Genomic DNA, 144,179 nt, shown 5'->3' with positions numbered 1-144,179 from the left:
GGTTTCCGTGACGTTCTGCAGAAGAAGAGGCTTATTGGTGCATGTCTTTTTAATTGCTCCGTCTTTGGCCAGGGGGGAGTGTAAAAATACACACACGTCCTTCCACACCCACTCAGTGCACGTGTACACAAAAAAACATGCACATCTCACCGGACAGTCATGCTTCAGTTAATTTGCATCTTTTTTTTTTCCTCTCTCCTCGTAACGGATCATCTGTGACCTTCAGCAAGGTCTTGCATTAGGTCTAATTGTGATGAGATGCCTGCCACAGTGGTCCAAGAGCTAAATTAACTATTAGTATAGCCCAGAAGACTCCCACCGCTGAACTGTTGTCTAGTATAATGATGTGTTGTTCACTACACCACTGTTACACGTGAAAATGTGTGGCACGCAACTTTACCGCTCACTCGTTACCCTCTTTTGATACGAGGTCTGAAAGTGTTGGCAAATGCGTTAAAGTGTTTGTGTGTGTGCGCGTGCGGTGAAAATGCGACTCAAACTGCTGTAAATCGGTCCCTCTGTTTCAAATGTCAGGCTGCTTCATTATTAATCTCAGCATGAGGCGGACAGAAACGCAGCAGTAGGTAGTTTTTTGTTTGTTTATGAAGAACGTGCGAATAATGCTTTTGCATATTTTATTAAAGTCTGTTTTTACAGACGGTCCAGATGAGAATTCACTGAACGCAACGTCTTAAATCACTTTTTTTTTTAAATCAGAAGCATCGTTGCGATCTAATTAAATAAGAAGGAATGTTTTCTGTGTGCTGTTTACAGCTTCACGCATGGGCAGAAGCGTCAAGAGGGTTCTCTCGTTAAAAGGGCGAGCGCGCTGATTTTTCCCCTCCCGTTCGAGATGGAAACGGGCATGTGCCGGGCGAGGGAAGAGGCGAAGAGGCTATGTCAGAATGGCAATGAGAGCTGACCTTTCACGAATGCACGAGGCATCTGCTCTTATCGCCTACGCCAAAAGTCTCATTAGAGATTATGAGCTGAAACAATTCGCCTTCTTTGCCTCCGTAGCCATTTGTTTAAGTTTAATTAAAAACATGTGACCTTCAACCTGCTTTTATACTGTCTGAATCGGGCTTCATTTGTTTCTACTTGGGTTTTATTGACCGGAGCGGGATTAGGCAGGCTGATTTGATTAAATGTACCACAGCTGTTGACATTAGTGGCGTTATTATTGTCGTATTAGAGATACAAAAGGCAGCGCCGCAGTTGGCCCGAATTCATAGGAGAACGTTTAGCGCCCAAGGGTTAACGTAGCGGTCAGAAAGGAGAAAAATGAACCTTTCCATTGTGCAAATGTCAGTCTTAGAAGAAAATAAAACCAGTGTTCTGTTAAACAGACAGTAGAAGTGTTTCTTGTCTTAACCTTGTGTGATTGGCAGATGTATATTTATGACCATTAACTGCAGAGCTCTTTATAATTAGAAAATGGACAGTCGCTGCTTTAGCCATGGTGAGGTAAGGGACTGAGCTTAGTCATCATATTGTTTCTCTCAGAAAAGGTGTCAGTTTGAAATGATAGAAATTTGAGTTATAATTATATATGATTATAATTATTTGGTCACTTAGCAGGAGTGCGATATCAATAAAGTATATAAACAGCAAAATCACATACAGGAAAATGGGAACTGCAGTACATTTGGTCGAAATTCAATTTTCTCCTAGCAAACCACTGCGAAATCTAATAGTGGAGTGTGATGCTAATAATGTTGCATGAATGTATGAACTTACCACCTTTGGATAAAAGCGATTGTTAAAGATCAGGTCATATGGGTTTTTGAAAAGTATCTTTTTTGCATTTTGTAATGTAGCTGTTCTTCAATGTGAACACACTGCAAAGTTGTTTATCAAAAAAGTACATTATTGTCTCTCAAAAGAAAGAGTCGATTTAGAATCGCAGTAACGAGTTGTCATATTTTCAAATCTTTTGCTTGTAACTAGGGATGCAACAATACAGTTAGTCCACGGTTCAATACGTACCTCAGTTTTTAACCGCGGTTTTCAGTTCGGTTCGGTTCTGATAGCTTGCCACATCAGTGTTTACTCCTGTAAACCTCTGTACACTGGAAAAACTATGGGCTATTATATGTCTGCTTAATATTTCTTTTGAGAGAGGTATTATTTTTCCGATTTTTACGCAAAATAGGATGGGTTTCATTCATACTGGACACCAGAGGGCACCCTCGTGCAGAAAATCCACCTGTGAGTCAAAGAGATAACACTGATGACGTTCCAGCCAGGAAATCTCTAATATGGATAAAGGCATCGCTATTGCTGTAACTGAATAAAAACAAGATATAACATGAAACGTTTTGAATGATGAAATGTAAGGACAATAAACACTCGTCTGCAATAATATATGGTTTATCTGTGTTCTTCAAGTCATCTTGGGTATTTTCATAATGATTAAATATATTTGTACGCCCTTGCTAATCGACATACAATATAGAATATATTCTCTGCCTCATTCTATAAGAAGCTACATCAGATCACAAAAGGAAGTTATTTCAAACACTTGACTGACGCTGTGAAGTAAAAATAAGTTATAATGCTCTCTTTTGTTGGACAACAAGTTTAGAAAGGCTTATTGCATTTCATTAGAAGGGAAGATGCTCGGCAAGTGTTGCTTTTTTAAATATAAAAGGGGAGGCGTTTCCTCATCTCAGCATGTGAAATCACAGGCACACACAGCTAATTTTGAGAGAAATAAAACAAGGAAATTATTTAAATGCAAAACCGAAAAACCGCAACTCACAAGCGCGTACTGAACCGTGGATGTCGTACCAAACGGTTCGATATTATATTGAGTGTTGTAACTGATCTATGTCACTCAGTAACATATTAGCATAATCCCCGCCTTCCTGCGAAATACAAACAGTCTGACCTGCCCACAAACACTTCCGCTAGTCAGCGTGTTTACATCATGTAAAGACAATGCTGTGTTCTGTGCTGTGAAAACAAGATTTTGTTTTGTTTTCATTACCGAAAGGTAATTATGTGAAGAATCAGTGGTTAAAATTCATTTTTTCCACTGTACAGCAGCAGTACAATTCAAAGCTTTTATTGTATGCCCGTCATTTTACCAAGGACTGCTTCTCTAATCTTGGCTTTTCTCTTCTTTGGCTTCTAAAATTCCTAATGTAGACCAACAAACATCTCCAAACCGCAACCTGTAAGTACGATTGATACATGATGTACTTTTTCAAGTGAGGGCTCAAATATTAAATGTGCAGTATTGCCAGGTTTTGACAATAAAACCTGCCCAATTGCTACTCAAAACTAGCCCAATCACATTTCAAGGCGGTAAAAATCTCCGGGGTGTAAAATACAAGCTTTTTGTCATGGTTCCCCTGGTAAATTTGCATTCCAGGGGCTGAATATGATGTTATTGGGGTCGCTTCAACCACAGAAATCAAAAACAAACAAACTTCTCAACCCAGATGGCAATTCTCGCTAACTTGCTCAAGTACTCCTCTGTGTACCAATCACAACAGGTTTGGCCAGCTGTCCAATCAGAGCAGAGTAGGCTTATGGAAAAGGAGGGGTTTACAGGCATTTCGCTCAGTACTGCTTGAACAATCTGTTTTGAAATTACTGACAAATTACTTTATGTATAAATGTATATTCTTAGAAAATTATTTTTTCTGACCTAAGGTGCATTTAAACCTCCAACACAATATTAGGACACTTAAAAAAAAAAAAAAACACATGACCTGCTCTTTAATATGTAGAACCTAAATAATCAATTGTTTGTGGTCTGATTTTACAGGTATTTGTAGTCAGCCTCTATGGGAGGTGCTTAGATGAGGCCTGTTCAGAGAGGAAGAGGAAGTGTATTTGGGTAGTGAGGAAACCGGGAGAGGAACATACGTTTTCTAGATGCGGACAGCCTGTTTACCAGAACGGCCCTGTCTGCTTGTTAAAGGATGCTCGAGAGCTTGATGGAGCCGCCTGTAATATGATATGGCATATGAGATTTTATTTTTAGGACAGAGAAGCCTCCGTAAGAAAGGTTTATGGGGTTTTGAGTGGGTTGATCTTTTTAAATATTCAACTTCAATGAAATATGGAGCATGACTTGAGGCTGTTTTGAATTCATAAGTACGTTTCACGAGGCTGGATGTGCATATTGAGAGCTGTCGAAGGCAAAAAGCCCGGCAACTTAAGGAGTAGGACTCAAAGTCCGGGGTGGAGCGGAGCGAACTTCAAAAAGACGTGAAAAACAATAGTTCTGTTTGATCTGATGATGTAACATCTCACCTGATCAGAATCTGAACTTTGGCCGCAATGGATCTGAATATTGATTTCTCTAACACAATTAAGACTCGAATGACCCTTGGCTGAAATATTTTCGCCATGCTAATAACCATCCGCCTGAGACTTATGGAAACTAGTCTTTAGTCTGTAATGAGAAGGGAAGTTAATAGCAAACATCAGCTATCAATGAAGTGTTGCTCGTTGCCAGTAGTCATTAGCCAGCGTTAGCCATTATCCATGTGTGGAGGTGGTAATACATTACAGCAAAATTCGATCAATTACGACCACCCCTCCCGTAAGTCCCATCTCAGGTAACTGACAGTTCACTGTCTGCACCCCTCCTCTCGATCCCCCTCTTCCTTCTCCCTCACTCCGTCTGCAGCTCATCAGTCAGTCTACTCATTAACCTAAAGGACTTTGATGGGAGAAAAAGGGAGAGATAGAGAGAATGATGGAGAGAGGAAGCGTCTAGGGAGAGAGAGCACACAGACTGGACTAGGCCTGAATCAATAGCACTTCATGACAACAGACAGGGAAAAGTAGAAGCCAGCGAGGAAGTGGTAGAGGAAGAGAATATGGGAAACAGGATTTTTTTAATGAAATTACTGATGACTTTTTTTGTTGACGAAAATATTTTGGGAATTTTAGTCCTATTGTTTTAATTAAAATATTAAAATATAAAAATCAATGAATAAAATATAAAATTATTTTAAGTATAATTTGACTATTTTAATTGATTCTTTCTTGCCACCGAATAATGAAAAAAGGTAATTGCGACATTTTATTTCACAATTCTGACTTTCTTCTTAGAGTTGTTAGATACAAACTCACAATTGTGAGTTATAAAGTCAGAATTGCATGATGTAAACTCACAATTTTGACCATTTTTCTCATAATTGTGAGTTTATATCAAACAATTCTAAGAAAAAAAAGCCAAAATTGCGAGTTAAGTCAGAATTGTGGGTTCTAAACTCGCAATTCTGAGAGCATATCAGTCTTTTTTCCTTCAAAATTGGACTTTATAACTCTATACTCTTCATCACTGTTGGAGTTTATGTTGCACAATTCTGAGGAAAAAAGTCAAAATTGCAACACATAAACTCGCATTTCTGAGAAAAAAAAGTCTGAATTGCGAGATTCAAACTCGCATTTGCAAGAAAAAAAGGCAGAATTGTGAGATACAAACTCACATTTGTGAGGGAAAAAAAGTCAGAATTGCGAGATATAAACTTGCGTTTGCGAGAAAAAAGGAAGAATTGTGAGACACAAACTCGCATTTGTGAGGGTAAAAAAGTCAGAATTGCGAGATATAAACTTGCGTTTGCGGGAAAAAAAGGCAGAATTGTGAGATACAAACTCGCATTTGTGAGGGAAAAAAAAGTCTGAGATACAAACTCACATTCACAAGAAAAAGTCTGATCTGCGAGATACAAAGTGGCATTTGCGAGGAAAAAAAGTCAGAATTGCGAAATACAAACTCACATTTACGAGAAAAGGTCAGAATTGTGAAATACAAAATCGCATTTGTGGAAAAAGTCCAAATTGCGAAATACAAACTCGCATTTGCAAGAAAAAAAGTTTTGTGAGTTTGTATTTCACAAATCAGACAATTCTCTGAGTTTATATCATGCAATTCTGAGAAAAATGTCAAAATTATGAGTTATATCTTGCAATTCTGACTTTATAACTTAAAATTGTGAGTTTATATCTTACAATTCTGAGAAAAAAGTTACAATTTTTTTTTCTGAGAAAAAAAAACTGGCTTACATATAAGTGTATATATGTTTTGAATTTGTTTAAACTTGGGTCTGTTTGGCTAAAATGATATGCCTTTTCAGTGTACTAAAAGAAAATGAGTATGGCATGGCAAAATACTGACTAAATTTTAAACATATTTTCATTTAAAGACAAAACCAAAAAAAAAAGAAATAAAAAACTTTAGGAAACACTGAAAGGGAGTTTGGGAATAGTGGAAAGATGGAGTGAGACAGCCCTAGACAGCGATATAAATGAGAGTGGGCTGGATTGAATAATTACCCATCCCTGCAGCGGCATGCAGACAGATGTCCTGTAGCAAAAAATATTCAGGAAACTCATCAGGTTTGGCATTCAAATGAAGATTCCTTCTCTCTAATTACTTTAAACCCCAGCCCAACTTCCTGTTCTGGGAAGCTTCACAGAGACTGCCAGTGTGACGACTGATTTCGTTTGAATCTTTGCTAATTGTGCAGCTCTCCAGCAGTTCGCCCTAGTTGCAGCGAGCAGATTCGCAATGACAGATATACGTTACTTCCAATTAGAGGTACGTTTTCGCCCACACGCTTGTATCCGCACAGAAATGTTCATGAACTTTGCATTGCAGTAGAGCAGTTTGTGAAGAGAGCCCAGCCGACCCGATCTCAGCAAACTGTCTGTCTCACTTAGCGATTGTCGGGGGACATTCTGCTGTGTCTCATCTGTCACTAAATCAGTTTCACACTGTCTTTCTAGTCCCGTCCCAAAGCTTATGTCAGATAGTTTGTATCTTTGATCCCAGCAAAACGTATTAGACTGGGTTGGCCAGAAAATGCTGGGCCTTCAGTTTGATTTTTTTTTTGTTTCTGAAGATGAAGCAATCAACCTATAAGCAAACAGACAGGGAACTTTTGTAGTAAACAGTCATTTTTTTTCAGACACTTTTATCCTGAAATGATTCCCAGTACACTTATTACTGGACATTAGCCCTGGAGCATCCAGGGATTGTTTACTCTCCAGAGGTACAGTGGTGATGCCTAATGGATTGCTCTTTTTTTCCTCATCCCAGGGCCTTAAAGAGATTGTTTACCCAAAACAAGAAAATTCTGTCATCAATAATGATTACCAGAACAGCATTTATTTGAAATAGAAGTTTTGTAACATAAATGTCTTTACTGTCGCTTTTGATTTATTTAACACAGCCATGCTGATGAATAAAATTATTCATGTCTTGCTTTTAAACCGTAGTGTGTGTATAGTTTATTATTTAATCTTCAAAATACTACTCTTTATACATTAAGCAGTTATTGAGCTGTATAGTTATTGCGTGATTCATATTTCTTAGTGTTTACAAAAATGAAATGTTTAATCAAAATGTTTCACGTTTAGGTAGACTTTAGTCTGGGCGACTAAAATGATCTTTGTGAATATGAATAAAATGAATATGGAATGACAAAATACTGACTGAATTTAAAGCATTTATTTAATTCCAAATGTCTGACTTTCTTCTACAGAAACACAAAAGATATTTTAAAAACTTTTAGTAACAAAACAGTTTTGGCGCATGAGATATTTCTAAAAATATCTTCTGTGTTCAGCAGAAGAAGGTCAAACAGGTTTAGAATGACGTGGGTGACAGAATTTGCATTTTGGGGTGAACTGTCCCTTTAAAACAGATAAATCACAGTTTAAAGGGATAGTTCAACCAAAAATGAAAATTCTGTCATTAATTACTCACTCTCCTTATATATTAATCAGTTATTGAGCTGTATATTTTGCATGATTCATATTTTTTTTAGTGTTTACAACCAAAAAAAAAAGTTGAATCAAAATGTTTCACGTTTAGTTAGACTTCAATCTGAGCGACTAAAATGATCTTTGTGAATATGAATAAAATGAAAATGGAATGACAAAATACTGACTGAATTTAAAGCATTTATTTAATTCCAAATGTCTCTGACTTTCTCCTACAGAAACACAAAAGATATTTTGAAAAATTTTAGTAACAAACAGGTGAACTGTCCCTTTAAGACAGATAAATCACAATTTAAAGGTATAGTTCACCCAAAATGACAATTCTGTCATTAATTACTCACTCTCATGTTGTTCCAAACCTATAGGACGTTCATTCATCTTCAAAACTCAAATTAATGCTAATTATGGTTAAACCACTGATGTCATATGGACTATTTCAACGATTTCCATACTACTATTTGTGGCCTTGAATGTGGTAGTTGCGTTGCTGTCTATACAGGGTCAGAAAGCTCTCGGAATTCTAATAAAATGTCTTAATTTGTGTTCCGAAGATGAATGAAGGTCTTGCGGCTTTGAAACGACATGAGGGTTAGTAATTAATGACAGAATTGTCATTTTTGGGTGAACTATCGCTTTAAGCGAGTTGCTGCATTAAATATAAGTCCAGCTGAAACCATGAGGTGACGAGAGTGATGTTTTAGTCACAGTGAGCGATCAAAATGGTAACAAATGTAGCAGTTTTTATGGCGGAAGGTGAGAAAGTGGCCTGTATAGAGTCACCATCTGTGACCATCACAAACACACACCACTCGATTGATCAACACTTCTCTGGGGTCTAATCCTCCAGATTACCCTCGAACACTTGTTTGTTGTGCTTGTCGGGTTGGATCTAGTGTTGTGTTTGCATCAGACCAGGTGCTGTCCAACCAATTTCTGTTTGCTTGTAAACCTTTTGTTTTGGTAGGACACAGTAACATTCAATTGGTCATATGACTGGGTCAGACTCACACTGCAGGGCATAAGTTCCCCAAATACATCCCCCTCTCTTTCTGCTGAACGTTGTGTTCTCAGATTGAATCACTTGTTCATTTGTGCTGCTGCTTTGAGGCTGGGTTTGTCTGTGTATTATTGGTCTTGTGCTGGTTTGTTTGGGCAGACGACTGCTAGTTAGAACGTGTGTGTCAAAGTAAATTACTTAAGAGCATATGCGCGCAAAATTAAGTGTGTGAATCACACATTGTGACCTTCCTGTGACCCGAAACGGTTGAATCACTCAACCGCGTATGTACACACTGTATGATGTGTAGTGTTTAGCTCCTTTAACCGCTAATGTTGTTCAAAATGGCATACTGATTATTTTGTCAACATCAAAGATCTCTCTAGAGTCTCTCTGATGCTGAGATACAGATGTTTCATCTCAAAATCATGAAACAGCACAACATGCATCTCTCTTTCTGTCTCTAACTCTCTCTCTCTCCCCCCCACCCTTATCCCCTAAACAAATATCATTTGGTGACATTCTCTTCTCTCCCCGGGTTCAAGTAAGCATTAAGCCGTTTTCATTTGTAATTAATTTTTGTGAGGCGCTGAATGCTGTGGGATTACAACTCCCCATTGCTGCTCTTTGTTAAATACTCTGATTATTCAATACAACTGCTGCACAAAGAGAGAGAGAATGAGAGAGAGAGAGAGAGAGAGAGTGTGTTTATACAGGTATACACACCAGATTGGACCCACACCAAGACTAGAGCCCTTGAAGGCCTGGACTAAGGACTTCAAGTCCCATATCTGTCAGTCTTAGAACCATGCTGGGGAAATGCAGAATTAATGAGCGATGTAATCAAAGACTTTGATTAAACTGCTGTTTTTTAATACTTTACCATTCAGGGACCCCATTTCAGACAAATTCAGACATATTCATCAGACAGATTGCTAGAGACTAAACATACCACACTTTCTTAAAAGGCTAGTTCACACAAAAATGAAAATTCTGCATATATTAAACCTGCATTGCATATATTTATTTAATTGAATCATAACATACGTTAATTTAGCATTATTCTTTATTATGTCTTTTAAATGGGTTTAATATATCATGCAGCCTTAGAAAATGTTCTAATAATGCATTTCATGGATTCTCGTCTGTGGAATGCACCACTTCTGGTATCTGGCCGGTTACTCAAGGATTTTTTTTTATAATCAAGTACTCGAATCGAAACGAGGAATCATGACAGCCCTACTTGGAAATTTTCTGTTTTTTGTCCATACAATGGAGGAAATGGCCACCAACAGTTAGGTTACCAACATTCTTCAAAATGTCTTCTTTTATGTTCCAAATTCATATTTGGAATGACATAAGATTGTGTAAAAAAAAAAATTATAATTTTTCCAAAAATGATCTTTTATTATACCGTTTTGTTGTTTGAAACTATTATGGCTTGCTTTCTTCTGCGTACGAAGACATTTTGAAGATTGTGTCAAATGTTTTCATCCATACATTGGAAGTCAGTAGGGTTTAGAACCTTAAAAAGCCAAAAATGGCATAAAGCTAGCATGAAATCGAGAGTTGACTGCTATATCATGTTTTTGGAAGCAATATGATCAATTTGTATGATGCACAAGTTGAAATTTAAACCATTAAATCAAAATTGTTCAATGTACACATATAGTGACGACATAGAATATGATCACACAAACCTTAAACTTATTGAAACCTTCGTGATACATGCAAAAATCAACTAGGTTTTAGTTGACGTTTGAGGGTTATGTTGCCCATGGTTATTTTATGGACCAAAACAGCTGAAACATACTTTAAAAAACAGTATTTGTTTTGTTTTCCGCAGAAGTTTGAATAAATAATTTCAGATTTTACATATTTGGGTGCGTTATTCCTCCAGAAGTTGTAGAGATGATTGCTACTTTGGTCTTGTCTGAGACCAAAACCCAAAAACCCACATCCAAACCCACATCTAGAGCCACAAGATCTCTGATACGCAAATGCACCCACACAAAAGCACATAAAACACAAAGAGATGCACATTCAACATACACAGTGTCTTTGGAGAAGAGAACTTCTGAATTATGCTGTTTAACTGTGAATCATTACTTATTCTCTTTCTGCGTTTCAGCGTTCACACTCGCTGATCCCAGAACAACACATGGACCATCTTTGATATGCATGACTCTTGCTTGGGTTCAGGGGTTATGCTGCTACTTCAGCCTTGCAATTAGAAGGTTACAGCCTTTTTGGACCCTCCTCTCCTTCTTTTTTTTATCTTTCAAGTATTAATTGCCTTCCCACTGTCATAAATGTCAGGCGAAGACTATTGAAATGCATAAAAACATGCTCTACCTGTGGCACCACTGGGTGCCCGGTGGATGAGGCATGTCTCTGCTGATATGCTTAATTACTGCTTAACTCATGTAGGCATAAGGGATAATGTGCAGGTCATCGCTCTCAGAGGCCTTCAGTCAGACAAAGAGGGACATTAGAGCATCATGGGCTCTGAATTACAGCCCTCTTTATCAGTCAGGGCTCCCCTTTTGCACTGGGCTCATCATTTGAGAGCCACCACATCAAATACGCACACACAGTCTCTCGTAGTCTGACATTGTTTGCCATTTGCACGGAACCAAACCCATATTCTGTCGCCCAGGGTTCCCTGTTATTCATGTGGCAGCCCATAATCACGTCCCTGTGCACCGTAAGGCATCAATTAAGGCATTATTTATTACCAGTAGTTCTGGTCTAATTCACCCGCTCAGAATTAGCTCTGATTTCCCTTGACCTTGTCCACATATGCCATCTCCCTTTTTCCACCTAAATGTAGATAAACGAGTCTGCGCAGAGTCCAAACGAGAGAGGGCCAGTAGGACAGCCGGATCATTAGGCTAAATTTAGTCATCAAACTGTAGCGTTATATCAGTTCACTTGTGTCATCTCTAACAAAAAAAACAAAAAAAAAATCCAGCTGTACTTGATGTAGTGCTTCCCCATATAACACCCCGACAGGACAAAGTCCTTTCAAAGGAGTATCATTCCCATGACTGACTACCTTGTTTCTCCCACCGAGCTAAGTGATGATAATTTCCATGCATGTGATTCAGCCTTTCACCAGGTGCCATTTCCAGCCTTTCTAATACTAGGATGCAGGATGGTCTAATCATGCCTAATACTTCTATAGATTACATGGCAAACCGCACGGCGTGCAGGGGGGAAATTACGTGTCACAGATTGCATTGTGCGAAACCCCTAAAGTCCCGATTGGTGCGAGACAGGCTCCATTGCAACTAATCGGAAGCCTGTCTGCGTTCGAGCTCGTTAGGTTGATCAAGTGCCCTCGTCGGCGGTCGTGTTCCGTCGAGTCTCTTGCCAAAACTTCAGGCAAAGAGTGAGGGAAAGAAAGGAGGAGAGCAACGAGATGAAAAGAACGCGAGCTTCTCGGCAACCCCCAGTGAAAATGCAAATTGAGCAAATGATCTCTAAAGTCAGAAACCGGTATTTCAGCCCTGTTCTGTTTGAAGAGAGGAATGAGAGTGTCTCTCTCAGATGGCACAGTCTGGACGTGAGCGAGTTTTTATGAGCCTAACTGAGGAGGTACGTACTGATGAAAGGAACGTGGCTTTCAAATTTCTACCGCAGTGTGTGTTTGCTTCACAGACGCTTGAGGGAAGCTGAAAGGATGGGCAGTTGTGAATGTTTTTAGAATATTAATTGAACGTTTTTAGAAATATTGGCCCAAGAGATAAATGATTCAAATGGTGGTCTTATTTATTAAATTAACTGTTGCATTTTAAAGAGTAAGTTCAACCAAAAATTAAAATTCTGTCATTAATTACTCACCCTCATGTTGTTTCAAACCCGTAAGACCTTCGTTCATCTTCAGAACACAAATTAAGATATTTTTGATGAAATCCTAGAGCTTTCTGACCCTGCAATGGTATTACCATGTTCAAGGCCCATATAGTTAGCAAGGACATCGTTAAAATAGTCCATGTGACATTAGTAGTTAAACCTAAATTTTATGAAGCTACAAGAATACTTTTTGCACACAAAAATAACAAATTTGTTAAAATTTATGTTCTTCTGTCTTCAATGCACGTTCACAGGAGTACCACGACATAATCATGCATAACTATAGAAGCCTGTTTCCGCCACTAAATAAAAAAAAGTTATGCCGACTTTATATCTCACAAATAAAAACTCAAAATTCTCTGAGTTTTATCTCGCAATTATGGCTTTTCTCACAATTATTTTTTTTTCTCAGAACTGATTAAAAACTCCCAATTCTGACTTTTTTCTCGCAAATGCAAGTTTGTATCTTGATATTCTGACTTTTTTCTCACAATTATTTTTTTCTTAGAATTGTAAGATAAAAACTTGCAATTCTGACTTTTCTCACAAATGTTTGTATCTCACAATTCTGACTTTTTTCTCACAAATGCGATTTTGTATTTCGCAATTCTGATTTTTTTTTTCCATGCAAAGGTGTTTGTATCTCGCAATTCTGAGTTTTTTTCTCACAATTCTGACTTTTCTTGCAAATATGAGTTTGTATATCACTATTCTGACTTTTTTTTTCACAAATGCGCGTTTGAATCTTGCAATTATGGCTTTTTTCTCACAGTTCTTTTTTTCTTAGAACTGTAAGATAGAAACTCATAATTCTGACTTTTCTCACAAATGCGGTTTTGTATTTCTGACTTTTTTCTCACAATTCTGACTTTTATTCTTGCAAATGTGTTTGTATTGCAATTATGACTTTTTTCTTGCAAATATGAGTTTGTATATCACAATTCTGACTTTTTTTCTTGGAAATGCAAGTTTATATCTCGCAATTCTGACTTTTATTTCTCACAATTCTGACTTTTTTTTCTCACAATTCTGACTTTTATTCTCGCAAATGTGTTTGTATTGCAATCCTGACCTTTTTTTTTCGCAAATGCGAGTTTGTGTCTTGCATTTCTGACTTTTTTCTCACAAATGTGAGTTTGTATCTTGCAGTTTCTCACATTTTAAAGAGGTAGTTCACCCAAAAATAAAAATTCTGTCATTAATTACTCATGCTCATGTCGTTCCAAACCTGTAAGACCTTTGTTCATTATCAGAACACAAATTAAGATATTTTCAATCAAATCCGAAAGCTTTCAGACCCTGCAAGAATACTACCATGTTCAAGGCCCAGAAAGGTAGTAGGGACATTGTTAAAATAGTCCATGGGACATTGTTAAAATAGTCCATGTGACATCAGTGGTTAAACCTGAATTTTATGAAGCTATGAGAATACTTTTTGAGCACAAAGAAAACAAATATAACGACTTCAGTGAACAATTTCTTCTCTTCTGTGTCAGTCCTCGACATATGTTCACAAGAAAACCACGACTGGATTAGAAAAAACAACGTCTTGTTTTTTTAGATCCGTTAACTTATTGAAAAGAACTGTATTAGAGTCGAGCATGACTGTCACAGCTGCTCACTGCTTTGTCTCTGTAGTACCACATCCTGCCTCTTTCTCTCACTCCTTGTAAAAAGTTTAGAAAATCTTGGCATCTGCTGCTTCTTGGTGGATGGTAAAAAATAGATCCTATCTGAAGTCATGTAGTCATACAGCGTCTCCACTGTAGCTTGTATTTTAACACTCATTAAGACACACAGACCTCATCCTCACGCTAATGAGAGACACGCAGCCTCTCCATATCAACAGGGTCAGTTTGAGCGTGAAAGGAAGAAGAGGATAAAGAATTAAGCGGTATGGAGCCAAACAGAGACGTGTAGAGAAAAAGAAAGATTATTTTAAGAACGGGAAACAGCAAATGGGACGAGCAGGAAATGAAGGCAAAAGAGGAAGAGCCAAAGAGACTAATGAAAGTGGCCTGAAGCATAGGGCAGAGACCGGCACACGGAGACAAACGAGTGCACATTCTCACAAAGCAGTAATGAGAGCGCAGAGAACTCACTACCACACACACTCACTCTTATACTGTACATTACAGCTACCATTCATCTCAAACCTCTCATTTGCTCTGGATGACACAATGGACTGCATTCTGTCCTATCCACATGCTCAGAATCATAGACCTTCATACCTTCATGAGATTGTTTACTATATACCACATTTTAAAAAGGTCAACACGTGATAGCATTCACACATCATTAATCCTTACAGTTTCTGACTAATACATAATCATGCATAACTATGGAAGCTGAAGTGGCTGTTTCTGCCACTGAAATAAAAAAAATGATTGCGACTTTTAATCTCACAAATACTGATTTACTTTTTTTTCCTCACAAATGTGAGTTTGTATCTCACAATTCTCTTTTTTTCTCGCATTTCTGACTATTTTCTCTCAGAACTGTAAAATAAAAACTTGCAATTCTGACTTTTTTCTCGCAAATGTTTGTATCTCGCATTTCAGACTTTTTTCTCGCAAATTGCGAGTTTGTATCTCGCAATTCAGTTTTTTTCTCGCAATTCTGACATTTTTTTTCTCAGAACTGTGAAATAAAAATTCGCAATTCTGACTTTTTTTCTCACAAATGCGAGTTTGTATCTAGCAATTATAACTTTTTTCTTGCAAATGCGATTTAGTATCTCGCAATTCTGACATTATTTACAAATAAGTTTGTATATCACAATTCTGATATACAGAAGATGAGATATAAACTCACAATTGCTAGTTACAAAGTCCAGATCTGAGGAGAAAAAAAAGACTGATATGTTCACAGAATTGCGAGTTTATATCAGGCAATTGCGCCTTTAGTTCTCAGAATTGCAAGTTTATATCTCACAATTCTAATAAAAAAGTCAGAATTGCAAGTTTGTATCACACAATGCTGAGAAAAAAAAGTCAGAATTGTGAGATAAGTCGCAATAGCCTTTTTTAAAAAAATTATTCAGTGGCGGAAGTGGGCTTCCATACAATTGCGAGTTATAAAGTCCAGTTCTGAGGAGAAAAAAAGACTTTATTTATCAGAATTGCGAGTTTATATGTCACAATTATGACTTTATAACTCACAGTTGTGTCAGAATTGAGATAATTCTGACTTTTTACCTCAGAACTGTGAGATATAAATGCACAATTGTCGTTGTAAAGTCAATTGAGTTATAAAGTCACATTTGCAGGATATAAACTCAAAATTGTGAGCTATAAACTCGCAATTCTGACTTTATAACTCACAATTGCGAGTTTATATCATGCAATTGCGGCTTTATTTCTCAGAATTACACATTTATATCTCACAATTCTGAGAAATAAAGTCAGAATTGTGAGATAGCAAGTCGCAATAACCTTTTTTTTTTTTTTTTTTTTATTCAATGCTGGAAACAGGCTTCCATAAATAAGAGTGGTATGGCTGTATAAATTTATATGCAGAGAAAAACCAAGCAAATGAATAAGGAAGAGCAAAAAAGAGGGAAATTTCCATATTCATATGACCTTGCCTTGACCTATATGTATTCTGTATGGAGTGGTATGGCTGAGAAGCTGAGAAAGTTTTTCTGTTTGGTTCTGGACTGAGCGGTTTTATCATCACATCAGTGGCGATTACTGCGCCAGGCTCCAATCTCTGATGACAGCATATATTACAGCCACGCCGCCAAAAAAAAAAGCTCCAGCATTGCAAACGGAGCCTCACCAAGGTGCAAAGCACACTCGTTCACTTCAGCAAGCAGCGAGAGAGAGAGTGATGTATGAGTGCTTTAAACAAGGACAATCTCTACAAACAAGAAAGGATGGAGAATGAGAGAAAGGGAGAGGAGAAAAGAGCCAGCGATAACAGCTAAGCAAAAATACCGCAATAAAGGAGCCCACAGACACAACGCTTTCTTCAATCTCAAACTAACTGCCCACTGAAAATGCACAACTTAAGTTGTTTTTGTCTTCTCATAAGTTTCTAAAGGTCTAAGCTGCAAATTTAGGCAGACATGCAAAAATTCAACACATCAAATCATCTTTACCAAGTAATAAGACCATGATAGCAAGAGAAAACTAGATTTTTGCATTATGATAAGAGTAGTGACTTCTCAGCCATGATGCTAGAGTGTTGTTGAGTGGTTGCCAGGATGTTTCTTTTAAATTGCAAACTGATGTCTGGCCCAAGGTCTACTCACAGGTTTGACATAAAAGAAGACCTTTCTTCACAAATCCGACTTTTTTCTCAGAATTGTGAGATATAGACTTGCAATTCTGGGAAATAAAGGTAGACTTGCGAGTTTGTATCATGCAATGCTGAGACAGAAAGTCAGAATTCCAAGTAAACTCGCAATTGCAAGAAAAAAAAACGAAAAACAAAAAACTGAATCATTACATGAAAAGTCACAATTAACTTTTTATTTTATTTAGTGGTGGAAAATTGTGACTTCTTTTCTCAGAATTGCGGTTCTGACTTTATAACATGCCATTGTGAGTTAATTCAGAATTGTGAGATACAAACTCATATACAGCATATCAGTCTCTTTTCCCCCTCAAAAATCGATATTATAATTTACAATTGAGAGTTTTTATTTCACAGTTCTGTGATTTTTGAGAAAAAGTCGGAATTGTGTTTATATCTCACAATTCTGACTTTATTTCTCACAATTTTGAGTTTATATCCCACAAATGTGACTTTATAACTCGCAGTTGTGCGTTTATATCTTACGGTTTTGAGGTAAAAATTCAGAATTGCGAGATGTTAAACTCAAAATTGCAAGAAACAAAGTCAGAATTGTGAGATAAAAAGTCACAATTAACTTTTTATTTTTTATTCAGTGGCGGAAACAGGCTTTCATACAATTGTGAGTTTGTATCTCACAATTCTGAGGAAAAAAAAAGTCAAAATTGCGAAATACAAAGTCGCAATTGCAAGAAAAAAAGTCAGAATTGCGAGTTTATATGACACAATTCTGGGGAAAAAAGAGAATTTATTTCTTGCAATTCTGAGTTTGTATCCCGCAATTCTGACTTTATAACTCACAGTTGTGCGTTTATCTCAGTTCTGAGGAAAAAAAGTCAGAATTGTGAACTTATATGACACAATTCTGGGGAAAAAATGTCAGACTTGCGAGACGCAAACTCGAAATCACAAGAAAAAAAGTCGTAATTGTGAGAAAAAGTCTCTTTTCTCGCGATTGTGAGTATATATCTTGCAATTTTGACTTTATATCTAGCAATTCTGACTTTATAACTCGCAGTTGTGCATTTATATCTCACTGTTCTACGAAAAAAGTCTGAATTGATAAAAAGTCGCAACTACCTTTTTAATTTTTTTATTCTGTGGCCTCCACACGTATTCCTGGGTTTGTAGAGAACTGAACTCTTAAGAAAAAAACAGGGTTTAAAACATGCATGCCTATTATATTTATTTCCCCTATTGCTTGCATTTGTGACTTTATATCCCACAATGCAAGTTCATTTCACAATTACTTGTGATTTCAGAGTGAGTAGGAGAAGACGGTCAGAGGTCGCATCAGTCTGATGGGTTTAAGTTGTTCAGGTAGATGTGCTGAGGTAGTGAAGCAGTGCAGAGCATTAAGTCAGTGTGACGGCTTCCCACCAGCCCCTGCGCCACATCACAGATCAGAGATTTAGTGCTGGAAAGGCTAGAAGAACATCGGCAGCAATAAAAAGGGTGAGAGGTGACGGTGCCGAGGTGAGCGAGCGTCTACGTGTGCGCCTCTTTAATTTTTATTGTGTTGTCATGCTGTCGCCTGCATTGCTCTCCGTCTTCCTCTCTCATTTCTTTGATGACTTCAGTGTCGGCACGACCCGTCTTCAAAGAGCTGCTAACTTTTATAAACGTTTTTTTTTCTCTCCCTATCTCTCTCTCCTGCAGAAAACACGAAAGCACCTCTGCAAAGGTCACGGTCGCGGCAGAATATCAATTTCAACTCGACACGAGCACCTACTGCCAAGGAGCCTCATTACGAGAGCGAACCCCATCCGTCTGCAACCCACAGGCCGACCCACCGGCCCGAGAGGGAGAAAGAAAAAGCCAGAGAGCGAGAGAAGGAAAAAGAGCAAACTCCACTTTGCTCATCCAATGGTGACACGGACGTGGAGGCCTTGCTCGCCCGCCTGCGTGCCCTGTGATGACATCACCGCCTCTCGGCTTTGACCTCTGTAGTCGCTGCGGTGACACGGACACAAAAAAGAAACACAAAGCTCGCAGTCACCTTTTGCTAATAAATGCCGTCGGCTTGCCCACATACGCGCATAGGAAAAGTCTTAACAATTAACCTTTCCCATCCGTCTCCTCTGCCCTTTTACCTCCAACAACAGACTTGTTGTCCACAGACGTGCGAGTCTTTGTGCTGGTTGGGTCTGGGATGAAAACTCGTCGCTGTTTTTTATTAAGCGGCTAATTACTCAACGGTTAAGAGTGACCTTTGGGCCAAGCGCTTGTCTTTTTTATGTCATAAACGGACCAATTATTACTTTTCAAAAGGCACTCATATATGCGTATTCTCACATAGGCGTTTGATAACAGTTCAAATTTGTATCTGCATTCAGACTCATTTTACGCTTTCATATGACCAAAACATTTTTTTAGCATCTTAAAGAAGTCCACTTCCAGAACAAAAATTTACAGATAATTTACTCACCCTCTTGTCATCCAAGATGTTCATGTCTTTCTTTCTTCAGTCAATAAGAAATTGTTTCTTGAGGAAAACATTTCAAGATTTCTCTCCATATAGCGGACTTCAGTGGTGCCCGAAGTTTGAGCTTCCAAAATCCAGTTTAAATGCAGCTTCAAATGGCTCTAAATGATCCCAGCCAAGGAAGAAGGGTCTTATCTAGCTAAACGATCGGTCAGTTTTGAAACAAATTGACAGTTTATATACTTTTTAACCTCAAATGTTCGTCAATACAGTTAAGGGTATGTCGAAAAACTCCTGTCTCGTTTTCTTCTTCAACGTCAGAATCGTCCTACATGTCCTATTGTCCTACACTGTTTTACCATTTTTTTGTAAAGGGCATTTGATCTTTTTTGCATGATCACTTGTAAACACTGGGTTGGTACTTCTGCATCGATGTAGAACGATTTTGAAGATGGGGAAGAAAATGAGATGGGAGTTTTTCAACATAACTGTCTTGACCACATTGAACCGGAAAAAAACAGTTCATGCAGACTTAAGGTTGAGCGTTTAAGGTTGAAAAGTATATAAATTGTCAATTTGTTTCGAAAATGACCGATTTGCTAGATAAGACCGTTCTTCCTCGGCTGAGAGCCGTTTGAAGCTGCATTTTGGAGGTTCAAACTTGGGGGCACCATTGAAGACCATTATATGGAGATGATTCCTGATAATTCCTTATCGATTAAAGAAAGACACGAACATCTTGGATGGCAAGGGGGTGAGTAAACTGTAAATGTTTGTTCTGGGAGTGAACTTCTCGTTTAATGTTTGTTCTAAATATAAATCACTTATTTTTCAGTGTGAGTCTTCTTGAGCTTTGTTTGTATTCGTTTATGTAATCAAATTAATCCTAAAAGTTTTAATATGCATGGAAATCTTTATACTTTAAAACAATTACTTGTGTACTGACTGTTTTCTATTTTTGAGATTAAAAAAAACAAAACATGTATTAGTTGGGTTTCGTCCACCTCTAGAGAGACGGTACTATGCAAGAGCAGCGGTTCTGTATTAGGAGAGCCGCTGACAGCAGATCCCTGAGTGCCAGGAGTATTTGTACTACTTAGCAAACCTCAGTGATATAATGCACACTCCTTCTCTGCACATTTGTTCTCGGATTTGCTGCTTTTTTTTGTGTTAGACGTTCGATTTCTTCGGTTTCCTTTTGTGTTTGTCTGTCTCGTCACGTGCACGTGTTTTCTCCTTGTATAATTGGCAAGTTTTCACATTCCTCCTCATGATGTTTTCTGTTCTGCTATTCCTGATGTGATTTTCCTCTTTACTGCTCTCAATCAGGCGTGACATCAGAATGAGATTACCTGTGAAATCACATCTCGTTTTCTCTCTCTGTCTCTCTTGTTCTCTCTGGACTTCCTCCCATCACCTTTTTTAAATTATCGAAACAGCATTCCTGTTATTGGATAGACATTATTGCGGTGACATCCTTTGGTGAAATGCTTCAAATAAAATAAGGAGAAGAAAAATGATGCCGAGAACTCAGTGTTTTGTTTGGCTTCGAAACAAACGAATGTCGATACTTTTCTTTTTCTTTTTTTAATTTTGTTCCACTTACTGTCTCAGTCAGTTTCCCTCATTAAAAGGGTGCATATGTTCTCGCGCATCTTCTCGTTCATTCAGAAATCTCATTTTATGCACGGTTACCTGAGAGCAGGGCTGAGGTTAGGAAGGGAGGCCGACACCTCCTGGTGAGATGAAAGCCTCTGCTACCCACAATCACAGCGTTTATTGAATTGTAAATAATAATGAATGCTGTTTCCAAAGGTGTTTGTTCTAGTTTCGTTAATTTGGTGGAAATTGGGGAGGTGGCTTAGCCCCTTCACAGCACTAGGGTGCTGGTTGCTTTAAATAAAGGAATGATAGCAGACATGTCTATCACATTCTTAGCCAGCATTGTGCAAATGAATGACATTTAAATAGTGCTTGTTATTTGAAGTAAAGGTAAGGTGTCAATCAAAGAAAAATAGATCACCCTGACAAATAATTGGATAAAATTAGTTAGATATTACTTTTAATTGAAACTATTTCAACAGAAATGTAAATTTATGCTTCAGGTGTTTTGTTTTTTATGGTTGTGGCTGTTGTTGTTGTTTTCCACAGAGATTGCATGCCATCTTCGTGAAGATACATGGGTAATTGACATGACATGTCAAGCAGTGACAGCAGTTGCCCACAGTGTGACATGGCATACACTGTTTTTATTATTTTATTTATGTTTCTTTTTTATTCTTTTTTTTTTTTTGGTCAAAAGCCCAAATCCCTTATTTGTACATTATTATTCAAAAATTGGGCTCAGTGGGACTTTTATTAGCCTTTTTTATTATTAAATTACTTTTTTATTTAGTTGTGACATTAAATTGTGACATTAAATTGATCAAAGATGATAGCAAAATTATTTGAAAAAATATATTTCAAATAAATGCTGTTCTTTTGAGGATTATTCTTCAGAGGATCCTGTAAAAATGAGTCATAGTTTCCACAAAAATCTTAAGTAATGTAATGATGCTGCTTTGCCATCACAGGAAAAAATTGTTGTAAAACAGTCAAAAGTTTTTGAACAGTAAGATTTTAAATGTTTTTAACTTCTGTTTTAACTGTACAGCAAAAATTTGAAATAATTTTACTATTTAAAATAACTGTTTTCTATTTGAATTTATTTTAAAATGAAATTTATTCCTGTGATTTCATAGCATCATTACTCCAGTAATTTTTATGTTATAGTAAAATTTTAGTAATTTAAATTTTTAAATACATGATCCTTCAGAAATCATTTTAATATTCTGATTTGCTGCTCAAAGACTTTTTATTATTATTATTATTATTATTATTATTATTATTATTATCATTATGTTACAAATAGAAAGACTTTATCATTACTTTTGATCAATTTAAAGCATCCTTGCTAAATAAAAGTACTAATTTCTATAATGTTCCCCCCCAAAAAACTGAAAAAAAGTACTTAAATGTTTTAAATATTGATAATAATAATCATAAATGTTTCTTGAACAGCAAATCAGCATATTGGAATGATTTCTGAATGATCATGTGACACTGAAGACTGGAGCTTTAAAATATATTAAAATAGAAAGCACTTATTTTAAATAGTAAAAATATTTTACAATATTATTGCTTTTGCTGTATTTTGGATCAAATGTAGGCTTGGTGAGCAAAAGAGAATTCTTTAAAAAAAAACATAAAAAAATCATACTGTTTAAAAACTTTTGACTGGTGGTGTATTTTAAATTGTTATATTGCACAACATACTGTTTTACATGACTGTTTTTATTGTATTTTTAATCAAATAAATGCAGCCTTGTTCAGCATAAAAAATAAAAGCATAAATAATCTAATCAACCCCAAACTGTAGTGTACATAAATATATTCTAAAATACTGATTTTGGGAAAAAGCAAAGTGATTACATACAATCTTATGTTTAAACTGTTTTAGAATGAGTTAGCTTAGAGGAAGTTCCCTTAGCAGGCTGCATGTTGTTACCTACATTTAGTCTTACATGCCTGTGATGCATGAAAATGCTTTCCAGGTGGTTTGCTCACTTGCTTTTGCAACTAAGCTCAAGTATTTGTGAAACGCCGTAAGCCACAGGTTGGATTCACAAAGCAGATGACATAAAAGATAACATCGCCCAGCGGTCGAATTGAATGAGTCTAAAAAGAGACAATATTGGTATTCTTTGAAACCAATAACCCGGAAAACAACATAACTGACAATAATCCCCCTCACCCAATCTCCATTTAAATACCCTGTGTACATTCATCGCAGTTTCTGCAGCCTAAACCGACCCTATCACAACAACAGGCCGTGTCAGTGCAGTTTGAATATCTCTTTGTGCCGGAATGAAATCATATCGGTTTGCATCCGTGTCCAAAGCCCGCAAAGTCACACGTCCAATTTCCAAAGAACGCCAATTCCTCTCCTCCACGCTTTTTATTTGCGTGTAGTCTTCCGAAACGTCGAGCTCTCTGCGGGCGGTGTGTGCTGTGCTGCCCTTAGCGGGATCACAGCTCCGATCAGCACCATGGACAGCTCCAGCAAAAGCAATGCTAATGAAGCACGGCCTTCCTCATTCCCCTCTGTACTAGCATCAGACAGGCGCTCACTCTCACCATCTCCCCTCTAAATGATCCACTGCCGCCGCGAGCGTAACCCCGAGAGAGGATGTTCTGTGCTTCTGTGTCCCGTGTTCTTTGCTCTCTGCTTCTTTATTTTTTTATGAACTGCCTCTTTTTCTCTCGCTCGTCTGCTCTCGCCCTACTCCAAAAAGACAAGAACACAAGAAATCACCCAGTCCCGTTGTCTTTTTTCCCAGCTTAATAGGACAGAACCGGAGAGGCAGAGGATATGAAATTCTGCTGAATGCAGTTCTGCCCGAGTAGCGGCCAAAACTAGCCTGTGAAGCAAACAAGATTGTTCTCTTCCTATTTAATTTCCACAGGATGACAAGGAGATCAGAAGGGGTTAAAGGGGCACAGCCAAAACATTGGTTCTTCTTTTCATCCAGATGTCAGGTCGGCTGAGAACGACGGCTTGTTTGTGTAGATACATGTGCATTGTTTTATACTTTGTTAATTATGCTTCAAATGACTTGAAATGGCTTTTTTATTGTCGTTATTACAGTATGTACTTTTTCCCCCCTTGGTTTGTGTGCTTTTTACAACGACCATTTCTATTATTCTCTCTGCTATCTGGGCTGTTGGATGTGAATCTACTTGACAGACGGTCCTCAATAACAATGCGAAGGTCTGGCTGTTCTCTAACTGTAGCAACCAGGACGAACACAGACTGTCCAACTAGAGAAAGAGAAACAGACATCTGTTGGTTTTTGAACATGCATTGATGCATCTCAAGCTGCCATCGCAAAGCCGTTCCTCCAGGCAACAACAAAAGCGAGATCGGGGAAGGTGGGGGAAGATGCATTTTCTTTATTGAACAGTTGTGCGGTTGTGTGTATAATTTAAAGGGAAACAAAGCATATTGTGTGGCAGATTGCAGTCTGCTCGGGTTTAATTGGAGATAGGGAGAGTGAGGCAGATGTGAGTTAAGACTGTTAAACTCTGATTACTAGGATGAATCCTTATCCCACACCCATACAGAGGATGGTCGAAAATATTGATCAGATCCAAAAAAGTTAGCTGGTAGTTATCCATCGATCTTGTTCAATCTATCTACCTATAAACCTCAAGGTTTTTTAAGCTTTTTTCAAAGATTTTAAACAATACTTTGGCATTAAAAAAATACAAAAGCTGAAAAATAGATTTTAAAGAGATAGCTCACCCAAAAATCTCACCCTCATGTCGTTCCAAACCGAATTTTGACCTTTGTTCATCTTTGGAACACAAATTAAGATATTTTTGATGAAATAAGAGCGCTTTCTGACCCTGCGTAGACAGCAGTGCACCGTATGCATGCGTTTTGGTACTCTCGCAAATGTGCGCCGAAGACTGACACAGAAGTCGTATTCTTATAGTTTCATAAAATTAAGGTTGAACCACTGTTGTCACATGGACTATTTTAATGATTTCTGGGCCTTGAATGTGTCATTTGCATTGCTGTCTATCCAAAAGCTCTTGCATTTCATCAAAAATATCTTAATATTTCTGTTCCTAAGATGAACGAAGGTCTTAAGGGTTTGGAATGACATAAGGGTGAGTGAGTAATGACAGATTTTTCATTTTTGGGTGAACTATCCTTAAATCTACTCCCTTTCCATCAGATTTGAATTGCAGTTAGGAAATGGTACTTAACGGCAATTACCGGGGTTCAGGTGCTTAAGGCATTAAAGAATGTAAGAAAAAAGACATTACATATAATTTAGCAAGACTGTACCCACCTAAATCAATGATTAAAAAAGCATTTTTTGGCAAGTCGAGGTCATTCACCATAGAAATACAGCATTTTTAAGTCCTTTTTTAACTGTTATAGCACCCGCTATGGCCCAATCCCCTTAAAACTTGGGCTCAGCAGGTTTTGTGAAGTTGTGATTTTACCTTTTTGTTTTATAGGATTTTGGGTACATTTGGACAGGCCCCTCTTCTAAACGACCCCGTTATAGCCTCCCAAAGGGTAAATTGAAACATTTTTTTGATAATTATTGTCTAGAGAGTCCAGAGAACTGTACTGCAGTGTTTTTTTCCAAATTGAGTGAAAGCCTAGTACTAGTTGTCTGCAATGAGGAGTTCTATTGTACGATACGAATATCATCTGTATGTGCTAAAAACCATGCAACGTATAATCGTTTACATACTTGAAAATTCAATATCAACCCCCAGTGGCCGATTTCTTTCAAATTTCTCTCAGACCTTTGGGGCCGTGTGTCGAACAGGTCCACCTAGTCTTGTTCCAGTCAGCCTCCGTTAATCTTGTCTAACAGGTGCTCAAAATTTGTTGGCCTATGGTGGCCATGTTTTTTGAGATGCGCAAATGTCCTTGTAGACACTTGTACTTAGACCGTTTTTTTTATATATATATATATATATATATATATATATATAATTATTGATGTTCAGTCTCCAGAGAATCTTTCTACTCTGGTTTGGTTCCGATCAGGCGAAAAACCTAGGACTAGTTGCAAAAGTAGGTTTTTCAAAAAACAAACAAAAAAAAAGCAAAATACCTGAAAATTTCGCCAGTCCCATGATTGAATCTGAGGCATATATTTTGTCCGCTGTTAACCAAGGATTCTAACGATATAAGACACTTGAGCCTGCGACTGCCAGTTTAGGAGTTATAAGCAATTTGTACTTTTGATCGCTGTAGCGCCCCCATCAGGCCAATTGAGGTGAGCATTGGACATGTTGTAGGTGGTGTGAGTACTACCATCCCTCCAAGTTTCAAGTCTCTACGACTTGACGGTTTGGTCTGTGCAATCCGTTTTATGTGGAGATCGCTGATCTGTGACCATTCTAACAATTATAATAGTGTTTCAGCGCTTACGAGCTTCAACCCCTAAAAATCTAGTCTAATTGCCTGAGTGAGGACACAAATGTTTTTTATCGGCCCACCTGGAGACAAAGACAACATTTTGACACTTCTGAGGATGAAAATGTTACTGGATTTGGCAAAGGTTAGTGACATCAACCCATTGATTTATTTATTGATGAGTTGCCGATTATCTGTTCTTTCTTTCCTCACTAGGTGACCTGTGTGTGTTTTAATTACAGCGTGGTGGAGTGTGGTCGCCTCTTCATCCACTACACTAACAGGAACTTGAGTCCAGGAAAACTGGAAATTACTCCTGACAAAACTAAGTAGCTCACCTCTCTCAATTCACCAGATTAAGAGAGACTGGCCTCCAAAGTGGACTCCTCCTGGAGACTTACTCTCTCTCACACACACACACATACACACACTCCCTCCTCTCATCCTAATCGTGAAGCACCCATCGAGTACATGTCCCTGGAAACAAAATTCAGTTTCTAATAATACTTTAGTCCTTCTTGGTTTGGAAGAGGTCTTTTGTCGGGTATTGTAACAAGTCTGCAGGGAGTTTTGCTCTTGTGGGAGCCAAAAGCAGACAGAAGGCTTGGCACTTTTTGCCATATCTCTATCTCCACGCTCTGCCAGACATCCTGAGCTTAAGTGTGCTGCACTGATCTTCTTCCTCTCACAGCGAGTCTCCTTTTTCTCTATTTGCGTCTGTTGTCCCAAATCCTTTCTCACAAATCATTTTCCACCCAGCACTTTGACCTTCTCTCTTCCTGGGGTTTTCGTCTCACTTGTCTCTTTCACATCATGCCTTGCGGATCCTTTTCACCAAAAATGGAAAGATTTTACACCTTCTCTTGTTCCTTCTCACTCTATTGCTCCTTGCTTGACTTCAAAAATGTTTTCACCTTGAGATGGCACGAATGATCTTACTGTAAGGGGCAACCGAATCCATTGGAGGCTTTGGCCAAGCAGAGCAGCTGAGTCACCTGCTCCGATGTGATTGCGTTGGATTCGGGATAATCCAGCACCTTCTCTTTTCTTAACAGTTCTTAGTCTATTTCTATCTCAAGGACAGGCCCTTTGAGAAAAGATGGCCTCGATCGCTGATAGAGGCCATGGTGTTCTTTAAGAAAATGCTTTTTTTGGCTTTTAAGCAATGAAAGAAGTTTAAAGAAGTCTTAGGTAAGGAAACAAACTCTTAAGCTCGTTTTTAACCTGAATGCCCATTATTGGTTCATGCAAATGCAGAGTGATTTAATGCAAATCCCTAGCCTTGGCTGTGGTAACATCTCTCCAGTTGTTGCTGTGCATGAAAACAAAGGCAAATTAGACCTTACAAAGTGTCCTCAAAGGATGAGGCTTCTTCAGATTTCGTTAAAAGCAGCTCAGAGGTGAGAATGAGTACAAATAGACTCAGTTCTAGAAAGTGTCGCACCATCGCACCAAACTGTTAAGACCTTCTCAGAAAACCGCAGCATATAAATAGACTCGACTGCGGCCACTGTGAGTCAGTGGCTGTCAGCAAAGCTTAAGTTCGAGGGCGGATGTTGGAGGAGGAGGGTGGTTGTCCTTTTCTATGCTTTTCCAGACAGAAAGATAATCATTCTCCCTCGGGGTATGGACTGTTAGAAGGGGTTTCTGTCCGGATGGGGGTGCTGGCGGGGAAATTCAGGGTGTTTTTTTTTTGCCCTGGAAGCCCTGACTCTGCAAGGTCACATCACCATGAGTGAGTCTGTGAGGATGTGCAGAAAGGACAATGCCCGGAGCGCATGTGATGGAACCAGGCCAGCGTGCCACCACATACTGCCCGCATGACAGACAGAGCACAACATCACCCGCCAACGAGGTCCTGGAACAAAATGACAGTTAACAGCATTAGATGCTAACATTCTTGGTCTTTTGTATAATTTATGTGCCTTTTTGCCCTTATTTATAGGACACAGAAAACAGGAATGTGTAAAGAGAGATACGGTAGGAGGAATTTGCGCAGTAGATGACCCATGCTGGACTCAAACCTGGAGCAGTATGAGCTAATATACACTATATTTTTTAATATACAATAAGAGATTTTTTTTTTTTTTTTTTTTTTTTTCAGGTGTCACATATTTAATAGGGCTGGGAGGCTTAATAGGCTTCTCATTTTTGCGAAACGATGTTGATTCTGAAATCCCAAGAATCCATTAGTCTAGCCTGTTTTCATTTAATGACGGGAACAATGTAGACACCTCCCATTTAATAAATCGCAACAAGCTTTGTGTTCTGTTACTTTTGATATGAAGACAGTCTCCGATTTAAAATTCTGTCTATTTTATGACAGTATTCAAACAATAAATGCCGTTTTGGCGCTGTTTAATGTGGAGTAACAGTAACAGCGTGAGGATATATATATATATATATAAAGAGTTCAGATATTATTACATTATATTATATCCAAAATAATCTATATCGAATTGGAAATTGAATCGCAAGCTTGTGAATCAGAATTGAATTGTGAAATTTGTGTCAAAACCCAGCTGTAATATTTAATACAAAATGTTTAATTATATAATACTTGAAATGCATAATTTATAAAATAAATATTTTTTAAAACACTACAGTTTAAAAGTTTGGGGTCAGTAAGCAGCCATTACTCTAGTCTTCAGTGTCACGTGATCTTTCATAAATCATTCTTATATGCTGATTTGGTGCTTAAGAAACATTATTATTGTCAAAAACAACTTATGCTGCTTAGTGTTTTTTGTAAAAAAATATATATATATATAATTTTTTTTTTTTTTATGATAGTAAGTTAAAAACATTTATTTGAAATTGAAATCTTCTGTAACATTATAAATGTCTTTACTGACACTTTTGTTCAATTCAGTGCATCCTTGCTCAATATTAATTTCTTTCTTTTTAGTTTTTTATATATATATATTTTATATATATATATATATATATATATATATATAAAACTTTACACTTTGGTGCAAATCTGCTGAGTGTTCCTCCTGAAAAATAAGGCACGTACTTGCAAAAAGGAAATGTAAAGCTAAAAGGTTTTCCTTCTGAGGATGAAAAGAAATTTGTGTGTATGTGTGCATTTAAAGCACTTTATAATCACTTTATGTCATTATATTTGGGTAATGGAAGAAGCACAAAGACCGAACCTGAAATTACAGAGCGGGTCCATTCATGTTTAATCTACCTCAGCAAAAAAAGCTCTTTATGATTATGGTTTATAAAAGCTCAGACTGAGAGAGAATAACTCAAAGATTGTGTTTGGAGCAGAGAGCAAGTACAAAGTGGCAGCCTTTGATCTCCATGGTGGCAGTGACAGCGACTGGGCGGGCGGAACCATGCGGAGGGTCTTCCGGGATTCATTATCCTGTTTGTGAGTCTTTTTAATGACAGGGGAGGTCCCTGCCCTCACCAAGAGTCACAACAGAGAGCCGTTTATGCACACGTCTGAACAGACGAGCTGTGAGCGTTCTCTAATTACGGTTTAAGATCTATTACAACTATTTCCTTTATTTAGACTTTTCATGCCAATTATGTTTGAGGTAATATGCAAACAATCAACGCTCATAAAATAATAACAAAAAAACGCTTGATGAACTCCAGAGATAATAACAAATGACTGTTCATCTTAAACGTACTGCCATCGTGTTTTCATTTAGTGCTGTAAAGAGACAGTTCCACATTATTATATTGTATTTTAATTAAACTGTCCAGAGATCACATTCCAGGCCAAAGAATGAATGTGGCAGATCATCTACCGAAGATAAATACTTCACATCAGTAAAATCATTAATCAGTCTATGTTGGCAAATGCCTTGTTTAATACCGGAGCTATAGAATTAGGATGATGTCAATTGGCTTGTTCCTTAAAATGTTACACAATGGGAAAATTTAATTATCTCTTAAGCCGGGGGCTTTTTTTTTTCTTTCTCAAGAAAAAAATTGAGAAATATTTTTTCTCCATCAAGGGCAAAACCAGGACATTCTAAATATTTTTAAAGAGTTATTTCATATATTTCAATATTTATTTTAATTTTATATTTTTATGATTTAATTATTAGCTTTTCATCTACGAGTGGGAAAAACCTTGAGTTAGTGAGACATTTGGATAGGTATTTTTATACTAGCTTGTCCATATACACTGACCAAAATTATAAACGCAACACTTTTGTTTTTGCCCCCATTTTTCATGAGCTGAACTCAAAGATCTAAGACTTTTTCTCTGTACACAAAAGGCCTGTTTCTCTCAAATATTGTTCACAAATCTGTGGTCAGTCAGTATCTGGTGTGACCAACATGCATCTCCTTTGCATAGAGTTGATCAGGTTGTTGATTGTGGCCTTTGGAATGTTGGTCCACTCCTCCTCAATGGCTGCGCGAAGTTGCTGGATATTGGCAGGAACTGGAACACGCTGTCATATACGCCAATCCAGAGCATCCCAAACATGCTCAATGGGTGACATGTCCAGTGAGTATGCTGGCCATGCAAGAACTGGGATGTTTTCAGCTTCCAGGAATTGTGTACAGATCCTTGCAACATGGGGATGGTCGTGGATGAATGGCACAACAATGAACCTCAGGATCTCGTCACGGTATCTCTGTGCATTCAAAATGCCATCAATAAAATGCACCTGTGTTCGTTGTGCATAACATACGCTTGCCCATACCATGACCCCACCGCCACCATGGGCCCCTCGATCCACAACGTTGACATCAGACAGCTCACCCACACAACGCCATCTGCCCTGTACAGTAAAAATCGGGATTCATCCGTGAAGAGAACACCTCTCCAAAGTGCCAGACGCAATCGAATGTGAGCATTTGCCCACTCAAGTCGGTTACGATGACGAATCTGCAGTCAGGTCGAGAATCCAAAGAGGATGACGAGCATGCAGATGAGCTTCCCTGAGATAGTTTGTGCAGAAATTCTTTGGTTATGCAAACCGATTGTTGCAGCAGCTGTCCGGGTGGCTGGTCTTGGAGGTGAATATGCTGGATGTGGAGGTCCTGGGCGGGTGTGGTTACACATGGTCTGAGGTTGTGAGGCCGGTTGGAAGTACTGTCAAATTCTCTGAAACGCCTTTGGAGAGGGCTTATGGTAGAGAAATGAACATTCAGTAAAAAAGTGTGCTTATCAGTGAGGATGTCAGAAAGACACATTTGAATATGTACATTCAATGCTGTCAGCTGTGACCGGGATGTATACAAAAAAAAAAAAAAGCATTGATGTTGAGCAGATTTGGTTTTCCCTATGATCTCACTGGGGTCATATCACACATTTTGACAAGCAACGAATGTAAAGTCCAGAAAAAAAAAAAGTCACACTGTCTGGATCTGGCTTCAGCCGATCAGGCAGATTCCTGCTGATGATTTCGCACCATGTTAAGCAAGCCTGGACATGTCTCAGAACATGATGTCAAATATAGGTATGTATCTCACTTTCAGTCACACTGTCTCACTCTCCCCTTCCTCATTTCCTTCAGCTCGCTCTCCCTTCATGTCCTCTGAGACAGCGGTGTGATGTAATGTGAAGTAGAAATGGTGTCGACTCTTTGACCTTGTGTTAAGTCTTCAGACTGAGAATGAGAAAGGTTGTAAAAAATGTTGTATTACCTCACTCTCTTCTACCGCTCTCCATCTCTCTGCGCTTTGTAGGAGGGGTTGAGAGGAGTGTGGTGTAAATCTACTCATCGTGTTAAACCAGGCCTGTTTGTATGAGGCTACCTAGAACACCTGAGTCTCTGAGTCCCGACTGACATCATGTTCTAACCCCAAATGGCTCCACTTCAACCAAGTTCCTCCCTCACGCACCTCCTGAGGTTTGCTCATCCTGCCATATTCTGTTGTATCTGTTCTCATCATTTTAGAATAAAAACGGTGTGTTCATGTTTTAAAGAACTACTTCACCCAGGCATTCTTTACTCCGAACCTGTATGCTGTTTTTAACATGGAACACAAAAGAAGACATTCTGAAGAATCCTTTTGTCCATTGAAAGACGGCTCAAGGAGAACAAAATGGTCTATATCAAAGGTTTTTAAACTGAGGTCTGGGGACCTCAAAAGGCTGCAAAGACATGAAGTTATAAAAAAAAATACATAAATATAAAAATCACAGAATTTGACATTGGTTACAGTTTCATTCTGCTCTCTAAAATGTGAAAATCATGTGATTAATCACAATTATTTTATTCTATTGATAGTCAACTTAATAAACACAAAATATTTTCCAGATTATGGTTTGCACCCACTTGTATTATTATTTTTACTGTTTTACTATTAATGGGTCTTTGCACGTGAACATTTATAGTTGTCATTCATTTTTATTGTCCTATTTAAGTTAATGATTTAAATTTTGAGCTGTTCCTTAGACAAAGTTATCATATGACTTCAGAAGACTACAGTTGTGGTCAAAAGTTTACATAGACCTTGCAGAATCTGCAAAATGTTCAGTATTTTACCAAAATAAGAGGGATCATCCAAAATGCATGTTATTGTTTATTTAGTACTGACCTTAATAAGATATTTCACATTAAAGACATTTACATATAGTCCACAAGAGAAAATAATAGTTGAATTTATAAAAATGGCCCTGTTCAAAAGTTTACATATGCTTAATTCTTAATACTGTGTTGTTACCTGGATGATCAACAGGTATTATTTATTTATATATTTTTTGTGAGAGTTGTTAATGGATCACTTCTTGGTCCTAAACAGTTAAACAGCCCACTGTTCTTCAGAAAAATCCTTCAGGTCCCACAAATTCTTTGGTTTTCCAGCATTTTTTGTGTATTTGAACCCTTTCCAACAATGACAGTATGATTTTGAGATCCATCTTTTCACACTAAGGACAACTGAGGGACTCATACACAACTATTACAAAAGGTTCAAATGCTCACTGATGCTCCAGAAGGAAAAACAATGCCTTTAGAGTGAGGGGTGAAAACATTTGAACAGAACAGAACGACGATGTGTACATCTTTCTTATTTTGCCTTATTTTTTTTAATTTTTTTTTTTTTAAGTACTGCCCTTCAGAAGCCACATTATATACTGTTTCTCAGAAGAAGAAATAAGTCCATTTTACTGATTTAAATGTGTTGTTTTTCCTTCTGAAACATCTCTGACTGTTTAAAACTTTAGTAATAGTTGTATGTAAGTCAAGTTATCCAATTGTCCTGTGAAAAGATGGATCTCAAAATCATATACTTTTGTTGGAAAGGTTTCAAATACTTAAAAGATGCTAGAAAACCACAGAATTTGTGGGACCTGAAGGGTTTTTCTGAAGAACAGCTGGCAGTTTAACTGTTCAGGACCAATAAGGGACTCATGAACAACTATCACAAAACAATAATAATAATAATAATAAAAAACAATAAAAACAGCTGTGGATCATTCAGGTAACAACACAGTGTTAAGAATCAAGCGTGTGTAAACTTTTGAGTCTTTTTTTCAAATTCCACTATCATTTTCTCTTGTGGACTTGTCTTTTATGTGAAACATCTTATTCAGGTCAGTGCTAAATTAAGAACAATATCTATTTAGTTTGATCTCTCTTATTTTGGTTAAATAAATTGGAAGGGTATTTCCTTCTTATGGTGCTTTTATTATGCTTTTTGCTCTTTTTTCCGCAGATTGCGAGTCATGGTTAGTATGAACTGTCATTGTATGACAAAGAGCTGTAGATTCTTTAAAATGTCCCATTTTGTGTCCATGCAACAACACATGTTGAGTTTGACCATTTTTATTTCCCTCTAAACAGACTGTGCATGTCTCTTTAATCAGGAATGGTTATGTCTCAAAGATTCATTTCCAAGTGACATTCTTTCACGGTGCACTGAGGTGCTTTTGTTTACACCCTGCAAAAACATGTCACCGCTATTAGCGGTGCACAAACCTGAAGAGTTTTGAAATATCTTGGTGCTTGTGTACCCGCACTATATTATTTTTATTAAACGGCCACAAACTGACAAATAAAAAACAGTGAGGAGGAACTTCTCATTAGCTGTGTGTGGAGAAGAAAGATGCGTCGTGTTTTTTCCAGCAAGCGGGTGTAAAGAAACAGAGCAGCAGATCAGAGAATGTGGTTGTTCACTGCTGTGGCAACCCTAAATCTGAATAACAGTTACTGTGACAAACTGCATATCAAATCGCTGCACCACCTACTCCACTTGCCCCCTAAGTTTATAGATACTCTTAATATTTAACAGGCATAATTTGCCAAGAGCTCTGGATTAGTGAAGAACGCACAGAGAACGGAGCAGCGACATAAAATCAAAACACACATTGCAGACGTGTCAATGAGCATTTTTTTTTTTTAAATGTGTGCAGAGAAACAGTTGCTATGGAAGGAGCTTAATGAGGGGGAATTAAGATGGAGAGGAAGGAGCAGGCCACGGGGCTAGTTTTAGAAAAACAAGTCGAAGAGATGTCTGATCTAATTTATGAACCCCGAGTGTCATTTCAAAATCTCTCTCTCTCTCTCTCTCTCTCTCTTAGCTGCTATGTAAAACAAGAGATGAATAAACAAATCTGCCTCATTAATATGTATAACCATACATGTCTACGGCAGTAGCAGGATGTCAACAATGCTTTGTAACGGGAGAATATTTTCAGCTGTCGCCGTTAAATGCACTATCAGCAGTACAGCATATTTGATGCATTTGAAATATTATGTGCCGCAACAAGGTTATTACGAGGATTTCGTTCGGCATTATAACATGCAAAACATGTTGCGTTTACTACAGCACGTAATCTCTCTCTTCGAGGCTATAATATTCACATTTTCTCAGGTTAAGTAGATGATACATTACAGCCTGGAATTCTCATTTTGTTTTTTTATGCTTTAACAGGTTGTATACGTCTGACACGCACGCATACACGTTCACGCTCCAGTAGAGGATGGCTGGTGAGGAATTAATGGTACAATGAGCTTCTAATTACTGCTGGATCACAATGCTAAGGTGAGGTAGAAAAACAAGAGAAAGAAACGTGTATGCTAATTATATTCCAAATAATGCAAAGCGGTTGCATTGACAGTGAATCAAAGATTGGTTTGCTGTTCGGGCTTTAATGGGCGGCTAATTGCTCCTCTCTCGTTAGTCATAGTCTATTCATGTGCAATTAGCCTGTGATTCAGTCTCTGTACAAGCACCAGGGCACAGCTTAGATGTGCTACCTGTGTCCTGTGGCACGTATGGTCTCCCACCAACACAGCACTTCTGCATGTGCTGTTTTTACAATCTGACACAACTGACTGAATCGTTATGAAAGAGCAGTTACAGTTTTTGTTTTTTTCTAAATAAGTCTCTTATGCTCACCAAGGCTCCATTCATACTGTAGTATTGCGAAAAAATTTTACAATTTAAATTATCTGTGTTCTGTTTTGAAACGGTTTAAAATGAAATTTATTTTTGTGATGCAAAGCTGAATTTCCAGCAGTCATTACTTTAGTCTTCAGTGTCACACTGTAAAAAATGACTGTGAATTTAATGGTAACAAATTGTAAAAATGCTATAGTAAAAGACTGTAAAATTTAGTGAATAACTGTAAATTGACACTCCTAGAATTAATTAAATTTTTTAACATTTGATGTTTTTTTTTTTGTTGTTGTTGTTGTTGAAATAACTCTTTCTTCTTATTTTTTTCTTAGCAGTTTTGTACATTAGGTTTGTATGTTACATCTAATGTTGTTCAATTAATGTTTATTGCATTATTTCAGTTTCATGTGTGTTACCATGATAGTGTTTAGTGTTTGTGTGAATGTTACTGTGCACCTTCAATATATGTTAATATTTAAAAGCTGTTTGTGATGAGCTTTGGTCCATCATGTGACTTTCTCATCACCACTTGCTTTTGGTGGTTATCAGTGTATTACAAAGGTACAAAACAGATTTCAGTACTTCAATAGGTTGGTGCAGATTAGATCAGTTAATAAAATTACTGTATTTACCTGTAAATTTAAAAACCGTAAAATGTAAAACGATACTACCGTATTTTTTATGGTAGAATTCCAGCAACCACAGCTGCCTTTTTTTACCGTAAATTTTACAGATTTTTTTTTTTTTTTTTTTTTTTTTTTTACAGTGCACGATCCTTCCGAAATCATTCTGATGTTATGATTTGCTGCTCAAGAAACATTTCCAATTTTTTTCAATGTTTAAAACTGTTTAATATTGTTGTAGAACTTGTGGTGCACAACCATTTTAAATTTGTGGTAAGAAAGATTTTGTAAAACAAAACAAACAAAAAAAAAAAGATATTTTTATTCAACAAAGATGCATTAAATTGATCAACAATATAGACATTTTTAATGCTGCAAAATATTTATTTTTCAAATAAATGCTGTTCCTTTGAAACATTCCATTCAACAAAAAAGACTAGAACAAAATGCATTAGTTTCCACCTGTTTTGGGCAGTAACTAGTTACTAGTAACTAGGGCTGTCAAATGATTAACTGCTATTAATTGCATACAAAATAAAAGTTTGAGTTTGCCTTATATGTGTGTGTACTGTGTGTAATTATTATGTATATATAAATACAAACACATTCATGTATATATTTAAGAAATATTTACAAGTATATGTATTTATTGTATTTTTTATATAATTTATATTATATATAAATAACATGTTTCTCTTAAATACTTAAATTTGTGTGTATATATACATAAAAATTACACACTGTACACACACATATATTAGGCAAACTCTTTATTTTGTATGCAATAAATTGTTTGACAGCCCTACTAGTAACACGTTACAGTAACAATACTACTTTCCCTGCATGGTAACTAGTGTAACTAATTACTAATAAAATTAATATTATTGCAGTTACCATCAAGTACTCTTTTTGTTACAGTCATTAATGATTTATAAATTCAAAATTCAATCATCCCTATTAATTTTTATGATCTAGCTTCATCAGAAGATGGAGAATCCCACATCATAAAGCATCTGGAAATACATCTATTAGTTTGTCAATCATATGTCAATTTATATATATAATATCAATAATATGAATATAAATATACGTGTAAATATTTTCAAAATCTATACAGGATGTGTGTGTCTTTATATGTACATAATAAATATACACAGTACACATGTATTATATAAACAAAAACCTTTTTTTGGTATGCATGATTAATCGTTTGAACAGCACTAGTAAATTGTGTAATGGTACTAAGACTTTTTCTACAAGTCTACAACCATCAAGTTTGATTGGTTCTACCAGCTTTTGCCCTGTTGCAGATTTTATTATGTTGCTGCTTTATTAATTCAATTTATTGAATAACACGAGTTGTTTAAAAAATTGTGGCTTGCCATCAGTTAGAGCCAGTTGTACTCTTTATTTATCTGTAACTTGAATCATAGGCTGCAAAAATTATGCAATTACCAATTTTTTGGGGTGTAATGAACACGTAATGTAACTAGTAGTGCAATTAACTTGTGCTCAGCATTTCACTAGTAGTGTAACTAACTGGTGCTCTGCATTTCACCCATCCAAGTGCACACACACACACACACACACACACACTGTGAACAGTAGAGTTGTGGGTTTGTGGTATTGAGGGTGGAAGAGAGTGCTGGACATTCAGACTCAAACCTGCAACCATTGGGTTACAAGTCCAACTCTCTAACTATTAGGCAACGACTGCCCCAAAAATAATGAATAGTAAAATTACTTTAAAAAAAAGTAAGTTGAAATGAATAATATAGCAACTGTTTTCAGTATTAATTATAAGTGTAATAATACTGTCATTCCTAACAGTATTAGAGAGTATTTCTAAAAGTACTGTACATTTTGCAGTAGCATGACAGGGATGCAGCTGTTTTAAAATAATGTAGCTGTGCAGTGTGTGTAATTTTTCATCTAAACTGTATTGCAAAAATCAAACTCACCATCCAATGTTCATCGCTCTCTCTCTTGGAACTAATGTATCATAAGTCTGATTCATTTCTGTAAATTGTTTAGTTCAGATGGTGTATTTTAGCAAGTAATTTCAAACGAACTGGTTCAAAAATAGATTTGGAGATAAATATGAGTCATCAGTGAGTAGTGTTCAGAAACGTCCCTGAGCGCATTTTACTTGTTCTTTTTGTAGAAGAAATGCTAAAACAGTTAAATTATCCTGTTTTCAAGTTTAGTTCTTTTTAGTCTGATACACTATACAGCTTGTCACTGGTGCAGTTCCTTTCTAAAATGGAAAGTTTGTCTTTTTACAGAGAAGGTTTCTCATACAGAACTCAACAGTGTTGCTTTCAGTCTGTTTAGAGATAAAGCACTCATTGTTCTTTTTTTTCATGGTTTTTGTGTGGTTTTTTGGTCTGTGGTTGAACTTAGAAGTGCTAATTCAAAATGTAATAATTGTTAAATAGTTTTATTATATTTTTTAATTAAAATGTGAAAATAACAGTATACATACTTCACACATAATAATAATTGAAGCAAGATGTTGTCTACTTAAAGTAAATTATTGATCTCATAGGGGTTCAACTGACAAAAACAGTTGGGAAGCCCAGCATTCCCTAAATGGTTTTACATCTGCATTAATAATGATAAAAGGCTCTGTGTGAATCCACTTGACAAGCAGATTTAAGAAACAATTCATATTCTTAAAGCAGTAGAAACTTGTAAGACAAATGAGCATGAAGAACAAGATCCAGACTCATACAGAATCTCATTCAAGATAAGACCACATAGGCCCGGTTTCACAGACAGGGCTTAAGCCTAGTCCCAGACTAAACTGCCCACTTGAGCTGTCTTAACTCAAAGTGACTTGCACAGATATAGATTAAAATAGTCACAGATTTAGCCTATTCTGGATTAAACAAAGATGATTGCAAGAGGGAGGATTATAGCTAGTCTATGACTAAATTGAAGCTTAAATTATTCCATCAAGGAGGCAGGTTTAACTCCTGCTTAGCACAGTTTGAGAGGGAGCATAGAATATTTGGAATATCTAAATGAAAACCAATGTGCACAACAGAGGCCTGCAAGAGTACTTTTGGATAGGAGTGATCCATTACATTACTTTGATGACACAGCTTTTCAAGACCGCTTTCGCATGTACAAACAACATGCATTGGAGATAATATCTTTGCTAGAACCTACACTTTCCTGTCTGTCTCTGAGAGGAAGGCCTTTACCCAGTTCTCTCCAAGTTCTGCTCACATTGAGGTTTTTGGCATCTGGGACCTTTCACCGTGAAACTGGTGATTTGTGTGGTGCCAGTGAAGCAACTGTGTGTAGAATAGTTCACAAAGTCTGCAGAGCCATTTGTGAACTGAGGAGTGTTTTCATAAAGTTTCCTGATGCTGCTGACCAAGCCAACTACAAAGTGCAATTTTATGAACATGGGCACTTCCCAGGTGTCATTGGCTGTATAGATGGATGTCATGTTCCCATCAAGTGTCCATCAACTCCTGATGCTGAGGAGTACAGGAACCGTAAGAACTGGTTTTCAATCAATGTTCAGGGTGTATGCACACCAAATTTAGAGTTTGCAAACATTGTAGCGCGTTGGAAAGGTTCAACTCATGATTCAAGGATTTTTCTCAACTCCTCATTGTGCTCAGTTTCAGAGAGGACAGCATAGTGGACTTCTACTTGGTGACAGTGGATATGGTCAGAGTAACTTTCTATTCGCTCCATACATAAATCCCACAACAGTGGAGCAGCAAAGATACAACAGAGCTCATGTCCGAACAAGAGGCATGGTTGAACGCATGTTTGGAATATGGAAAAATCGATTCCAGTGTTTACGCAATACACTTCGTTTCAGCCCAAGAAGATGCTGCAAGGTTATCATTGCTACAGCGGTGCTGCACAACTACCTGAAGCAGCACTGCTGTCCTGATCCTCCAATGGAAGATTACAATGAAGCAGATGTGGCAGTGGCTGAGGCAGCCAATGGCCAACGAGGACTTGCACATAGAGCTGCATTCACATTACAGCACTTCAGCTAGATAAGATGAATTTCAATATGGAATGTATTTACTATGGCTTATTTTTCCTTGATAATGTTCTGTACAAAATTAAAACAGTGTGCAGCAAAATTTACAAAGTCACTTAAACAATACTGGTTGAAAATGTAAAATAAAATACTTTCACTCATGAATATGTACATGACAAATTGTTTATTATTCTTTTTTTTTTTTTTTTTTTTATCCATCTTTTACACACCATGGCTTGTAATCACAGCTGTCTCCTTACTGTATCTTTTTTGTATCATACCTCTTTCTTCCAACTTCATATCCAATTCAACCTGTAGAATTCTCATTTTCATTTCATGCTCTTCCTTCATAAATTTAATTTTTTGCTCATGAAATTCTCTGGCTGACTTTTCATGGATGGTCATCCTGCTTGCTCTATTCTGAAAGGTGGTGGCAGCATCTTTTGTCAGGGATGCTGGAGCAGATGTGGAGGGCACACACTCACTGTGCTCTGACTCTTCCAACCTGTTCAGATCCCTCTGTTCTGTGGGGAAAAAAAACACAGAAGCATAAATAAACTCACATGATCCTTAAGAAGAATAAAGATTGACAGAGTGGAATATGTACCAAAGGAAGTAACCAATTTCTTTCTTACGTACCATTTGTGCTCAGTTCTTCATCTGAACTGTTCAAGTGATCATCATCTGGTATACCTTCCAGAGGTTGCTGGTTCTGTATTATTCCAGACAAGGAATAATACAGAATGGAATAATACAGGAATAAGTCACCCACTTCATCAGTTTTGTCTTTATTTGATGGTCCACCACCAGTAATAAATCGCTGTCTCTTTATCTCTGCATTCTGTCTTTTTAAAGCCAGTTTTAGGTTCTTCCACAGAGTCTATACAGGCAAATATCATTCATTATAAATTGTGACAAAAATATAAATATGAGAAATGTGCAATGGTAATAACAAAGAAATCTCACCTGAAGTTGTTGTATTGTTCTTGTGGTTGCATTTTCATTTGCATTGAATTCATTGCAAAGTGAATTCCAAGCACTCCTTTTCTTTTGCTCACTAGCAGTAGTATGGGTTTTACTTTCAATAACTGGATAGTTTGTCAAAATTTGTTTTAGTAGTGTTTTTTCATACTCTCTAAAGTTTTTTGAACAAATTCTTTTTGCCTCTGCCATTGCTTTGTGTCAAGATTTAAACCAGCAATAGTGTTTTGTAGTCCATTTCAGGTTTTAATGAACACCATCAGACCAACAGCATGTGCTTATACTCAACCTAATCAGGCCTATCTCAGGTGTTCTCATTTAAGCTTACTTAAATTACTCCAGGACTCTGTAGCCTCTGACTAACTAAGCCTATTTTAAGCTACGTTCATGAAAGGTACTTAAATGCCCTAGATTAACTAGTACTGATTAAGGCCTACTCCTGGCTTATATTAAGCCCTGTCTGTGAAACCGGGCCTTAATGCTTAAGGACCATTTAACATTTCTGCCAAATGTTTCTTTTATTACTTAAATATGTTCAGAATCGAATTCAGCTGATGGTGGATTTAATCAACGTGATTGTCCTGATCATAATATGATTCTGGTCCATTTGTGTTGTGAGAAGATTCTTCATGGTGTTTTTTAAGCCTGGACTACGCTGAAGATCAGTCACCTGAGAAAGAAGAAAAATCACATTGCTTTTGTTAAGACCACTAAAGAGCCAGTCATTTGAAATAAAAGAAACGATAAGGGCTGGTAACTTTCATTTCCGTGCGATTTCCGTTTTGAGAGAATCTTTTGTTTCCAACAAGTTAATAAAAAGCCACTAATTTTCTACGATGATGATGGTGACACAGAGAGGATGAATGCTGTCAGGAAACGTGGAACAAGTGACTGGTGCGAATAGAAAAGGAAGTCAAAACAAACTTAATATAGTAGGCGCTAATGGGGGGTGGAATTCAGCACAGGCTAATGAACGATTCATTTCAACAGCGCTGGGAAAAAGAACAAAGCTGCTCCAGTTTGGGAGGAAGTGTCTTCCATGAGCCGTTGACAATTTTATGTCGTTTTGTATTACAAGTGTGCTTTTATTTTCAGCAGTGCAGCAATGGTGACTAATTGTCATTCTGTCACTCACTAAGTTTCTTTTTGTCCCTATAAAAATGGTTTTATGATCCTTTTACAACTCCACAATTGCAGTGAACACGAGTTTGCAACCACTGGGAACTTCATACTTAGTTGGTAAACCATAAGTGTGTGTGTGTGTGTGTGTTTGAGAGCAAGTGAACAACACCGTGCATTTTTATTGTATTGAAAGACAAGTTTTGACCTTTTTATAATAATTCTTGTTTTGTTTCACATGAAAGCATCATAGTTTTAAGCCAAATATTGTAATTTGAAGTGGAAAGACTTGAGTGGACTGACCAAAATTTGACAAATTTGTGGTAATTTCAAGTGGTAAGTGTACTGTATATATTATTGTAAACATACAATGCTGATTTAGTAACTAATTGCATCTGGATTATGTGAAGTACTTGTAACTACGTCATATTTCTCATAACACTCATAATTAGAGCCCAATTACTGTTTTATTGATTTAAATTGACACAATGACAGTAAATTGTTAATAATTTTTTGATGCTCTATAATTAGTATTTTCTTTTCAATCTAGAAATTTTCATTTTGAAGCTTACTGGTGAAGGACCAGTTTGTTTGTTTTTTACTCATTTATTTATTTATTTTTATTTATTTTTAATTTTTTTTACATGTACTAAAATTTACTAAAATATTGAGGGTTTTTGTTTTAATAAAATTTACAAAAAAAAAAAAAAAAACAGCTCTGGTTGCCAGGATTTTACAGTAAAAAAAAAAAGTGGTAGCAACATTTAAAGTTTTACGGATATAACTTTAATTTACACTTAAAAACCATAAAAAAATAATAATAGTAATAAATAAAAAACATCCGTTATAGTTTTTCACTGCATATAGTAAGGAAACTTATCAGTAACCAATTAATAAGCATTTTTACTGTCTTTTACAGTTAAAATCACAATCATTTTTTACAGTGCCACTGTACATATATGCGCAAAAGACTGAATATATTTTCTTCCTTGTATTTTTTTATATCAAAAAAAGTAGATTATCCAACTCAAATTTATAATCTAAAAGTAATCAATAAGTAGTCAGATTATATTGCCTAAAATGTATAATTTAATAGATTGTGTTATTGACTTCAATTTATATAATGCATTTTGCAATGTTTGTTTTTTACAAAATATAATTGTTGCCACATAATTTTGACATTTCAACCATGTGTCATGAAAAAAGAATGTTTTAATAAATTATAGATTTTATTCAATAAATATTATTGTTATATATAATATATATTATTTCAGTTATTTTTTATTTATTTTTTTATTTTTATCAATGTTTTATTTGTAGTACTATCAAATGAATCCAAAACCATACACTGCCATTTAAAAGTTTAGGATCAGTAATATTTGTAATGTTTTTTTAAAAAGTCTTTTCTGCTCATCAAGGCAGCATTTATTTGTTTAAACATACAGGAAAAGCATTAATATTATTGCAATTTAAAATAGCGGTTTTCTATTTTAATATACTATAAAATAGAATTTATTTCTGTGATGCAATTCTGAATTTTCAGCATCGTCACTCCAGTCTTTAGTGTCACATGATCCTTCAGAAGTCATTTTAATACGCTCATTTATTATCAATGTTGAAAACAGTTGTGCTGCTTAATAATTTTTACAGGATTCTTTGATGAATAAAACGTTAAAAAGAACAGCATGTATTAAATTAGAAATCTTTTGTAACAATATACACTACCATTCAAAGTTTGGGGTCAGTCATTTTTTCTTAAAAAAAAATTTGTTACAAAGAAATGAATACTTTTATTCAGCAAGGATGTGTTAAATTGATAAAAAGTGATAGTGAAGACTTATATTGTTACAAAAGATTTCTGTTTTTAATAAATTCTGTTCTTTAACTTTTTATTCATCAAAGAATCCTGAAAAAAAGTATCTTTCACCAACTTCCAAAAAATATTAAGAATCACAGCTGTGTCCAACACTGATAATAAATCAGCATATTAGAATGATTTCTGAAGGATCATGTGACTCTGAAGAATGGAGTAATGGCTAATGAAAATTCAGCCTTGCATCATATAAATAATTATATTTAGTATCTATTTTAAAGTATGTTAAAATAGAAAATGGTTATTTTAAATTGCAATAATATTTAATAATATTACTTTTTGTTCTGTATTTTTAAAGCAAATTAATGTACCTTTGATGAGCATATGAGACTTTTTTTAAAAACATTGAAAAAAAAAGAAAAAGAAAAAAAAAAACTACAAGCAGAATGCTGCTCAAACACATATCTTTCCTCTTGATTTTAGTCATCATTCGAATGGTCATCTTAATGATACACTTCTTTTTCTACTTCTGATGTTACTCGAGCTCACTGCGTGAGTTCATACATGTGAATATGCTCTCTCAGGAAAGAAGAGGAGTTGTTTACGACTCTCTCAACCCAAATGAGCAGGGCTGACCGTCCTTATCTACCCACTAACAGATCTTGTCGAGCGACATTACTGTACATATGGTCAGCCTGTCCTGAGGCTAAGCATGCTTTATGTGTGTGTGGAGGCAGACAAGCATATCTAGAGCTGTCATCTTACTGTAGAAGTCAAGCTGGAGAGTCATGCACACACACACTTAAACATGTATTCACATACACACACAAAGCTCATATAAGATGATTCCCACTGACAGGAACAGACGTATCCCAGCTGGCATTGTAATTTGTCTTGAGTAAAGTTTCAGAGATGCCAAGCAGTCCGCATACTCTTCTTTCTCACAAAAGGCTACAGGAACGGCCAAACGCTGCAGTGGGCAAACACATGTAACAAATACTTACCATTCAGATTGAAGTCTGGAAGGAAAGTTGATGTTGTTTACCATGGCTGTCTGTCTTAATTGGTTGAAATGAGAGATGTGCAGACATATGTGCAACTGAGATTTGAGCAACTGGGTCATTTGGTAAATGGTAGGCTACGGCAATGAACTGCACGGAGTGGAAGAGCGTTGATTATTATCCCGCTATGAATTTATCATATCACTTTTATAAGGTGGCATTAATATTTATGTGGTATGCATGTAAGCTGAATGTCCTCGCTATTATTTATGACTCACAGTATAGATTTTTTAAAATTCAGTGTGGTTTTGCTTGAAGGGGAATGAGCAGTTCTTTATGTAAAATAATCTATTATCATATGACAGATATATATTATTCATGTCTGTTTTATGACTACATTAAACCTATATGTGGCTCCATCCAGTCAAATTATGACTGAACAGCTTCAAGACTCACTCTTAAGGTCTGTTTTATTCCTGCTCATTTAACTACAGTCTGATAATATTGAATATGAATGCAAGACGCTCGACTAGTAATGATATTTCCCATTTTTAATGAATTTTTAAGTTATTTATTTATTTATTGATATTTAACATGTTTTTTGTAACACTGAAATAAAAATGTTAGAAGATGCAAAATTAGCAGGGCTTGTATCAAAACATTAGTTTCTTCACTGTTTCAAAATGACTTCTAATACAGACTCTTTAAAAATTTGGAGTCACATTTATATTACATTTATGTTACATAAAAAATTCTTGTGTCAGTGTGTTGCCAAAATCTAAGCCAGTGAGGGGCTGCTGTTTGCCGGGGTAACTGCGAACTTCAGACCTCAGCCTCGCGTTTTACTTGTAGCTGAAAGATGCCCATAAAGAAACAGTACTGACATTAGAGAACATACTTTAACCTCAAATTAAATTAAACTCAGTATTATAACAAATAAAATCCATTTATTTTATGCAAGACAAAAGGTGCTTCCATCCTGTGAAAAAAAATGCTGCTGATATCTCGTCCTTATGTTGTGTTGTGTAAAATAATATAATTTACAGCACACTAAAGACTTTATAAATGACATAAAATGTATATAAACCTTTACTTTGCTGAAAAAGTGCACCAAATCAGCGGTGCTGAGAACAGCTCTCTCATGTAGAGGACTCAAAAAGCCTGCACTCTGACTGTAACTCACCAGTTGGATTGTTTCGTCAGAGACAGGCTAAACCCAGCAGTTGGGTAGAAAAAAATAACCCAGTGTTAAAAATGAGCCAGCAACTTAGTTACAGAAAAACTACCCAGCACCTGGGTAAAAAATATTAAAAAGAACCCAATAAAATGACCCGACGCACTGAACCCAGCATATGGGTAAAAAAAAAAAAAAAAAAAAAAAAAAACAGCACCTGGGTAAAAATATAAAAAAAAAAATAACCCAGTAAAATGACCCAACAGGCTGAACCCAGTATTAAAATGACCCAGCAACTTAGTTACAGAAACACTACGCAGCACCTGAGTAAAAAAAAAAATATTAAAACATAACCCACTGAAATGACCCAACGGACTGAACCCAGCATTTGTGTTAAAAAAAAATAACCCAGCATTAAAATGACCCAGCAACTTAGTTACACAAACACTACTCAGCACTTGGGTAAAAAAATATTAAAACATAACCCAATAAAATGACCCAATGGGCTGAACCCAGCATTTGGGTTAAAAAAAATAACCTAGCACCTGGTTAAAAATGTTAAAAATAACCCAATGAAATGACCCATCAGGCTGAACCCATCATTTGGGTAAAAAAAAAACCTCAGCGTTAAAAATGACCCAGCAACTTAGTTACAGAAACACTACCCAGCACCTGGGTAAAAAACATTAAAAATAACCCAATAAAATGACCCAACAAGTTGAACCCAGCATTTGGGTTGAAAAAAAAAGTAACCCAGCACCTGGGTAAAAATGTTAAAAATAACCCAATAAAATGACCCAGCGTGTTGAACCCAGAAGCATTTAGGTAAAAAAAAAAAAAAATATATATATATATATATATAAAAAATAAAAAAAATAACCTGGCTTCTTTTAGAGTGTATCTTTGCCAAGCATCAGAATTCCTTTAAAACCAGCACCTGGGTAAAAATATAAAATAATAACCCAATAAAATGACCTAACAGGCTGAACCCAGCATTAAAATGACCCAGCAACTTAGTTACACAAAAAAAAAACATTAAAACATAACCCAATAAAATGACCCAACGGACTGAACCCAGCATTTGGGTTAAAAAAAAAAATAACCCAGCATTAAAATGACCCAGCAACTTAGTTACACAAACACTAGCCAGCATATAATATTTAGAAATAAAAAAATAAATAAATAACCTGGCTTCTTTTAGAGTGTATCTTTGCCAAGCATCAGAATTCCTTTAAAACGCATACTGTATGTAAGAAGACAGATTTAGATGAAACAGATGTTCTACAGTGGACAAAAGTGAACGGCTGGGTCCCGCGAGTATCTGTTGTTCCAGAGATGTCCATCCCCAAACACCCATAGGAATCAGTTGAACTAGTCCCAACTTCTTTCAGGGCTTGACATTACTTTCTGTCTGTTACTTGGACAAAAAATAGAGCAAACACTCTCACTCAGATGGAGTGGTGATGGTATGTTCAGGGCTTGTGGGGATAAAGTGAATCATGATTTGTATTTATTTATTTGTTTATTTTTACTTGCAGTTCTATCTCAGACAAATCACTAAACCTACTGATAGGAAAGAGTGGAAAGAATCAGATCCCACTGGAGAACTCTAACCCCTTCCCGAACCGACACTACCAGATAATATAAGCTGCAATAACGGAAAAAGTATCAGAAATATGTGTGTGTGTGCATTTCATGCTTTATCTTAACTGAAATCAATGCTGTAGCCAGGATCCATCCTCTGGCTGTAGATATAGAGGTTGTTTTTGATGGTGGGGTGGACGGCTCTAGGGTACAATGTGTATGTATTTGTGTGTCTCTATCTCTGAGGAGCAGAGGAGAGAGCAGATAGCAGACATACAGATAGCACAGATGTGTCAGGTTGTCTGGGCATACGCAGCAGGTCAACAGCAGCTGAAGTTGAAGTTTCAGACGGCACACCCACAATCTGTCTGCAAACTGGTTAGTTGGATACTCTTTAGAAAACTTGCGTATAGATTTGTACATGGGCATTTGTGTATCTGTAGGCATCTGGAGATCAGCCCCATCAGAGTTAATGTTGCTGTTCTCACAAACCAGGTTTGTCCTCATTGTAGATGAAATTGTATGTAATGGAGTTCTCTTTGCATTTTCTTGTACCATGTACAGATTTGTTCATAGTTTTTGAGAAGAAGGCAATGTCTTACAACCTGACATTTGATTAATCTGCCTATAGCTTGAATGAAATGACAAATGAATTTGTACCAAATTAGCATTGATTTGGTTGGACACATGGCCTGGCAGGCACTATGTTTTGATTTTTAGTAATCATATTAAATATTTTACTTTTTCTACTACTAATTCTAATAATAATTATAATAATTATTTTTGTTATTTGTGGTTATTGAATATTTAATGTTAATAATTTTCTTAACTGTTATTCATTCATTCATTCATTTATACAAGTAGAAAGTCACAAAAAAGAAGCAGCGCCAAATGTCCAAAATCCGAAACACAAGTTGGTGCGATGCGTAGATCCAAAAAAACATACAGCAGTCAAACAATCAAGATCCGCACACGAATGTACATCAAGCTAATACTTCTTCAAAAATTCTTTATTAAATGCTGCATCAGAGGTCAATCAAGTAGTAAATAAAGATTATGAGAGTATGTTTTACAAGGTATTATTATTTTAGTTTTTCTACTTCAAAACTGTTTAATTCAAATGCCTTACTTACTGTTTCTTTGTAATTATAAAATTTGCCAGCAACTTTTAAGAGAAAATTGTTTCCACAACGTTTTTTTCTAATAAATGATATAAAAAATAATACTTATATGAATACTACATAAATGCTTATATAAATATTATATGAATTAAAGTAACAGTAAACTTAATAAAATACAAATACATCTTATTTTCCAAACTGTAATTTTTATGTATTTGTTTGTTTGTTTGTTTTTTTATAAAAAGTAAATAAAACAGATTCTTAAAGTATATTTCATTTTTTTTCTTCAAAACTTAAAAAAATAAAAAAAAAAAAAAAATTTTTTTTTCTTCAAAACTTGTTTAATTCAAATCCCTTACTTGCTGTTTCTTTATAATTGTAAAATTACTGGCAACTAGAAATTTTTTTTTAAACACAATTTTTGTATAATACATTATATATAAAATCATTTGTATATGAATACTACATAATTCATATAATATTTTATTTGTATTTGTATTTATTTAAAATAATAGCAAACTTAATAAAATACATGCAATCTTATTTTCCTAACTGTGATTTTTATTTATTGTTATTTATTTATTTAAGACGTAAACGAAACTGATTATTAAAATATGTTTTACAAAAAACTATTCGTTTTTTTACTATTTCAGTTTTTTTTACTTCAAAATTTTTATATGAATACTACATAAATACATATTTTATATTAATTATTTAAAATAACAGTCATTTTTATTTATGTATTATTAATTAATTTATTCATTTTTATTTTTTGACATAGTAAATAAAACAATTGTATTTTACAAGAAAGTACTGTTTTAGTTTTTTAACTTTTTCTCTTTTCGTTTTTCTACTAAAATGTAATGTTCAATTCAAATCCTTTACTTACTGTTTCTTTGTTATTGTAGCATTTACTACAACTTTGAAGTGAGCATTGTTTCAACACCATTTGTTTATAAATTATATATAAAATAAAATAATAATGAATACTACATAAATACATTTATAAATGTTATATGAATAACAGTAAACTTAATAAAATGCATGAACTCTCTTATATTCCTAACTGATTTTATTTATTTATTTATTTATATTAACAAAGATTATTCAAATATATTTTACAAGAAAGTACTATTTAAAAATGTAATGTTTAAATCAAATCCATTACTTGCTCTTTCTTCGTAATTGTAAAATTTACTAGCAATTAATTTCTAAATGAAACTCTCAGCGTAGGGTTAGTTGCATTTGAGTGTTAGCATTTTGCGTTTTCTTTCTATGCACAGGCAAAAGCACACATCAATTTACCATTTGGGACATTTTAATCAGTTAAATGCAAAATAATGTTCATAAGGCTGGTATATCGAAATAGCCGCTGGATTTGTTATAATTTGCATGCTTCATATCTCTAAAAGATGTTGAGCATTTTATACCCTGGTCGATGAAGTCAAATGGTTTTATGTTGTCATCTTTCTTCCCAGAGACAAAAAAGATATTTAAAGTAATATGCTTGGTGGTCTTCTTGAGGGGTGGCTATGTTTTTTTTTGTCATTTTTTTTCTGTCATTTACATGCCATCTCTTTTTCTTGCCTTTCTTCTGTATTTCTTTGTTCTCTACTATTTATGTGCTTTGAGCTGCCAACCATTGTGTTTCCCCTGCTCTCTCTCTCAGTTACACGTCGTCAGTGTGTTTATCAGTGTTTGTACAGACCTATGGCCTCTTGCTTCTCAAACCCAGAAGCAACACACACAGTGCCGCAGTCTTTGTCTGACTGCTGTGAAACTCTGATGGCTCAGGAATACTAATCCCACTCGCATGTCAACCGGACGGACCGGAGGAGCAGCTAATGGGGCGGGCGGGATGAGAAGGAGGATGCTGCCGATGGCTGTGTATCAGTGAGTGTGAGTGGCAGAGTCCTCCCGGCCACAGAGATAAAGATTAGCAAAGGCCGAGCTGAACACAGAGGTAAGTGTCTGCCGCAATAGCCCCAATCACATTGTGAAAGGCTCTTCACTCAATAGCACCGTGTCCTCCACAGGTCCATTTGCTGCACTTGGCACTGCACATTATTCCGCTACTGCTGCCACTGAAACACAGGTAATTCTTCGCTACTCTTTATTAATATTCATGCATTCATGCCGCTGCAAGAAATGTTAGGCCTCCATTTGCAATGACTGTTAAAATTAGCATGTTAATGAATGCAATTAATTTGAAATGTTTATTCAGCTTCATTCTCCCAATTTCAACCACATGACCTCCAAAAGCCCTTTATTAGTTTTAGTGCTGTCACAGACATGTACTGTAGTTCAGTGATGAATATCAGGTAGTAGGGACGTTTTAAATAATTGCTGAAATAATAATTGTTAATAATAAATTGCTTTAAATAATTGTTTAAAGCACATTTAATATCATCAAAGCTCAATAATCTGGAATAGCCATAAGAAAAACATACATCAGAGCACTGCAGTGTATTATGTAAAATATATATAAAACATATATCTATATAGAGATATAGATATATTCTCACAGGGAGTGTCATGGAGGACGCACAAATCCACTATAATTTTACAAATAATACTGTTTTTTTTGTGTCACGGAATGTAGTTTTAAGACATTTTAAGGAGAGACAGTAGTCGTTTAGACTTCAAATATGTGGTTTGATAATGACGATAATGTTTTCAACGATGTGAGCTTCAGAGCGTCAGTGGCCGTTCAGCGCTAATGAACCTGCCGTGAGCAGCCTTACCTCGGCCCTTTCTTCTGGAATTTGCTGCTGGCTCTGATTAACTTCAGACTTTGCCCTCAGTCAAAAATATTTGCTCTGGAAAAAATAGTACATTAATGAGACCAAAGACGTTAGATTTACCCAAAACAAATTATATGTCATGTTTAACCACTATAGAGACATCAGAGCCAGGGGCAAATTCCAAAAGAGCTAGCCAAGGTAAGGCTGCTGTCATGAGTGTTGAATGGATGCTGACACTCTAGAGCTCAGATCTACGAAAACACTGAAGCTAAATTTCAAATAGATGTTTTCTTTATTAACAAACCGCATATTTGAAGTCAAAAGTTTACACCCCCCTTTCAGAATCATTAAAAACGTTAATTATTTTACCAAAATAAGAGGGGTCATACAAAATGCATGATAATGTTTATTTAGTACTGACCTGAATAAGATATTTCACATATAAGATGTTTACATATAGTCCACAGAAGAAAATATTAGTTGAATTTATAAAAAAAAAAACGACCTGGTTCAAAAGTTTACATCGCTTTGATTCTTAACACTGTGTTGTTACCTGAATGATCCACAGCTGTGTTTTTTCTTATGTGATAGATGTTCATGAGTCCCTTGTTTGTTCTGAACAGAAGAATCTTCAGATTTTTCAGCTTGAACTTACAACAGTGACTGTATGATTTTGAGATCCATCTTTTCACACCGAGGACAACTGAGGGATTCATATGCAAGTATTACAGAAGGTTCAAACACTCACTGATGCTCCAGAAGGAAACACGATGCATTAAGAGCCCAGTGGGGGCAAAATAAGAAAAATGTACACATCTCCGTTCTGTTCAAAAGTTTTCACCCTTGGCTCTTAATGCATAGTTTTTCCATCTGGAGCATCAGTGAACGTTTGAACCTTCTGTAATAGTTGCATATGAGTCCCTCAGTTGTCCTCAGTGTGAAAAGATGGATCTCAAAATCATACAGTCATTGTTGGAAGTTGAAGTTGAAGAATTTGAAGAAGAGCAGGCAGTTGAACTGTTTAGAATAAACAAGGGACTCATGAACAACTATCACTTAACAAAAAACACAGCTGTGGATCATAGAATCATAGTCATTCCTGAAAAGGGTTCAAATACATAAAAATGCTGGAAAAACAAATACTTTGTGGGATCTGAAGGATTTTTCTGAAGAACAGAGGGCAGTTTAACTGTTCAGGACAAACAAGGGACTCATGAACAGCTATCACCAAACAAAAAAAAAACAGCTGTGGATCATTCATGTAACAACACAGTATTAAGAATCAAGAATATGTAAACTTTTGAACTGGGTCATTTTTATAAATTCAGCTGTTATTTTCTCTTGTGGACTATATGTAAACATCTTTTATGTGAAATATCTTATTTAGGTCAGTACTAAATAAACAATAACATGATCCCTCTTATTTTGGTAAAATAATTAACATTTTTAATGATTCTGAAAGGGGGGGTGTAAACTTTTGACATCAACTGTACATTCGCACCTAAAAACTTTTAAAACTACATTCAGTGACACAAAACAGTATTATTTATAAAATTATAGTTGATTTGGGCATCCGCCATGAAATATAGTGATACAAATAGTGAAACGGTTGGGATTTTAATAGAATATCTCACTCCTCTAAGCCAATCAGACTCGAGGACCAGAAAAAAACTGTTGTATAAAACGGTTTAATACACAGGTAGTTCCAAGTCAGTTTAATGCGCTGTTTTCATTGATGCACACAAACACACACACAGAGAGGGATCAGAGACACTGATCTCTGACCCTGGACCACAAACCCAGTCATAAAGGTAATTTTTCTTATATTGACGTGTATGGTTTGTTAGGATAGGACAATATTTGGCCGAGATACAGCTATTTGAAAATCTGGAATCTGAGGGTGCAAGAAAATCGCCTTCAAACTTGTCCAAATGGTACGGTATGAACATTTACAAAATATCTTAATGGAACATGATTTTTACAAGTCGGTGCGACTTGTTTTGACTGGCTTTGTGGTCCAGGGTCACATATTTTACATGTATTGTAACTTGTTATAAATGATACTATAAATGAGTATAGGTGTTTTTCTCCTTAAGAGCAAACAATGTTTTGATTGTGATGAAATATTTTAATCAGTTGACAGCCTTCAAATATGCACGGTGTCATAACAAATGCATCGTAGGCCTCTAAAGCAGGTTGAGAATTTGGCAAACATGCTACATTCTTTGTGTGCGGCATGCAGACACATATATCGGTGTGTTTTCTATGCGGCAGCTGATTTTGCTGAGATTTGGATGGGTGCTGGCCATCTGTTTACTGGTAATTAAGCATTTAACTTTTGGCAGGAAAAGCATGAATATCATCACTGTGTTGTCTTTTCTGAGGTTGAATAAGTAGATTTGTTTGGAGGTAATGATACTTCCTAATTTGGTGTGTGCATGTATGCTGGTGAGTTGCTTCAATTGACTCAGCTGTTTTGTCTTTTTTTTTTTCTCATGCATGTGTTCATTTCTGTATAATCGTTTTCCGGCCAAGTGGAACCATTCCCCATTGGGAGGGCTTCCAGAGAAGGTAGAATCCAACCCTTTAATCTGCCATATTATTGAATTAAAGGCTTACCAGCGCAGTGTAACCATGTCAATTATTCTTTTTTTTCAATGGTGTGTTCATTCCCATTTTCAATTAAGGTAGATCGCTTGCTTAAAACGAATAACGAAGGAAGCTGATAGAAGTGTGGAGGCGCTCAGGGGACAAAAGCAGAAGAAAGATAGACAGAAAAGAGGCGGCAGCCGCACATGTGTGAATGGAGGGATTACACAGTTCACTGTCTCTTGTCTTTATTTTTCTCAGTGGTTCCTTCGGTGGAGAGCAGAATGATTGCATTCGCTTCACCTTGAAGGAGCCTGGAGATAGAAGTCTGTAAGCGGAGAGCTTTAAAGTTGGTCTTCTGCCGGCATTTAGCAGTGGCTGTTCGTTTTAGGTTCTTTATGGTATTCTGAGCTTAACGGCAGTGTCAGATTACTGTGATAAGTTTGTGAAAAGTAAGATCTACAACTCTCCTTGTAGCAGTGCTTTGATTATTTCATATGCAAAGACCTTTATGTACATCTTATGAAGCTAAAACAGCCATCACATCAAAGCCGTGTGTATTGAGATTGACATGCATGCAGCGCAACGGCATCTGACAGCTATTTACAGCTCTTAAGCATCACTGACATGAGATGAGGTTTTCATCCATCAAAGTGTTCTAGAGCAACTCAGTGTAAACATCCAGAGGTGCTTGATGAGAGAATGAGAAAGTATACATTTGTACTTGGCTCCTTGCAAACATTTCAGCTTGTGTACATTATCCGTATCTCATGCATCATAATGTATAAATTTCAACGGCCCTCATTAGCTTGGAACTCATGGCTGTGGGCTTTGATAAATTCACAGCTCTCTGCATTTGTTATTTCAACATGTGCTTAGGCCCAATACTGAAAATGCATGATCATGAATATTTGTGGTCACTGACTGCTCAAAGTGTCTCTCGGGAAAGATTACGGTGCCTAATTTGCTTTTGTTTCCAGGTCTGTTGTCTGTGTATATTCAGCACATATTTTGCATGACTAAAAGCTGCACGTTTTAACGATTTACTCACAACATTCAGTACTGGTCAAAGTTCGGAAAGATCTTGCTCACCAAGGCTGCATTTATTGGATCAAAAATGTTATTACAATATATAATAACTGCCTTCTACTTAATATATTTAAAATGTGTTCCTGTGATGGCAAAGGTGGACCGTTAATATTTAATAGCTGCTTAATATTTTTCATGAAAACTGACACATTTTGCAGGATTCTTTATATAGAAATATCCAAAGAACCGCATTTATTTAAAAAATACAAATATATAAAAAAAAAACATTGTACTGTCAGTCAATTTAATGCAACATTGCAGAATAAAAGTATTATTTTTCATTATTTATGAATAGAAAAATAAATAATAAATACTAACCGCCCTTTTGAACGCAGGTATTGATGTAATAACCTAGCAGTAACCTGAAACAGCAAAAGCAATAGTGAAAACCTATCCAGTACTATGAAAACACATCATTTCCATTGTTAGCATCACAGTGTGGTGCACACAAAGGTTGAATTTCTACATTGTGAGGAAAAACCCTCATTCCACTGGCATTTTATTCAGCCGACTCTAGTAACTAAGCAATTTAGCGAGCCGGAGAAGTCTGTTATTTCACACCTTGCGCTGCAGTTTTTCAGACTCTAACATTTCTTTGGTAATGCTAGTTAGCAGCAGAGACCTTCAGAAAAGCAGAGGTCATCAATGCAATTTCACTGCCTTGAGATCTTCACCTTGATGATAACAATTTGATTAAAATTTTAAAGCCAGAAGAACTACAAATGCGCAGTAGTATTTCCAAAGACACTCAATAACATTTTTAGTTGGCCTTGAAAATACTACAAAGTATAGCTCAGGTACTTCCCTTTTTGTATTTACTTTATAATGCTGTATGAATGATGTTTCTGTTTACTATGTGCCTCTTAGCAATAGCCAAATATCCAAGATTTCCTTCACTTCATTGGTCTTATTTGCAAGTATTTAATGTACCGTAATGAGTAGTGATCACTGGAAGTTCTCCAAGTCAAAGTTTTGTGCTCTCCCCCTCGTTTTTTTTTTTTTTTTAATCACACTTCCTTAAATGTCGTCTAGACCTTAATATCAGACTTCCATCCCTGCCAAAAGCCACTGCTGCCCCAGCAAATTTACAGCAGACAGTGTACGCTGAATCAACTTTCTGCTTTTCTTTTTTTTTCCCTTCTTTCTCTTGAAGGCCTCATTAAAGAAAGAAAAGAAAGAAAGAAAAATCTGACAAAGCGATGTTAATAGAAAGTCATGGTTTGGGGGGAGAATCTGAGAGAGAGAGAGAGAGGGAGAGAGAGAGCGGGTGATTTGAGTTGATTCATGTCTCGCTGGAAGACTGAGGTCTTTTGCTGGGCTGTTCTTTCTGTGGCAGTGACTGATTTAGATTGCCTCCGCTCTCCTCAGGGCTTCCACTTTAGGCGGAGCAAGACCTCAATGGCACGATCAGGGGATGGAGAGTGGAAGTGTGATGAGGGAGGAGGAGTAAGAGAGAGGAAGATAGCTGGACTATAGTGTCGGACTATCATGAATGCGGTGGGCGGAGTCAAGCCAGGTATTTCTTATGTCCATGTTCTTTGTCTTGTGTTTTCTTATATATATATTCTTATATTGGATTTTATTGAATGTACTTGCAAAAGTATTCACACCCCTTAATTTTTTTTTTCCCCATTTTAAGATGTTGCAGCCTTATGTTAAACTGCTTTAAATTACTTTTTTGTCATATCAATCTACACTCCATACACCATAATGGCAAAAGAAAAAACAGGTTTTTAGCTCAGCAGCCTTCATATTATTTGTAGATGTTACTATAGTTCGACTGGGTTAACCTGTGGCAAATTCAGTTGAATGGGTATGATTTGGAAAGGCACATACGTCTTAAAGTTCTAACAGCTGAAAATGCATATCAGAGCAAAAACCAAGCCCTGAGGTTTAAAAAAAAAATGCTGTAGAGCTCAGAAACAAGGTTGCATCAAGCCACTAATCTGTGGAAGAGTTCAGAAAAAATCTTGCTGCATTGAGGGCTCACAGAAGCATGTAGTCTCCATTACCCTTAATAGAAGAAGGTTGAAACAACCACAACTCTTTCTAGAGCTGGCCTCCTGACCAAACTGAGCAACTGATGAAGAAGGGCTTTGGTTAGACTGGTGACCAAGAACCTGATGGGCACTCTAGCTGAGCTCAGTGATCATATGTGGAGACTAGAGTTGTCAAAAGGTACCGGGTTCGGGACTTTCGGTACTGCAATTTTAAAAACGTCCATTTCCTGCTCACCTTTGAGTGCTGTTGAGATGATTTTTAAACACGTTTTTAAAATTTCAGTACCGAAAGTACCGAACCCGGTACCTTCTGACAACACTAGTGGAGACAGAAGAAACCTACAGAAGGACAAACATCACTGCAACACTCCACCAGTCTGGGCTTTATGGCATTGTGGCCAAACTCTATCCTCTCCTCAGTGAAGACACATGAAAACCCTCTTGGAATTAGCAAAAAAGCATCTAAATGACCCTCAGATTGTGAGAAACAATATTTTTTGGTCTGATGAACCTCAATTCCAAGCATCCTGAGTACAAAAAAAGCTCAGTGCACCAACATATTGAGATGGCATTAATGAAAACCCAGTCCAGAGCATTCAGAACCTCAGACTGGGCAAAACGTTCATCTTTCAACAGGACAATGACCCTAAGCTCTGTGAATGTCCTTGAGTGGCCCAGCCACAGCCTGGGCTTGAACACACAATCAAACATTTCTGGAGAAACCTGAAAATGTGTATCTGTCCCCATCCAAGCTGACAGAGCTTGAGAGGTGAAGAGGTGAGCAGAAGAATGGCAGATAATTGCTAAATGCAGATGAGCAAAAAGACGCTGTAAAGGTGCTTTAGCTAAGTACTGAGTTAAGAGTATGAATGCTTATGCAATGTACTTATTTCAGTTTTTTTTATTTTGAATTTAATTATGTTAATTTACGAAGTTGTGTCACTTCTGTTTTTGCTTTGTCATTATGGTTTATCAAGTGTAGATTGATGTTGAAAAAAATATTTAAATTAAATTCACAATTTAAAATTTAATTTAAAGCAGTTTAGCATAAGGCAGCAACATACCAAAACATTAAAAAAAAATAAGGGTATGAATACTTTTGCAGGGCACTGTTATAATATAGATATCATTAGAATTTAAAATAATTGTTTTTTTTTTTTTTTGTATTTTAAAATGACATTTATTCCTGTGATAAAAATTTGTATTTTCAGTAGCCATTACTCCAGTCTTCATTGTCACGATTCTTCAAAAATCATTCATGCTACTGTAATTTGATGCTCAAGATACTTTTCTTATTATCAATGTTGAAAACATTTGTGGTGCTTATTATTTTCGTGAAAAAAAACAAAAACAAAAACTAGAAACAAAACAACAGAAGAGGGAAAAAAAACACTTTTATTTGAAAATGAAATCTTTTGTAAAAATGCTATTATGTTAACTGTTGCTTCTAAACAATTTAATGCATATTAATTTTCTTACAAAAAAAAAATCATACTTACCCCAAACTTTTGAACAGTAGTGTATATTAGACTTTATTTCATTCATTCATTTAACTGCGACAACCAGTCTGAAAAATCATCCAGGCCGCTGTATGTTCAGTGGTGTTATCCCAGTTTTTTCCCTTCTGTCTCCCAGTGTCACTCATTTTATCCCCTCTGAATGATCTCTGACCTGTCCTTGACTGGAATCGAATCCCTGCATGGTAGGTGATGATTCTTCCACCAACCACAATTTACTGAGGCATCTGACACTATGTCCCCTACACAAATAAAAACCTGCATTAAAGGCTCATTTCTCGGCCATGCACACACTCACCCTGACCCTCAGCTCCACTCGGCCGTCATTCACCAGTTTCCTCTGAGCTCTGCTATAGCCTTCAGCTACGAGGACAACAGATCACTCCATCATATAGTAGAAAGGCCTGAAAGGACACACTTGGGGCACACAGAAAAAAATAAAACATCTGGGATATTGAAGAACTGAAGAAGGCTTTATGTGTTGTCACATAGGCCATAGAACACAGAAGACCTTAGGCTAACATTGCACATTCATATACACTTATGTATTTTGATACTGAAAAGTGTAACCAACATAACAGAGTTCAAGAGATTATTAATTATCCAGTGAAAGTCAGAGACACAGACAGTTCTTTCATTAAACAGATAATGTAAGGATAAAAAAGAAAGAAAGTGCTGTTTTTTCCCATTTTACCCAAATCTCTCTCTCTCTCTCTCTCTCTCTCTCTCTCTCTCTCTCTCTCTCTCTCTCTCTCTCTCTCACAAACACACACACACACAATGCTTAACAAATGTATTAAGCCACCTGTCATAATAAAGACAGAAAACATTTTAGGAATCTGTCATTTGTTGGGCAAATAACAAACTGAAACAACTAAATAGTCTTTTATTCACACATAATAACAAAAAAAAAAAATATATATATATTTTATTTTTTATTTATATATTTATTGATTTATTTATTTTCTATGGCTTCCTTTGGCCTTGAGGACAGCTTGCATTCTTACTGGTATTGTTTTTATATACTCTTCTGCAGTCTCTATTGTTAGTGACTTACAAATAGTTTCTAGTTGCACGAAAACACTTAAAATGTGTGCGACCTATCTTTGAATCCATGAATCCATATATGCACACTACCAGTCAAAAGTTTTTGAACAGTAAGATTTTTAATGATTTTTAAAGAAGTCTCCTCTGCTCAAAAAGCCTGCATTTATTTGATCCAAAGTACAGCAAAAACAGTTACATTCTGAAATATTTTTACTATTTAAAATAACTGTTTTCTATTTGAATATATTTAAAAATACAATTTATTCCTGTGATCAGTGCTAAATTTTCATTTTACTCCAGTCTTCAGTGTCACATGATCCTTCAGAAATCATTATAATATGCTGATTTGCTGTTCAAGAAACATGTTTTATTATTTAGAAGTGGTAGAAATTAATACTTCTATTTATGCTTTAAATTGAAAAGTGATGATAAAGACATTTATAATGTTACAAAATATTTCTATTTCAGATAAATGCTGTTCTTCTGAACTTTTGTATTTATCAAAGAAACCTAAAAAAATTCCACTCAGCTGTTTTCAACATAATGATAATAAATGTTTTTTTGAGCAGCAAATCAGAATATTAGAATGATTTATGAAGGATCATGTGACTGAAGTAAAAATTCAGCATTGAAATCACAGGAATAAATTACATTTGAAAACAAAATAGAAAACAATTATTTTAAATAGTAAAAAATATTTCAAAATTGTGCTGTTTTTGTAGTACTTTGGATCAAATAAATGCAAGTTTGGTGAGCAAAAGAGACTTCTTTAAAAAAACATTAAAAATCTTACTTAAAAATCCAACACTTTTGATTGGTAGAATTAATAAATACACTACCTTTCGAAAGTTTGGGTTTGATACGTTTTTTTTGTTTGTTTTTAATTTTTTAACGAAGTCTCTTATGCTCACCAAGGCCTCATTTATTTGATTAACAATTTATAAATGTGTCTTCTTTAATATTTCATCAATTTAATGTGTCCTTGCTGAATATTAAGTATTACTTTCTTTCTTTCAAAAAAAAAAAAATCTGACCCCAAACTGTTTAAATAATAAAAAATAATACTTTCTGTTTTTGAATACCTTGCCCCGAGACTTCCTTTTAAAGCACATTACTGTAAAAGAGTAAATCGTTGTGTAAAAAAAAAAAAAAACAAACCCTGAAGGACAAAATTATTATCTGTGGTAACGACAGCATGTAACAGAGTTCAACTTATTAACCTTAAACAGCATTTTACTGACACTAGACATACCAAGGTCTTGGCCTTGACTCCCAGGGAACATGTGTATGGGCAAAATGCACAGTTTACCTTGAAACCTTGAATAGTGACTTGAAGTCACTTTGGATAACAGCAACTCCCTAATGCATAAATGTAATGCAAGTTTTAGTAAAGTCATGTAGTATTGGTCACAGAAAGCAATCTCTCGCCTTGAGGAGAGGATCTTCAGACTCTAAAGCACTCCATTCTGAACATTCATAACAGGCCAATGGGCCGTTGATTTCGCCAGTGTTATTGCATTACAGTGACACCTGGAGCTGCCGCATGCCTCCCGCTCTATCTCCACCTCACCAGCGCTCCGTCCTGGCATGTTCCATTAGGTTGCCATGGTGATTAATGAGGTACCGCAGGGGCCGGTGTTGCTTCTATAACCGTAGTGGTGCTGTCCACAGGACCGAGTGCTGTAATTCTGCTTTCTCTATAGCGGCTGGCAGAGCTTCTTCCCGCCCTCACCTTCCCAACAGACGATCTGCTGACCGTTAAACCAGCCCGAGCTGTGCCAAATACCACCGCTGATTCCTCAAAGCAGTGATGGACGGTGAGTGAAAACAATTACACAGATCTGCACCCTGGGGGGAGTGTGGGTAATATCCAGGCGGTGTTGAGTAAAGAAAAGTGATTGGTTGAGTTTGAGTTTTATGTGATGAAGTCATCATGGATTTCTGTCGGATTCAGCACTCTTTTGTAGAGTGATGACACCCATGAAAATAAAAAACATAAGAACACATAAGCAAAAGTTTATAGCTCACTGAATTAAGTTTCTGGTGCATCTTTTTGTAAATTTAAGTATTATATTATATTCTCCATTGAAAAAAAAAAAAAAAAAAAAAAAAAAAAAAATATATATATATATATATATATATATATTATTGCAACTTATCTCGCAATTCTGACTTTTTTATTCTCAGAATTGTGAGGTATAAACTTTGTGAGTTTATATCTCACAGTTGTGACTTTATAACTTACAATTGCGAGTTTATATCTCACAATTTTGAGAAAAGTTTGTATCATGCAATTCTGAGAAAAAAAAGTCAGAATTGCGAGATGTAAACTCGCAATTGTGAGAAAAAAAGTCAGAATTGTGAGATAAAAAGTCACAATGCAATGTAAAAAACTATTTGTTGAGTCAACTTAAAATAATTTGTTATCCTGCTGCCATAAAATTTCAGGTTTACTCAACCCCAAAAAAAGTTGTACTAAGTGACAACTTAGATGTTTGAGTTGATTTAACTTAAAATTTTAAGGCAGTTGGGTAACAAACAGCTTTTAAGTTTAACAAACCATTTTTTTTAGTTTAGTCAACTCGGATATCTAAGGCAGAAGGGTAACAAATTATTTTAAGTTGATTCATCATTTTGTTTTTTTGTTTGTTTTTTTACAGTGTAGTAAAATATATATATATTGCAGTTTTTTTTCTAATGTCAGTGCTTCATCTATTACCTTTACAATTTTAAGTTCAGTCAACTAAAAAAAAAGTTTAGTCAACTTGAAATGTTAGGTTTTACTAAGTGACAACTTAGACATTAGAGTTGATTTAGCTTACAATTTTAAGGCAGTCGGGTAACAAACAGCTTTTAAGTTTAACAAACCAATTTTTTTTGTTTAGTCAACTCGGATATCTAAGTTGTCAGTTAGTACAACTTAACATTTCAAGTTGACTAAACTTATCTGAGTTGGCTCAACTTAAATTAAGGCAGAAGGGAAAAATTATTTTAAGTTGGTTCAACATTTTTTTTTTTTTTTTTTTTTTTTTTACAGTGTAGTTATATACAAATATATATATATTGCATTTTTTTCTAATGTCAGTGCTTAATCTATTACCTTTTCAATTTTAGTTTAGTCAACTTGAAATGTTAGGTTTTACTAAGTAACAACTTAGACATTATAGTTGACTGAACTTAAATTTTTAAGGCAGCAGGGTAACAAATTATTGTAAGCTGACTCAACATTTATATATATATATATATTTATATATAAAATTGCAATATTAAATTACCTTTATGTATAGTATGCGTGAGCTATTTTTGTCCTGAGACTGTTGCTTCATAACCTTTTTTTCCCAGTTGTAGGTACTCGGCAGTAAGTGATTATTCAACAGTAAATGCCGCCACAGAAAATGACCTTTTATGAGTCCACAACAAGGGGAGTCACTGTTCAATATTTCATATTCATTAACATTTGGAAGAAACTGTGATTTAAAAGGGGGAAATCAAGTATGAGATTTTTTGGCAAATGTTAAAATGGTCTAGGATTAAGCTGCTGTTAATTATTTATGAACATGAATTGCACAATTATGGGTCTGACTGACGGACCGCATTGAGTAGCTCCAATTTAACACACAATCAGTGGATTTGAAATATGTCTCTCTTTCTCCCAGCTAAGTGTTAAGGCATGAATCATTAAATATTTGCTGCATTAATTATTCAGATACGCCAATTCTTATTAGAAAATAAGTGAAGAAACAAAAAGTGTGCTAACGTCCGTGTAAAGGCAATTTAGAGAACGCAGAAATGTATTGCTGAAAACGCATTACAAAGACTGTAAACTATGTAGTACTTAATTGTGGAGTTAGACCAGCGTTAAATAGTTTTTCCACATTTTTGTCTTCAAGATTTTTTGGGTGGGGCTAAAATGGAGCCACTGAGCATGGCCCCTCCCCTAACACTTTAAGAGGTGTGTTTGACTTAAAGTGGCGCAGCACAGACCAATCGTTGTAGGACATCAAAATACAGTGAGAGCTATAGAGAGCTGATGTCTCCTTATGCTTTTCGAATTGCTTTAGATCATTCTGTGCAGCGCTGCTTCAAGTCAAACACACCTAATAAATAACATGCATAATCATCAGTAGTTCACTCGCTCAATCACAAGTCATTACTGTTAGTTACTACAGCCTAAAGTTTGCTAGCTAGCTATGTCTTCATCATGTAAATGCATATTACCTGGTTGCGATAATTTCAACTCAGGCTCATTGGAAATATGTGCATCTATATGCATTTCAGCAACACCGTAATTACGTACCATACTGCATGTCATCATTCTTCATCATTCAAGTGCAACGCCGTATCGGGTGAGCTACCGAGCAAACTTACTAAATTAGAAAACTCATGCATATGAAGCTGTAAATGTGATGACAACATTTAGAAGTATCAGTTTTCAAATCGTGCAGGATGTTAAAATTGTTGTGAAGCATGAAGTAATATTCTGTAAGTAATTGTGTACAAATTAGGCTTTATTAATCAAGACTGTGTATTTATTATATTTTTATATTTTTTATTTAAAGTAGAATTGCCTGATATGCACTCACAATCATGAGAATTAAAATCAGAATTGCAAGATGAAAACTCACAATTCTGACTTTTTGTTTGCAATTCTGAGAAAAAGTTATGAAGTCCAGTTTTGAGGGGAAAAAAGACATCTGAGAACAGATTCTAAATCAGAATTGCGAGTTTGTATCACGCAATTCTGAGGAAAAAAGTCAGAATTGCGAAATAGAAAATGGAAAGTCGCAATTACCTTTTTAAAAAAATTTTATTCATGGCAGAAACAGGCTTCCATAGATGCTCCCTCTAGCAACCTAATTTAAATAAGGAGACCAAGCTGTTTTGTAATTTATTGCAAAAAGTAGCAATTCTGACTTTTTTTTCTCTGACAGAAAGTCAGAATTGTTTGCAATTGTAAATTTTGTGTCTCGCAAGACTTTTTGCGAGTTTATTTCAGAGAATTGCAAGTTTATATCTCACAATTCTGACTTTATAACATGCAATTGCAAGATTATATAACAATTTCGGAGAAAAAAGTCAGCATTGCGAGTTTGTATCACGCAATTCTTTTTCTCGGAATTGCGAGATAAAAAGTGACAATTACCTTTTTTAATTTTTAAAATCCATTCAGCTTGTAGCGGTGTTTGACAGCTTTCCCGTGAGTGGGCGTGGTTTCAGTCCCGACGACGGACACGCCCCCCAGCATGTAAGAACAAAATACTACGTTTTTTTTTTTTTTTGATACCTAATTTTATTTGCGATTTTTTTATCATTCAAATATGTCTGGGTGGTTAAGAAAATGTTTTTCTCTAGTATGACTAACTCAGAACACATATTTATTACTGCTTTACAGGAACTTTAAAGTAAGTCTTGTCTACAGGTCTGAATGAAGTTATTTGCTCCGGAGATGGTGTTTAGATGGTTTTGCTCTGTGTGCTGAATCAGAGTGTTATGGAAAGTTTGACCTGCTGCAGGGTGGTATGGCTTCCTTGTTTTGACTTTAATTTTCTCAGCTTCCTTCCGTTAAAAGCTTGAAAAGAATGAACTTTATGAACTCTTACATTTTAGTTTGCAGCCATTATGTGCTGTTTTACAGAATGTGCTTTTAACAAAACAGAATCACCATGAGGTAGGGTAGACCGGGGACATTTGGTATACTTTGGTACGCTTTTCAGGTTACCACAACAAAACTAGCAACAATTGCAAAAGTTAGGTACAGTAAACAGTAAAACAGTAAAAAAAAAACATTGAACAACTGCAAACAGCAATAATAAAAAAGATCAAATGCAAACAATAACCTAATAAATATAATAACAATAAACATTTTAAAAAATGATACGTTGTGTCTCAACTGTAGCCCAATGACCACCTCGAACATTTCTCTAGATTTTAATGACCTTGCATGATACAAAGTCAGTTTTTAGACTACAGATAAGATTTATGAAAATGTAAGTTAACTTTAACAGTCATGTAACGATGAGAAGCTATTCATTTGGTGAAATGGAAAACTTACCTTAGAAAAAAAAAAAACATTCGCCTATATCTTTGGACTGGAGAACCGCATGTACTTCAAATTTCCCACGATCGAAGAGGGTGCTAATACGCCTATGCAAAGCAAATTTCACAGATCAGACTTGTGGTGCAAGCAAGTTATTAAAGGTGTTTCAAATGTACCAACTGTACCCGGTCTACCCTACTGTAAGGGTTTGTTCAGCAAGGATTTCTTTTACTAGTATTAGTTACTAGTTATTTTATACATTGATTTTTTCAAGCAAGGCTTTGTGAAGCCAGCAACTTTAAATGGATTACATGAGCTTTTCCTGTTATTGTGCTTTCTCACATCATGTCTAAAACCTCCTCTGACCAATACACAATGATTTCCTAAAATTGCCTAAACTTAACGGTTTTGCATCCTGCTGCCTAAATGTCTTTTTGCATAAGCGTGATATTAGTCAGAGGTGAACTGAGTTGACCTTACCCTATGAAATCCCTCTCATAACCATCAGTACAAGCACCGGGCCATTTACCAAAGTTTTGAGAGGCCGTAATGTTTTGTCCTTGTTTTTGCCACTGATTGTTAAGGTTTTGATTGAGTGATTAAAAGCTTTCCTGTGGTTCTCTCTCCTGCTGACCTCTCTCCCTCTTGCTGTGGCGCTCTTGCTCAGAAATCATTGAAGTTTTTTCTCTCTGTCTCTAACTGTCAAGAGAGGCCCACTCGTTGCGTCAAGCCTCTTTGCTGAATGGCTGCGCACATTAGCATAGCGCACATAACGAGCACTCTGACCCGAGATACACCCAAAAGGGGCTTTTAACAGTTAAGGCTTCACCTTTTATTCATAGAGAGGCTAAACTAAACCACCCTGACCACTTTACGAGTTAAGTCACTCTGAAGTGGCGATAAGGGGTGAGCATTACATAAATTGTTAAAAGCGCTCAGGGTAAAGCATGGATATTTGTGTGCATGTGGGAAAAATTGGGTGGATCAGGTGGTGTAAATGACACAAAACAAAAATTACAGAGGTGAAATTGCATTTAATGGTAAACAGCGTCGCTATGCAGGTTCTCATTACACTGTCACAGATGTGTAACACAGGGGCAGCATTTGTGAGTTTCTCATGCATTGTGGTGTAAACAATGACATCTGTTCAGTGTTTGTGTGCTAGAAAAAGCCTGGAAGAGCAGGTTGGTAATACAGGAGCAACAGTATATTCATTTATCCTTTACACTTGGTGAATGTGTCACTGGATGTGCTTCTGTTGTGTTATATGCTGGTTATGTAAACTGTTATATTTTAGGGAATTATCACTGAAATTAATGAGATTTCAAAGTGTAATTAGGACTTTGTCCTAACCAGGCGTCAACCAGTTTCCATGTCCACACAATCGCAGCCAAACAAAACAAATCTGATGTTTAATGCAGCTGCAACTATTATAAATGCTCATGTGCTGTTGTTCTTACAGGAATAGACGGGTGTTTGCAAACAGTGGTGATGTTTTTTTGTGGGCGGAGCCTATCTGGTGTCAGAAAATGACAGTTTTCAAGTTGCAGGCTTGAAATAATAGCATAAAAAGATACATTTGAGTTTATATTTCAAAATTCTGACTTTATTCTTGCAATTCTGAGATTATATGTCTCAATTCTGGTAAGAAAAATTAACTCATCATTATCTCTTTTCTCCTCGGCTCAGAATGAGTTCATATTCCATACTTCTGGCTTTTTTTTTTTTAAACTCTGACCTATTGTTTAAATCACATTTGTGACCCTAGACCACAAAACCAGTCTTAAGTAACACGGGTATATTTGTAGCAATAGCCAAAAATACATTGTATGGGTTGAAATTATTGATTTTTCTTTAATGGCAAAAATCATTAGGATATGAAGTAAATATCATGTTCCATTAAGATATTTTGTAAATTTCCTACCGTAAATATATCAAAACTTAATTTTTGATTAGTAATATGCATTGCTAAGAACTTCATTTGGACAACTTGAAAGGCAATTTTCTTAATATTTTAATCTTTTTGCACCCTCGGATTCAAAATTTTCAAATAGTTGTATCTTGACCAAATATTACCCATTGCTAACAAACCAAATGGAATGGAAAGATTATTTATTTACAAATTGACCCTTATGATTGGTTTTGTGTTCCGGGATCACATTTATGCTTAAAAAGCAAAGTAATGAATAGTAGGTTTCATCCAAAATCTGTCGGTTTAAACGTCTGCGTTTAGCTTCAAATGGCGTATTTGACGGCAGTAATCTATAAAAATGATTTGCATTCTGATTCTGACATCCAAAAGGCACAACAATACATTTTTTTTCTCTTTTATTCCATGGATTTAACCCATTTCCCTTCACTTTTTACCAGCGTTTTTCTGCCACCACAACGCACGGGCGGCTGCAGGTGACGTAACTGTGACGTCTACACCGAAACAAAAAAAAAATGTGCTGAATATGTAGAATCCTGATGACTGGTGAGCAAATAATGTAATGATACATTTTTACAAATCTGTTTCTGTGAAGAAACAAACTCACCTACATTTTAAATGGCCTGAGAACATATTCATTTTTTGGGTGAACTATTCCTTTAAAATTCAGAGAAACACATTGTAAGAATCGCTAATATCAGCGTGCATTTTAGACAAAGTGTTGGCAGTTACTTATTTTGTCTATTAGTTAAATATGATGGGTTAAAAAGGTCAGTTGTCAACAGTGTAGTAATGTCATAAGCACTTTTAAAACAAGCAGCTTATAGTCAATGTGGAAAATTCACATTGTCGATGCGAAATTTGTGTCGGGAAATCTTTTGCACTCACTCTAAATTCCAGATTGCATGGATTTCTATAGAAATACTGGATTTCACCTTTAAAAAAAATCACAGAACTATGTTGAACATGACAGCAGAAGTAAAAGTGCAATCACCGTTTATCACTGTTTGCCAAGTTTTTGTAGGTGAAATCAGTCATTTCAATAGGAATCCATTATATGGGCCATTCTACAGAATTAGTCCGAAGGTAGAGTTTGAAACATCTCCAAAAAAAAGTATTTTTCCAAAAAATGTGTATGTATGCAAATTGTATAATACCCAAGGTACAGATTTCTAGTAATTGTGCAGTTAAATCTCATATTGTATTTTCAGAAAGTTTTGGAATATTTGTCCTCTCCCCAATTTTGTCACTACCAAAACACAGTAATAATAATTTAATTAAAAAGGTTTATATTGGCCTGTTAAGATTTTGCTTTCATTTGAATTCTTAAATGCTTTTTAAATGTGTTTTTGGGTTATGGGACAGCAGTTTGCACCAATTCTGTAGAATAGTCCATATGCACAGCTCATTTATTGCTTGCACCATTGATGACAGTAATTTGCATGTTTACATGAATATACTCTAATTCATAGACATAAAAGCATGTAAAAGATCACATAACTATACCTCTTACTAATTTGCCCTGCAGTGAACCCAGAGGCAATGGCTAACATTCCTCCTCCTCCGCTTTCTTGTCTTTTGAATGAATTTTAATAGAATGTTTGACTATGAAGCAGTGTGGTGATGGTCTGTGGATATGAATTACAAACGTTTGACATTGTAATACACGCATTGTCGGTGACCTTCTGTGAATATTAAAATGCACCTGCAGCCTACACTGCAGTGCTTAACCATATGAATAATAATTATAACAGTTATGCAAGCTGAAATAAGGAGATAATTACTTTTGTATTTTTTATGTAGACAAAACAATATGTTTCGATTTTTTGTGGATCGATGCTTATTCTTCTTATCACATCATGTGGATTGTTTTATGCGATTCGGAAAGCATAGGCTAATATGGCTTGATGTATTTACCCCTCTAATTCTTTCTTTATTTCTCTGTATGTGGATTTACCGAGGTCATGTGAGAGGTCAGAGTAAGACACCATAATAAAGGAGATGAATAATAGAACTGATGGCTGCCGGTCAGGAGGGCAAGCCGGGATATTTTCTCGCCTCTCATCGTCCATCTCTCGTGTCGACGTGTGAGCAGGGTGGTGCCGAAGTTATATACTAGATGATTTATTCATCCTATGAATAATTGACTCACTTCTTCTCATCTGTCTTTCTTTTGCGAGGTGCCAGAGGTTATGCTAACGACCTTTAAGTGCGGATCCTCGCACTCCAGAGAAGTGGGCGCCCCTGCAGACATCAGATGTGAGGAAACAGTCGGACAACAGTGATTCAGCCTGTTAGGAACCTGCCGAATGCGTTCCAGCAGATTGTGGTCAGATAAACAGTTCTCAGGGCAAAACTTCCAGCAGGTGAACCAGATAAAAGCTAGATAAACAAATGATACTGATAACCACTCACAAGCTTTTTAAAAGCAACTTAAAAGAAAAGTTCGCTCCAGATTGTTATTGGCTTTACGCAACATAATTGAAAGTATGCAAATAAGATTTTGTGGATGCAATATTTAAGTTTAAACTTAAGTTTAAATTTCAAACTGCAGATGGGTTATTTTGATCAAGTAAAAATAACAACAACAACAAAAAAATTACAGCTGACACAATAAAAACATGACATAATGAAAAACAAGATTTTTTTATTAAAAAAAACCCCCCATATATATATATGTATGTGTGTGTGTGTGTGTGTGTAAGACTCTTGTGCTCATCAAGGCTGCATTTATTTGGTTAAAAATACAGAAAAAACAGTAATATTGCAAAATGTTATTACAATATAAAATAATGGATTTTATTTTAATATACTTTAAAATCTAATTTATTGCTGTGATGCAAAGTTGAATTTTCATCACCTGTTACTCCAGTCTCCGTTGTCACATGTTCCTTCAAAAATCATTCTAAAATGCTGATTTATTAGAATTAGCAATGTTGAAAAGAAATATTTTTGAAACTTGTGATTTTTTTTTTTTTTTTTTTTAGGATTCTTTGATGAATAACAAATTAAAAAGAACAGCATTTATTCAAAATATAAATATTTTCTAACAGTGTAAATCTATGCTATCACTTGTTATTAGTTTAACACATCCTTAGTAAATAAAAGTATTAATTTCTTTCAAAAAAGAAAGAATAAAAATGTACTGACCCCAAACTTTTGATCAGTAGTGTATATTTTTAGAAAACCTTTCGATTTTAAATAAATGCTGTTCTTTTTAACCTTTTATTGATCAAAAAATCCTGAAAAAAGTATCACAGATTCCAAAAAAACATTAAGCAGCACAACTGTTTCCAACATTGATAATAAATAAGCATATTAGAATGATATCTGAAGAATTATGTGACACTTAAGACTGGAGTAACGACTGCTGAATAAATTACATTTAAAAATGTATATTAATATACAAAACAGCTATTTTACATTGTAACAATATTTTAGTATTAACTAGATTTTTGATTACAAAAAAGATACTTATTTCAACACATCAAAATAATCTTAATTATTCCCCTGATAGCACATATACGTCTGAGAGACGTCTGTTTGACATCTGCATTTACATCTGCATTTTTTAGATTGTTTGCTCATCTGCAATACGTCTATAGGTCTTCTACCAGATGTCAAATAGATGTCTATTAGTCTTTAAGATGTTTATGATTTAGAATGCATGTAAAACTGACATCTTACAGACATCCGTCAGATGTTTGTACACAGCAGGTCCTTTCCTGATAAAGTGATCTTTAACAGACATCTTGCAGACGTACAGTACATGTGCTATCTGGGTCCTAACTTCTGACTTGTTGTGAATGACCTGAGAACTTCATTTTATCCATCCCAGATAGCACACGTACGTCTGCAAGATGTCTGTTAAAGATCTCTTGATCTGCTATGTATAAACATCTGGCAGAAGTCTGTAAGATGTCAGTTTTACATACATTCTAAATCATGAACATCTTAAAGACATCTAAAAGACGTCTATTTGATGTCTTATAGGAAACGTCCAATAGACGTCTTGCAGATGTAAATGCAGACGTCAAATAGACGTCTCCGAGATGTACGTGTGCTATCAGGGATAGTTTATACGAAACCATTTCCAATTCCTACCCAGATAGCACACGTACGTCTGCAAGATGTCTGTTAAAGATCTCTTGATCTGGAAAGCATCTGCTGTGTACAAACGTCTGGTAGACGTCTGTAAGATGTCAGTTTTACATACATTCTAAATCATAAACATCTTAAAGACATGTAATAGACTAGTTGCAGATCTAATTGCAGATGAGCAAACTACGAAAAAAGTACGATTTGCAGATGTAAATGCAGACGTCAAATAGACGTCTTCGACATAGGTATGATTCTAAAAGACTACCCTCCACCACAAAGTTCTCCCTTTTTCAAGCAGTTTGAGTATCTTAAAATAGTTTTTAAGTTGCATATCAAAGCCTTGTTTCAGAGCACGCTCCTCAAAGACCTCCTGAAGAGTGAAAAGAGACGAGGAGATGAGTTACTGCTTACGCCTCCCAGTATGGAGGCTGTTCTCTCAGTGTCCATCCCGGCATTGTTTTCAATTTAGTTGTCTCCCTCGATTCTTCCATGCGGCAGGCAGACACGCTCTCCAGGGCAAGTAAGCTCACATTACATCTTGCTTTTCAAGATCTTCCCCTGGTTTCATGTTCTGTTAATCCACAGGTAAATGCTCGACTCACCGCCGGGGTCCTCGGCAGAACGGCTGACCGGAGGAACTGCGCCCTAGCAATTAAACAGAGGGATTCGCACTTGTCTGGTTCTGAGCTCGCTTCCAATCTGGGTTTTGGACACAAGTCAAAGATAACAGCTGTACACGTTGAGGGATCAGTGAACCCAGCTGACTCCCTGGCAGCCGGAACACCGGCAGGAACCAGCTCATAATTAGAAACGTTTTGGGTCATCTTGAGGAGAAACGGAGAGGAGAGAGACATGCAGGGAGAATAAGAGGCAAGTATGGATATAAGAATATATTAAAACCAGTATCTTTGCATCTGTGTTCGTATAGCATGCTGCAGATTAACTGCACACAGTGGTCAGGACTTCTCATGTCTGCACACACACAGCTGTCCACCAAAAATCCCGCACAATGGCTTGACATTTCAGGCCTTCAGGCAGAACGGCACCAAGACAACAGTGTATATTTTTTTACCTTTGCTTTACATTCTCTTGCTCTCTCTCTTGTCCTCTCTCTTTCTCTTGTTCTCTGCATGGCCTCAGGTAGAATAGATGCTCTAGTGACCTGTTTGAACAGTTCACCACAGCACTGTCTGTGCAGTAACTCAAAGTCACCAAACCCCTGAAGCTAAAAGAACAACATAACAGGAACAACGGTGAAACAAGAACAGGGGGATTGATGAAATATAAGGCTGGGGGTCTTTGTAAATTCAGAAGCGTGTGTCAAAGAGAATGCTGCTTTTTACCATAACATCCCCAGGCCAGAGTCTTTACAATAATGACTTTACATTACATTATACATGCAAATATAGTGAATAAAATTAGTCAGAGACTATAAATAGAAATATTGCATAATTGTTTTGATTGCTCACACACAATTAACAATCAGCTTTGATTAGTGAGAGCAACTTTAACTTTTGTGGGTGGTTGCCAGGGCATTGTTATGCAGTTGTTAAAGTCTTTGAAGTGTTCTTAGAATTGTGTGGTTGTTAAAGGATTAATTCACTTCCAGAATAAAAATTTCCTGATAATTTACTCATCCACATGTCATGCCGAGATATCTTTCTTTCTTCAGTCGAAAAGAAATTAAGGTTTTTGAGGAAACATTCCAGGATTTAGTGGATATCAATGGGAGCCAACGGGTTGAAGGTCCAAATTGCAGTTTCAGTGCAGCTTCAAAGGACTCTACATGATCCCAGTCGAGGAATAAGGGTCTTGTCTAGTGAAATGATTGTCCATTAACTTAAAACAATAAAAATGTATACACGTTTTAACCACAAATGCCTCACGCATTAGGTTATCATGTTGGAAAAGTCACGTGTGACGTAGGCGGAAGTACCGACCCAGTGTTTACAAGCTGAAGGTGCAAAGAAAGTCAAATTACAAAAAAATTTTAAACTTTTTGTCTCTACGTTTTGGACCGGAGTACACAAACAAAGAACTATGCGTGACTGTTCCAACATGATTACATAATGCATGAAGCACCACAGAGCTAGTGCAAGAGGAGCATTTGTGGTTAAAAAGTTTATACATTTTTCTTTTTTTAGAAAATGACAGATTGTATTGTGACATAAGACCCTTATTCCTCAGCTGGGATTGTGTAGAGCCATTTGAAGCTGCAATGAAACTGCAATTTGGACCTTTAACCCATTGATCCCCACTCTCCATTATATGGAGAAAAATCCTGGAATTCTTTCTTTGAAACCCTAATTTCTTTTCAACTAAAGAAAGAAAGACATGAACACCTTAGATGACATGGGAGTAAATTATCAGAAAATTGGGAAAAAGTGAACTAATTCTTTAAAGGAGAAGTCCACTTCCAGAACAAAAAATTGTAAAGAAATTATGTTTTTTGAGGAAAACATTTCAGGATTTTTTTCTCTGTATAGTGGACTTCTATGGTGCCCCGAGTCTGAACTTCTAAAATGCAGTTTAAATGATCCCAGCCAAGGAAGAAGGGTCTTATTTAGCAAAACGATCAGTTATTTTCAATTGCTCTGCCTGAACTCTTTGTATTCTGCTTCAAGACAGTTAGGGTATGTCGAAAAACTCCAGTTGTATTTTCTCCCTCAACTTCAATAATCATTTCAAAATCATCCTACATCGCTGCAGAAGTACCGACCCAGTCTTTGCAAAGTGAACATGCAAAGAAGATCAAACACCCTTAACAAAAAAGGTAAAACAGCAATATAGGACGATTTTGAAGTTGAGGAAGAACATGAGATGGGAGTTTTTTGACATACCTTAACTGTCATGAACTGGAAAAAAACAGAGTTCAAGCAGAACAAGACAAGACCAGCGTTTGACATTAAAGAGTATAGAAACTGTATTATTTTTTATTGAAAAAAAAATGATCGTTTTACTAGATAACACCCTTCTTGGACCACAGAAGTCCACTATATGGAGAAAAACCCTGAAATGTTTTCCTCAAAAAACATAGTTTCTTTACGACTGAAGAAAGAAACACATGGACATCTTGGATGACAACATTATCTGTAAATTTTTGTTCTATTTTTGTTCTGGAAGTGGACTTCTCCTTTGAGGCTTTCTGAATGGTTGAAAAATTGCTGAGAATCTACTAAGATGTAGACGTTCTTAATCAGAACAGATTTCGTGAAGTTTACATTACATTACATCACTTGCTTCCCAATGAATCCTCATTAGTGAATGGGTGCTGTCACAATGAGAGTCCAAACAGCTAATAAAAACGTCTCCGACCAACCAGTTAATGTCTTGTGAAGTGAAAAGCTGCGTGTTTGTAAGAAACAAACTCATCATGAAGGCATTTTAGCTTTAAACCATTACTTTGGGCTAAAATACAAGTCCATCCCCTGTTGTCCTCTTACATCAAAAATCTTCTTTGACTGTTTTCACTTGTAAACAGTGCTTGATCTGTTGATTTCCCTCCTGGTTTTTTAGTATTTTAGCTGGAAGCAATGGTTTGAAATTAAAAACATCTTGATGGATTTGTTTCTTACAAGCTTTTTGCTTCACAAGACATTAATGGACTGGAGTTGTGTGGATTTCTTGTGGATTGTTGTTATGTTTTATCAGCTGTTTGGACTCTCATTCTGACGGTACCCATTCACTACGGATGATCCATTTGTGAGCAAGTGACGTAATGCTAAATTTCTCCAAATCTGTTCTGATGAAGAAATAAACTCATCTACGTCTTGGATGGTTTAAGAGTAAGTACATTTTTTGGATGAGCTGTTCTTTTAATCAGCCAAGTGTTTATCCTGATCACTAGAAATGACTTGAGGCCCTTCCTTAAATGTAAGTCTTCAAGTTTTTTTCTCCATTTTGTGGTGAATTTGCATACTTTGAGGGAATTTTTTACATTCGTAGCACAGCGCTGAAGTTTAGTACTTTGTGTTTTGTATTGTTTGGGTTGTCAAAGAGAATTCTGGTCAAAAGAGCTACATTAATAGCTCTGCATTGTGTACACATGCAAATACAGTGAATCTGTTTACTCTGGGGCTATGAAAAGAATTATGTACTTTATTGTTTTGATTGCTCAGGCAAAGTTAGCAATCAGCTCTGATCAGCGAGAGAAACCTTAACTGTAAGAAGTACCAATTGATGTTACATTATTTCTTATAATGATACCTAAGAAGATTACGTGATGCATTTAATCTAATTAAATAACATGTTGCATTTAATCTAATATTTTTAGCAGGCAGAGGAAATACAGTCCTGCTAATTTGCGAGCTCATGCTTAATTAGTTTTTTTTCTGTGTGTGGATGCATCGGCAGTGACCTCCTCCTCCTCCTCTTCTTCAAAGCAGCTCTGTTTAAATTATGCAGGCAGACTGGTGTGGGCTAACCTGCCCTGAGGAGCAGCAATATTTCATACAAGAGGAAGCGTGTCAACAGCGGCAGGTTACAAGAAAGCCGAGGCGCTCTTCTGATGGGGAAAAAATAAATAGAAAGAGCAGATGTTAATGAAAGAAGGCGACATTTGCTCCTTCGCTCATTCCGTGTGGATACTTGATTTATAGGACTTTCTTGGTTTTAATATAGGAACCTCTGAGAGTTTCATCATTCATTCAGACATATATGCTCTGGATGTATGTACTAACTCTATGTCACAATTACATACGACAGTTCACTTATTTGCTCTCTTTTACATCTTGTATGCATTAATTATTACTATATACATTAAACACAACTCATCATACATCATAGTGGTGGCTGCTAGGGCAAGCTTCCCTGTTCTTATTGTTACAGCTTTGTTTAGGGTTATTAAAAAACACAACGTGTGCATTCTAAAAAAATGTTGGGTTGTTTCAACTCAACTTTGAGTCGAATAGGGACTAACCCAGCTGCTGGGTTAAATTTTTACATTAAAATTTTAACCCAAAATTTGGGTTAGTCCATATTTTACCTAAGGTGGACTGAAACATCCCAGTGTTTTTTTTTTTTAAATGAGTATTCCATTAAATCATAAACTGACTCCAGTGAGACTGTTGAAATCCAATAGGACCTACATTGACAGAAGAACCATATTTAGAGATCAAAAATGAAGATTTTGGCTCTTTTGGGCAAGTAACTCTAAAAAAAAATGCTGGGATGTTTCAACCCAGCTTTGGGTCAGATATGGAAAAAAGCTTTTTTAGAGTGAAGCAACCACCCTAACAACCATATGGCAGGATTATTAAAGGTCATAGTTAACGGTTTGTTATTAGCAAGAATTGGACCTCAAATAAAGTGTGACCTTTTATTTTAGTTAAAAAAAAAATTCACTCTGTCATTGTTAGTCATTTAGTGGTTAATAGATTTTTATTTTTTTTTTTTATTTTTTTTTATTTAGATTTACAGCATCCAAACTCAATGCTGGTTTTGTTTAAAAATGTTCAACTGTGTGAAATTTTTAGCACAGTCTAGTGTGTTATTTTCACGTTTAATGCGGGTATTGTAAATGTTTTATGATATACTTACTTTTCACAGTTACGTTTATTTCTTTGGTAAAACTTTACAGTAAGGTTCATTAGTTTAATTAACATGAACTAAGAATGAGCAAAAGTTCTAGAGCATTTATTAATCTTAATTCATTTTTCAGCATTTACTAATGCATTCAAAAGTTGTGCTTGTTAACATTAGTTAATGCACTGTGAATTATCATGAACAAACAATGAACAACTGTATTTTCATTAAAAAACATTAAAGCAGTACTTCACTTACAAAACGAAAATTTACAGATAATGTACTCACCCCATTGTCATCCAAAATGTTCATGCCTTTCTTTCTTCATTCGTAAAGAAATTGTTTTCTGGGAAAAAAATATTTTAGGAATTATCTCCATATAGTGGATTTCAGTGGTGCCCACGAATTTGAATGACAAAAATACAGTTTAAATGCAGTTTCAAAGCGCTCTGAACGATCCCAGCCGAGGAATAAGGGTCTTATCTAGCGAAACAATCGGTCATTTTCTAAAAAAAATTTTATTTATATACTTTTAACCTCAAATGCTTGTCTTGTCCAGCTCTGCCATGCAGATGCATACTTCTCCAACTTTAAAATCGTCCTACATCGCTGCCGAAGTACCGACCCAGTGTTTACAAAGTGAACATGCAAAGAAAGTCAAACGGCCTTTACAGAAAAAGGTAAAACAATGATGTAGGACGATTGTAACGTTGGAGGAGAAAATTAGATGGGAGTTTTTCGGCATAGCCTAACTGTATTGACCCGGATTACACAGAGTACGCATGTGCATCGCAGAGCTAGACAAGACGAGCATTTGAAGTTAAGAAGTATATCAATTATTAGATTTTTTTGGGGAAAATGACCGATTGTTATGCTAGATAAGAGCCTTATCCCTTGGCTGCGATCGTTTAGAGCCCTTTAAAGCTGCATTGAAACTGCATTTTGGACGTTCAAACTCACAAGCAGTTTGAAGTCCACTATATGGAGATAATTCCTGACGTTTTCCTCAAAAAACATAATTTCTTTATGACATGAACATCTTGGATGACAATAGGGTTGAGTACATTATCTGTTAATTTTTGTTCTGGAAGTGAGCTACTCCTTTAACAAAGATTAATAAATACTGTAATAAATGTATTTTTCATTGATTGTCTATGTTAGTTAATACATTAACTAATGGAATCTTATTGTAAAGTGTGACATTTCTTTCTTTCTGTTTAATAATTTATTTATTTTTTATTTCAATGCTGCCATTTAGCAACATTCTAAAAAGTGCACTTTAGCAACCAAAATGCAATCTGGGAACCACCCACAACACCCTATTTTTGTGATGAGAGAGCAAGCAATGTTGAGAGCATGTACCTTTACATTTTCTTTCTTTCTTTTTTCTTTTTGTAGATAAATATATCCTGTGTTCCACACAAACTCCTGTCCTCTGGAATAACATCTAATGTCACTTCGTGTCCTGTCATGTCACCCTGGCAACCTGCATAACTCGATTCCACACTACATTTGAATCTCACCCACAGGACTAAATCCGTCTCCATTTGAAACCTTCATTCCTTCCTGCTCTCTCAACCCCAGTTAGTTTTTTGCAATTTGTACCTCTTCTTTTGAATTTGTGTGTTGAGGACAGATGTTTCTGAGCCATGCGCAGACTGATGTTGAATAATGTGTCAACTGTAACATCTGGCATTGTGTGCAGACACCTGTGTGCGTACTGCATACATGGGAGAAGCTTATATGGAGTTCATATTCTCATTGTTGAATCTATCAGTTCATTAGTGAATGAGTGAACAGGCTCTGCACATACATGGCCACACACTTCCCAGATTCATTCCACGCTTAATGAAACACTTGACGACAGCTCTAGCGTACAGCTATCTCTCAAGAGGATCTCGCTGGAACGAACCAAGTCACTTCACTACGCTAAATATCTATTGATTTGACAATCATAACGTTTCCAAACACCTTATCTACTCTAAAAATATTTTTTGTGGAAATGTGATCGGATGCGGCTTGTTTACCTTTTTGATGAATTTTCTTTGTCGTTTTTCCAAATCAATTTCTCAAAGGTCAACAAAACAAGCGAAAGGTTGGTTAAATGCAGTCTTTCTCTGTAGATTAGTCTTCTGAGAAAGTAGGTACCATCCTGGCCTGAAGCTACATCCCGTTTTGTACCCGCTGCTGGCCTCGTACTAAAGAGAGGCAGTGTTCAAATAATCCATCAGGGATTAAATAGGATCACCAGTGGGTACGGTAATCACATCCTACACGGCTAAATAGTAATCAATACCTCCGACCTCTTCTCTGCTCGATCAGTGTGGAGCAAAGGCCTAGCAGAAAGCTCTTCTCTAATTCGGGCTTTTATTGTTTTCGATGTGAGACAATGGATTCGGTGTGGCAGATGGAGGACGGCACACCTTTTCAAGCGTTGCCAGAGAAGGAGAGGAAAAGGAATAGGAATATAAAAGGAACTGGCAAGTTCTGGAGGAAATGACCAGGCAGACACTAATGGAGAAGAAGTTGCTTTTGGTGTAAGATAGATTTGAAATGCATTTTTCATGCTGGCACTACCGTGAATTACTGTCCTCCGTGCATCTGATGTGAATTGCTCCCGGTGGTGTTTCAAAGGTCAGATAAGTGTGAAAGCATATGCAGACTCAGGGGAGATTACTGTGAAAGAGGTTTTGTTGTGCTGTTGTAAGTTACATTTGCTAGTAGCTCTTTAAATATACAGTGGCTCTGATGAAGGGCAGTGGCCTTGTTAAGTACATGCTAACTAGAACTTGTTTGTACGCACAAATATTCATTATTCCAGCACGATAGAATAACTTGATCGAATCTGCTGTATTAGCATATAGATTCACCGCTTCAGAGCTTGGGTTTGTTGCACTGAGTAACAGCTTTGTGCTCGCGTATATTCATTACCGTTAGTGATATTTAAACATGTTATGTTGAGAGGTAAGCTGTGTGAATTAGATCTGTGCTCATGCATATGGTATCATTGCTTTGGGTACTTTTATTTATGTTTAATTTTGTTTCTGTTGTTTGTATTTATAGGTGCAGTAGAGAAAAAGGACATGAACTGATGGCAGAAAATATCAGCCAGACATTGGGTAATTTCATTTAATTAATGGTGTTTAATAATAACAATTTGAAAGATCAGTAAAATGAAGTGAGCCAGTAAGTTGTATTTATTTATTTATTTTTTACAATAAGTTTCCATTGATCAAATGTATTAACTAGCATGAACAATACATTTATTACAGTATTTATTAATCTTTGTCAATATTAGTAAATGAAAATACAGTTGTTCATTGTTAGTTCATGTGGTAACACTTTACAATAAGGTTCATTAGTTAACATTAGTTAACTACATTAGTTAACATTAACAAAGAATGAACTGCTTCTACAGCATTTAATAATCTTAATGTTAATTTCAGAATTTATTAATGTATTATTAAAATCAAAAGTTGTGCCTGTTAACATTAGTTAATGCACCGTGAACTAACATAACCAACGAACGGCTGTATTTTTATTAACTAACATTAACGAACATTAACAAATAGTGTAATAAATGTATTGCTTATTGCTTGTTCACATTAGTTAATACATTAATGTTAACAAATGACAACTTATTGTTGCCATTGAAATTAACATTAACTAAGATTAATAAATGTTCATTAGTTTATGTTTTTTTTAACAAATGTTTTTTAGTTTATGTTGACTATAATAGTTAACTAATGATGAATTCAATTGAAATGGATTTTTTCATTATTATTATTATTATTATTATTATTATTATTATTATTATTATTATTTTGTGATGCTTCTTTATATTTAATATTTTATTGATATTAATTTATTTTTAATTTCCTTTTATTGATGTGAAATAATATTCTTAATATTCCTTTATTTGAATATTCATAATATTCTTTTATTAAAGTTATTTTTATTTATAGCTAAAGCGAAAAAAATCATGAAATGGTGTCAAGAAAGAGGAGAACGAGATCAGCATATTATGTGAAGCAGAATTTATTTTATCTAATAATATTTAAGGTTTAATTTACTTATATTTATTATTTGATTTATTTTGTAAATTTAGCATTTTAATTATGCCAGTCAATTTTATCTCTCTTTTATTGATTTATTTAGTTTTTTTGGCATTTTTATTAATAACTACAAAGCATAAAATTATGGCAGGAAAGAGGACATGCGCCAGGGTCATTTGATTTATTTTATTTTATGTTATTTAATGTTTTATTTGTTTAGGCATGAAATGGCAGGAAAGAGAAAGGTGGGATCAGCAAATGGCGCATGTCAAGTTTATACATCGCCCACATAGCACCATGGTTCAACTTGTTGGAGCCTGTGTGCTTACACTTAGCCTTCGGCGGTGGTGTGTATCTAGTAGAGTAAAACTGCTTCCATAGTTCAGGTGTTCAACTCATATCAAGACTAGTTCCCTTGAGCCCAGGTTCAGACCATGGCCTAACCTCAAGGTTCAGACCCATGCCAAGACCTATCGATCCAACAACCATGCTGTCCATTTTAATAAACGACATTACAATGCTGTACATATCACGGCCGCTTTCTGTTGAGATCCAAGGAAGTCTTGTGAGTTCTCTGTAAGATACTGTGTCAACCTGCGGTTGAGGTATTTGTCACCTTTAGTATGTTCAGATAGACTGCCATTTTGTCCAAGACAATAAAACAAGATGCGGATCTTCCGGACCAAGACCGCAAGGTCAAGACTTTGATACTGACACGCTGTAACAAAACACAAAAATAAATCTGATCACCTTGAGTTGCATATTCATTTGTTTCACCCTTCAGCGTAGGTCAGGGTGTCCCAGGCAGGCCTTTTTTCGAAACATCCAACAGAGAGACAGATGAATGTTCAATGCAATATGAGCGCATTATAAGTTTGCCAGTTTACCCCAGGGTGTCTGTCTCCCTGTGCTGAGTGTTTTTGGATGTCCTCTGCATTTCATATATCTTTGGCTGAAAGTCCAAAAGACGTTGCTGAAAGGGGTTCATTTGGCCGTAACCGTTATCCCCCATCAAAAATCAATAGGTTATTTTGAGGCCAACTCAGATCTGAAATGAACTGGGAAGTAGCATTCGGTGAGCAGCGATCCTCAAAGTGAATCGTCTGGGATCGATAGCGTCATGAATTATGCAAGAACATTTCATACAGTACAACCCAACTCCTTCCTCAAAGATTTCACCAAAACCGGGTTTTCCTTTCTTCGGGTTGCCACACCTAACGGCGGGTGTATAAATAGCTTGAACTTCACAGAATGATCTCAAAGGATGCATCAATCCTCTTTGCAAAGTGACCTATGACCTTGTTTGCAGCCAGGTTGGACGTTACAATAGGAGTTTATTGATGGGGAAGGATGTTGACAGCATTCACTTCCTGTTGTCTGCTTGCTGTTCTATTGTCAGTCCTCCTTGACTTTGTGTGGTCTTCCGTTGAGGATATGGTAATTTCAGATATCCTCTGCAGTGCGTCTTATGATTGCCTTGATCTTTTCATCTTTCAGCTTTGATGACGTTATTCAGCTTTATTTAGATGGGTTTATTTCTACAAATATTCTGTACAATTCGTGCTGTGATGTGGAGACCTACATTTAATTTGGCTGGTTTAAACGGGTTGTCTGAGAATCAGGCGCTGGGATTTTATTTGTTAAATTTATATTCCAAAATTGTAGGGTCGGTAAGACTTGCTTGCCAATACTTATTAATATTTGATCAAAAAATTCAGTAAAAACAGTAATATTGTGAAGTGTTATTACCATTTAAAATGACTTTTTCTGTTTGAATATATCTTTATATTTTATTTTATGCGGTCTTTAGTGTCACATGATCCTTCAGAAATCATTCTAATATGCTGATTTGCTGCTCAAGAAGCATTAATATTATAAACGTTGTTCTGCTTAATATTTTTGTGAAAACCGTTTTTAATTTTAAGGATTCGTTCATAAATATTAAGTTCTAAAGGACAACAGTTATTTGAAATATATATTTTTTAATTAATTAAAACACTTTTGAATGGTAGTGTGAATTTTATTTATATTTACATATTATTTACTTAATTACATTTTTATTTTATTGTTTTTATTTTATTATTGGTATGTTGTTTAGGTTTCATTTTTATTTATTGAGCACAGTCATGCCTAAAAGTTTAATTCTTCATGTCTGCTTACAACTCTGCTTATAACCTTTTTTAGTATTTATTTATTTTTATTATTATTTAATTTTGTATTATGTAATAATATTTTTATTTTTTTTTAACTTTGGTATATTTATTTATTTAATAAAATGTAATGTCTTTTTATTTAATTGAAACTCTTAGGAACATAATACACTGCCATTCAAAAGTTTGGATCAGTTTTGATTTATTTATTTTTTGTTAAAGAAGGTTCTTATACTCTTCAAGGCTGCATGCATTTGATCAAAAATCCAGAAAAAAAACTGTAATATTGTGAAATATTATTTCAATGTAAAATAACTGTTTTCTATGTGATTATATTTTAAAATGTAATTTATTCCCGTGATGCAAAGCTGAATTTGCATCATTTCTCCAGTCTTCAGTGTCACATGATCCTTCAGAAATCATTCTAATATGCTGATTTATTATCAATGTTGGAAACTTTTGTGCTACTTAATATTTTGTTGGAACCTGTGATACTTTTTTCAGCAATAAAACAAAAAATAACAATATAAACTACCATTTAAAAGTTTGTGATCAGTAAAGTTTTATAAAAGAAAGAAAGAAAGAAAGAAAGAAAGAAATACTTTTATTCACCAAGGATGTATTAGATTGATTTTTTTTTTTTAAAAGTGAGTTCAAAGACTTTTTAAGAATTTCAAATAATTTCTGTTTCAAATAAATGCTGTTCTTTTAAACTTTTTATTCATCAGAGAATCCTTGAAAAAAAGAATCACAGGTTGCAGAAAAGTATTAAGCTGCACAACTGTTTCCAACATTGATAATAAAAGTAATAAATCACCATATAAGAATGATTTCTGAAGGATCATTTGACACCGAAAAGTGGAATGATTGCTGATGAAAATTCAGCTTTGCATCAAAGAAATAAATTACATTTTAAAATATATTCAAATAGAAAACCATTATTTTAAACTGTAATAATATTTCACAATATTACTGTTTTTTTGAACAAATAAATGCAGCCTTGATGAGCATAAGAGAATTAAAAAACAAACAAACAAAAAAAAAACTTTTAAACGCAGTGTATGAATAACAAGTGTATGCAGTCTTGCCTAAACGTTTAATGCTTTATGTCTGCTTAAAAGCTTGTATTCCTTTTTTGTATTATTTAGTTTTGATTATTTATTGTTATTTAGTTTAGAATTCATTTTAATTTAATATAACTTAATGCCTTTTTATTTAATACAAGCTCTTAGGAACAATATACAAATTGCTTTTATTGAGCACAGTCATACCTAAAGCTTTAATGCTTCATGTCTGCTTAAAACTCTGCCTATAACCTCAGCTATAGTCATTCTTCTGCTTTAATCCAGTTCAAATTTAATATTGTGCTGCCAGGTTCTTTTGATGAAAGCTAGGTATCGTTATCAATGCCGGCCAGCCTGAAAGAAGACTTTTGATAGGCCTTTTCAAGATGCAGGAGCCACAAGCCATCTTTTTAACATGCAAGACACACCTGTATCTTTTAAACATGCACGGCACATGCACCTCTTTTAAAGATTCAAGGCACATGGGTGTCTTTTGAAATATTTTCTGGAATCACAGATGGGCCGGTCAGCTGTGTCTCCTTCACTCGTCTGCCTTTGCTCCATGACTTCATCGGACCATGCAAAGGCTGTTCAGTCTACTGCCTCGCTTCATTTTAGGGCACACGCTCAACAGCGAGCAATGCTACGCAGCGCTGCGTCTGAAATGATGTCTCAAGTATCTGATTGCTTCATCCCCCTGCTTCCATCACCAACTTTCAAGCTTACTCAAATTGATTGAACTTCCAAATTTGTCACTGTGAAATAGGTTAGCAAGCAGAATCACAGAAGGCCTAATTAAAGATAGGATGCAAATATATTCATAATTGTGTTGCTTTCTTATCTAGTCTGCACTTGACGTTCCTTTACAGCAAATGTGCGAAATGACATGGAGCTTCAGAGAGGGAGGAGAAGAAGAAAGGAAAGTAGGATAGAGGAGTTCTGCTCTGCATTAATTAGGTATCTGCTGAAGACGACAATGCTATCTAGAAGCTTTTCTACACGTGCTCTGTTCCGAGAGGCTCCATTTTTAAGAGCATCATATCCACGCCGGCTCAAAAGCTGTCCCAAAAGGTAGGCGACTTAATTATACCTTGTTTTAGCCAAAGGTAGCATCGAATGCAGAGTAGGTGATCCCAGAATGCATTGCAATTAATTTGGTGGGGGAAAAAAGGAGTGTGAGAAATGGTGATATAAATAGTTGAGTGTTATTTTAGTATTATTTATATACTATTATAATATTTATGTTTCAATTTTCATTTTGACAGTTTTTGTCATTTTTATTAGTTTTTGCTTTTTTAATAACTACAATTGTTTATTTATTTATTTTTAGTAACTTTATTTCACTTTTTTCCTTAATATTTTAAGTTTGAGCTTGATTGGCCCAGACATCTGACCAATCATAATGGAGAATCTGCCATTTTGTTTGACAATCAAACCAGACAGTGTTGCCAAGTCCACGGTTTTCCCTCGGAACTGGGCTACTTTAACACTTGCTACGGGTTGTTTTTCATCTCCCCGGAATGCTATTTTTACCAGGGAATGTGTATTTTTTGAGCTTTTGGAGCTTGTGCGATTGGGCTTTGAGTAGCAGTTTTGAGTAGTTTTGAGTAGCAATTGCCCCTTTGCAAAAACCCGACCTCCTTAGTTACTGTTGCTATATCTGACAAACAATGCCACTCTTGCACTACTCATCATATTCTCCCACAGTAAAAAATACATTGCGGAGCAAAGAGGAAACTGACAACACGCCAACAGGGAAGACAGAGCAGGTTACTTCTGGTATGAAACAAGGTCTCAGCTTTAAAATGTTGTAATTTTTTTTTTAAGAAATTCAAACATTAAATACTGTTTTATGTCTTCTGACAAATCACTTTATTACCTTATTTAGATCAATTGACACGTGAACCGATCAACTTTTCTTCTTTACTTTAAAGCATGAAAAAAACATGAATGAAGATGAGAATGTATTTTATTTCAGCCATGGAAAGACGTCGATACACACCGTTTTTCAAGTTTAAGTCCACTGAAGTTAATGTACTCTCTTTGCTGATATGTTTGTCGGACAGAATGGTGGATTCGGCTTTATGATTGGTCCGATCACCTGTTAATCAAGCTGTTTTGCGAACAGTCAGTTGGGCAGGTTTTGTTGTGAAAACCTGGCAACCCTGGGAGAGTAGATTGTCGTCATTGGACTTCAACTTGAAAAATGGTGTGTATAAATGTTTCTTCGTCTATGTTGAAACAAGATGCCTTCTGATGTTCATTCATGTTTATTTTGTTCTGTAACTAGTAAAGATGAAGAGATGATCGGCGCTACAGCGATTTCTCACGACACAAAACGGTATTTATTGTTTGAATTTCTTTTAAAAATGACAAAAATTAAAAGCTATTTGTTTTATGCCTTAGGTAATCTTCTCTCTTCTGTCTGTCGGTGATTTGTCAGTGTCCTCTTGTTCTCTGTGCCATAATGTATTTATCACTGCATGAGAACATGACGTGTGGCCTGAGAGCCCAAACAGAAACATTGATGCAGATACACTCATTATTTAATACCGATGAGGACTGATAAAAAGTATAATAATTAAAAACAGACTATTGTGCCTAAAAACTGTGTGTGGTATATCCGTGTCACATCCTCATCCTTATGTTACCTTGGCTGAAATTGTGAGTGAAGTCTCTGAATAAGCATTATTTGTATGCTGCCTGAATTTGTGGCCTATTTAGAGAGTTTCAAACCAGCCACTTACTACGTTCCATGCATAAAACGTTTGCTTACAAGGTTTTGCAACAAAGCTGCAGTCTCTGATGTGGCTAAAGCCACCAAAACCGCTGTGCGAGAAACTAAAGGAGAGATTTTTACCTTGTTTCTCAACTCCTCTCCATCTCATGCCTTTCTATGCTCTTTATTACAATTCATTTGTGTCCAATGGACAGGGTTGATTGTAGTCATGATCTTCCTATACCTTTTTGGTTTTATCCTCATACACCCTTTTTTTCAGAGACTGTCTCTAAATGTTTAAGTGTACACTCTTAAAAATAAAGGTGCTTTAAAAGGTTCTTCACAGTGATGCCACTGAAGAACCATCTCTTTCTTACCTTTTTATAATCTAAAGAACCTTCTTTCGCTACAAAGAACATTTTGTGAAACAGAAAGATTCTTCAGAAGTTAAAGGTTCTTTATGGTTATTTCATTAAGACAAAAAAGGTTTTTGTATGGCACTGCAAAGCACCTTTATTTTTTAAAGTGTATCTTCTACATTCTGTTTCTCTCTGGTCTCCAGTGCTGGTTTAAATTCCGAACACACGCGCACAAACAAACACAAACGTTCAGAGATTCTCAATTTCCTGATAAAGGCGATAAATGCTAAACATTGTTGCCCTAGAAACCTCTTTTACCTCCCCCCACCCCCCTTCGTCTGCCACCCCCTCTTCTCTTCACCTCTACACATCACTGTGTATTAATAAACTAATACACTTATCTAATCAACAGGAGTGTATGTATGTGCATGCATCCGGAGAGAGAGAGAGCGAGCAAACGAGGATGTGTGTGCGTTTGTTTGTGTGTGTGTGCGTGCCTGTCCACTACAGATAATCCTGCAAATGAGTCCAGTGCCAGTGTCACACTGCGCGGAGCTCTGTTGGCAGGCAGCTTGGACAGCAGTGTGGATAGAGAGACGGAGAGAGAGAAGGAACGAGAGCGGGGGGCTGTGTTGTGAACACAGCTGCGGTGAGGTACAGAGATGTTCATGTTAATCCATTTTCAAGGCAGACGTCAAACAGAGTCTAACTGAGCTAAGCTCTCCCTCTCCCAAAACGTACAGACGGACTCACACACAGCAATTGATCCGCTGGATTCTGTTTGTTTTTAAAAGGAATGTTTTCCTGAGGTGCTTTAGTGAGCTGCATGAGAAATGAATACATATTTATGCCCCAGTCCAACTTTTAGTTCTCTGTCGTTTTCCATAGAGTGCCGCCCTGCTGATCTGTGGCAGTGTTGCATCAGAAATTAAAGGGACAGTTCACTCAAAAATTAAAAGTACTCACCCTCAAGCCATCCTTGGTGTAATGACTTTGTTTTTTCAGATGAATACAATTTTTTAAATTAATATTATTTTTATGTTTTGCTTGTTTGTCTTTCTTTGACAGGATAGTGGAGAAATGACAGGAAAGAGAAGGGGAACAGGACTGTGACAGACACAAATCGGACTTGAACCCAGTTCCCTATGAGTGGGACATGCAGTATGTCGGAACAATGGCCTATGGTAATTTTGCATTTTTAAGCCAATTTTGTGGCCTGGTGGATATTATTACGCCTATTTACCATTCAAAAGTTTGGGGTCAGTAAGGGTGTGTTCACACTTGTAGTTTAGTTCATTTGGTTCATTCGGTCTGGACCAAAAAGGAAAATTACACATTTGGCTCTGGTCTGCATAGCATTCACGCTGGCATTTTTGACAGCGAACCTAAAGATACCGAACCTAAAGGCATAGTGATACCAGTGTTCATTTTGACAGCAAATTTAGATTTAGTTTTAGTCATAGTCTTTTGAATCAGAATCAGAATCAGAACAGCTTTATTGCCAAGTATGCTTACACATACAAGGAATTTGTTTTGGTGTCACAGGCTTCCAGTGCACAGAGACGACAACAACAACACAGAGAAAATAAAATAAGTTGAGAATAAAAAAATACACATATGTAAATATAAATAGACAAAAATTGCAATATAAGATTTAAGAAAATAAATAAATTGTATATACAGTTGTGCTACAGATGATAGAAAAAGAATAGAATAGAATAGACTAGAATATTCTACTGACATTTTGACTGAAATGCCGTTTAGTTTTAGTCATATTTTAGTCATGTGAATTGTTTTAGTTTTAGTTGATTTACAGTAGATTTAGTTGGCTAAAATCTAATAGGTTTAGTTACAGTGTAATGCATTTAATAAGCATTTCTCTAAAAGTACCATAGGTTTGATATTAAGATTTTATCAAGATAGACACCAATTTAACTGCTGTGACATGCAACATGGCTTTATTTTAAAATGAAATGAAATCACTTCTTATAAAGAGACAAGAACATGGTCTTATTTTCAATGAAATGCCAATGGTTGTATAGGCTAATTATGCATTCTTTATTAAAACTTGTGTACCACAATCTTCATTCTTTTAAGCAGAAGCAGACTTATTCATTTACATAAATTTAGATTAATCTTTATTAGTGCTACTAAAGTGATTAAGTCAAGAGCAGTGAGTGATTTTCTGTCTGCCTTTAGTTGCTTAATTAACATCAGTGACATGGACAATAGCAACTAAATTTGGCTCCTGTCCTTTTAAAACCAATGCACGGATGCAATTTACTGATACACATCTGATATTCTCCCAACTGTTTACATTCACCTAAGACGTCACCAAGTGTGTTTACGTAAATACTCGTCAAATGGACAATTCAACATCATTTTGTGTGTATTTCTTTGTTCATGAGACACGAAAGAGTACTTGTGCGCTGTGTGAGAGGTGCTGCTTTGGTCTCTGTGCTCAGAAAATCGAATTGAGTTCTCTTTTGCGTCGTTAAAATTATGCATACGTCTGCTCTTCTCTTACTCCCAGATACTGACATTTTGGAACGTTTTATGAGACTTTTTTTATTCGTTGACAAAGTTGTCAGTACATTTTCGTCATAGCTTTTGTCATCTTGTTTTCGTCAGTGAAAAAATATTGTTAAGAAAAATTTGTTTGTGATATGATCACAACCTGATTGGTTGGGTTAAAGGCACTTTATCTCCTCGTTGCTCTCATTTGTTTTGGATACACCGCTTGTTCCCTTCATGAAATCATGTCACATAGTATCGCATCTTGTCATCGCATCCTGATTTTGGTTTGTTTAGAAGTAGTTGGTCCGTGTTGTGTTCATAACAAAATGCGTTAAATTGATGAAAAGTGACAGTAAAGACATTTATAATGTTACAAAATATTTCAACTTCAAATATAAATTTCTTTGAAATGTAACAAAAGGTTGATATTAGTTCATCCATCACACTGGAGATCAAGTTGGGTGCATTGAATTATGGAAACATTATTCAATTCAGTACTGTATTCATATTTTGGAAGTAGTATTCCATGTGGAAAATGCACGTCCTGTGGAAACAGTGTGAGCAATGTATTACACTGTATCTGAACAAGCCACATTTTGACTTCACTTGGGTGTTATACATACCAAAAATGAGATATTTGACAAATGGAACAGAATATATTTTACCTAATTCTGCTCGTTGATTCAGCAAAAAATCTATTCCTCTAACTGTAACAACCTAATAACTCAGTGACAGTTTTCACATGTGTTTTAACCTGACAAGCCCGCAAGAACTAGGTGAAAGAGTGTCATCCCACACACTGCTCCAGGCAGCTTTCCAGTGAGAAATGACTTGGTATCAAATGTGAGTTCAGTGTGCAGGTGTGTTAGGGCCACAGGTGTGTGAGTGTGTGTGTGTGTGTGTCTTGAGTTTAAAGACACAGCTGCTTCCTGCAAAGGAATCAGCCTTTGGTGTGTTTGTGGGAGGGTTTGCGTTCCACAGAGCATAACCAGGCGTTGTTAATGAATTAATGACACACAGACACACACAGGGGGGTTTTGATTAGATAATAATACCGTGACTTGTGGCTTCATAGGAGGGAGTTGAGAGACAAGGGGTGAGACTGACACTCTAGGGAAGAGAAGTTCGCTCAAGATCAGGCCGGACTGCTGGAACTGCACGGTAAAGCATCAACATGATAAATTTTTTTTAATTATGACTATAATTGTAATTGCATTATGTTAACAGTTATGCACCAAAGTATACAGGGCAACCAAAAACTTGGTAAAAAATAGGGCACAATGGACTATATTAAAGGGGTCATCGGATGCTAAGTTCACTTTTACATTAATGTGTGTTGGCAGTGTATGTACAAATCTACCCTGTAATGGTAAAAATCCATGCAGCTCCCGATCTACATATATATTCGTCTATGTTCGTGCGAATCATTTGTGATCCAGCTTCACTTACAGCAGATGTGAGCATAAGGGTTTTTTATAAAACTTTGTGATCGCCTTTCCTAATAATGTGCTAGTTAGCAAGTTTAGCGGCTAAACTCGGCTAAATGCGACTAAAGTAAACAGGCTTGTCACTCCACAGAGAGAAGAAATGAGCAGAGCTCATTTGCATTTAAAGCAGCCTCGACCAGAATGGGATGATTTTTACAGAGCTGATTTTGGCAAGGTAAAAAGGGTGTTGTTTTACACTACCATTGAGAACTTTTAACCAAAGTATATTATAGACTTTTCATTAAGACCCTAAAGAATCATATCAGCTTGTGGAAAATGGGCATCCAATGACCCCTTTAATATAAAGGAGTTTTCAGTGTTGATTTTTTTTTGACAGGTGTTTTATCTGTATTTTGAATTATGCGCTGCATTGCATTGCCATTTCGAGTAAACAGAAATGTCTGTAAAATTAATTGATAATGTCCTGGCAGAAAATTACATATTATTTACTTAATTACTTACTTTTAATTTAATTTATTGTAATAAATTATTATTTAAATTTAATAAATTAAATAATTATATATATATATATATATATATATATATATATACATATGTATACATATTAGGGCTGTCAAATGATTAATTGATTAATACTTTATTATGTATATATAAATACAAACACATTCATGTATATATTTAAGATACATACATACATATATACATAAGTATATGTATTCATTACAATTTTTCTATAATTTATATTATATATAAATAAAAATATTTTGTACATAACATATTTTTCTTAAATATATACATTCATTGGTGTGTATTTATATATACATAATAATATATACATATATAACACTGAACTGATGGTATTTTGTTGGTACATCTTTTAATGGATGGGATATGGATTTGACAGGCCTGAATGACTAGATCTAACAAACATCTTGGGCTTTAAATATTTCCGAATGTTTTTGTAAAATTTCCTTTTACATATCAAATGGCAGAAAATAAAGACTCACTGAAAGGACAGTAGGGAAAACATAATGCAAGTCAAAGGAATAGATGCTTTATACAGAAGTGTAAAGCTATTACATTCTAAAACACTTGAGTAGGTTTTGAGAAATTGGAGCTTGCACTTGTTAAACAATGTTAGAGATGATACAATTGAAGGCCACTTTAATAGAAAAGTGATACAAATTTACCACCAGTAAAAGCTCTTTGTGAGTCAGTAGTAAGTAAATTCAAGTTTAGTAATTAGTTTAGATGCTTTATGACTTTCAAACTATGCTCGGAATCACTTCTGTCCGACTTCGTGTACACATTCTCCTTCACACTGTATTCGGACTTTTTCAAATTTGCGTTTGTCAGATGTACTTTGTTATTTTAAACCACTCTGAATCAAACATGTCTGTATTTTCCTCACACAACCTCAGTAAAAAAATGAAAGAGCTAATTACCTCCTGTGTTTTTGGCTTGACAGAGGTCCTCTGAGAAATCTAATCTTAGTATAGTATTTTTCCACAAATTTTCTGCTGTTTATTTTTGACCTTCATCGAATAGCAGAAATGAAGCTAAGTTTCTTGTTGCTTTCCAGAAATTCAGAACCTTCCAGGTTATATACGTTGATGGTTAAATTACTGCAGAATAGGTGTCATACATCCAATCGACACATATTACTGCCTCAGTAATTATAGAGATGTTGTTAAATACAGGAAAAAGTCCCATCTGAATTGTTTTTACAATGTTATTTACATGTCCTGATGATATACATGCTCACCAATCATCCTCACATCTGTTACATTAACTTCCCCCAGTTCTCTGCGGGATCACCAACTCCTGTGTGTGTGTATATGTGTGAAAAACATCCCCAAGGTCGATGTGTGTGCGCCTGAAATGGGAGCAGGAACCTCTCGGTGGCCTTCGTACAGTAAACACGGCTCCTGTGGGACTCTGTTCAACTGTTGTCCATAACCCCAGGAGAGCTTACTTCACACATCTCATCTGTAATCATGTAAAGCAAGGTTTAGCAGGGGTCAGACTGAATGACCCCTCGCGGTACGCAACGACATCAGCAAATCCCACTGCTGAGAAAAGAAAAAGCGGGTAAACCGGAGAGCGTTAGGTAGAGTTCTGCACTTCCATTTAATCTGTAATGGTTCCGAACTGCTATCTAACACTTCGGTTAGCACTTGTTTGATTTTAATTAGGTCACAGAAATTGAGCATGGGTTAAAAATTCAGACGATGTGCAATGATATTTGATTCCCTTTGATTGCTTTTTCCTCCAGGTCTTTCTAGCAGAGAAAAAGAGAGCTAATCAGCTTATTTAACACAGATCCGCACTCCATATTGACACAGTGAATGGAAAATGGAAAAAGAGGAACCATGGGTCCTGCAGATTAGGGTAAGATTACGTTTAGCAGGGAAGATCAACTTTAGACCTGAACCAAATGACACAGTTAATATGCACTCAATTTACTAACTTGATTAGACATGAACAAAACCTGATAAGTTCAGCCATTGTTTATTCACCCGTGTGTTGCTCTAAATCAGTATAACTGATTACTTCCATGTTTTCAGTGTTCGTTTTTAATGCAGTTACAATGAACAAGCTAAAAATTGAATACAAAAGAATAATACGAATGATTCAAATGACTCATACATTGTATTGCAAGTTGTATGAAGTAGAGGATTTGCTGCTTTATAGGCCTTGAATGGTTAAAGGAGAAGTCCACTTCCAGAACAAAAAATTACAGGTAATGTACTCACCCTCTTGTCATCCAAGATGTTCATGTCTTTCTTTCTTTAGCTGTAAAGAAATTGTTTCTTGAAGAAAACATTTCAGCATTTTTCTCCATATAATGGACTGCTATGGTGCCCCGAATTTGAACTTCCAAGATGCAGTTTAAATGCAGCTTCAAACGAAACTTGAATAACAAGAGGGTGAGCACATTATCTGTAAATCTCCTTTAAATAAACATGTTTGTAAATCCTCGTAAACACAGTAATTTAGGTCTTAAGTGAAAGCAAATTGCTGAGAACGAAAACACGTGTAACAGTACATTGGATCCGGGCAGCTCTTAAAGTGACAGCAGTCCAGTTTTCCTGCTACCTGTCATTAATTTTAAACAACAAAAGAGAGAAAATCTCTCACTGCTCTTGACTAATGAAACAATGAAACAAAAACTCATTTTAAATGACAAAACCTATAATGAAAATCTATTGACATTTTTGTCAACGAATAAAAATGAGATGAAAATGAAGAAAGAAAGCAATTTGGGAAGAGATTAATTCAGAATGAATGGAAGTTAGATGAGTACATATTAACTGTATCTTAGCCTATTGATCTATCCGGCGGGACATACGCTATCCTGCATTTTATGAGAAAAGTGGTTTCATTTTAATATAAAGACATGTTGTGTGTCACAGTATAGTTAAATCTTTATCTATCATGATAAAATCTTAATATCAAACCGATAACCAATAACCAAGTTAGGTAATTTTAGAGAAATGCTTACATGACACTGTAACTAAACCCATTAGAGTTTAGCCAACTAAATCTTCTGTAGATTTAGTCGACTAAAATCTTATGATATTTAGCCAACTGAAACCAAAACGATTCCACCCCTAGTATGAAGCCATGCGGAAACTTTGTGCGCAAAAACCGACCAAAATTAAGTTATTACTCATTAAGATTTTTGACCTTTTTTAATAAATCGGTTGGTCTGGTTTACAAACTTGTCTGAAAGGTTTGTTCATAAATTGGAGCGATTTGGTTCGCAACAGGTTGACATTAGATGGATGCAAACACTAGTAAACAAAGCCATCATAGTTTTTTAAGGCTTGATTGTCATTGTATTGAAAATATAGAGCAGTGAGTGTCTTCTTTTGCATTCAACAGAATAACATGGTGAGATGACATGAGGGTGAACAAATTCAATTTTCAAACTTAAAAATAAAAAAATGTTGTCTAGGAAACAAACCTGAGTGAAAACAACAGTTTTTCCCATCAAATGTATGTTCATTTAGTGCCACATTTTGCTAGCAGAGGGATTATTTGCTGATTAAGATGTGTCTTTTGGTTTTAGAAAGTAAGAAAGTGATCATAAATATAATGCGAGCACATAGATCTTTTTTTACAGGCCAAGTGAAGGGAAGTTTATTAAGTGCAGGGTCAGGACTGCTTTAGTCAACATTGGTAATTTATTAAATGTGCTTTGGGAACGGGCCTGCTTGCTCGTGTGTCTCTATCTGAGTGGGTATTTTAGTATGATTAGCAGTGGTGTGCATCAAGTTTATTCATAGTTGGGTTAATTATTTGTTTGTTGCTCTGAAATTGTTTGTGTGAGTTGGTATGTGTGTCAGTCTTCAGATTCAGCATCTGGTTGGGTTTGTTACTCTCTGGAGTGGGTTACAACAGGTCTGTTTCATAACTGATACGTTTCTGTGTTTAACATACACTCATGTTAGCATTAGCAAAGCTGTTTTGCCACAAGTATGTAATACTAACTCAACTGTGTGTGTGTGTGTGTGTGTGTGTATGTATTACAGTACTTTTTGTAGAGAAGTATGCAAGCAATGGCTGAGGCATTATCTCCCGTAATGTACTAAGCTAACTGTATCCTTTATCTCTGAGCCTGTTGTCACATATTTGAGGTTATTTTCCCTTCAGTCCAGGGGTTGAATTAGTGTCACACATTTATTTAATTAAAAAGAATTTGTTCAAGCCTGACAGTGCAATTATGTGGTTACATCTAAGCAATCTTTCACACACATAAAAGCTTCTAGCGGTTATTAACCAAATATCGCTGTACAAACAGTCATCCGCTGGGGTGCTTTTTAAAAATAAAAAGGGAATAAAGTGTCATTATACGGTGGTCTGAGCATAGTGAGACATATCATCTGGAAAATGAGTATTCAACAAAAGTTTAAAAAATAGAAGAGGGGAAAATGTTTTGGATTCTATCCAGTGAGCCCCAAAGCCTAAGAAAACATTTGGAGACAACTGCTGTCTGATGATTAATTATACTTTCATAGCTTCATAATTAATCACATTTTACAGGTTCAGCTAATTCCTACATCGATTTTGTTAGCTTTTTATCTTATTTGCACTTTTTTAAATTGAATTTGTTTCTTGCAAAATACCAAATCCATTTTTATTACACTTATTATACATAATAGTAATAGTAACTATAATCTGTACTAATATGCATTGTTCGTTGATGTGTATCTAAAGTAATCTTCAATGCATCAAACAAAAAATTATGTAAATAAGAGATTTATTAATTTTACCATTCTGTATCTAGCCTGTATGTACACTGCCGTTCAAATGTTTTTTAGGAAGTCTTTTCTGGTCATCAAGGCTACATTTATTTGATTAAAAATACAGAAAAAATTGTAATATTGCAATTTAAAATAGTGGTCTTCTATTTTGATATACTTTAAAATAGAATTTATTCCTGTGATGCAAAGATGAATTTTCTGCATCATTACTCCAGTCTTTAGTGTCACATGATCCTTCAGAAATCATTCTAATGTGCTGATTTATTATCAATGTTGGAAACTTTTTTGCAATCTGTGATTTTTTTTTTTTTTTTTGATTCTTTGATGAATAAAACATTAAAAAGAACAGCATTTATTCAAAATAAAAATTGTTTGTAACAATATACACTACCGTTCAAAGTTTGCGGTTAGTGCATTTTTTTCCTTTCTTTCTTTCTTTGAAAGAAATTAATACTTTAGCTCAGCAAGGATGTGTTAAATTGATAAAAAGTGATAGTAAAAACTTGTATTGTTAGAAAATATTTCTATTTTGAATAAAAAAAAAGTTCTTTTTAAACTTCCAGTACATCAAAAAAATCCTGAAAAAAGTATCACAGGTTCCAAAAAAAAAATTAGCACTACAACTTTTTCCAACGAAGACTGGAGTAATGGCTGATGAAAAATTCAGCTTTGCATCATAGAAATAAATTATATTTTAAAGTATATTAAAATAGAAAACTGTTATTTCAAGTTGCAGTAATATTTCATAATCATATTTTTTTTTTTTTTCTGTATTTTTGATCAAATAAATGGAACTTTGATGATCTTTTAAAATCTTGCTGATGCCAAACTTTTGAACGACAGTGTATATATTTATTTTTATATGTTAAATTGCACAGGTATAAAAAAATAATTATATAAGTATATAAATAAATAAATCTGCTTTGCAAAGTAATATGGAGTAAAGGAAATAGAAATATCAGACAAAAAACACCTGAAATAATATTGTGTAAATTATATATATCATATATATATATATATATATATATATATATATATATATATATATATATATATATATATATATATATATATATATATATATATATATATATATATATATCATATATATATATATATATATATATATATATATATATATATATATATATATATATATATATATATATATATCATATATATATATATATATATATATATATCATATATATATATATATATATATATATATATATATATATATATATATATATATATATATGTATGTTCACAAATAATTACATGCTTAAAATCAGTACAGATTTGTACAGTATTAAATTAATAAAGTATTAAATTTTCTGCCTTTTTATTTGTCAGTGTGGTATTTTTTGAATTATCATGTGAATACCATGCAACATGAATGTAGTTACACTTTAAGGGATGTATTGCAGGATTACAGCTGAAATATGTAAAATGTGCTTTGTCTCACATGTGAACATTAACAGTAATGAAAACATACACAGCCTGGATAATATGTGGTTTCCTCATACAGGAATGAAAATGTTGAAAATGCGACACGGTGTATGATTTAAGAGCGCAGGGAGATTGGAGACACACGACACCTGCTCCGCCTCCTCAGATGATGGCTTGCTCTGCTGATGTGTCTTGGACAGAGAGCGGTTGTGGTCATCATTACCATATCACACACACTGACGCATATACACTCACGCACAGGTCTCTGGCTACAATCCAATCAGCAGAAGAGGTTGTGGGTAGAGGCAATCTCGAGATGTTTTAGGGGAAGTGGGACTATAATCATGGCTCTCCATACATACAAATTCTATCTCTCGCTCATTCTGTTGCACATGCATGCATGCACTCTCCTTCTCAATCCTTTAAAGTGGGCCTGAGATCACAGGAATACAAATGTGACAGAGATTTGAAAAAGCATTTCCTGGTAATAGTCACGCTTGCATGAATAGTGTATGACAAGCAACGAGCGATGAAAAGAAATAGGAAGAAAAATGAAATGAATGCTTTGTTGGATTGGGATGGGGGTTTACAGTGCAAAGGTCTGTAACCTTGCACTTTCAAATACTTGCAGTGAATTCTAAGAGATTTAGGGTAGCTAGGCAGCTGGCAGCTGGCAACCACTTTTTTGTGGACTTTTTGTGGTCCTCTAGTGAAAGAAATGAGATGGAGGTAAAACTAACACTTGTAATTATATTACAGGGTGTCTGAAATGAGACGAAAGCATCTAGGGCCATGGAAATGACATTCAGGATCATGTCAAGGGGTAAGTTGAGTAAGTTTTATATTTCAAAAAAAGAACATTTTTGTAAATGGGTCAAAAAAAGTTTAATATTAGGAATGTTTTCAGCTATATTTCAGCATTATATATTTTTTTCATGCATATTCTTCCCATATATTTTTTTTTTCAGCATTGTATTGTGTTTGTATTATTTAAAATCATATTTCCTGCATTTGGGAAGCAAAGCTTACTAGCACATTTTACATTATTTAATCATTTATGGCTAACCTTTAAGGCAAAATAATTGGTTTATATTTTAGCATCCATTCATTCATTCATTCATTCATTCATGCATTCATTCATGCATTCATGCATTCATTCATGCATTTATGCATTCAGTTTGATTTGGTAAAAAATCATTTACCTTTCCTGCAGAAATTAATGTTGATGTAAACATTTTTTGTCATTATATTTTATTTTATTTTATTTTATTTTATTTTGTATTATATTATATTATATTATATTATATTATATTATATTATATTATATTATATTATATTATATATCTGTTTGTCCGCAGTTCAGAAGTTTGGGATCAGTACGATTTGTAATGTTTTTTTAAAGAAGTCTCTTATGCTTATCAAAGTTCTATTTATTTGATCAAAAATACAGAAAAAAGTAATAATTTGAAATATTGCAATTTAAAATAACAGTTTAATACACTTAAAAAAAAATACATATATATATATATATATATATATATATATATATATATATACAGCATTTATTCATTTATTTTTTACAGCATTTATTGCATTTATTTTTGACAGCATTTATTTAAAATAGAAGTCTTCGCTATCACATTTTATTAATTTAACACATCCTTGCTGAATAAAAGTATTAATTTCTTTCAAACAAATAAAGAAAGAAAAATTTACTGACCCCAAACTTTGAACAGTAGTGTATATTATTACAGTTTTTAATTTTAAAAAAATGCTGTTCTTTTTAACGTTTTATTAATCGAAGAATCCTGAAAAAGTATCATAGGTTCCAAAAAAAAAATAATAATCTTTGTATATATGGAATCAAACAGTTGACAGATGTTGGGAACCTGCTTGCATTCCTATTTGTTCGTGCAGAAATGCCAGACTTCCCCTTTCAATGTCATCCAGCAGATGATTGATTGACATGTTCATCATAAACAGGAAATGAAGCTGCACTGGGTCATGTGACAGAGTATGAGCTTTGCTGTCATCTTGCCTCGTCTCATCTCTCCCTCCTCCTCGCTGACCCTCTCAGGCAATTCTCCCGATTGCATGTTGATTTATTAATTTATTTATTTTGCCTACCTTTGTTTCTAGCGCTCTCCATGAGATTAGATGAGTTCAGCTGGCACTGCTTTCGCCATCCGTCTAATCTGTGCGCTGTCATACTGACGAGTGAGAGGAGGTCAATGCTAATACAAGGTTAATCAAGCATTTTCACAGAGCTGTTGTTTCTTCCCTGTAAATTCTAGGAGATGAAGCTGACACGGGCCGTCGACGTATAAACTATCATGTTAACCGTATAAGAATCAGCCTAAAGTGGCAGAGCTCCTCTTTATGGAAACAGACATACAAAGCAGGGCTGTCCACCCTGTTGCCCGACAGAAAATACTCAGTGATGTATGTATGCAGACAATAAATCAGATGACCAATTGGGCTTGACAATTCACAAAGTAGTTCTCAGATCAAGGAAAGTTTCTTTTAAAGACTGAAAGACGCAATGGTTTAGGGCAGGCTTTGAAATGAGAGGTCAAATTACACGTACCTATTTGCTTAACGCAATATTATTCTGGGAAAAGAAGAGGACAGAGGCCAAGAGTGAACTAAATTAGACTTTATATGGCCTGACATATTTTGATTTAACAGCCTTTTCGGCACGACAGGCTCATTCTTTCTCTTTGACTTCTCTTTATCTCGAACGCCCCGCAATGAAGTTTGTTATTATCTGTAATGCGTTTTTGCACTAATACATTGGGATGTTTAATTCGAGCACTGCACAAATTTCAGTGCCCCCTAAGATCTAAAAACAAATTTGTTTCCTAATGGAATGTACCAGTGCATCTAAATAAAGTGTAATTAATGTAATATTTGTGGCGCTTGACTTAATAGGAAGACAGAGAGAGCAAGCAGTCTGAGAGTGGAATGGTGGAACACAGAGCTTTTTACTGTGGTAAGCATGGGGTGATTTCTAAAAGCCATTTTTGTGGTCTTTTTTGTATTCATAAGAAGTGAAAATGAGCAACTGAATTGCTCACAAAAGCCTTTTAAAAGCAATTATTCACCCAAAAATGAATATTTGCTGAAAATGTCACCTAAAAGCCATTTAAGATGTTAATGACTTTGTTCTTCATTTGAAGAGATTTGGAGAAATTTACCACCACCATTACCAATTTACCTCTGCAGTGAATGGGTGCCGTCAGAATGAGAGTCCAAACAGCTGTTAAAAACGTACAACTCCAAGTCTGAAAGTGAGTACAAATTTACTGTTTGTTTCAACGAGGTATATACTTAAAGGTAATTTGCTGTTTATAGTCTCATGATCCTACATGATGCATCTTCATGATTTAATTTGCAAACACTTTTTTCATTTATATGTAATATACCAATTAAAATAGCTTTGCTAACATTGCTGGAGCTGAAACAGTAGAATATGGTGATAGCAAAAGCAGGGTCATCAGTTTAATTCCCAGGCAATGTATGATAAAAATGTTTGCCTTTTAATGCACTGTCACTTTAGATAAAAGCGTCTGCCAAATGCACAAAATGTAAATGTAATGTAAATAAAGTGGCTGGCGCTTTGCTTTATGTAGAGTGTACTAGACCTTGTGTATATGAGAGAATTATACTCTGCACCCTTCACAGACTCTTTGCTCATAACATTTCACCCCAAAATCAAACGAAATAAATAAGAAAATATATTTTGCTTAATTAAAATAAAGACAATTTTTATGCATTTTCTTATTTTCCTATTTTTAATTGCATTAGGTATTTTGTGCATAACTGTTAGGCGGAAAAAAATATTATCTGTATTTTAATTTGATATATATATATATGTATATATATATATATATATTTTTTTTTTTAAATCATCGTAGTGTTTGAAACATGTAAATACAGTTGAAGTCAGAAGTTTACATACACCTTGCAGAATCTGCAAAATGCATGTTACTTTTTTATTTAGTACTGACTTGAATAAGATATTTCACGTAAAAGACATTTACATGAAAAAATAATAGTTGAATTTATAAAAATGACCCCGTTCAAAAGTTTACATACACTTGATTCTTAATACTGTGTTGTTACCTGAATGATCCACAGTGTTTTTGGTTTAGTGATAGTTGTTCATGACTCCCTTGTTTGTCCTGAACAGTTAAACTGTCCACTGTTCTTCAGGAAAGTCCTTCAGATCCCACAGATTCTTTGGTTTTCAGCATTTTTGTGTATTTGAACCCTTTCCAGCAATGGCTGTATGATTTTGAGATCCATCTTTTCACACTGATGACACCTGAGGGAATCATTACAGAAGGTTCAAACGTTCACTGATGCTTCCAAAGGAAAAACGATGCATTAAAGGAGAAGTCCACTTCCAGAACAAAAATTTACAGATAATGTACTCACCCCCTTGTCATCCAAGATGTTCATGTCTTTCTTTCTTCAGTCGTAAAGAAATAGTTTTTTGAGGAAAACATTTCAGGATTTTTCTCCATGTAATGGGCTGTTATGGTGCCCCGAGTTTGAACTTCCAAAATGCAGTTTAAATGCGGCTTCATACGTTCCCAAACGCGGTTGTAAACGATCCCAGCCGAGGAAGAAGGGTCTTATCCAGCGAAACGATTGGTTATTACCATTAAAAAAAATACAATTTAAATACTTTTTTTTTTTTTATCTCAAATGCTCGTCTTGTCTTGCTCTGCCGGAACTCTGTATATTCTGGTTCAAGTCAGTTAGGGTATGTCGAAAAACTCCAATCGTATTTTCTCACTGCAGAAGTACCGACCCAGTCTTTGCAAAGTGAACATGCAAAGAAGATCAAACACACCTTAACAAAAAAGGTAAAACAACGATATAGGATGATTTTAAAGTTGAGGGAGATCATGAGATGGGAGGTTTTCGACGTACCCTAACTGTCATGAACCAGAAAAAAACAAAGTTCAGGGAGAGTAAGACAAGATGAGCATTTGACAATAAAAAATATATTAATTGTATTATTTTTATGAAAATAACCAATCGTTTCGCTAGATAAGAGCCTTCTTTCTCGGCTGGGATAATTTACAACCGCATCTGGGAACGTTTGAAGCCGCATTTAAACTGCATTTTGAACCTGAAATGTTTTCTTTAAAAAACATAATTTCTTTACGACTGAAGAAATAAAGACATGAACATCGTGGATGACAGGGGGGTGAGTACATTATCTGTAAATTTTTGTTCTGGAAGTGGACTTCTCCTTTAAGAGCCACGGGGTGTACATTTTTGAACAAAATGAGGATGTGTACTTTTTTCTTATTTTGCCTAAATATCATATTTTTTTTCATTTAGTACTGGCCTTCAGAACCTACAGACAATACAACAATACATGTTTTCCAGAATACTAAATAAGTTAAATTTACCCTGATCTACAAATTCCAAAAATGCTCACCCCCTGGTTCTTAATGTATTTCTCTTGTGGTTTATATGTAAACGTATTTTATGTGAAATATCTTATTCAGGTCAGTACTAAATTAAAAATAATATACATTTTGTATGATTCCTCTTACGTTGGTAAAATAACTAACATTTTGCATGTTGTACAAGGTGTATGTAAACTTTTGACTTCATTTTTTGTTTAAATACATTATAGGTATATATAGGTTATTTATTCATTCAAATGTGTGTTGGAATTTTAACTACAGTGGTTACCTTTTTTGTCTATAACAGGAGTAGGAGTTTGAGTGTTTGCCTATCTTTTTGTTGATATCTGCTCCATCATTCTCTTCTTCACTCAATTTCTTGTCATTTTTGTCACTTCCTCTTTCTCATCCCATGCTGAGCAGGTGTGCCTTGTTCTGAATGTGGGGCTGGAGAGAGCAGAACTGAATCAGTCTCTCAGCTGTACGAGGCTGTGTTAATTAAAAAATCACTATCAGAATCTCTGCTGGGTTTCCTGCCTCTTTCATTCCCACATTCGATTTCTAGCATTACGGCGTCTGCTTTCATCTTTCCCGTTGCCATCTCTATCCTCTCCTTTTCCTTTGTATTTTGTTATTCTCTCCTGTTTTTTTTTTCCCAGCCTCTTCCCTCCTGTGTGTATATCAAAAAGCAAAAGGGCAACAAAAAGTTAAAGTGAGGGAAAAAACAAAACTCTTTAATATAACTCTCTCTCTGAATCGTATTTCTCTGGGACTGATGATCTGACAGTCTCAATTACATTTCCTCCTTTCTTTAGAGAGAGTGAGTCATGGCAAAATCGGAGAAGCGGCACGTTGTTCCTCGCTCTTTCACAGGCTCTCAAAGGACTTCAAGCCGAGGCTATTTTACAAAAACATTTTGCATTTAGCAATAATGGTCAGATGTACCGAATACATGCTTGCGTAGGTAAGCTATTGGATCGAGGATAAAAGAGCACCCTCGGTTTTTCCTACAGCGTCGATGCGAGTCGCCTCGGATCTTTACTTGAACAACAGCAGCGACAGGGACAAAAACAACATTATCTCCTGTCAAAGCTCCGGTCTTAAATGAGCCATTGACCACTTCGTTGTATAACTTTGTGTTCAGGTGGTCTCTCCTGAGGACACTGAGGTTCATAAATGCTCTGTTTGTCAGACGCCTCCCACCCTTCTGCTCGCCCCAAGCCCACAGCCACTTATCGGTCTTTTTTTCCCCCACTGCTCACTCAATCTTTTTCTCGTTTGGCTGTTGAGGGGGTCAGTGCAAAATTGGACAAAAATGACCACTTCGTCTGCGCTACGGCGAGTACACAACTGTCCGTGTTAGAATGTCACGGCAGAAGAGTTCTCGATGAGTCATGCTCGCAAATCCAGTCCTGAGTGTCGCCTCGTTTTACGTGTGTGACTTGGGCTGTGCGTCGGGCAGAAAATGGGCCCGAAAACGTCTAGGAATTGGCAAGGGTCGAGTCATTAAAACAATAGGAGAGATCTAGGCTGAAGAGTGTCCACTCCACAGCCACTCTGATGGGCTTCTCGTACCTCCGAGCGCAACAAGAAATCACGTTTCCTGGGGCGTGTGAGGGAAGGTTGAACTAGCCATCATTAAGATGAAAGATTCACTCAGTCACTGTAACCCACGCTTGGTTCTTTTTCCTATTAACCAAGGCTAAAGTCCTCATTTACCACGTTGATGTAGATTAGTCCCATCTGAGCGCCTAGCATGGCGTCGACTCCACACGAGCTTTTAAAATCTTAAGTTACCGAGAGTGAATATTAGCGGCGTCCTTATCTGTCAGATTAATCCGGCAGAATCAGATCTGATGTGCCATAATGGTGTATTTATACCGCAGTGTTCCTTGACCTATTGATGTAAGGATCTTTCCCTGGCTGGATTTTCTTCTGCTCGAAGGGTTTTTTTGTGGCTTGTCTGTTTGAGAGTCCAGTTATTGCGCTCAGGCGAAGATCTATCAGCTTAAATCCCGTAAAGAGTGTTTATATTAGACCGGAGTTAATACAACAGTCTACTGAAATTTAGGCCAGTGGTGGTTCAGTGATCCTATGACTGGATGGGGGCTGTTTTGTTTATGAAGTAATTATTCAGCTAATATGACGTTTCCATTAGTTTCTGCATGCGTCTATTTATGTGCCTGCTAACTCTTGCTAGCGGCTAAAGCAATTAAGCGCACATCTCTGTAGATAAATACAAGCAGAGTATGTAGAGGGGGTTGCAAACAGAATCCATTAGCGTACAGGGCAATAATTCATGCACTTATCATGTCTGATTGTTATTTTTTAATCTGCATTTTATTTACATAATTCCAGGCTCATTTCCGTGGCACCCAGTCACATATGATAAAAAATAATTGCCTCAGTTTTTGGCTATAAACTTCTTAAGATTTTATGTCAAAACTGTAAACTACTCATCCCTCTGTGTTTTTTTCTCATCAGCCGCTTTTCCGTGTTTGTTGCGTGTCGTGTCTGTCTGACACGTCGCTGTTGGGGTTTGTTCAGATAACCATATCACTCACTTGTCACAGTGAGAGAGTGGTAGACGCAAAAAAGAAAGAGAAAAACAGTCTCTGTGAGAGGCAAAATGCTCTTTCTTGCTAAATAAGATTTTTATTTATGAGAAGAGCGACAGGAAATACTAGACACTTGGAGTAATAAAAGCCAACAGAATTGGTATTCACCACAACTAAACTTAAACACAGAGGGTGTGTCTCATTACAATCCCTAGTGCCCTATGATGCCAGTCAGTGTATTTATTCACTAGCAAGGGTCTTGATACACTAAACATAGGAACACTGATGATTCAATTACCTGTGCCACAATTATGAGGTTGCATATTAAATTCTAGCTGTGTAAGACCGTGACTGATAACCGTCTTGTAAGATTTGTTTTGTTACATTATCCATCTTCATTGTTGCTGTTAATGACCCTGGCTGAATTCAGAATTGCATACTAGCATACTCTTATTTCTGCCAGACCGTATGATTATAAACAGGAGAAACTAGTGTGACCATACAGGTGCATATCAATAAAATAGAATGTCATGGAAAAATTCATTTATTTCAGTAATTCAACTCAAATTGTGAAAGCCGTTTATTAAATAAATTCAATGCACACAGACTGAAGTACTTTAAGTCTTTGGTTCTTTTAATTGTGATTATTTTGGCTCACATTTAACAAAAACCCACCAATTCACAAATCATCTCAACAAACTAGAATATGGTGACTTGCCAATCAGCTAATCAACTCAAAACACCTGCAAAGGTTTCCTGAGCCTTCAAAATGGTCTCTCAGTTTGGTTCACTAGGCTACACAATCATGGGGAAGACTGCTGATCTGACAGTTGTCCAGAAGACAATCATTGACACCCTTCACAAGGAGGGTAAGCCACAAACATTCATTGCCAAAGTAGCTGGCTGTTCACAGAGTGCTGTATCCAGGCATGTTAATGGCAAGTTGAGTGGAAGGAAAAAATGTGGAAGAAAAAGATGCACAACCAACCGAGAGAACCGCAGCCTTGAGAGGCTTGTCCAGCAAAATCGATTCAAGAATTTGGGTGAACTTCACAAGGAATGGACCGAGGCTGGGGTCAAGGCATCAAGAGCCACCACACACAGACGTGTCAAGGAATTTGGATACAGTTGTCGTATTCCTCTTGTTAAGCCACTCCTGAACCGCAGAGGCATCTTACCTGGGCTAAGGAGAAGAAGAAATGGACTGTGATCCAAAGTCCTCTTTTCAGATGAGAAATGTATTTCATTTGGAAACCAAGGTCCTAGAGTCTGGAGGAAGGGTTGAGAAGCTTATAGCCCAAGTTGCTTGAAGTCCAGTGTTAAGTTTCCACAGTCTGTGATGATTTGGGATGCAATGTCATCTGCTGGTGTTTGTCCACTGTGTTTTTTTGAAAACCAAAGTCACTGCACCCATTTACCAAGAAATTTTAGAGCACTTCATGCTTCCTTCTGCTGACCAGCTTTTTAAAGATGCTGATTTCGTTTTCAAGTATTGAGTACATATACAGTAAATGAACATACTTTCCAGAAGGCCAACAATTCACTAAAATGTTTTTTTTTTATTGGTCTTATGAAGTATTCTAATTTGTTGGATTTTTGTTAAATGTGAGCCAAAATCATCACAATTAAAAGAACCAAAGACTTAAACTACTTCAGTCTGTGTGCACTGAATTTATTTAATACATGAGTTTCACACTTTGAGTTGAATTACTGAAATAAATGAACTTTTCCATGACATTCTAATTTATTGAGATGCACCTATATGTCTTCATCACATGTTTGCCTAAAATGTTTTGGTTTTGGCTGTTTTCCTGTTGTTGTCATATTTGCTGAAAGTAATGACTAAAAATAATAGTTTGACTGATAGCATGCAGGTATTGTACATAATTGACCAATTGTGGCGTGCAAGAAGGTGGGATCTACAGAGAACAGTCAGTAGGGAAATTAAGCCAAAACCCAAACATTTTAGGCTGTTTTGAATGTAAGGCAAGGTTAAATTATATGGTCACCCCAGCTGAAAAGTAGTATGATATTTCAAAATTCTTGATGAGCAGAGTTTCCTTTGCCTGTGTTAATGTATTTCTTGTTGAAACAGGAAGTTGTGGGCGCGACATAGCGAAGGTCTGTTCATCATTACCATTTATTTGTCTCTTTCATGCAAATTTGTAAAATGTTTTCTGCATGTTATGTAGACATTTAGAAAATGTCTTTGAGATGTATGATTTAGAATATGTGACTCTGGACAACAAAACCAATAGCCCAAATTACATTGTGTGGGTCAAAATTATCGATTTTTCTTTTATGCCAAAAATAATTTGGATATTAAGTAAAGATCATGTCCCATGAAGATATTTTGTAAATTTCCAACCTTAAATATATCAAAACTTGATTTTTGATTAGTAATATGCATTGCTCAGAACTTCATTTGGACAACTTTAAAGGTGATTTTCTCAATATTTTGATTTTTTTGCACCCTCAAACTTTCAAATAGTTGTATCTCTGCCAAATATTGTCCTATCCTAGCAAACCATACATCAATGGAAAGCTTATTTATTCATATACATATATGTAAAACTGCTTTCTAAAATTGGTTTATCAAGTGTTTGTACAATATTTTTGTCCTTGAGGAGAATACATTTTGAATGCAATACGAATTTTGTCAGTGTTCAGGGGTGTATTAGTAACATCATATTAGTAACATCAAAGTTAATCAACATGGACTAAAAACCACAGAAAGTCCAATTTTGAGTCCAAAAATTGCCATTATGAAATATACTGTTCTCCAATTCTAATGACAAGAAATAACCTAGAAATTGCTGTCTTCACTGGTCTGTGTACTGAAGTAGGCATCTGAATGAGACAGACCCATATTTTAGGTTCTCACAAGCTCTTTCCCCCCACATTTGTATCAAACAATCCTCTCATCAAGGACAATGCTCCACTGTTTTCTTCAGAAAAATCAGATTGCAGTTTTCTTGTTGTGCAACTCTGAAGTGCGATGCCGTGTGTGTGAAATGGATGCTGCATCCTGCTTAAATGTGTGTTGGGTGGTAGTGGATGCTTTAATCTGGTGGCTCCTGAGAGCCTGGTCTCCAATCTCCACAGCATCTGAGAGAGTGTGAATCATACACACCCTCACACACATCACCATTACCATTAGAGCTCACACACACAGACAGAGTATGAGCCCGCTGTGTGTGCCTGTTGAAGATGGATGGAGTTAGAGGGAATGAGCCCTGTGTTACCTGTTACCACGGTGACTGCTGATGCTGATGCTTCTCGTTCTGTTTTCCTCTTGAAACACCATTTTCTCTGACAGCCTGATTACGTATGGGTCTGTAAAACATTTGTACTATTATTAGACACATGTATTGCGTAAAAGAGAGATATGGGGAAAAGGGGTAAATATGTGTGGAAGAGATAAGAAGGGCATGTTGGTTGAAGGAAAAAGAAGTTTACTGATGAAAGAGAAAGTGTAGGAACAAGTTTGAGATTCAGGTGTTAAAGTATTAGTTCACTTCCAGAATAAAAATTTCCTGATAATTTATTCACCGCCATGTCATCCAAGATGTTCACTTCATTCTTTCTTCAGCCGAAAATAAATTAAGGTTTTTAAGAAAACATTACAGGATTTTTCTGCATATAGTGGATTTTAATGGGCATCAATGAGTTGCACATCTACATCTCACATTATATAATCACACTGGAAAGGTCACACGTGGTTAGTTCTTCGTCTGTGTACTCCGGTTCAAAAAGGTAGGGTAGGGCAGGGCGAAAAACTCTATCTTATTTTATTTTCTAACTTTGAAATCATCCGACATTGTTGTTTTACCTTTTTTGTTTGACTTTCTTTGCATGTTCGCGTTGTAAACACAGAGACAGTATTTCAGCCTACGTCACACATGACCTTTCCACCGTGACTATGTAATGTGTGACGTCGAGCTAGTGCAAAATGAGCATTTGTAGTTAAAAGTATATACATTTTTTATGTTTTAAATCCTGGAATGTTTTCCTCGGAAATCTTCATTTCTTTTCCACTGAAGAAAGAAAGACATGAGTAAATTATCAGGAAATTTTTATTCTGGAAGTGAACTAATCCTTTAAAGCAGGGGTCACCGCACTCGGTCCTGGAGGGCCAGTGTCCTACAGAGTTTAGCTCCAACCTTAATCAAACACACCTGAACCAGCTAATCAAGGTTTCAGTATACTTGAAACTTCCCGGCAGGTGTGTTGAGGCAAGTTAGAGCTAAACTCTGCAGGACACCGGCCCTCCAGGATCAAGTTTGGTGACCCCTGCTTTAAAGTGAGCATCAAATCAGAATTGACCATATGCATTTTACTCATGCATGTTCCTTGTTTTGTGAGCTCTTAGTCTCTGATGTCTTTCTTCAGCTTCTTTCAACATCTTTCTAAACTTCTTCAGTTTCCTTGACTTTAACTTCACCAACTTTTTTGAATTCTGTTTTTTTAGACTTATTTTTTGACTTCAACTTATTCACCTTCTTAGATGGCTTCTTTGACCTTGATTTTCATGTCTTATTCTTTTTCGACTTTGAATTCAATGATAACTTTAACTTTGTTGACTTCTTCGAATTCAACTTCTTTGGCGTCTTTGACTACTACTTCTCTCAGATGTTTAGATTTAGCAGAACAAGTGATGTCCAGTTCAGGAAAAAAACCTCTTTTGAATCAGTTCTTTTCTTCTGGTCAGCATCGTTGTTGAGTTGAGTTTGAATCGATCAAAATCGATTAATTCCTCAACTCAGCTGAATCAGTCTGAGACAACTGCCATATATGTATATGTATTTTATGGGTTTTTTTTTTGGCTGCATTTTCCAATTTAAATGTACACCTTTTTTTAGTCAGTATTTTTATAGTAGTGCTGTGAAATTTGAATAAGTTACATCTCTCTTGACAAAATTTCAAAACTAAAATGTGTGTACAACATTCTCTGATGTCTTTCTTTGACTTTTTCAATTTCTTCAACATCTTTCTAAATTTTTTCGACTTCCTCGACTTTGACTTCAACAAATTTGACTTTTTTGAATTCTTCTTTTTCATCTACTTAGACAACTTTTTTTTGAACTTCGACCTCTTTACCTTCTTAGACGACTTCTTTTTTGACTTTGACTTCTTCTTCACCTTCTTAGACAATTCTTTGACCTTGACTTTGACATCTTATTCTTCTTTGACTTTGACGTCTTATTCTTCTTTGACTTTGACTTCAACCACGACTTCTTTAATTTTGTTGACTTCTTTGAAGTCAACTTCTTTGACTTCTTATTCTCTCAGATTCCAGTTTGGGAAAAAATTACTGAATTGGTTCTTTTCTTCTGGTCAGAATCGTTGTTGAATTAAGTTGAATCGATCAAAGCAATTCCTTAGCTCAGCTAAATCGGTCTGTGACAACTGCCATATATGTATATGGTGTTTTTTTTTTTTTTTTGGCTGCAGTTTCCACCTAGTTTTTTTAATCAGTATTTTTTAAGTAGTAGTTGTGAAACTTGAATATGTTACATCTCGCTTGACAAAATTTCAAAAAACTAAAATGTGTGTACAACGTTCTCTGATGTCTTTCCTCGATTTCACCTTCTTCGTCATCTTTCTAAACTTCAAGTTTCTTGACTTTGACTCTAACAGCTTCTTCAACTTCAAATCCTTTTTACGTCTTCTTAGATGACTTATTTGACCTTGACTTTGACTTCAACGACAACTTCTTCAACTTTGTTGACTTCTTTGAATTCAACTTCTTTGGCTTCTTTGACGTCCTCTCTCAGATGTTGAGAATCAGCAGAAGTGATGTCCAATTCCAGCGGGAAAAATTATTCTTTTGAATCGATTCTTTTCTTCTGGTCAGAATTGTTGTTGAGTTTAGTTTGAATTGGTCAAAGCAATTCCTCAACTCAGCTGAATCAGTCTGTGACAACTGTCATATATGTATATGAGGTGTTTTTTTGTGCTGCAAGTTCCAATTTAAATGTACACTTTATAATATTTATTTTATGGCTATTATAGCTATAGCTATTATTTTTTTGTCTTTGTAATCTTTCATTAAAATTGTTCTTTTTCTGAATCGTTTTCATATGGAAGATTTTTAAGAGTGTTTGCTCATCTAAAATACATTACTCAAAAGTTTCCCAAAAAATGGTAAATAAACATTTAGAAAATGTCATTAGGATGTTTATAATTTAGAATGTATATAAAACTGCTTTTTTGCAGATGTTTATCAGCTGTTTGAACACAACAACTGAAAAAAAAAAAACATTCGTGTACTATCCATCATAAAATTCATTAAATCAAAACAAACATACCCTGTATGTAGGACATGAGAAGATAAAAGGAACACCATGAGAGAGAAATTCGTAGAACTATAATTCTCTGAAAGCGCACTGCAGCGAGACAGAGAGAGAGATGAGACAAGCGGTGCATCCGTGAATACCCATCATGCAAAGATCACAGCATGCGTTTATAAACATGTGGCTTCCTCCTGCTGATGTGCGCAACACTGCCGTTCATTCAGCACGCCTCACGAAACCATGCTGTTAACACAGAACAGGAAAATACATACCATTTTTCATGACGAACGCTTAAATGAGACATTTCTCAAATGAGATCAGAGACAATATAGTTTTACAGTAATGAATTACTGTATCCCATTAGATGGTCGTTACTGCACATCCATAATCTCCAAACATTACATTGTGGTATCACAAAACAGTATCAACAGCATACAATTATGCTGTATGGATTCCAGCGCTGGTGCAATTTAACAACACCACTGAGCTTTTTAAGTCCCAGTAGATTTCATCATATGCAGGGTTTTCACATCTCATGACAACATGTGCTGCAAAAAGGCCTCTAAATACTGTCAGCCAAGGTCTTGAGATCAACACACATCAGCTTTAACCGGCGATGGAAATATAATGGTTGGAGAAAACTCAAGCATGTACATTTGACAGGCTCCTCGCTGAGAATTCGGGTTATGTAAAGGCTGGCTATTGAGCGAGACCATACAGAGACTTCATCCATCAAACTGATGTGAATGCTGGACTTGTCTAATCGCAGTGTTGCGCTGCAAATGTCGCATACTTTGTGACAGCGGTTTATGCGTCAATTATCAAGCTCTGCTAAAGGCAGGCTCTGTAAGATCCTTGTCCAGTAGAGTACCTTGTTGTCAGCTTCAAAGCATGCTAACATGGTTATGGAGGAAAAAAGTCAAAGCAAATGTGGAGTTTTTTTTTGTTTTTTTTTAAATCTGTAATTTTTTAAAAAATCTCTAATGGAAAAAAAACTTCTGGAACCAATGCCACTGAAAAAGTGGACAGGCACTAATGCACTCTGTTATTATAAATGCACCAAATGAGGTCTACAATATCTGTCAAAATCTGCAAAATGCTGTAAAAAAATAGGTTTAAATGGAGTTTATCAAGAAAATAAGTCATAACTGTTATATTTGGAATACCATTCCTGGCATACAGCTGCAATTAAACTTTTTAAGTTTTATCTCTAAAATATTTTTACTCTGAGCAATGAAATGGGCATCCATACATTAGTTGCAATACAGATTTCTCCAAAATGGAGGTTCAATGTACCAGTCAGTAGACTGGTAATGCTATCAGACATGTTGAACACATGACTAGGTAACACCAGCTTTATCACCATTAAGGTCCAAATGTGTAAACGTAATTTTGTCACAGCAGAGCGCAAACACAATATGTTGGTATGAACCCACCTGCTTAGATGACAGCGTATAAATCAGAGTTTACACCACAGATTGACTCTCCACCTTTCCAACTCTGACTTTAATGCATCTTTGGCTTTGTGACGCTAGTTTCCAAACACGTTTGTCTCAATTCACAATTTTCTGAAATTGGCTATTGGTGTGACAAAACTTGCTGAACTAACCATTGAAAGATCATGTGGCAAAAACAATGCACCAGTGTTCTGGTGGCTTGTTCGGTGTACATACAGTTGAGATCAAAAGTTTACATACACCTTGCAGAATCTGCAAGGAAAAAAAGAGGGATGCAACTAATACAGAAGGTTCAAACGCTTAATTATGCATTAAGAGCCTAGGGTGAAAACTTTTGAAATAATTTGTGGGACCTGAAGGATTTTTCTGAATAACAGTGGGCAGTTTAATTGTTTAAGAAAACAAGGGACTCATGAACATCTATGTCTAAACAAAAAAGAAAAAAGATCATTCAGGTAACAACACAGTATTAGGATATAAACTTTTGAACGGGGTCATTTTTATAAATTCACCTGTTATTTTCTCTGCTTGACAATATGTGAATATCTTTAATGTGAAATATCTTATTCAGGTCAGTAAAAAAAACAAAAAAATAATATGCATTTTGTATGATCCCTCTTATTTTGGTAAAATAATTAAGATTTAGCAGATTCTGCAAGGTGTATGTAAACTTTTGACCTGTATGTTGTGTGCATATCTGATTACATTCAGTATTGATCCACATGAGATGCGCGAACATGTAAACGTCCACATTGCCTCTGTAAACAAAGAAGTAAGATTCAAGTTCATCTAGGCTACTTTTCGCTTCCTGAGCGGAATAAGCCTTGTGTTTACCTCAAAAGTACTACTGCCATCTAGCACTCATTTTAGCAGTGTTATGTTTAGTACTGTTAAGTGACAAACCCAAACCCTCTATAAAATGTTCCCTTAAGTATTCCATCCTATCCCTGGCTCTGAATATGAGCACTCTTTTTTTTAGCATAAAAATGTCTTACTGAGAATGCTAACCGCTAGAAGTGTAATTTAGTCAATGATCCGACCTAAAATATATTCAGGAAACGACTCCATCCAGACTGAAATACTGACTACCACACTATCCGTTGTCTGAATGCTATTGCAGAGTCGCGTCTCACCAGGTGAATTTATTTTTATTTTGTTTTTTGTTTAGCTGTCAACATTTTCTAATTTATATCACTCCTTTGATGTATAGCTTCATTCAGCATTCAGAGAAGAATGGATGTTGTGGGCTTTCATGCATAGAACTTTCAATTATTCATGCATTTTGCATAACATGCACTTTACTGTCATTGGCTGAACTTGACACTTTTTTGATTGGTGTTTTTGTGCGGGCTTTCACAGGGAATGACAACACGCTAGCAGGCTGACTTTGCTCATCTGCGTCTTGCTGTTATGAGGCAGTGTGTAATATACAGGCATTATATGCTACATTACTTTGAATGCAGGTTGGTTTTTATCTAATTTTCTCTGGCGTAATGGCTTCTGTGGCCACTAATTTTGAAAACCTAATACTTATTAGTGTAATTTAAAGTTTCAAAGTTGAAAGGCACACAAAGACTAATGTGTGTACGTGTATGTTTGTGTCTGTGTGTATTTGAATTTCAATGCCAACGCTGTCGCTTATTGTCTTTTGCACATAATTACAGACTAATATTTGCCTGACTTGCCCAAAGAATCAGCAGACAGTGCCGGAATTGCAATGCGCCTGAATAGCGACGCTTTACACTTCAGGGGAATCACATTATGAGAGGAGCCAATGTCCTCAGGTGGGCATCAGCGGTTTAAATTCAACCATCAATCATGTGTGAAAGGCAAACCCACACAGCACACCTGAAAGACGAGATCACAAAAACATTTCTCAGGAAAGTTAAATAAAATCCCAGGCTTAAACAAAAAAGGCATATGTAATTGTTGAGCATCTGCTATCTAAGGTCAAACAAGATATGTATCACTCAGAGAAAAAAGTTAGCGATTAATGCGAGCCACGCAGTGGGCGTAACTACACTCATATTGCTTTGATAAATCTGTGCACTCTTGTGGAACCTTTAACATGCAGCCCCTTTCTCGTTATGCACTTTTTGTCCTTTATCTCTGTGTTTGTACGAACCATGACTTACAAATAAGGTTTACTGAAAAAACGCAGTGAGATGTCCCTATAAGATATCTTTTTAATTAATAGGGTATAATAAGACAGTTAATTGCCAGTCGCTCTCTGGGATTGTTTCTAGATAAAATAAAAGGTCTAATGAATTTGATCTTATTACGTGATGAAATCTTCCCCCTCTACGCTCTTACTCTTCTGCTTTTGGTGTCCTTGCCGCCGTCTGCCACTTTTCTCTCCAATTTTCCTCTCTTAAAGGGATAAAAAAAAAAAAAATCTTTTTTTTTTTAATAAAGCTGAAATAAAATTAAAATGATTAAAAACAAAATTCAAAATATAAATAAATACAATAATACTGAATTGACTGCTCCATGATTGGTTACAAGACTCATGAGAACCAATGACATGACATGTCAAGATGCACCATATTTGAACATGTGAATGAATAACTTTAATCTTGTATAAGATTTAATCTTGTATAAATTTAGACTTGCAGTATGGACTATTTATGTGGTACTTTGACATTTTTGAACATTGGCAGACCTTCTTAAGCCCATTAATTTTCATTATATATAAAACAGCATTGTGAATATCTTGCTAAATGTATCTTTTTGTGTTCATCCAGGTTTGAAACAACATAAGGGCGAGTAAATAATGAGATTATTTGCAAAAGCAATATGACACGAGTGCTGATTTTGTCCTGATCTATCACAAGCTTAAATGTGATTTTATACAACAGTTCAGTAAATAAAAAGTTTATATTGTGTTATATTTTAAACACAATATTATGTGATTTTGCTCAATTTTTCAGAGAACATACTACCTTTGAAGCCATAGCAGAATTGTTGTGTGTCTCCGAGCAACACAGCGGTGTTTAGTTTCTAAATTAATCCACGTTTTGAATGAATCGTGAGAACCAATGATTCAAAAGCCCATTCATAAAAAGAGCCATTTACTTAATTCCTGATTGAATCAGCCGTTTGAACAAATCAAATGAGTGAATGACTCATAAAGACATTTACCACCACCTGCTGGCAGATTTAGTCTCTTATTTAGGGTATCATTTTATCAAAAAAAAACAAAAAAAAAAACATTAGGGATAGTTCACAAAAAATAAATAAATAAATGAATAAATGAAATAAAAAATCTGTCATCATTTACTTACCCTCATGACCCTCATGTGGTTTCAAACCTTTTTTTTTTTTTTTGCAACATGAAAGAAGGTATTTTGAAGACTGTTGGTAACAAAACTGTTTTGGTTAACAATGTCTTTCATTGTATGAACAAAAAATACTGATGTTTCTCAATTTAGCTTCTTTTATGTTCCATATGTTTAGGTGTAATAAATTCTATGTTGAATCAAATAAAATATTTCTTTCTAAAGCTACAGTTTGTTGTCTACTTGATACTTTCTCATTTATCACAAAAAAAAAAAACAAGAAACAGTCTCAATTATGAAGCCGTTTTGATTTTTTTGAGTAATATGATGTTATACTGCTCATGACCCGCCCACGACTGTCGACGTAGTCTCGTATTAGCATATTTCTGCCCTCAGCCAGTTGTACGCTGTCTGCCATTTTCTCCTCACTCGAGCAGCTGTAGCAAAAAAATGTTTTGTACACTCTTAAACATAAAGGTGCTTAACGATGCCATAGAAGAACCTTTTTTGTTTAAATAGTTCCATAAAGAACCTTTAACATCTGAAGAACCTTTCTGTTTCACAAAAGGTTCTCTGTGGTGAAAGAAGGTTCTTCGGATTTTAATTCTAAGAGATGGTTCTTTAAAGAACCTTTGACTGAATGGTTCTTTATGGAACATAAAATGGTTCTTCTATGGCATCACTGTGAAGAACCTTTTAAAGCACCTTTTGTTTTTAAGAGTGTGAGCAATGCAGGTGTTTTGTAGTTGGATGTAAAAGTGAACTTAAGAGTTTTCTTTTCCTCTCGACATCAGAGCCACTGAGGACGCAGTGGATTTGTTTTATTTTGGATGGTAACGCGCCACCAAATATACAAAAACACAGAAGAGAGGGGCGGGGTGAGCAGTAGCTCATTAGCATATAAAGAGACATGCACTTGAAACGGGTCACTGTGAACAGAGCTGTTTTTGAGGAGGTAAAAAGAGTATGTTGCAGACATTTCATGAAGACGCTAAAGAATCATACCAACTTGTGGAAAATTGGCATCCGATGTCTCCTTTAACCTCTCTGTGTCTTATATTTTTGTCTTTTATGTTTGTTTACCTCTCTTATTTTCACCCATGATTTAATTTATCTAGTTCGTTCTCTCTCTCTTTCTCTCCATTGTTTGACCATGCTTAGAAAAAAAGGTCCATGTCAGAGACTGTGCAGTTCTGCTGTAATTCCACTGGTGGCTTTGCAGAGGGCCATTTTAACGAGAGCTCAGGGAACTGTGGGAACGGGGAAGTGCCTGTCACCATCTTTTTGTGTCGCTTGCTTTTGCAAGAGAGAGACAAAAAAAAAAAGAAAGAAAGTGTGAGAATGTAAGGCAGTCTTACATTTAAAGTCCAGAATGGCTTTTCTGTTCGATAACTAGCAAAAAGTAGACCACACAAGTGGCCCTTTCTCGCTGTTGTTAATGAATGCATGTGTCTTCAAAGGCAAAAATGGAGAGAACTGAAAACCCAGGCTGCTACAAACCAGTCAAGCTGATCTTGCCGTTTAAGGGAAAAGAAAAAGAGACGCATCTATGGTTCAAAATCTAAAGTAAATGATTAATTAATGCATGTCGTCTAGAATGTGGAACAGTGCTGGCCATCAAGACATTTCCGCTGTACAAGATGTGGACCGTTTAAGACACCTCAGGGGAAGATCAAAGACAGAACTTATGTAGGTCATAATGTGGTATTACCATGCCCGCATGGAATCTGAAAATTTTGCAGGATTCACACAGTTCCACACATCCCCAGTCTTCTGCATGCTTGTTTATTAAATATTTAAGCTAATTTGAACTGTAAATAAGGATGTAGTACTCTCGCCTCCATTTAAATTCATTCTACAGAATTCCACAAATTTTTCTCGGATTTTTCTGGTTGTCACTAATTACAGATTTAGCTGATGGTTGAAGCTTTCTGCTCACCATTCATGTAGAATGTATGGTACAGGATGTTACTTATATGAAAGTGAGAAGTTAAGTTAGGGAAGGTGGAGGAACAGAGTGATAGACAAAGAAAGGGACAAGCAGACGGCATGAGGTATGGCAGAGAAGCAGCCGGGACCACAGATACCGGTTAATAATTCACACTGGCTTTGTGTTTCACTGATGTGAAGCAGAAGACTTCCAAGAGTCACTATATGCTGCTAAGAAAGAAACACTCTGTTCATCTGTACTGCAAGAAAGGCTGTGAACTCACCAGTGTTGGGGAAAGTTACTTTTAGAAGTAATGCATTGAGTTACTCCCTAAAAAGTAACTAATTATATTATTTAGTTACTTTTTATTGAAAGTAACGTGTTATGTTACTTTTGTGTTACTTTTTCTCACCTGGGCTGGATTTGCTTATGTTTTTAATATAAAAAATATATATTTTTGGCATATGTAAAAGCCCTTTCACACCAAAAGTGAAATGAATAATACTCAGGCTGAAGGAAATGTAAATTCAATTATTAACCTATTTAATTATTGCAGGTTTACGTCATATTCTGAGTTTGTTTATTTGAAAAAGTAGCTCGTATATTAAACTGTCAATTAATGCGCTATCTTACTAGTATCTCAAAAAAGGATTCTGATTACGTAACTCAAGTTACTTTCAATGTGTTACCCCCAACACTGGAACCAACTGCACTCAAATATGAATAGAATAGAACAGAATTTTTGCTACATCATATCATTGTGCTGCTACTCATACCCATAGTTCAGCAGTTTAGATAGCTTAACATATAGTGTAAAAGATTCAGGTAACGTAGAAATAATTGTCACTCAAAAAATGCTAATAACTTTACTAATGAATTGCAAAGAAATTGCAAATAACACATTGAATTAAACTTGAAATGGAAAAACTGCTAGTATTTTTATTTAAACTGTTTACGCATATGGGGAAAATTCTGAAAAGCCTGTTATCATTTACTAACTCTCAAATCAAGTTATTCCAAACTTGTATGAATTTCTTTCTTCAGCTGAACACAAAACAAGATATTTTAAAGAATGTGGGCAACCAGTAGTTTCTGCTTCCCATCAACTTCCATAATATGGAAGCCAATAGGGACAAATGGGGATTTGCTATAGTAAATACATTTTTTAATGTTTATTTAGTAATTGAAATGGATTGAAAAAGTTGTTAGTCGTCTTAGGCTGTTTGAGAAAAAGCATGATGTTCTGTAAAATTAAACCGGATGTAACGAAGCCAAAGTAATCTATTTAAATATGTTATTTTATTATTTAATGATTTTATTAATTTTATTTACTTTTAATTTTGTATAATATTAAATTAATTATATTTTGTTTAATTTTTAATACAATTTGTTCTATATTTGTTGCTACTAAATTATGAAAATAACTGTAAAATGTTGAATTTTTATTGTGTATATTTTTTGAGAGAAACATTTTCATTTGTTTTGCCCATTTTTTTTTTGTTTTGCCCCTCTCACGGCTACATGGGGGCTACGGTGGAAACCCCTCCAGATTTTAACAATTTTTTAAAAATTCCACCTTCCTTTTCCTTCTTTGCTTTGTGCAAGATTTCAAAACTTAGTTGTAAAATTAAGCTAAACCTCATATCTAGCTGAGCACTGGCTTTCAGAAAAAGGCTTTGATTGGATAATTCAAGATCTGCTTCTCAGTTTCTCTCTCAGTGGAGATGACCTGGGTGTGCAGAAGAAAACTAATCCGAGACCAAGATTTATTATTCCTTTGAGATTTGAAAGCTGTATATGGGCACGGCCCAGAAGCACCCATTCTTGCCGTGCTGTCATTTAACCTTCCATAAAGCATTCAGCCTCGTATATACAATTACATTTATTTTTGGATGTTATTGACAATCTAATCAATAAGTACTGCCCCGTTCAGCGCAGTGTGTAGTAGCGTACGTTGTATTTGAGCGTGTGTGTGTGGATGCCTCACTACGCTTGAAATAATTCAAAACCACAACTCCCTCTTAATGTCAGAGCAGCGAGTCTAAATCAATGGCGTCCATTTCTGTTCCAGACCTCATCTGCAACAGCATGAAAATCGATTGATCTGAACCTTTCTCTACAAAGGGTTGCCGTCTTTTCCTGTTACGAATCTGTCCGTTGTGTTGAAATGGCTATCAGGAGTTTTCAGATTCTGAGCAGATTCCTCACCAACAGCAGCAAAAGCATCAAATGCTCCCTCTCCTGCCAGCCCTGCTGATAACCTTCACTCTCTGATGCTGATCCTGAATAAATGTCACTTGTTATCTGCTGTTTGTCTTTTGAAGCTGGGTCCGTTCACCCACCCTTAACCCACCTCTTTAGGTCATAAAGCTTTGAGTACAGACAAATCTGCATAAATATGTGACCTGCTCTGTCATTTTGAGTTGAGTGCATGAAATGAAAAGGGTAAGTCTTTGCTTTCAAATGATAGGCCTATAATTAATATGAATCTAGTCCAAACCATTATTGAGGTATCATTTTAAAGTAATGACTGCCCTAAGTTGTTTTTTAGAAAATATCCTCTTGACAATATAAACTTGAAAATAAATAAATCCTACACACTACTCAAGTTTGCATCATCGCAAAAAATATTTTAATGACCAGTGTTTCAGTCAGTCAGCCTTCCTCAGGTTTAAGGGTGTGCAAGGCGTTATATATATATTTATTTATTTTGACAGAATTAAAAGATTTTTACACATTAAACCATTTATACATCAGCAATTAACAAAAAATATAATATATTTAAAATATATTTAGGCCTTGAGTGCCGTTTTAGGTGCTTTTTAAGCTATAGTGACTAAAATGCATGCTATAACTACTATCACTTGAAAATTGACCGCTACGGTGATCAGTTTTGAAATGACATTTGTTTGAAATTCAGAATAAAATAAACATAGATTGACACTTTCAAACTTAATATAAAATGGTCAAAACTTTGTCAGAGCATGTCCGTGATTTATGTCTCAAACTGAGTGCTAATTTGCCCAACCTGGCAACCCTGGTTAAATACTGTAAGTAGGCCTACCTGTATGTCAGCTACATTTGGAAATATATGGAATATTAAAAAATGATATGCTGAGAGGTCAATTTAGATTGGGTGAGGTCACAAATTAATCAGCAGCGTCATTTGGCCACCTGTGTACTTATGAGTGTGTGTAAGAAAAAAGTTACAGAGGATGTGTGTGTGCGGGTAAGGTAGCGATTATGAAAAACGGAAAGTGGCTAGTATAGCTGTCATATTAGTGCTGGTTCTGTAGACGTGGGCACACTGCTCTTATATTAAACTGTCACAACCAGAAAGAATGTCTGGCCGTCTGGGCCACAGTGAGAACAGACGTCTGGCCCAAGGACATGTGCTGACATCAACTCCCATGAATATTCTACTCTGAAATGAAACCTATAATTGTCTGGTGGTGTGTGTGTGTGTGTATGTCAGGCAGATGGAAGTGAAGCAAATTTATCTTCTCTTATACCGGCCTATAATACGTAATATAATATATTTGGACTCAGTGTAATCAAATAAAGCTCTATTTTATAGATGCAACGCAATATATAACTTGACAAACATGACTTATAGTGAGTACAAGTTTATCTGGCTGTTTATTTTAGCATGAATGTTTGTGCTTATTCAATTCAGTTTTGTACTGCATTACATAGTAGTTTAAATATACAATGAAGTCACATAAATATCAACCATTTGAACTGAAATGCGCATTTTATTTCTCTAGATGTTGCAGACCCTGAACTTTTGAAAGAAAACTTTCTTGTTCTTTCCCCAAATGTCCCGCCCCTTTTAAGAGTTCCAGGTGCTCTGATTGGACCACAGAGACGCTGATGATCAGGAGGTTTGCTGTCTGTCTCTTTCTCTCTTTTTCCTCTGAACTGCATCTGCTACAGCTGTAATACATTAACCATGTCAGATTCGCTTTTATTAAATACAAATTAGATTCCTGGAGCTTTGCAGCTGCTGCATCTGTGCTAAAGGAATATTGAGCTTCCTGATACTCTGTATGTATTGTTCATTTGGCAATCGTTTTAAACTCTTGCTGTGACGAGGAATGTAAACACATATTTCCTTAACAGGTGGTTCTTCTAAATTTCTCTGAGCTCTATGTATTGGATCATATTTTAAGTAATATATTACTTCAAAAACATTAAAAAATCATACTGACCCAAACTTTTGAACGGTAGTAGCCCCATCACCACCTCGGTGCGCATTATTTTCCAAGAGTTCAAGGCTCCAGGTCAATTAGTTCGCTTATACTACGGTTACCACATCGATCAGATGATATATTTCAAGGCACTCGTTCGGTTTTTCTCCTTTAACCGCTATTGTGAGTACAATTTGTTTCTTAGGCATAATTCCAAAACGGCATTTCAGACTTGATAACGGAGGACACACCGTAATTTTGTGTGAAAAACGAATGATCTGACGTTTTTATCCCATTGTCTATTATATTTATTTATTTCACCAGTGTAGCTTTGGTTATTTTGCTGTTGTAAGACCTTTGAAATAGATGAAATTGTGTGGCGAAGTGATATGGATATGTAATGCGGTTGAAAACTGCCTGGAAATACGTTCGCCGTGCGTTTCCCTGAAAATAATTGCACACTTTAGAACGTTCGTTAGCCAATCAGATTAGTGCACCCGAAAAAATGAAAATTGTTATTAATTACTCACCCTCATGTCCTTTCAAACCCGTGAGGCCTTCGTTCATCTTCAGAACACAAATTAACATATTTTTGATGAAATCCAAAAGCTTTCTGGCCCTGAAAAATGACTTTATTTAACAATTTCTTCTCTTCCGTATCATTTTTCACCACCATTTCCGAGAGTACCACAACACATGCCAACGTTTTGAGGTAGAACCTGGATGTTGCTGTCTGTTGAGGGTCAAAAAGCTCTTGGATCTCTAGACTGATATTTTCCATCTCATCTGTTTTCATATATCAGGAGTTTATGATTTCAGTATGGCCCTTGTCTTTAAGAAAGTGCTCTTTAGTAATCAACATCCGTCTGAGTGGCTTAGGTTAGTCGGAGGTCTGTAATGTTGAGAATTGTTTGTCTTTGTTTCTGTCAAGCTGCATTAATACTCTTAACCTCAGTAGCTGTTCATTCTTTGGCCGTCTTTCCATTCAAGCTTCAAATTTTTAATGTCTTGCCCTTAACAGATGCTCACTTGATCAAACAGGATTCTTATACAGATGGTACATACAGATAATGTTAATTCCAGGCACACAACGCTGAAGTAAAAGCCTTCAAGAGATCAGAAGTGTCTGGAATTTTCACATTAACAGTTTAGAGGAACATGTACAGTATATTAAAACCTTTTTCTTAAAGTTGTGATGAAGTGGAAGTAGCAGTAGTTATATTCTTATGTATTGTTGCATAAATCCAAGTGAATGAATTTTTGAAAGCTAAAAAACGTAGGACTTGGTTCAGTTGTTGACTTGATGGAGGCAGATCTACAGTAAATGTGATCTTGGAGTCAATTGTGAATTGTAGTAAATGGATGGACCAGAAAATCTTGATTTTGATTAAAAATTGAGATCAAGACAAAATTTATAACTGAAACATCCATGGATGATTGTTTGCAATACAATCAATAGCATGCATTTATGTGGATTTTCATTGCATGGTAAATTTATATGCATAGAATTACTTATGTAGTTCCAAATGAAATTTGAAAATAGACATATTATGTAAGCGCAAAGACATTCAAGTAGATTTAATTCCTCTTTTATGATTATGAAAACTGACATACTGTAGTGGCAGGGTTTCAGTCAAATCCCCTACACCTCTTTATGTAATTTAATTTGCATCACTCTTTTTTTTCCCTTACAATAGACAATTATAGTAGACATTGCACAAAGCAGCTCAGGAGAAATTAACAGCTTGACAGAAATTAAGTGTGAAATTGCTTCAGCAACAGGTACATGATAAGGTTATAATTGTTTGCCAATGAATACCAAAGCCATTTCCCCCCCAAAGAGGATTGTTTTTTTTTAAGTGAAAAGCAGCCTGAGAGTTTAGCATAAAAGAACAAGCGGAAGCAGAGCCTGTAGTGGTCAATGTGACCACTGTCGTCCCCGTGGCCAACTGGTACAGTGCCAGCCTAAACGCATTCAGATTGTTGTCATCCTTGTGTTTGTCCTCTGACCTCTGGAGTGCAGTGAGGCTAACTGCTTTTGAAGTCAGGGTCAGGGTTCAGTCTGCTCAGCAGATGTCTCTGAGAGTTTAGGCAGGAGTGAGGGATGATTTGCATGTTTTTTACAATGCAACAGGAAATGGGTGACATTATTCCTGGGTTTTTTCACTTTGGCCTTGAGCTTGTCCGCCTGAATCTTTTTTAAATGCACAGTCACAATTACTGTTATAGATGCAGACATTCACAAAAAAAACACCATCTAGGAGGTTGGAGAGGCAATATTCGGAGTGCAGCTGAACTGGAGAGTCATGGTGGGTTCATTTGGCTTCCTGCTGATGGGAGACCCCCCTGCCCTGTCAGAGATCGAGGGAGAGCTATTTAGGATTCTAGAGGGCAGTTAAATGATGGCCTGGCTGTGCTAAGTGTGTAAATTTGTACCATTTCCATCAATTATTAAAGCTCCCCATGGACCGCTAACACCAAGTGGATTTATCATGCTTTGGAATACCCATGACACTGCTTCTCATTTCACTTAATAGCCCCCACTTTCTTAAAGAAATAGTTCATGTTGTCATCATTTATTCACCTTCATGTTGTTTCAATTCTGGTTGACTTCCTTTCTGCTGTAGAACATAAAAGGAGATGTTTTGGACACTGTGGTTGTAACTCTTTTAGCATGCATTTACAATAAACGCTTCAAGATTCAAAAAGGACACAAAAGTATGGCCAAACCTGCAGAAATTAAAAATAAATGACCCTGGACCACAAATCCAGTCTTAATTAGTATGGGTATATTTGTAGCAATAGCCAAAAATACACTGTATGGGTCAAAATTATCATTTTTTCTTTTATGCCAAAAATCATTAGGATATTAAGTAAAGATCATGTTCCATGAAGATATTTTGTAAATTTCATACCATAAATGTATAACTTTTTTTTATTATTATTATTAGTAATATGCAGTGCTAAGAAGTTCATTTTGACAACTTTTCTCAGTATTTTGTTAATTTCTTGCACCCTCAGATTCTACATTTTCAAATGGTTTCAGATATTGTCATGTCATGTCCTTATTTATTCAGTTTTCAGATCATGTATAAATCTCAATTTCAAAAAACTGACTGGTTTTGTGGTCCAGGGTCACATATAAATAAATAATATAAGTGAATGTAATAAATAAATGTAGAAATGATTTGATAAAACAAATATAATTAATTTGTAATAAATGTAATCCTGAATTTATTTTTATGATCTTTTCCGTTTTTTTGTATTCTTTTTAAATGTTTATTTTATTTTTAAATGACTTTTATATGTACACTGCTATTCAAAAGTTTGGGGAAGCAGATCTACAGTAAATGTGATCTTGGAGTCAATTGTGAATTGTAGTAAATAGAAGGATCAGAAAATCTTGATTTTGATTTAAAAATTGAGATCAAGACAGAATTTATAACTGAAACATCCATGGATGATTGTTTGCAATACAATCAATAGCATGCATTTATGTGGATTTTCATTGCATGGTAAATTTATATGCATAGAATTACTTTTGTAGTTCCAAATGAAATTTGAAATGTAAATGTTTATTTACTTATTTTTTTTCTTTTATTTTTAAATGACTTCTATATGTACACTGCCATTCAAAAGTTTGGGGAAGCAGATCTACAGTAAATGTGATCTTGGATGTATTTTTCACTGCATGTGAACATGATATGTAGTGTGACAGCGGCATTGTTTGTCGGACATAGCAACATTAAGTAAGGAGGGTGGGTTTTTCCGAAGGGTCATAAAATATCGTCTACATTTGAAGGACATTTTCACCAGAAGACAAAAAAAAGTGTTAAAATGAACACTTTTCCTTTCCCAGCAAACCAGCTGTATTAAAACCCCCGTCATTCGACTAACGAGATGAATCCATTGACAGGACACTAATGAAGTAACAGCGATTCAGGAATCTGAAGACAACTTAATTATCTAACAGTCCTTACTTTTTACCCCTGTATTAGGCTAGCGCTAACACCCCTTCTCTCTCTCTTGTTAAGAGCCTTTGTTTCAGGGAATTGATCCAGAATGAGAGTCCATGCAGCTTCTTGAGATGCCACAGCGCAAGATTAATGTTCAAGGAGTTCCAGGATCTCACTTTACTCGCACTCCGAGCAGGAAGTGTCCTGCAGATGGGCTCCACGCGGCTTTGACGGCTTAGTTGCACCACCTCCCCGCTGTGCAACATGATGCTACCTGCGACTGGCTCTCCGAGGACTTAGGGGGGTTGTCGGATGTGTCAGCCCCCGCTGAGCCGACAGGTGCAGGTGCGTTCCATCTTGGTGATAATGACGAGGGTGGGGATTTTGACAGCTGGACCCTCGGACATCTTCCAGACGGGCGTCCCGGTGCACCTGTGGAGTCTGAAAGCGCTTTGGAAAGATGTATGTGCGCGCTTGTCCGTGCAGCCCTTCTCCTCTATCCGCTTTCCGTGGGGGACCTTCACCCAAAACATACTAATTAATTTCTTTGTTTTACTAATTAACGCCTTCTTGGCCCGCGTTAGCATGTATGCTAATCTGTGGCTCAGAGCAACTTGATGACTCGAGACGCGATTAATGGCTGCCTGTCAGGTCTGTCCCTAGCAGGGACTTTAGCAGTGCTCTGTGTAATATTAATAAATTACGTTAGGCTGATATTTCATCTATTCTTACAGGGATTGTACCTTTGAATTATAGAAGAGCATCACGAGGGGAAGTAGCTAGCCTGCACTGTAAAAACGAACATAATAAAGAACAAAGGGCTAGTAGGCACTCCTTCAAACTGACATTAGATCTTAATTTGGGTCGCAATATAAAGCGACGTAGGCAAATCTACAGGGTCCAAATACACAGTTTCGTGGCCCCATTAGTGATAAGTGCTCATGTTCTGCTGATAGATGCTTGTGTATTAGACTCCACTCCGGCCCTCATGGGAAGTATGAATGATTCACGGCGAACAGTGGCTTTTGTATGTAAAAGCAGACCCTGAATGAAAAGACACGCTCTTGCTGTGCTGACATTGATTCCATTAAACATGCTTAATATTTTAACAGACAGATAATACTTGGAATGTGTGTTATGTTCCTGTTCACGCCATGAGAATTTAATGTATTACCTGAAATCGCTCCAGTTTGTACACGCCATCGGTTTAAAATAAAAAACAGCTGTGATGCAGCGCAGAAGGTGAAAAATGACTGGGAATAGCATGTATACTGAGAATGATATTGTTTTTTCTGATGTTAAGTCAATAATTCACCCATGCAGATCCTGAAAGCGGTATGTGTTCGGAGATATTACTGAGACTGCAATATGTTGTTCATTCCATATGTTTGATATGGCTTGGTGAGCAATACAGTTGACAGTGTAGATAAAAAGCACTGCTTTTTCCCTGGAACAGTACCGAATAACACGTCGACTTGCTCCATTTTTGTCCTGCAGTTTTCCCTTTGAGGGACCAGGGGGCTTTTTCTGTAATGTGATAACAATCAAACTGATGAAATAGAAAACCTGTTTGTGTCATTTGGGGGAAACACACCCACAAATTGTTTTATTTTCTTCTCCCTTTTCTTTTGATTTCAGACAAATCTGCTGTGGATTAGGTGATACATCGGATGAAGGCGCGCTTAACCAAGCGTCTGTCCCACGAAGAATGTGTGAAAGAAAGAAGGTGTGTCATTATTTATTTGGATCAATCACGGCGGTGTCGGCGGAATGGGACTCTATCCGAAATCACTGATACACGAACGTACTTTCACATTTCCTGAAATGTTCTCTGTTAACCTGATTCACCGTTTCTGGCACGTTTCCCTATTTTAACCTGATTGGGCGGCTGTTGTGTATAATAGCTCTTGAGAGACCTGTAGCTTTTGGAATCATTCCAGTTTTTTTTAAGGATACAGCAGTCTTTAGATGCTTCTCAGAGCCTCTTATTTGTGTTGACGTAAGTGTGCAATTGGAAAAAAAAAAGCGTACAGGGTGACTATGATTTTGCCAAGTAAGCCGTGTTCCTAGATCAACATCCCTGTTGGGCCCACAGAGAAATAAAATACCTATCCACCAATCAGATTTTAATGTAGAGCGAGGAGCTTGAACAACATTCAATAACACTTTACAATAAATATATTATGAACAAAACTTAACAACAAAAATAATAAATAAACAAGACTTCATTTTAACATTTACTCTCCTGATTCAGTCCTATGCAAAGTAATATGGAAACTAGAAATCCACTGCACAGCAAAAATTTGTCTATAAATTTGTTTTTATAATAACAAAAAAAAAAATTAGATAAAGTTTAACTCGCACACGCCAAAAGTGGTGAAAAGTTACATCTGAAATGGGTTTCAGAAGTGGGTTATAGCGCCACCTATAAAATTTCAGTGAAGTGCCCCTCAAGCTATGTTTCACATGCAAGTATGAAATTTGGTAGACACATGTAATGCACCAATACCTACAAAAAAGTCCCCAGGTACAGGGAAGTCTGTTATTTTGAATTTTCTTTGCAAGTTGTGTCGTTTTTGCCATTTCAGGCGTATTTAAACAAACTCCTCCTAAAGATTTAAACAGATCAACAGCAAATTTGGTGAGTGTAATCTAAAGCCCTTTGTGACGTTAAATTGCGAAGATCTTGAATTTTCGTTGAAGGGCGTGTCCATGGTGGCCTGACAAACTTCAATGTTTCGCCATGAAAAAGGAAGTTGTTATAATTTAGGCATACAATGTCCGATCTTCACCAAAATTCACGTTTGATAAGAGTCCTGTCCTGAACACATGCCCATATTCAGTTATAGCCACAGCACCACCTGCTGGCAACAGAAAGTGGCATGTTTTACGCCCCTACAGGCTCCTAGAGATTTTATGACATCAACATTAGATTTTGTCAGTCAACTCTAAAGGCCTTTGTGATGTTAAATTGCGAAGGTCTTGAGTTTTCATTAAAGGGCGCGTCTGTGGCGGCCTGACAGTTCAATGTTGCACCATGGGAATACAATATGTTGTACTGTAGCTCCAACCATACAATGTCTGATCCTTCTGACCTTAGACAATATCCAGCTGCGAGGGCCCTTTCAATGCTCAATTTTTGTTTTATATTTGTAATTTAATATTAACCTAGATTAATAAAATGCTCGAAAAAGTGTTGTTTATTGTTAGTGATATCTAATGCATTAATGTATCCAGCCGACTCTTTGCAGGGAGTTTGACTTGACAGGCAATTTGACCAATCATAATGTAGAATCTGCCATTTCTAACCAAAAAACAATCCAGACTGGAGACCAGGGTTGCCAGGTGTTCACAACAAAACCCACACTGAAAACTAGCTCAAATGCTTTTTGAAAATGCATGTTTTTTGGCAGGGTTCCCCTGGAAAAATCTCACTCCAGGGGGTAAATATCACGTTATTGGGGTCGCTTCAACCCGCGGAAACAGTGTTAAAGTAGCCCGATTCCACAGGAAAATCACAGACTTGGCAACACTGCTCGAGAGTAGATTAACATTGGTAGACTTGAACTTGTGTGTGTATTGATGTTTTTCCATGGTTCAAACAAGATACCTTCAGATGTTCATTCATGTTTATTTCATGTTTATTTCAAATGATTGGTTCACGTGCCGCTTAAACTGAGGCGCAACAGCAATCTGTCATGACACATTAAAGAGCCACAAAATGGTATTTTTTGATTGAATTTCTTTTAAAAAATTACTAAACATGAAATCTGAGACTTTGTTTCATGCCTAAAGTAACCTGCTTTGTCTTGTCTGACGGTGCATTGTCAATTTCTTCAGTTTCCTCCTCGCTCCGCAATGTATTTTTCACTGATGTGTTGGGTGAAATGGCTTGTCAGACATAGCAACAGTAACAAAAGAAGGGCGTGTGTTTGCAAAGGTTGTCAATTTCATCTGATTTTACCTTTACTTATTTATCCAGGGACTTAACTTTCCTTGAAATAGGACTATAAGGACTAGAATATTGACATAATTTAGTTCCAGAACATTTTTTTTTTAAATCACTGTCACCAAGATACAAATTTATTTCAGAGAGTGTGTGAATTATACTTGTACATGCATATAAATACACATACACCCTCACCACCTGATGTCATATCTTGCACTGCTCTCCATAACCTGCGTAAATGTTCAGCACCCACTCGCTTCAGGTGATCTACTGTATATGCATATGCATGCAGTTGTTCCCTAAAATACTATTTGAGACAAACCATGTAGCCAAGGACAGAGTGAAAGATGTGCAGGTATTCCAGAAGCCTCTGGAGCTCTCGGACCCCAGGTTAATTCAGACTCAGTTTAGAGACTTCTGATGGGTCACCTTGGTACTTTCCGGTCCAGTGTGTCCACACACCATCTCACAGTGTCCCGTGGGAAGAGCCATGGATCAGCTGACAGATGATATTGTTTTTCCTCCGTAAAAGCACCTCCCTATGGTAATTGCTCATTGTGGATTTGAATTTCATCAGGAAAATATGCCTTTAAGGGCCTTTACTATTAAAAATAGGGCTGTAATGATGTAATGTGAGCATTCTAGTTATGTCTTGTGGTGTACATTGGATATGACATTGCAAGCAAGTGATGCAACACAGCAAATCCAAAATAACTGCAGTGCTTTATGCTTAATTTAAAAGCATTTTTTAGGGCTTGTTGCCATTACTTTGACTTACATAGACTATTTTAAATGGCTCATGCACATTACGGAATTGTCAGTGATTAGGACTGATTACAAACCACTGTAAACAAACGTAAAATAAAATGCAAAAATAAAAGTGCATTTATAGAACTTTCAAAAGTTAAACTTGCAGATTAAAGCAAGTATTTGTTATTTGTTTTAGTTTAATGTGTTATTATATTATGGGTAGCGGACTCGTATATTAGCCAGAAGCAATGGATTGAAGTTCAAAATGTCTTCATGATGGGTTTGTTTATGACAAACATGCAGCTTTTCACTTCACAAGATGCTAATTGGTGGATCGGATTTGTGTGGATTATTGTGATATTTTTATCAGCTGTTTGGGCTCTCTGACGGCACCCATTCACTGCAGAGGATCCAATGGTGAGCAAGTGATGTAATGCATTTCTCCAAATCTTTATTGATGAAGAAACTCATCTAGATCTTGGATGGCCTGAAGGTGAGTAAACTTTCAGAAAATTTTCCTTTTGGGGTAAACTGTTTCTTTAATTATTCTTTTTTTAAATTTGACTACAAAAAACCTTGCAATAGCTTGATTATTCAATGCATATAAAGATACTTTCTGATGTATCTAAATAGAGTCAGCATTTTTCACAGTTAGTTGACCATAGCATACATTGCTAAATTTCAATTTCTGACCAACAGTAAAACACAATCAGCTGAGGTTACAAGGTGAAAACGCATGAATACCAACATCAATCTTCTCCTTTTCTTTCAGCTAGTAGTTTATTTCAAGGCACTCTGTCTTTTTCTGGCTCTCTGTCTCACACACTTTTTCTCTTGCTCTTCTAACAAAACTGGTCAAGTAAACGTAATAGACTTTGGCAGGGTTGTGTTGTCAGATCCCAGAGCCCCAAACAGTAGAAGGGGCAGCCAGAGGGGACATGACCGGTGGGAGAGAGGTCTGGCTGGGTTAGCTGAACTATGCTTTGGCCTCCTTCAGCTGATGGAGCGGTTTCTTCCAGGTGCCACCAGCGGAGACTCTAGCCCCTCGGACATCTCCGACAAGGATTTTTCTAGAACGTTGTAGGAGCAGAAATAGCCAGGTGTGAGCAGAAAGAGGAAGCAGTCTGTAGTTAACCAGCACCACTCCTCTGAATTCATCTAATACTGCTGGGTCCAGAGAACTGCTCAGAATCACAAGAAGGTATTGATCTATATTTCTCTCCGATTTATTTTGCTAGGCACTTGTGGAGGTGAGAGGTGTTTCCGCTAGCTTCAGCCAACATCGAAATTCTTTCTCTTGATGCGCAAGGAAACCTGATGAGGTTTAAAAACAGATTGCTGTAAAACTAGAGAAAAGAACAGACACTGGTGTTGTGTCTTAGCCCTTATGCTAAGTAATGCTCCATTTAAAAGAAACTGTATAACAATATCAACAATATGTTTTCTTTGCGCACAAAATATTTCTCGTAGCTTAATTACAGTTGAACCACCTATGTCACATGGACTGTTGAGCGTTTGTTGCATTGCTGTGTGTGCAGCGTCAGAAACCTGTCAGGTTTCATCAGAAATATCTTAATTTGTCTTACAGGTTTGAAACAACAATGGCAGAATTTTCATTTTTGGGTGAACTCTCCCTTTATTCATTGAATTAGCTTAAAGGCAAATGTCTACTATTAAATACATACTGGATTTGGGTTTTCAAATTGTAGCTTTACTATATTTGTGCTACTGCATTTGATAAAAGTTGGAAATTCAAGCTTTCTGAGTTGAATATAATGTAGCATCAGTAGTCATTTAGCACACTTTTTACAGTACACTTGTTACACAATCCCCCTAGAGTGATTACCGTCTGGTAACCAGACCAGAATAGAATCAGGAAATGCTGCATGCCAGATTTAAACCCACATCTCCAACATGAACATTATAGCTCAGTAGGTCTGAGAATGCGCGCTAGCCAGTTGGCGGACATTACCAGTTCTCCCTGTCTCACTGGAGTAGCACTGTTGAATGTGTGTGAATCTTGTATACAGTATTTGCATACTTTGCTCCAGATTTTCCATGGAGTGTGTGTTCATGTGTGCTACAGGCATGGCTAAGTGGTAAATCTGAACGTGTCGCTCTGGCACTGGCATGGCGGGGTGTTCTGTGCATGTACCCGTCTGTGATTGAGAAGTATGTCAGAAGGCCCTGTGTATGTCAGGCTGATCCATTCAAAAGAGAGATTTATACGCTTGTCAGATGCTTCGTCGTGGGAGCCAGACACTGTCTGAACAACCCGTCAGTCCCTTTGCCAGCCTTCACTCTCTGTTTCTGATTTTCAGGATGCTTTCCTTCATCTTTTCAAGTGTTTTTATTTAAATCTTCTCATGTCCCTTTTATCATTTCTAGCTTTCTAGCGTTTTAGTGTTATAGTGAAATACAGTTGAAGTCAAAAGTTTACATACACCTTGAAGAATCTGCAAAATGTTAATTTTACCAACATAAGAGGGATCATACAAAATGCATGTTATTTTTTTACTGACCTGAATAAGATATTTCACATATATGACCTTTACATATTATAGTCCACAGTGAAATTAATAGTTGTTTATAAAAATGACTTTGTTCAAAAGTTTAGAACGCTTGATTCGCTTGATTCTTAATACCGTGTTGTTACCTGAATGATCCACAGCTGTGTTTTTTTGTTTAGTGATAGTTGTTCGTGAGTCTCTTGTTTGTCCTGAACAGTTAAACTGCCCGCTGCTCTTCAGGCCACACAATTGTTTTGGTTTTTCAGCATTTTTGTGTATTTTAATCCTTTCCTACAATGACTGTATGATTTTGAGATCCATCTTTTCACACTGAGCACAACTGAGGAACTCATATTCACTATTACAGGAGGTTCAAATGCTCACTGATGCTCCAGAAGGAAACACAATGCATTAAGAGCCAGGGGTGTAAACTTTTTGAATTTAAAGATCAGGGTAAATTTAACCTGTTTTGTCTTCTGGGAGACATGTAAGTATCTTCTGTAGCTTCTGAAGGGCAGTACTAAATAAACCAATAAAAAATATATTTAGGCAAAATAAGGAAAATGTACACATCTTCATTCTGTTCAAAAGTTTACACCCCCGGCTCTTAATGCATCATGTGTTTTTTTTTCTGGAGCATCAGTGAGTGTTTGAACCTTCTGTAATAGTTGCAATTGAGTCCCTCAGTTGTCCACAGTGTGAAAAGGTAGATCTCAAAATCATACAGTCGTTGTTAGAAAGGGTTCAAATACACAAAAATGCTGAAAAACCAAAGAATTTGTGGGACCTGAAAGATTTTGCGGAAGAACAGGGGCAGTTCAGCTGTTCAGGACAAACAAGGGAGTCATGAACAACTATCACTAAACAAAAAAACACAGCTGTGGATCATTCATGTAACAACACAGTATTAAGAATCAAGTGTATGTAAACTTTTAAACTTTTTCAACTGTATGTAGTAGAAAAACCATGAAAGGTTTACATTATTTAAATAATTCACATAATTTTATACATATTTTGGGCTATGGGGGGTGCCATTATATCGATGACTTGAAATGGTTGCACTCGTAAACTATTGGCACTACCTGTTGCTATTTTTACCGCAACACAACTCTGAAAATAAAATACTGATACTATCACCACAGCTACTGAAAGCGCTCACAGGTGGCGATGGATATAAGTGTATAGGCTTAAACCAAATGTACCATTGATTTTTTTTTTTTTTTTTTTTTTTTTCATCACAGTAAGTCTAAACACTCCCCGGATGTCGAGTGAAATCTGTGCAGAGAAAGCCCTTTAGTGGCTGTAGCGTCATGACAAGTGTTGACATGTTTACTGTACATCCTGCCAGGATGGCATCTAGTGTTTCTTGTCTCTGCCGTTTGTTAGCTCTTTCAGTAGCTGTGGTCTACTAAAAGCCTCAAAGGCATCAGGGCTGAAGCGGAGAGAACAAAGACACGTCTTTAGGAAGTTTTATTTGTCCATAGGCTTCTTCCCATTCTTTTCTCATCATCTTATCGCTAGGAAAGCAGTGAAGACTACGAACTGAAAATTACAACTAAAAGCTGCACAATGTGACATTGTATCAGTATTTTTTTTTCCGAGTTGTGTTGTGGTAAAAACTGCAACAGGTAGTGCTAGTAGCTCACAGAGTGCAACCATTTCACGTCATTGAAATAATGGCACCCCCCCAATAGTCCAAAATATGTATAAAATGGATTTTTTTAATTACAAATATCTTTTCATGGGTTTTCTACTACATATTTCAGTAAGAGACATTAGAGTGTGTCTCAAAAAACACATTTTATGTGAAACATATTACCATCTGAGATCGTATTCAATCATTCAGAATGGTATAGCACAACCTTATGGTTGGTAACGGCTGATGAGAAGTTCACAAGTTTGTGCTGTCCGATCAATGGCACGTGGGAGCTAGCAAATCAGTTTTTGATCCTGTTGTGATGTGATCGCGTAACTGTGAAACACACACACACCCACACTGCAGCGAGTGAGGGCTTTACCTGCAACACAGCACCCCATCTCAGCGTAATCAATGAGGCACTTTTTAATTAGTTTGAACAAGCCTGCGTGACTTAGCCGCTGCTCCGTACACAAATACACACACACTCTCATGCACCTGATGGTGTGTACCAGAGCTCTCCGTGATACTCCAGATAAGAGTGCGATCTTTGTAAACTCCTTCTCGTTGTAAAATAATTGCAGGTTGATAAAGAAAGAGACATTGATTTCTGGACGCAAAATGAGGATAATTGTGGTACGCGTACAGACTTGATGTGCAGCCATGAGGGTGTTTATTATATAAGCACTACATGCAGATTGGATGAATGTTGTATTTGTTTCACTGTAAACGTGAGGGGTTGTCCTGGGCGCTGTTGCTATAATTGCTAATTTTCCAAATGATTAAATTCAAGGAAACAACGTTTCTTTATCCTATAAAAATGGTAGCAGCTGTTATACATCAATGTGGTTAAATAAAGTACAGTATGTGCTTAACTCTGTGATTTATAAATATTCAGATGGCAATAAAAAAGTGGTTCAGGACAGTTGGGGGATTTACAAACATGCATTTTGTGGCTCATAAATATGTATGAAATGACACAACTGTAACCGTTTAGCTATTTTTAGCACTTAATCTGTATTAGATAAATACATTAGATATGTAAAAAAAAAAAACAAAACATTTTGCTGCCACTAGTGGTAATCGCAGAAGGATTTTACAGTGAATTGTATGTATAGTTTCGCAAAAAAAGAAGCTATTTTGCCTTAATGAGCCTGGGTTGTATGATGGTCTATTAAGCATCATTTCCTTTCTTAAACTTGATATCTTCCTGTTTTTTTCATTCTCCTAGTTCTTTGCCTTTCATTAGGGTCTCTGGAGCATTTGCTATTGCTTTGAACAGACTCTACCACTAACAACAGAGGTGGTGGTCCATTTACGGTAAGTCGATTTGTTATGGTGCCCTTGTGATGAAACTGCTTGTTTAAAGAAAAAAAAGAAAGTTTTTAAGAAGAGCATTAATGCGCCACAGAGCAAGCGACTTGATGGAAGTCTGCTCTATTTGAGCAAGAAAAAAAAAAAAAATGAAAGCAGGAAGTGAGACGCTGTCAACATTCTCCCATGACGCCCCCTGTCACATCAAGCCCACATTAACTGACAACGTAGCTGTTTTAGAGAAGAGCTATTTCGAACAAGAGCATCTCTCTAGAGGAGCCCCTTCTTTAAACCGCTGAACAAGTACAAACAGCACAGTTACAGACTGTTGAGAACAAGAGAGAAGACAGAGAGAGGGAGAGAGAAAAATACATGAGATAAAGCCCTAGTTGTAGAGATAGGAGCCTTGTGATTGTCTATTTTTGTTCTGTGTGGACTGGCACTTCTGTATGTTATTTAGCTGACAGTGCTAATGCTATTGTGGTACTTAGCACAACAAAGATGTCAGCTGGCCAAAAATCAAAACATGGAAAGTTGGAAAAAGTTCTGATTGAATTTCGATTGATTTGATATCAGTTTTCCAACTCTGGATGTGAGTATGAATGAGCCAAATCTGTCCGTCACAGGATAGTCCATCAGTTTTAAATGGATAGTTCATTCAAAAATGAAAATTCTGTCATTAATTACTCATCCTCATGTTGTTCCAAACCTGTAAGACCTTTGTCATCTTCATAACACAAATTAAGATATTTTTGATATCTACCACACTGTGGTACCACACTACCACACTCAAGGCCCAGAAAGGTAATAAGGAATTTGTTAAAAATGTTAAACCACTGATGTCACATGGACTATTTTAATGATGTCCTTACTACCTTTCTGGGCCTTGAACATGGTGGTTGTGTTGCTGTCTAAGCAGGGTCAGAAGGCTCTCAGATTTCATCAAACATATCTTAATTTGTGTTCCAAAGGTCTTACGGGTTTGGAACGACATGAGGGTGAGTAATTAATGACAGAATTTTTTGGGTGAACTACCCCTTTAAGACTATGTTCACATACAGTAGCAGCATGATAAGGTGCTAAATATGGTTACATTCAAACAAATTTGGCTTTCAACAAACATACCAATCACATTTTACAGTATAATCCAGCTGACGTTATTATATTTTTTGGGCACACAATCTGCACATTCACAGGCCAGTTTTAACACATGTATGTCTCTCCATTGATAATTTGTCTGGAATTGAATGCATATTTAGTGGATCCACTACTTGGCAATACTCACAATTTGCAATTATATGATGAAAATCTGCACTGTTAACTTCCCCTTATTTTCAAAATTAAACAGCAATGTTTTAATCAGAGATCTTTGTCAGGCACTAAAAACATTGCTGTTTTATTGTATTTAAATTTTTTCCCCTCTTTTCTGCTTAACACTTACAATTTGGCAATTTCTGCAAGGAACTAGTTGAAGATAGAAAATGCCGGTGGAAACAACAACAATGGAGATGCATGTAAAATTAAAAGTAATTATAGTTTTTTTTTTATTTATTTAGTAATTTTGTTTAATTAAAGGAGAACTCCACTTCCAGAACAATTTACAAATAATTTACTCACCCCTTTGTCATCCTGGATGTTCATGTCTTTCTGTCCTCAGTCGTAAAGAAATTATGGTTTGGTATGGTCAAAATCGGGGCACCAATCAAGTCCATTATATGGAGAAAAATCCTGAAATCCTCAAAAACCATAATTTCTTCACAACTGAAGACAGAAAGACATGAACATCTTGGATGATAAGGGGGTGAGTAAATTATTTGCAAATTGTTGTTCTGGAAGTGGACTTTTCCTTTATTTATTTTTTTTGCATTTAATTTTAATCAGTTTTTGCTTGATTTATGCAATTTATGTAGTTTAAGTGTTTCAGGGCAGAGAAAGTTATCAATTTTGGTTGCCATTTACCCATTTTCCACAAGGTTGATATGATTCTTTAGGGCCTTACTGAAAAGTCTATAACATACTTTGGTTAAATTTTCTCAATGGTAGTGTAAAACAACACCCTTTTCACACTTTTAAAAATAAAGGTGCTTCACGATGCCATAGAAGAACCTTTTTTGTTTAAATGGTTTTTCATAAAGAACCTTTAACTTCTGAAAAACCTTTCTATTTCACAAAAGGTTGTTTGTGGCGAAAGAAGGTTCTTCAGCTTATAAAAAGGTAAGAAAGAGATGTTTTTTTAGAGATCTGAATGGTTCTTTGTGGAACCTAAAATGATTCTTCTATGGCACTCCACCCCAAAATGAAAATTTTGTCATTGATCACTTACCCCCATGTCATTCCAAACCTGTAAAAGCACAAATTAAGATATTTTTGATGCATTCTGACAGCTCTCTGACCCTTCCATAGACAGCAATGTAATTAACACGATCAATGTCCAGAAACGTACCAAGGAGATCAGTAAAATAATCCATGTCACGTCAGGGGTTAAGCCGTAATTTTACGAAACCTACGAGAATACTTTCTGTACACGAAGAAAACAAAAATAACAAATTTATTCAACAATTGGTCTCCTCTGCATCACTGTAGCGTTATTTTGAAACGTATCCCCCTGAACGCAAATGGCATATGCTGTTCTGTGTCAGCTGTGACACACAGATACGTTGTTTTGTTCTAATCAAAGCGTAATTAAACATAGACAATGTATCTGCGTGGAGCAGCTGACACAAAACAGCATATGCCATTTGCGTTCAGGGGTTATGCTCCAAAATGGCGCTACGGTGATGCGGAGGAGACAAATTATTGAATAAAGTCGTTATTTTTGTTTTCTTTGCGTACAAAAAGTATTCTTGTAGCTTCGTAAAATTATGGTTGAACCCCTGAAAAGTCACATGGATTATTTTACCGATCTCCTTGCTACGTTTCTGTATGTTGATCGTGTTGATTTGGACTGTTTACAGCTCACTCATGGAAGGTCTAAGGTAAAACGGCAGTGTCAATCAACTATCGTAAGCTTGATCAGAGAAAGGGGTTATTATTTATGGGAATTAAAAAAAAAACACTGGGTGGATTTTCATCATTATAGGGTGGTTGTGTACACACACTGCAAAGACACATTTCAGTTCAAACAACATGTAAAAGTGAATTTTGAATCCGATGACCCCTTTAACAATAACGTTTTGTGCTATCATTTGCAGGTCAGGGCGAAGTACCACAAAGTGTGAGTTTTGGTCAGTAAGGTAGTACAATTGCCATGCACAAAATGTAATGGCAAACAGAAAATTGAAGCATACCACAAGAAACACCATTTTACTGAAGACTCAGCTTTGAGTCTTAAAATGTGTTGTTACAGTATTTTGCATTTACACAGTAGCAATGTTTGAAATACACTTGAAAACCTTGCTTTATTTGGCATTCGAGAGGACAATGATAGTCTGAGGTTTGTCAATGGAAGCTGGCACAATGCTTAAGCAGTCTTGGCTGAGATGTACCTGGTAGTCTATTTTAAACTTTATAATGCTAAATGTACTTCAGTGTTGCAAGCCATGAACTGACTAAGAGAAGCTTTCTTTAGGGGTGTCTTTAGCTGTGTATGAGCTAATTTTGAAGGGTCAATTATTATTTTTTTTTTTTCTCTTCACTCTTATTGCCATAGCATGATGCAATATCATATGCAAGGTACTGGGTAGAACTTTGTCAGTGACAGGGGTTCCAATTCATGGGCTTATTCAGTGCGAACCTCGGCATTATCTAACACAACACTCTTCAGTCAGTTAGCATGGTTAGTGTGTTCTCCACATAGACGGATCAATACTTGCTTGCATCTTTGATGCACCTGTAACAGACTTGTTAGTTGGCTCCTGGCTAATGTACTGTGCTGCTCAACCCCTTTGGTAGATGATGGGTGAAAACACTGGTCCAGCTCTGGCAGCTGTGAGTAATAACGTGTTTACAAGTCAGTGCATGTTCACCATACTCCCCCAACATCCTTTGATTCATTATTAACAAGTACAATGACTCATAAGTAATTAACTCCTATTCTTAGTGCTGGCCCATTGTTTAGGCTGGCGTTTTAGTTTCCTGCATTATTACGTTGATAGTCTTGCAATGTTTTATTTAGTTGTTTTGACCAAAAACTCGGATGGTAATTATGTTTTTATGCAACTAAGTTGTAATTAATCCATAACATTAAACCTAGGAAGGGAAACCCGCACCTTTAAGAAGTGAGACACTTTATGTTTACCTGCTGCTGGTTTCATAGTACAATACTCTTAAATCCTTTCTTGGAACTGAGCCACAGCGAGAGCACTTAAGGGATTAGTTCACCCAAAAACAAAAATTCGGTCATTTACTCTCCCTCATGTCTTTCCAAACCCATATGACTTACTTTCTTTTGTGAAAAAGCAAAGGAAATCCGCTGCTGCTGGTTTTTTATTTTCCATGCTGTTTGAAAGAATAGGGATTTGAACTCGGGACGCCCGCTGCGCAATGGCGCTATATGTCGGCATGCTACCCATGAGGCTATCGGTGGGGTGACGAGCCATTCTCTGATAGACTGATAGACTTAGTTAACTTTAGCCGCATTTAACCGCAAAACTTGCTAACTAGCACTTTATTAGGAACAGAGATTTTGAAAAAATCATTAAAAAACCCTTATACTCACTTCTGTAGGTGATAATGATAATGAATTGATAATAATGATTAATGATTTATTCACAAAGAATTATGCTTTTATGCACATGCCAAGGAGAGTTGATTGAACAATGTCTTAATATTTGGTCTGTTCTGCAAAGAAGACTTAAAATGTTTTTCATACTTTTGTTGATTGTAACTGCATGGAAAACAGTCTTCAAAATGTCTCATTTTGTATTACATGAAAAAAATAAAGTTGGGTTTAAACAACATGCAAGTAAAAAAATGTTGACAGAATTGTCATTTTTGGGTGCACTATCCCTTTAAGTACGTATGTAGGGTAATAATATGCTTTTAAATCTAAAGTAAAATACAAAAATGCTTTTCTAGCCCAATTTGGCTCGTCTTTGTTCCCGAAGCAGCAGAACACCATCATGACATCTTACACTATCTATTTCAGTCATCATAAACCCGAACAGTAATTGCATATTCAAATCTTGTTAAGAGGTTTATCTGATTTCATGTCTTTTTCTGTTGTTTTGTTTCAAACCCCTCCCGTACTAAGATGAAGCCCTAAGATACAAGGGATTATCGCTTGCTATCAGATGAAGAACTACGGCAACAGACAAAAAAAAAACATTCAGATAACACTGTAAGCCAAAAATGTACGCACACACACATGATTTTGTAAAAGCAAGCGATCAGAAATGAACATCCTAATCTTTTTGGCATCTTTGGCAATCTGTCGCTTTCCTGTAAACACAGACCTCTCATCACTTTGTTTTCGGGTTTATGATTTCAGGGCAGTTGCGAACACTTGATCTGATCTCAATCTGTTGGCGGAGACCTTTGCTTGTCGTGTGAGGGTGGATGAAGGTGTCTCATCAGAGACGATCTCTCGCGACCCTGTTTTGAAATCAGGCTAAATCAACAGACCCCATTCGACGGCGTAATCTCCTCACTAGCCTTAGCGCTTTGTAAAATTGGAGCATAACAAGCTTTTCCGTTAATACCCTGTGAGAACGTCTTCTCTTTCTTGGAAGCGGCGCCAAAGTTCTAATAAGATATCATTGATGTTATTCATTCTGTTTGGGTTGTTTGGATTCATTTTGCTCTTTCTTTGGACTCATTCCAGGTAAATAAATGCAGACAAGAAAGCAAATAAGCATTTAATTTATCTCTATCCCCTAAAGACAGAAAATTCCTCTCTCTCTCTTTCTCTCTGATGACACTCTCCGCTATTTCTTTTTTGTCATCCGGAATGAACCTGGTGTCTGAACATGGCAGTTTTCACATTTGACGTTGTTGCTGTTATTGCTTTCTTTTTTATTTTTTTTACCACTTAATTTTTTTTTCTCTTGCCACCCGGGTGTCTTCTGGGACTCTGCCACATATGCTCCCAAATAGATTTTAATTACGATCACACTGTGCGCTTTGTCTGGGCACTGTGATTAATAAGGAAGGAATCAGGGCCTAATTGTTCATGCGGGCGGATGAGCATGCCAGAGATGGAGAAGAGGGGTAGAGGGAGGTTGTTGTCCGCAGTGACCGGTGTCCCACGAGGCTCCACTTGGCATCATGTTCCCGTGAAAATTGGATTTGTTAGTCGACG

At 36.0% G+C, this 144,179-nt stretch overlaps 1 protein-coding gene and 1 long non-coding RNA gene across 2 annotated transcripts in view; both read left to right on the top strand.

Annotated features, from left to right (window-relative positions):
• The window catches only part of diaph3 (diaphanous-related formin 3), a 352,867-nt gene extending 331,943 nt beyond the window's left edge, over positions 1 to 20,924 (top strand). The window contains exon 28 of the mRNA XM_051123390.1: positions 18,569 to 20,924. Coding sequence (XP_050979347.1) covers positions 18,569 to 18,825 — 257 coding nt within the window. The 3' untranslated portion in view covers positions 18,826 to 20,924. The remainder of the gene's footprint in view (positions 1 to 18,568) is intronic.
• Positions 20,925 to 80,715: 59,791 nt separating this feature from the next.
• On the top strand, positions 80,716 to 130,579 carry LOC127172802 (uncharacterized). Its single transcript, XR_007828676.1, has 12 exons — positions 80,716 to 80,773; positions 85,793 to 85,994; positions 88,512 to 88,655; positions 88,890 to 88,959; positions 89,070 to 89,185; positions 91,594 to 91,679; positions 99,448 to 99,511; positions 100,828 to 100,932; positions 101,620 to 101,680; positions 101,868 to 101,978; positions 127,861 to 128,127; positions 129,421 to 130,579. It is a non-coding gene; the product is annotated as an uncharacterized LOC127172802 (long non-coding RNA).
• The last annotated feature ends 13,600 nt before the right edge of the window (positions 130,580 to 144,179 follow it).

This window comes from Labeo rohita, chromosome 11 (assembly GCF_022985175.1).
Source record: "Labeo rohita strain BAU-BD-2019 chromosome 11, IGBB_LRoh.1.0, whole genome shotgun sequence".
Classification (NCBI taxonomy): domain Eukaryota; kingdom Metazoa; phylum Chordata; class Actinopteri; order Cypriniformes; family Cyprinidae; genus Labeo; species Labeo rohita.
Note: the sequence above shows the minus strand (reverse complement) of the source record. Positions and strands in the feature narration are given on the sequence as shown.